The 144179-nt window shown below is 39.5% G+C and overlaps 1 protein-coding gene and 1 long non-coding RNA gene across 38 annotated transcripts; one reads left to right on the forward strand and one right to left on the reverse strand.

Moving 5' to 3' along the window:
• Positions 1-4005: 4005 nt before the first annotated feature.
• On the reverse strand, positions 4006-8630 carry RPL34 (ribosomal protein L34). 2 transcript variants are annotated; one of them, XM_038581935.1, is made up of 5 exons: positions 8552-8630; positions 6939-7012; positions 6756-6855; positions 6353-6456; positions 4006-4140 (listed from the first exon to the last, which is right to left on the reverse strand). In XM_038581935.1, exons 2-5 carry the CDS (start codon positions 7001-7003, stop codon positions 4056-4058), a joined length of 354 nt encoding a protein of 117 aa, XP_038437863.1. In that variant the 5' UTR covers positions 7004-7012; positions 8552-8630; the 3' UTR covers positions 4006-4055. The 2 variants fall into 2 exon arrangements, with proteins under 2 accessions (XP_038437863.1, XP_038437864.1); XM_038581936.1 differs by lacking the exon at positions 8552-8630 and adding an exon at positions 8414-8549.
• Positions 7989-120903, forward strand: LOC106558120. Of its 36 annotated transcripts, XR_005382663.1 has the most exons (9): positions 7997-8897; positions 10698-10766; positions 29180-29358; positions 44352-44403; positions 44878-45040; positions 73352-73464; positions 86943-87038; positions 88419-88554; positions 91245-93040. It is a non-coding gene; the product is annotated as an uncharacterized LOC106558120 (long non-coding RNA). The 36 variants fall into 36 exon arrangements; XR_005382681.1 differs by lacking the exon at positions 44878-45040 and having other exon boundaries at positions 7992-8897; positions 91245-93042; XR_005382678.1 differs by lacking the exons at positions 86943-87038; positions 88419-88554; positions 91245-93040 and adding exons at positions 25709-25799; positions 86087-86341 and having other exon boundaries at positions 7998-8897.
• Positions 120904-144179: the final 23276 nt, after the last annotated feature.

Genomic DNA, 144179 nt, shown 5'->3' on the forward strand with positions numbered 1-144179 from the left:
AATCCCAGCATATTCACAGAATTAAAACACATTTATTACAATTTTCAAATATAAGTGATTATCAAATATGTCCCAGATATACATAGAGCTCTTGAAACCAAGAGCATCATATTTAAGTTGTGATGATAGACTATAATTTGAATAACAGCCAGTGGCTTGCTGGAAATATTTAATAACCAGCTCCCAAGGAGGGAAAAGAGTTTTTGTACCATTTGCTGATTTCCCAGGTATAAATACTTCCACCATGACAATTTCAGGGTACCGATCTGAAAACAGAGCTGGGAAGAGATGCGCACAATTGGCACTTGCAGCTGGAATGATCTGGCTTTACACACCACCAGTTCTATTGGTAATACCTAATAATTATAAACTCTTATCAAACTCTTATAAACTAAATAATCCACACTAGAGAAAAACTATAATATTCAGCCCTGCTTGGCAACCTTACTCCATAAGAATAGTATATGATTTTAATTGGTGTGATAAGAAATAGTTTATACTTAAAGCTGGACATAGTTCTGACTATCAAGATTCTGGGAACCCAAGCTCCAAATCATCAGGATAAAAATTTTAAGTATGTTATTATATTGCTGAAAGTAAACTTAATTTACTTAAACATATGGAGATAGTCTGCTTTTAAGGGTGGAAGACCCCCTTCCCTCATCCTTCTAATAGAATTTATAAGCAATTCAATGGAAGAAGAAATACTAGACTTTAAAAAGAAACCACTGACTACATTCACATGTCTTTTTAGGAACCTGTCAAGAATACTTAAGTCACACACACAGAACTGGATTCAATAAAAGCTTCATTTTGCTTTTTACAAAATCAAAAAGCAGAACAGTGCAGAATTCATTTTGGTCAGTTGGGCAGAGTTGGTATTATGTTCATACCCATCTATGCTCTTCTCGATCTACCACTAGAGGATGAATTCTGCACTGCTATGAGTGCTGGGGTGGGAGGGGGAAGCTGGACTAAAGTGTGTGGGGAAGAGGTTAAGAGGAGAGGCATTAGCTAGACAGCTGAAGAAGTGTGGCCTGTGGTCAAGAACTTTGGTGGTTAAACTAACATAAGAAATGGCTCACTGATTAGGCACAGCTCACTCATATCATTAATGTTATGGAAATTAGCATGCCTGTGTCTCCCCTCAAAATTGCAAAGTTGAAACCCTAATCCTCACTGTGATAGCATAAATAACGGGGGAGCCTTGGGAAGTAATTAAATCTTGAGGGTGAAGCCCTCTTAATGGCCATCAGTGCCTGTGTAAGAGACACAAGAGCTTGCTTCTCTCTCTGCTCTGGACCTGAGGATACAAGGAGACAGTGCTTTGTTAACTAGCAAGAGGGCCCTAAGAACTCAATCTGCCAGCACCTTGATCTTAGCCCTACCAGTCTGCAGAACTGTGAGATGTTTGTAGTTTAAACCACGGTCTCTGGTAATTAGTTACAGTGGCCTGAGCAGACTAAGACACTCAGAAGCAATACTGCAACCCCAGTAACTAAACTTAATTATTTAAGTACCATATTTCAGTGCCAGCTTATGAATTTAGAAACAATCAGCATGAATCAAACGATCAAATATGTAAAAATGCTCTCAAGGATTAAAAAAGAAAAAAAATTGGAAATAACCTAAATGTTCAAAAGAAAGGAAATAAATGCCACATATGCAGATGCAGCCATCAAAAGCTGTAAAGTGTAAAGCTGGTCACATGTCTTTGGGTTAAGTGGGTTGAAAATTTATATGCCTCCAATTTTGATTTAAAAAATCTCTCCTATGCCTAGGAAGCAAAATGGGAAGACCTCAAACTGTTAAATGATAACCTGCATACTAAAATTAAAGGGGATGTTTTTCAATCAATTTTTCCACATTTTTTTTAAAAGATTTTATTTATGTATTCATAAGAGACACAGAGAAAGAGGCAGAGACATTAGGCAGAGGGAAGGAGCAGTCTCCCTGCAGGGAGCCTGATGCTGGACTTGATCCCCAGGACCTCTCCAGGACCCGGGGATCACCCCTGGAGCTGAAGGCAGATGCTCAAATCACTGAGCTACCCAGGTAGCAAATTGTCTGCAATTTGCTATACATTTCCATACATTTCAAATTGTCTGCAAAGATTATTTTATAAAGTAGAATGTTCCAAATTTTTAAAGGTTAAGCCATTTAATAGTCTTTGAAAAGTATGTAACTTTCATGTTTTAGCTTTCTCAAATTTGTTAACTGACTCATTTTGCTGAAACTTAGTAGTACTCACCAGTTAGACTGCGTTCAATCAGTCCTGCAGCACTGGGTGGGAGAGAAGCGCCCAGACAGGCAAGGACTCTTGCTGAGCTGGCAAATGGAGGCTGTCCCCTCCACAGCTAATATTGAACAATTATCTCAAACCTTTCCAAAACTAAATTAGTCTACAAGGCAAGCAAACAACTCTATTAAATGTTAAGGCATTGGTTTTTTATTGTATTTTGAAAGTACTAATTTTTTCATTCTTATACTCAATACATCCAGGATCACCAAACTTGTCCGTGTAGTATGCATCAACCTGTCATGGTAAAATGAGAGGTTAATCTACCTCAGAATCCAATATTTTAGTTATATCTCCAGTAGAAATCTTGTATCATGATTAAACATCACAGGAAGTAATTGTATTACTCTTGCTGCTTAACAAGCCTTAGGATTGGCAGGTGTCTGGGGAAACCTAGTGGAACTCAATGGTCTTGAGACTATGTTGACAATAGGAGCCTCAGCTATTATTTATCAGGCATGGCAGTCATTCGAGTTCAACCACTTATGTATATCATTTGTAAAAATCCTAAAAACAAAGGACTCTGGGTACTATCACACCCAGATATTTCCTATTTCCTTAGGGAAATGTGTGCCTATTTCCTTATTTGTAAACTAGAGATAATATAGGTGTCACAGGGTTCTTAAAGGGATTCAGTGAAGATGTTAAGTACTTTGAAGTGTCAGGCACATGGCAAACCCAATGCTAGCCATCACGAAGATGTTATCAAGGACTGTTGTTAAAAAAAGTTTTACTGTTTGAGTTCCTGTGTCAGCTTTCCTCTTCTGTAATGTCTGAAAACTATCAGTAAGTTAGCTGGCAGTGTGGCACAATGAGTATTTGGAGGTCAGAAAGATTTTTTTCCTTCCTAAAAGCAGTCATTTTTGTTAAGAGGAAAACAGTCCTCTGCCCAAGACACCTAAGTTGCATCACATCAATGAGAGGAACATCTAGACTAAGAAAAAAGGTCAAAATACATAGAATTCTTGACTTCTAGATTTCTTGGCTTGTACCAATAATCTGGGGAGCTCTGGTCTTGACTCTCCTTTGAAATCCAAAATAAGTTTGACGTGATCTGAAAAAATGGTCTTGGAAGCCAATTTAAATGAAATTATGTATGTAGAGTATTAGAAAATACTTGGTACAGTCTAAGAACTGTAAGAATGAGCTATTATTACTATCTTTACATACTTCTATATTACTAAGAGTCATTAGAAACAATATTACATAGCTCTCAAGAATAAATATAATTAAGGCCCATTATTTTAATTTTCTGATTATAAATTCAACATCAATCAGAATTTGAATTTCACTAGATGCATGACATGAAGTTTTATATATAAGGGGAGCTTGCTATTTGCTGAATATGGAGTTGAGTTCTTCAAATAGACCATTTTGAAATGAAGTCAACTAAGGAAATGGGAGGGTTTAAATATGATGTAAAAAAGATTCCATTCTAAATAACTCATTGAACACTGTGATTTCTGTCCTATCGATGTTAGTACTGAAGGAGATTCAATGGAAATGATTAATTGGAATTAAAAGGAACGTCTGGATATAAGGGCCACTTTTCTCAAACCGTCCCAAGTCTTCAAGAGCTGTCATCAAAAATATTTATCACTGACTTCCAATTCCTGTCTTTCAGAAAAAGTAATCAACTAAAAATCATGAAATCCCCAGACACCACACAGAAACCAAACATGTATACTAACAAATTACAATAGCAATAACAGATCAAGCTTTTTGATTTTTATTACTCAAAAAAATCCTCATTTTTTTATTTAGCTTTCTGACTCTGTGCTTGTGCCTTCAACACTTTCACAACGATTTTCTGCTCCTCAATAAGGAAAGCACGCTTGATCCTAGAAAAAAAAAAAAAAGTTAAATGAATACTGGATGAAACCCAGCATAGACTAAACACGCAGGAACTAAAATTAAATGGCCAGACCCATTCAGCTGAAGGTCTCCCTCCTACACTGGAATTTAAAAGCAGGATAATCCCTCAATTCTATGCTAATTGCAACTGCCCCCTTCTTCTGAGTCAAGAAGGAATTACAGGTGCGGAACCACATGGGTTAAAAGATACCAGCAAGAGGTACTTTCTCAAGTGTAAAGGTTCTACAGCCTGTCTGGGGCCAACTGTGCCACTTACTAGCTGTGTGATCTTGGGCAAGTTACCTTCTCTGTCCTAAGGTACAGCAGTTAAGTTCATACCCACTTTACAAGACTTTTGTGAAGATTCAACTTGGAAGGAGTTATAATTTGTGTTTTAAACATCCCTTTAGAGAGGAAGTGTATTTTATTTTATTTTATTTTTTTTTTATTTTTTTTTTTTGGAAGTGTATTTTATTAAACACTATTATTACAGTGCATAGGACCCGACAAGCAACAGGTGCTCACTACCATTTGTTAAAAGCAAAGTTACCTCTAGAGAGAAAGTACTCATTTAACTGCCACAAAAACCTGTCCCACCTATGCTCTTTACTGGCATCCCTGGTTATCTATCTAATGACCCAGCCTAAAATCCCTGGGATTTTGGACTCCTTCAAATCTTCTCAATGTAATTACATTACAGAAACACAACTAATGGGATCCCTGGGTGGCTCAGCGGTTTAGCACCTGCCTTCAGCCCAGGGCGTGATCCCGGAGTCCCAGGATCGAATCCCACATCAGGCTCCCTGCATGGAGCCTGCTTCTCCTTCTGCCTGTGTCTCTGCCTCTCCCTCTCTTAAAAAAAAAAAAAAAAGAAAAAGAAAAAAGAAACACAACTAATGCCACTCTTATTCAGGACCCTTAAAAATTTCCTAAACTTACTCAAAGACAATACTCCTCTCAGACTCACAGCTAATACTAACCTAAGGACTACCAGCAGGTCTACATCCAAATCTCTAAGTAGGCTTGAAAATTGTATTTTTAATAAATGCACCAATGATTATGTTTAACAAACCAAACACTGGTAAGAAGCCAAACTCCTCTAGCTTAGACCTAACTCATGACCCTTCATCTCCAACACGCTGTTACAATCTCATTTCTCATTCCTTGCCTCAATGCCCTTTCAATCAACCTCTTGACCAACATTTAAACCTAAACATTCAGATACTACCTCAAATACCCATTGCAGAGTCCCAGCTACCTTGAAAGTTGTTCTCCTCTAACTTCATAGTTCAGATTTCTTTTATTTCATGCAAGTTACACTTACCTTTATTTGTATTACTATAACATGCCTTACCATCCCCTTACAAATCAACTCCTGAAAGGCAGAGTGAACTTGCAAAGTTTAGTGCCAGATTTGGTTTAGAAACTAGCTCAACCACTTTATAGAACTAGCTGAATAAACTGGAGGAAACCCACTTTCTGAACCAGTTCCTTAACTTGTGAAGACCAACCACCTCACAAATCCTTCCACTTAGTCTTTAGAGGCAATGAGATTAATAAAAAAGCCAGGGTCTCAATAAAAGCTAGAATGAATCCCAGTGCTGTCCCTTACTGGCTATATGAATTTAAACAAATGTTGGTTTCTTCACAGAACAGAAAAACCCTTCCCTGATAGGTAACACGTTTATCATAAAAAACAGGCAATAAATGTTACCATTATAAACTCCATTGCTTCCTCTCCTACCTATGCCGCTACCAATCCTTCCACGTAACCAAAACGCCCAGTCCTCTACCTGGAATACTCTCATCTTCCAGAACCCTCCTCCCCAACCAGCTTTTAGATCTTAATGTGGTTCTAGCCACACTACAACTACATGTAGTTATTTTGTTCCCACACTTTTAAGATCTCCTATTCTCCATCTACCGGACCAGTAACTAATAGTTTACCTGCCTCTCCCACAAAACCAAGGTCATTTTAATTTCTACGTCTAGCATAAGGATGCCCCCAAATCCTAAATGAATTAATTTGAACCAGTATCATTTATCAGTCTGCACAACACCAACTATCCCTAATCAAGGAAGGCATCTAAAATGTACAACTTTCTTTTAAATTTCACCAGACTAACAATGATTAGCATACAATGGAACAGACACATGCACACACACATTTAAGAAAGTCCATTAAAGAGTTATAGTTACCTGTCACGAACACACTTAGCACACATGGAACCACCATAGGCCCTGCTGACATGTTTTTTCGTTTTAGACAATCTCATAAGGACTTTAGGTCTCACCGCACGAACCTGCACAAAGTCAATGTTGAGATTATTTTGTGATGCTTTCAAAGAAACGGTCCTGGGTTAGATATGTGACAAGTATAAACAGTAAACAAGGTCACAACAGGAAATGCTATTACTGATTTATCTGAAAGGCATTTCACCGTATCTGTCATATAGGCTTTAAAAGTCTGTGTTCTTGACAGACTCGGATCATAGATGCTTAGTACTTCTCAATCTTCCTAGTGGTGACCTCTCATTCATTCCCTTACAAGCGTATTAGCGCTCACTAGTTCTTGTTATTCACAGCAAAAGAATAAACTTACACCTCGAAGTCGGCCAGGACACACGCCACATGCAGACTTTGGCGCTTTCCCAACCTTCTTGGTATAAAGGTAAACGATTCTATTGCCAGGAGTTCGGGACCTAGGAAGTGAGAGAATAGGGAAGAGCTCAGCATTCTGCAGAGTAAAACAACAATATGTATTTTAAATTTTGGAAATACTTACAGCCTAGTTTTGTTAGAGGCTGTATTGTAGGACAGCCTACGACGGTATGTCAAACGCTGAACCATTCTGAACGCCTAGAATAAGAATGGAGTAAAACTGCATTGTAGAAATAATTCAAACCTTACAACAAAAACAGTATCACATAATTCATACATCCCATACGTATACTTTTTTATACAATAATCCTTAAAGTATCTGATGAAGAGAATTCCACTATTTTAAAACGATATACTTAACAGTGATTAGTTAAGAATGCTAGGAGGCCCACGTTTGTTTTCCTGACAGTAATCAATGATGGCACTTGGTTAAAATTTGCCAGACTTATCCCTCAAAAAAGCCTGATTCTGTCTGGAGTGGTGTCCAGAAAAATGCTACAGGCACGTTTAGAAGAGTTTTTAAAGGAACACTAAGTTCAATCCTCAACTTATGGCATCCACCCGAATCTACTGCACAAAGAGCTAGCTTGCTTCCGGGTCTCTAAAAGTTTTTACTGAGTTCACAGGGCTGTCATTAGGATTAAACGACAGAAACTAACCTGCTCAACCTATTGCAGTGCCAGTCACACAAAAGATGCTCAGGGCTCAGTGTCTTGCCCCAAAGTGGCATGCGGGACAAGTCAAGAGCCAACTAATACTTATTTTAGTATCAAAGTGTGAATTAGGGGATCCCTGGGTGGCTCAGCGGTTTAGCGCCGCCTTCAGCCCGGGGCGTGATCCTGGAGGCCCCGGGATCGAGTCCCGCATGGGGCTCCCTGCATGGAGCCTGCTTCTCCCTCTGCCTGTGTCTCTGCCTCTCTCTCTCTCTCTGTTGTCTCTCATGAATAAATAAATAAAATCTTAAAAAAAAAAAAAAAGTGTGAATCATGGCATCTGGTTTTGTTTTGTTTTGTATCAGCTGGAATTAATACTGAATAGTATCACTTAGCAAACTGGATGAACATGAACATGAAACCGTCAACAAGACCCGCTGTATCCCTGACGTCGGGATCGCTCCGTCACACACGATGGAAAAGGAACTAGCCGGCATTTGAGGTCAGCTCCTTCCTAACGTTACTCTAAAACAGAACCGTCAAGACACCAAAATCGACGCCGAAGGCCAACGCGAGAGCTCCAAGGAGCCACCATTCCGCTCACAGCTTCAAAACCAAGACAGAATACTCCCTTATTAACACTTTTATCTTCCTCGCTATTGGCCTTGGAAAAGAAAACATCTTGAAACGACCCGAACATGCCGGTCGTCCGCCCTCGCACAGCCTGAGAACGTCCACGAGAGCAATGCTAAAAGGTGGGCCTAAGAGAGGGAACCGTTCTGCGATTCCGCAGGGTCTCAACGAGCCGAACCACAACTCGTACGTCTCCAAACACGCCTCTGAAGGCGGCCAAGCCCGAGGGATGAGCTCCGGCTATTCCCGGCCCGGGAAGGGGGGGGTCCGGGTCGGTGGCCGCCTGCAGCTAAAAAGCCAGGGGCCTGCTCACCACCAGCTTTCCTCCTGAACTCTTATTCCCAGGCCAGCTCCAAGGGCTGCGCTGCGCAGATCCTGGCTCCCCCACCTCCCCGGATGGCGGCCGATTGCAGACCAAGGAGCGACGGGGAAAAGTAAAGAGCAGCCATACCTATGGACGCCGTCCCCGGAAGAGGAAAAAGGAAGCGCTTGCAAGTTTAAAGGTTAACTGTGACTGCGTCGGACCGGAAATTACGTCAGACCCAGCACCGCCGTGTTGTACGGACGCCACCCAGCTCCTTTCCATGGGCGGGGATGCCTGGCGCCGCCACGTTGTACGGCAGCTGAAGTGCCGCCCCTGCCTGCGGGCCTGGATGCGCGTGAGCGATCCACGGCAGCACCGCGCGAAGCCCTTGGGAGTCGTTGTAGAAACAAATGCAACGAACAGAGGGAGCTCCGAAGAGCGGGAGTGGGACAAAGTCAATTTTTTCCCTTCTAACCTAAAGAGCACCAGCTTGGTAGGTAGTCGTGGGTTTAAATCCCAGTTCTGACACTTGTTGTTAGATGACCTTCGAGGAGTTAACTCTGTAACTTCCCCTTCCTTTTGCTCGTCATTCACTCAAAGCACAAGCTTAACAATTTAAATCCAGTATCTGCTAATTATTAACTGTGTTACAGTGGACAAAGCTTTAAATGAGTTATGCCATGATCAAAGGCACAATAAAATTAAAGCACTTAGCATGGGGTCTTGTCCAAAGTAAGTGCTCAATAAATGGTGGCTAATCTTATGATTATGTACAGAACTTCACATTTCACATGGGTAATAAAGTTTGAGCTGAGCCTTAAAAATGAGGAGGAAGGGAGGGGAACCCTCTAAAATAGCATGTAAAAGTTTACATTAAGTGCTTGTGTGTGTGTGTGTGTATGTATATATATATGTATATATGTGTATATATATGTATTTTGAGATAAGAGTCCTTAGCTTTCATTATATTGTCAAAGAGTATCATGACCTCCAAAAAAGTAAAGAGCACTTTGCGCCCTTAGGAAAAAATGCTACAAAGGGCCTTTAAATTTTTATCTTAGGTTAGGCTCCCTGCAAACATGAGAGAGGGAGTTGCATGCCTGTGTGTTGGGGAATGCCCTTAAAAAATACACCCCTAAGGAAATGAGGAAGGTAGGAGTGGAAATCCACAGCTGATGCCTCAGCTGTTCCAATAAAGAGCTCTGGAGTTAGGACGGCTCTTCATAGTTGTCCCAAACGGCAGAGGGAGCCAGGCTTTTGCACTCCCACATCTGTCAGTCCTGAGCCTGGATGCCCTCTGACCATGGGTGAGGCAGTTTCTTGAAGCTGCAAGCAATGTCTAGTGACGGAAGCAGCTGTGAGCCTCTGCATTGGCCCAGATGAGGGAATTTGAGTAGAGCATCCTTGTATCCATATAAGTTCCCTTTTGGTTTTCCCAGCTTGACTGTTGAGGTAAGAAAGGAGGCAAAATGACTGAGGGCAGATGCCCTGATCGTATTAGAGATCTGTCTTGGATGGCAAGTCTTGTTAATTACATCATGCCTCATATCTTTGTCCTCACAGCAAATGGAAGGCTCTGGTTGTAGCCTTCCCATTGTGGACTCTCAAATAGCTGTTTCTCCCCTGACCCAGTCATAAGTTACTTTCCTCCTTCCCAGTCCTTGACTTTTTTGTCCTTATGGAATTCTTTCATCCCTGTACCAGGCATCAGGCAGAGAGTAACGTGGTTTTTGAATGAGTGAACAAATGAATGCATTTACTTGAAATATATCGTCTCTCTAGAGAGACTGGGCTGGACAGATGAGTACAGTGACAGGAGATGGGAAATCTGATGGGAAACCACTTTAGTATTATTTACTAATCTTTCCATGCCCTGCTCTACCCCAAGAGAAAAGAACAGTGGTCTCACTATCCTAGTTTTCCCTGATTATACTTTACCCAGTTCTAGAATGTTTCATAATGTGAACTGAGTGAAGTATAATTTAATATTTGATAAATTTTCACAAATTGAACAGGCCTAGATCAAGACAATATTATCAGCACTGCAAATATTATCAGCCTCTCTGTATACTTCCATTCTTTTCTCCATTTTCCAAGGATCATGACCATTCTGACTTCTACCCCATAGATAAGTTTTACCAATTTTTGTTTTTTCTAGAAATGAACAGTATTCTTTGTATCTGGCTTCTATTGTTCAATCTTATGTTTATAAAATTCATCTATATATTTTTTAAATTCTCACTGTTATGTAGAATTCCACTGAGTAAACATACAACTATTCTTCTGTTGAAAGGTGTTGGGTAGTTTCCAAGTTCGGGCTATCATAAACAGCTGCTTCTACAGTACAAATATTTTGGTGAAGGTAATGTATACATTTCAGTTGACTATAACCCTAGAAATGGAATTTGTGGGTCATAGAGTATGTGTGGTGGGCAGAAGGCTAAGAATTCTAGGATGGCCCCAGTGACTTCTGTCCCATGGTGATATTCTCGTAATTATGCTATATTATGTGGCAAAAGGAATTTTGAAGATGTAATTTAGGTTACTAATCAGTTGACCACAAATAAAACCAAAATTAGAAGTGGGCTGAAGGAATATGGTGCAGGGCACCAACAGTTTCTGCTATACTAAATAAGAATTCAAGTTTGGTGGGTTTTTTCCTTTCAGTTCTTTGAAAATATTGGTCTGTTTTTTGGTTTCTGTGATCCGTTGAGAAGTCAAATTATTCTTATTTTTTCTTCTTTAAAAGTAATTTGTTTTTTGTTTTTTTTTTCCTGGCTATTTTTGGGAACATTTTCTCTTTGGGTTTGGTTTTGATTGGTTTTACTATGATGTGCTTAGGTAAGCTTTTCTTTATTCTGTGAGGTTTGTAGGGTCTTTTATATCTGTATCTTAGTATCTTCCATGAATTTTAAGAAATTCTCAGCCATTATCTGTTCAAACATTGCTTCTGCCCCATTCTCTTTCCTCCTGGTACTCCAGCTACACACTGTATTCTTATCACTGTATCTCTAGAAGTTGCATGGCCTTTTACGACTTAGCCGTGAAAAGGCACATAACATCACTTGCATCATATTCTATTAGTCAAAGCTGTCACAAGCTCAAGGTTCTGGTCACTAATTCCAGCATGGGAGAGATGGAGAGAGGAAGGAGTTTCCCTACACCACCAATCAAGTCTCTGACACCAGCCAGATGTCCTACAATTCAACTCAATTCCGATAGTGTCTACCTGGAGATAGCATCAGATCCCACAGGTTAAGAACGGTTCCACAAATTGCTTTTCACTTCAGATGGCACTCCTGAGTCCAGGTTGTTACCTCTGCTTCTGACCAACTGGCTGTAAAGCAGACGTTCCCATGACTCCCTCCTTAGGGAGGGATTAATTTGCTAGAGTGGCTCATAGACCTCAGGGAAATCCATTTTCTCACTAGATTACCAATTTATTACAAGAGATATTAAAGGGTACAAATCAGCAACTAGATGAAGACATACATAGGGCAAGGTCCCCAAAAAAGGATCTTTTGTTCCCATGGAATTTAAGCCTGGCACAGTGGCACATGGAAGTATTATGATTCCCTAACCAATTCTGTATTTACATGGTTGGTTCTTTGGGCAACCAGCCCCTAGCTTTAGATGAAGTCCAAACATCACTGTGTTAATACAACAAACGAATTTCCAGTTCTTATCATTTAGAAAATTCTAAGGGTTTTAGGAGTTATGTGTCAGAACAAGACCAAATATATATTCCCTATTTTATTTTATTAAAGATGTATTTATTTATTTGAGAGATAGAGAGAGAGAGAGAGAGAGAGAAAGAATGGGGAGCAGAGGGAGACGGAAAGGGAAAGAATCTCAAGCAGACTCCCTGCTGAGCACAGAGCCCAACTCGGGGCTTGATCTCACCACCCTGAGATCATGACCTCAGCTGAAATCAAGAGTCAGATGTTTAACTGACTGAGCCACTCAAGCACCCTTACATCTCCTTTTTCAGTTCATAAAATATCACAAACCAACCTAAGTTCAAAGGCAGTGGACTTAATATCTTCACCTCTTGATGGATAGTGTCAGTAATTTTAGGATTATATTTTAAAGCCACCACAGTTTCCCACCCTCTCTTTAGTATTTACTGTTGTTTTGTTTTTCAACAATTCACTTTATTTTCTTTCAGCCCATCTTCTACTTCATTAATTCTCTCTTCAGTATATTTAATACACTATTAAACGTATCGAATAACTTTTTAATTTCAGTTATTATATTTTTTAGTTCTAATTTTCCCTTCAATTCTCTTTTTATGCTTCTTATTATATGCTGAATTTTTCAATCTTGACTTCTATTACCTTGAGTGCTTAAATATATTGAGCATAATTATTTTAATGTTTTATGACTGATAACTCTATTATCTGAATTCCCCACAGATGGCTTTCTTTTGTCTGATATTTCTCATGGCTTTTGTTGTTTTCTCATGTGCCTGATTGCTTTGTGTAGATTTCAAGATATTTTACCTGTATCATTAAAAATAATTTTAAATTCGCATATCAACTCACATGCAAATTTTAGAATCACTTATTTAGCTCCAAGCAAAAACTTGGTTAGCATTTGTATTTTTCCATATTTATATAGTTATATATTCATTGACTTCCTTACGATGTTGAGTCATTGTATCCAAGAACATGGGATATCTCTCAATTTATTCATCTCTATTTTTAAAGTTTTATTCATATAGGTTTTAGATATTTCTCAATGTAAACATTTGTAGGTATTTTAATTGTTTCATTGCAAATGTAAATGGCATCCTCTTTTCCATTACTCCATTTAACTATTTTCTTTTTATTGAAGACTGTGATTTTTGTTTATTAATTTATATCATGCTGCCTTACTAAATTCTCATATTATTGGTATTTAATTTTTTTAATTAATTTTTGGGTGGTTTCCAGGTATATTATCTAGGCATATTCCTTCTTCCTTTCTAGTTCTATCTCTTGTCCAGTTCCATTGGTTGATACTTCAAACACAATATTAAATAGTAGTGTAGATATAGGCATTTTTGTTTTGATCTTGACATTAGCAGGAAAGCATCTACTAAGTGTTACGTTAAGAAAATAGCCACTGAGGGACACCTAGGTGGCTCAGCAGTTGAATGTCTGTCTTCGGCTCAGGACATGATCTTGGGATCTGCAATTGAGTCCAGAATTGGCTTCCTGTGGGGAGCCTGCTTCTCCCTCTGCCTGTGTCTCTGTCTCTCTTTCTGTGTCTCTCATGAATAAATCTTAAAAAAAAAAAAAGAAAATAGCCATTGATTACTATTTAACTATTTTTTTTGTCAAACCATGTCAAGAATGGATGTTGAATTTGTTAATTTCCTTCTCAATATCTGTTAAGATACTATTAAGTATTACAATCTATTAAATATCTATTAAGATGATAATTTAAAATTTTTCCTCAGATCAATTAATGTACCCAATAATATTGGGCAATGGCATTTGTACAAAGGCATCATGGTGTTCCTGTTTCATTGGCTATTTTTCTGCATAGACTGCTCTTCCCCCAGATATCTACATGGCTTATTCTCACTTTCTCTACTTTTTTGTTCAAGGTCCCTTTTTTGGTGAGCCCTATCCTAACTCCCATTTAAATTACTCATTTCTGTCCTTCATGGCCCCCTTAAACTCCCTCACCCCTGTGTTCTGGGTTTTTTTTTCCCTGCACTTACCACTTTGTAACATTTTATATATATATATATATATATGTATATATATATATATATATATATATATATATATATATATATAGTAATTTGGGGATTATATTTTATGTATTATATAAATTATATATATATTTGTGTGTGTATTTATTATACTTTTTCTCTATTAGATGTATGTTGCATGAGTAGGGAAATTTTTTTTTAAACAGTTACCCACCAAGGAACTTTTTTTTTTTTTAAAGATTATTTATTTATTTATTCACAGAGACACAGAGAGAGAAAGGCAGAGAGAGAATCAGGCTCCATGCAGAGAGCCTGACGTGGGACTTGATCCAGAGTCTCCAGGATCACGCCCTGGGCTGCAGGCGGCGCTAAACTGCTGCGCCACCGGGGCTGCTGGAGTAGGGAAATTTTGAGCTTTAAAAAAATTTTTTTGATGGATATACTTTCAACACCTAGGGTGGTACCTGAAACATAGTAAGCACTCAAAACTATTTTTTTTAAGTGAATGAATGAGATTGGAGACTATCAAAAAATAGTGAGAAGGAGCATTTGGACTTGAGCTTTCTATTCATGTAGAGCTTGAACTTAAGAATTTCAACATTATTTCTGGATGAAGTTATATTGGTCGTTGAGATACAGGACAGAAATAGAAAGACTTTCATCGCAGAACTTGTACACTTTGACCCATTACTGGGTGTCACACACTGTAGAACTCCATGAATTAATTCATTCTATTAATCCTGTGATTAGTTGTGAAGAAATGGATTATATTACATTGTATTTTGTGTATTAAAAACTTTAACTGGTTCAATGTAAACTTTTTTTTAAGATTTTATTGATTTATTTGAGATACTGATAGAGCACAAGTGGGGAGGCAGAGGGAGAAGCAGACTCTCCACTGAGCAAGGAGCCTATGTGGGACTCCATCCCAGGAGCCTGGGATCATGATCAGAACTGAAGGCAGATACTTAACTGACTGAGCCACCTACATGCCCCTCAATGTAAGCATTTCAAATATGTCATGATTTTGGTGACCTTGCTTTGGTGTGTCTTCACTTTAAATTTTTTTTTAAAGATTTATTTCTTTATTTTAGAGAGAGAGAAAGTGAGCATGAGCAGGAGAAGGGGCAAAGGAAGAGGGAGAGAAGAGAATCTCAAACAGATTCCTTGCTGAGCATGGAGCCTGACTCAGGGCTCTATCTCATGATCCTAAGAACATGACCTAAACCAAAGACAAGAGTCAAACACCTAACCAGCTGAGCCACCCAGGTACCCCTCATTTTAAATTTATACATATCTTCCTTGACTTACATTTATTGGGTTGCATCCCAATAAACTTGTGGTATGCTGAAGGTATAAGTCAGAAATACATTTAATATACCTAACAATATATGAACATCAAAGCTTAGCCTAACCTATCTTAAATGTGCTCAGAGCATTCACATTAGCCTACAGTTGAGCAAAACCATCTACCACAAAGCCTATTTTTTTCATAGAGTGTTGAATATCTCATGTCATTTATGGAATGCTCTACTGGAAGTGAAAAACAGAGTGGTTGCCTGGGTACAGAATGGTTGTATCAGTTGTTCACCCTCGTGATCATGCAGCTGACTGGGAGCTGCAGCTGCTGCTCCCACCCAGCATCATGAAAGAGTGCCCTACTATATGTTGCCAGCCGGGGGAAAAGATCCAAATTCAAAATTCGACAGTGGTTTCTAGTGAATGCGTATCACTTTTGCACCATTGTCAAGTAGAACCATTGTAAGTTGGGGGTATTCTGTACCCCCAACCTCAAGAGAAGTAGAAGTGGTCCAAGCTTTCCTGGCTCTGAAAGGCCCTGCCAGAGACCTTTAACTCACCTAACATTGGAGTTTGTGTCTTCTGAACTCCTATGCAGCCTTTGTGCTAATTGTATCACCTGCATCTTTAATTGCTTTGCCATTTAAGCTATAATTTAGAGATGATTTTTGCTACAAAGAGTTAAAATACCAGAGTAATTTAACCACTCTAAAATTTAGAAATAGGAATTTGAGACAAATTGGATTTTTCTAATAGAAATGTTCTGAGCCTAATGCCCTAAAGGGGAGTAAGGAAACCAATTAACTTTAATTTAAATAATCATGTCTTAAGTAGCAAATGAACCAAGTTCTATTGTTAAAGAACAACTGTATTAAATCCCTGAAAGGTTAGCTTCAAAATAGCATTAATGCAGTGGTTTCGTGTCTTACTAATGAAGTAAGTTTCCATTGGTCACTGTAACTTCTGTTTGTTGTCTTGCTGGGCATTGTTACTGAGAGTAGAGGAGGGGAAAGCTTGAGAGCAAGGATAGAATAATTGTGTGAAATTGCCAGTGATGTTCTTGCTAGTAACTTTTTTTTTAAGTGACACAGAGAAAAGCTAATAATTTTGTTCCTGGGAAAAAATAGCATAAGAAAAATGTAAGAAAAGCTTGTTTTCTTATTCTGAAAGTCATGTATATGGCATATGATTTTCTGTTTGCAGATGCTATTTAAAAATAATGTGTTTAGGGGCGCCTGGGTGGCTCAGTGGTTGAGTGTCTGCTTTCAGCCCAGGGTGTGATCCCTGAGTCCTGGGATCAAGTACTGCATCAGGCTCCCCAGAGGGAGCCTGCTTCTCTCTCTACCTAAGTCTCTGCCTCTCTCTCTGTGTGTCTCTCATGAATAAATAAATAAAATCTTTTAAAAAATGTGTTTATGATGACTGAGATCCCTGTTTATAACTACAGTGACTTATAAATATTAAGGCAACCATCAACAATGTATTAATAAGGTATATATTATACTAAAATCTGGCAATGAGTTAATGCTGAAGATGCATTTTTTAAAAAAAGATTTATTTATTTATTGTAGGAGGTGGTGGGTAGAGAGGCACAGGGAGAAAGGAGAGAGTCTTAACCAGACTCCCCACTGAGCACAGAGCTGGACTTGAGGCTGGATCTCACCACCCTGAGATCACTGAAATCTAGAGTCTGTTGCTTAACCAACTGCCCCACCCAGGCACCCCTGAAGATGCATTTTGGATGAGCTTATGTAATTGAGTAGAAGGACCATGAATTTGGCAGACAGTTTAAAGCTAGATCATGGAAGGCTTTAAAGGCTGTGCTCTAAGGGTTGAAACTGTATTCTTATGCTTTCTCTGTTTCTTCCCTCTCAGGCGCTGCCCTTGTGACCTTAGGAAAGCAGGTTAACCTCCCTGAGACTATCTCTTTATCCATAACATGGGGGGTAATAAGCCTATGTAACGAGTTTGCTGGGAGAATTAACAGAGGTAAAGTTTGTGACTAAGAACTTGAGCTTGAGACTGGCACACAGTGGAAGCTTAATAAATAGTGGCCTTACTATTGTTCCCTAGGAATGAAATATTGCTTTCTGCTCCTCTTTATTAGCCAGTTTTGTGTATCACACATTGGTATCACATCTTGTGCTCCACAACCCGTTTGCTGTGTTCTTGAGGGAGTTTTTTAATTTTCCTGGTGGTATTTTGTAGAAGTCTAAAGAGGCCACTGCAGGATTCACCAACATGGAGAATAGCATGGCTTGACAGAAAAGGGCAAAAGATCTTAAAGGCTTGGGTCACCAAAGCCTTGATTTTTCTGGAGATACTTTTTTCCTTCAAAAGAGTCACTGCCTTGGCTGGCAACACAACCTGTGTCTTGATCCAATTATTTATGCAAATCAAGACAATTTCTCTTTTTCCTGTGAAGGGCTTGGTGAAATGATGCTACAGAAAAATCCAGCGCATTTCCATTATTGCTTGCTCCACAGCAGTACTCTTTTGTAGCAAGAGGAAAATGATTTAGTAGAATGCTCCTCTACCCTCACATAGAAAGTACATAATATCATGTTTGTGTTGAAACTTTTGCTTCCAAAAATGTCATAACCCCACACGAAAGAGAATTAAAATCCCGTTATTTTAATTTACATCTAGCCACAAGATAAGTAAAGTTATCATTGAAATTCTAATTAAATGGGATGATTGACTAAGGTAGCACATCAAAGAAGAGAAGTGAATATGATAAGTCGAAGACTTATTAATTAGTCTGCGTGGAAGAAATTCCAGGGATGTCAAGCTGAGCCTGCTGCAAGGAGAAAAAAAGCAGACAAGAAAACGTTCGTTTCTTTGAAGTTAGGAACTGAGATAGTGATGGAGGTAATTGTGTCTGACTGGATCCAGTAATGAAGAGCTGTAAATCAGACCTCAGAATCGAAGGAAAGATTCAAGTAACGAATGTGGCTGCCCCCCCTGCTGCGAAGAAACAGAATGCAGAACACACTAATTGACCCAGCCTATTTCCCAGTAGTTCTCTGTTATTATTTATTAATTTTTAATTTCTGAATTATTTACGTCCTGGGAAATTATTCTTGACAGCCTGTTAGGCGTGCCAGAGTTAATGGAGGATGAAAGGACTGGTACCAGAATTAGCAGGGATGTAGTCACAGGCTACTGGATTTAATAATTTGGGAAAGAAAAATTGATTTCACACAGTGTGTCACTTTATACTACTTTAGGGATACACCAGCTATTTGATTAATTGAGGAATAACCAATTCAAAGTATATTTGAAGTGTAAATGAGTCGCACTGCTCAGCTGTTTATTTTTCCCTCTTTCTGAGAGATCTGAATTTTCTTGAAGCTGATGATTAAAAGCTGATGAGGACACACTCACATGCTTTGAACGCACACCTGTTTGATTCGTATTAAACTCAGAAGGGAAGAGAACCCTGATATATGAGAGAAGATATTTTCACTTTTCTACTTCCTTCTCATCTCTTTATGTGATTTCTTTACTCCAGCATGTGGCATAGCAATAGTTGCAATCTGCATTCCTTAAAAACAAGGCTTGAGAAAATCTCTCTTTTGTTTTATGGCCTGTGAGCAATGAGCACAATCAGAAAGAAGCAGTGCTTGCCAATGAACAGAAGGAACAAATAGAAGAAAAATGTGTTGAAACAATGACTTTAATGAACAAAGGGAAGACGATTAATCTATTAGGAAAATGAGTGAGGCAGAAATACACCATCACCATCTAGCCTCAAAGTTCTGCCTCATTTATGGCTTCTCCCTTTCTGGCCAACCTCGTTAGCCTTGGTAGGTCTACTTCTGCCATCGTGGTTTGTTTCTCTTTGGCCTAGTCCTCTGACTGGTCTCCTTAAGCCAAATCTTCCTCCTCCACTATAATCTACAGCAGTGCTTCTCAAGGTTGAATGTGCAGAAGGATCACTTGGGGGCTTTTGCTCCTCTGTAGGTTTAGATTCAGTGGGTCCGGGAGGCCAGCTGAGATTCAGCATTTCTAATAGGCTCCCAGGTGAAGAGCATGCTGGCCCAAGACCAGACTTTGAGTAGCAAGGTCCTACAAAACTCTGACACACTCATGTTCTTTAAAACACTGCTTTGATCATGTGAGTCTCTCATTCAGAACCCTTTAATGATTTCCAGTACCTACGAGTAGATTCAGATTCCTTTACCTGGCATTCAAGACTTTCCTACTAGGATCACAACCTGTCCTCTGGGATATAGCCTTCATTTCCTGGCTCCCTGCTTTTGTTTGTGCTACATCTTCTTTCTGAATGCTTTTATCTTTGGAAACTTTGGCAGTGTGTTGAAGTGCATTTCTAATACCACATCTCCCATGTTAAGTCTTCTAGCTCCCACTCAACCAGACATGAATTCTCCTTCAGATTCTATCCCATACTTTCGTTTTACTTGTTTCTTGCTATGTGGTATTTCCAGTCTTATTGGTATTAATGTACTTATTTCTCCCTCTGCACACACAAGTTTGTAAGTTATATAAGGATGGGGACTGTACTTTATCTTGTATCCTTCCCAAGTGCAGGTGCAGAGCACAGAATGTGTATCTAACAACTATTTACACTGAACTGTGTGAGAAGGTTCCCTCCATGGTCATTCCTATCCTTGCAAACTTGTAGCATCTCTGGAATTCCTTAAAATCACCCACAAGTTATGATTTCTTTTTCTACATTACTCTCTCATTTATCCACTTAACTGTTTACTTATAAGCAATTTGAATATTCCCTTTTTGCCAGGGGTTGCAAATATAGAAGTGAAACCAGTCTTTGTCACCTAAGGAGCATCCCCCCTAACCCCGATATACCAAACTTTTACATCCCGCTTCCCCTACTTTTATCTTTCCTAACTCCAACTCCAAAATATAACCTTAGATCTAAGCTATATTTATTCACTTATATTTTTTAAAGCAAAACTCTTCTTGATAATTCTTGTGGCTGTTATAGGTCCTCAGAGTATGGACTGCCTTGCATCCTGAGGAACTTCCTGCTCTATCTTGACCTTGTACATATTCATTCTCCTCTCCCAGGATTTAAAAATCCTTAAAACCTTGGCCATTCAGCCACAATTCCCACTCTACTTGTCCCATACTGATTTTCCAGCATTGTACTAGTTCTCAAACCATTGCTTCTTCCTGTCTTAGGCTCCTTATGGGTGAGGCTCCACAGTGTATTTAACAAACTTACTCCAGTACCAAAATTGTTCTCGAGTTATTTCCCCCCTTTCTTCTCCTTTTCTCTATTTTTTTCTCTTGTGTGTTTCATACCCTTACCTACTGTACTTTCTCTTATACCTTAACTCTTATACCCTACCGAATCCAGAAGGAAAACATTTTTTTAAAATATCCTAATTTTATATCTACTAGAAAGATTCAGACAGAAATAAACCACCACAAGCAATTGTGTTATGAAATGTATGACAGGAAAATGTCCAAGGGTCTAACTACAAATAAAAAAGAGACAAAGAAAATTGTATTGTGGTTCTTTAGTAGCAAGTAACAGAAGGCAACTCTTGCCAACAAGCAAAATAAATGAGAAGGATTCAAAGGTCGCTCAGAAAATAAAAGAATTCAGTAGAGTTGAATTTAGGTGAGCAAGAATGCCACCCAGTAAGAAACTGATTCCTTAGTGCCCATGCTGGGAGAACCTGCTTGCATCTAGATTTTAACCTCTCTCCTAAGAAGTGACTCATAGATAGAGTAATCCAAAGAGGGAAAAGGATTGGAGCAGATCCATTCCCCTTGGGAAGACTTTTTATGGGTTTCATTATCCCCTTTTTATTGGTTCCAGTTCTTCTTGAGTCCTGGATGTTCAGCTTTTTCTTCAACTTACTTTTATCACTGACAGCCAAAGAACTCTAAGTGATACAAGAGGCATTTACAATAGCAGGGGCTCAGTAGAAGTTTGTTCCTCAGCCACAGGGTGTAGCAGAAATGAATTTTATACAACATACAGGGACAATTCCCTAGTCTCTCAATACACAAGCATTTTACCTTCATCCTTGTACTCAAGGTTTTCCATCAGCCTAGGATGTCCTTCTACCTGCTGCCCTTCTCACTTGCTCAAGGCCTACTCTTTTCTTATTTTTAAACATATCACCTACAGAAAAAAAATCAAGTTATAAGTTTTATTATGAAAAAAATTCCACATACATCAAAATTAAAAGGATTGCACATTGAAATTCACCTATCTTCTGCTGGGATTCAATCATTGTTAACATTTTGCTATATTTGCTCTCTATATTTTCAAAGTAAATTTGACATTGTGACACTTCCCTGACAAACATTTACCATGCAATCCCTAAGAATAGGGAGATACTCCTATATAACACAATTCTACTGTTATGCCTTGGAAAATTAATAGTAACTTCATGTTGAATTCATCCAGTTTGTTTCAAGAATATCATAAATATTTTTCAACTAAGATCAAATCAAATCATTCACTCATTGCATTTGGTTGTCAGATTTCTTTAACTGGTTTTCATACAGAACAGTGCACTCTCCTTTTTATAATGATGTTGACTTTTTAAGAGCTGCCAGTCAGTTGTCTTATGCAATGTCTCATATTCTGAGTTTGTCTGATTATTTTTCTCATGTTGTCATTTAACTGGTTCCTCTATCTCCTATACTTTGGTAAGCTAACAGTTAGGTGTAGAGATTTGATTAGATTCATGCTAAATATTTTTAGCAAGCCTACTTCTTAGGAGATGTTGTATACTCCTCATTACATCATATCAGGGTCATGTTACATCTGTTGTTTCACTATTCATGATGCTAAGTTTAATCAGTTGGTTAAGGTATTCCCCCAAGATCACTCCATTTTAAAATTAAAATTTTCATTGACCATTTTTTTCAATCCCCAGATCAAATGTGATACTTTAACCTCTTCCATTTATGTATTTTTAAACTTTAAATTAAATTTAAAAAAAGGTAATCTCAGGATGCTTGGGTGGCTCAGCGGTTAAGTGTCTGCCTTAGGCTCAGGGTGTGATCCTGGAGTCCTGGGACTGAGTCCCACACCGGGCTCCTTGCATGGAGCCTGCTTCTCCGTCTGCCTATGTCTCTGCCTCTCTCTCTCTCTGTCTCTCATGAATAAATAAATAAAATCTAAAAAATAAAAGTAATCTCTGTGCCCAATGTGGGGCTTGAACTCATGACTCTGAGATCAAGAGTTGTACACTCCACCAAACAAACCAGCCAGATGCCCCCCTATTATGTATTAATTGTCCCTTACTTTGTTAACAATATCTATATTGTATTACTGTCTTACAGTATTATTGTATTGTATTATTATCTTACAGCTCTTAAGGTCAGAAGTTTAAAACGAGTGTCACTGGGTTAAATCAAGGTGTCATCTGCACTGTATTCCTTCTGGAGATTCTAGAGGAGAGAGTCCATTTCCTTACTTTTCCTAGCTTCCAACAACTTCCTGCTTTCCTTGATCTTGGTTTCCTTCCTCATCTCAAGCAATGTTGGTTGGCCAAGTCGTCACACTGTCATTTCTCCAATTCACTCTTTTGCCTCTCTCTTCCACCTTTAAGGATCTGATGACTACTGTGCCCTTACCTTGGTAATCTAGTATAATCTCTCTAGTCTAATCTCATTTTAAGATCAACTAATTAGCAACCTTAATTTCATTTGCCACCTCAGTTCCCTTTGTCATGTAACCTAATGTACTCCCTGGTTCCAGGGATTAGGTTATGGACATCTTTGGGTTGGGGGACATTATTCTGCCTACACCGGGGTTTTACTATTAAACACATAGGAACAGATGTGATGCTCAGTGTATGGAGAGGAAATACTTAGGACATTACATTTAAAAGGTGGGAAGGGATAAATTATAATGAGAAAAAAAAACTAATGTCAGAGGTTATGTGCTATATTTTTCCATTTCTATAACATTTTTTAAAATAAAAAGAATGTAGGAATGGAGGGCATATTGTCAGAGCAAATGGTTGCCAGGCCTTAAGGATGAGGGAGTAGATAGAGGGAAGTGAATAGGTTATAAAAGGGTAACATATACAGTCTTCATGATTCTGGAACTTTTGAATATCTTAACTGCAGTAGTGCATACATGAACCTACACGGGTGATAACATTGTATAAAACTTAGGACATAAACATTCACTAATATCAGTAAAACTAAGAAATCTGAATATGATCAGTAGATTCAATTTCAATATCCTGGTTGTGGTCTAGGGACTTCAGTCAATACATATCTACAGCACTTAAATTTTTCTTAATTATTTTTTTATGGAGGGAATGAAAAGTATTTGGTTTAATTTGTGTATTAATCTTAGTGTCCCTGAAGGTAGCAGGGTATTTTAAAATATTGACCATTTCTTTAGTCTAGGATATTAAAAAGTGGTTGGCAGAGGCAGGAGGAAGGTGCATGTAGTTAACAAATGGGAGATCGCATAGTGTTGGAACTATATAGTATCTTGACTGTGATTATGGATACATAATCCTGCACAGATGATAAAGATGATAGAAGTCAAGATATACACACAGATGCAACACACATACAAATGAATCCAGTGGAAAAATCTGAATATAATCTATGGATTATATCAATTTTGTTATCCTGGTTGTGATAGTTTTATAAAATGTTATCATCAGAAGAAGCTGGTATCAGTATACAAGAGATTTTTCTTATTTCTTATAACTACATATGTATATACAATTATCTCAATAAAAATTTCAATTAAAAGGGGTGCCTGGGTGGCTCAGTCGGTTAAGCAGTCGTCTCCTAATTTTGGCTCAGGTCATGATCTCAAGGTCCTGGGATTGAGCCCTGCATCAGGTTCTGTGCTCAGGACAGAGTCTGCTTAAGGATTCCTTCTTTCTGCCTCTGCTCCTCCCCCTGCTCGCACTCTCTCTGTCTCTAAAAATAAATAAATCTTTAGAAAAAATTTCAGTTAAAAGAAGTGAAAGAGTAAGAGATTTAAAAGAAGTCAGGTTTCCATATCACTCAAAGTGACAAAATGTTGACACTGGTAAACTGTGATAAGTTATGCATATGTATTATAATCTCTATGGCAATCATTAAGAAAACTATACAAAAAATATTCAAAAGCACTATAAAGAAATTAAAATGTAATTCTAAAAAAATAGAATTAGAGTGATCCACAGGAAGGCAAGAAAAGGGGAATGGTAGAAACAAACAGTAAACAAATAATAAAGTGGCAGGCTTAAGCCCAGATGTATCAATAATTACTTTAAATGTTGGTCCAAATGTACTAATTAAAAGACAGAAATTGATGGAATGGATAAATTTAATAATCAATTATTGCTTAAATAGATATAACTGTAACTCATACTGTTTGCATAAAATATTCAAATAGACACATTAGAATATTACACAATTGCATAGAAAAAAATAACTCAAACTTCCAGGATCAATCCACTGACACTGGCTACATTGATGATGTGTTTATGTTTAAGATATGACAGGTGTACCCAAAATGTGCCCTATAATATATAACTATGGAAGACTATGATACAGTCTTCCATGATTTAATAGTTAAAATGAACTGTACTTTCACACAGAAGTAACATTAAGTCAATCCAACTCACATTTCCTTGGCCAAAGCAGATTCTCGGCTCGGTCTTCAAGGTGAAGGGCATTCTTATCATGTGCTGAGGAATAAGACTGGAAATATCTGGTGGATAGTACTATTGACTACTATAGATACTGCCTAGAAATGATTTTTGCTATGTTTGTGAAGTGGGGAATTGAAAGCAATCTGGCTGTCCTAAGGGAATGGCACTTTTAATTTTATATTCCTTATAGCTACCATTTATTGAGAGCTTAATCAGCCACTCACTGTTCAAAGGTTTTGCATTTGTTATTTCATTTAATCAACCCATATTGAAATAGATATAGTGATCTTTCTTCTTCTTGTGTTATAGTAAAGGTGAGTAATTTGCCCAGGGTCACCTCTCTATTAAATGGCAGGGCTAGGACTGATGTCTAACTCCATGATCCATGCTCTTTGATCTGTTGTGCTCTATTGCCTATTTTGGCTTGATTGCCCTTTTTATAGTTAAACACAGTGATAGGGTATTGTCAAAGATTGTTCATGGGAGAAAGAGATTGATTTCAAAGATTGAAAGGGAGAAAGAGAAAGTAGGAGAGGAGAGGATTAAGAAGGAAGAAAAGAAAATGAAAGATAGAAATCCATGAGAAATGAGTGAGAGAATGTATGCTGTGGTTACTGTGTTAAGTCTCTTAATCCCATCAGAGCTCTGGGCTGTCTTTGCTCTCCTTTCTTCCAGATCTCTTGCTGGTGAGTCTCCGTGGCTGAACACAACCATAGGGCATGTAGTTTGAAATGCACTCTGCAAAGGTCAGCTTCCAATGACACAGGTTAGGATGCAGAAACAAACTCTTCCACATACCATGTCCTCCCCTTTCTTGACTTTTTCCTTTCATTTTGGTGGGAGCATATCCTCTCTAGCTTCTTGAGAAAGAGTACGTGGAAATTAACTTTTTGAGAACTTGCATGTCTGAAAATGTCTGTATTCTTCCCTCATACGAATGTCCTTATTAAAATGTCCTTTGATAGTTTGGCTGAATCTTGAATGGCAGTGGAAATACTTTCCTTGAGAATTTTGAAGGTCTTTCTTCCTTGTCTGGTTGCAATTGAGAAGTCTAAAGTTATTCTGATTCCTGACCTTTGTATATAACTGTTTTTCTCTCTGGAAGCTCATAGGATTTTCTCGTGGTCCCCAGTGTTCTGAAATTTCACAATGATGTTCTCTGATATAGGTCTGCTCAAATCTGTTTGAGGGAGGGGGCACTTGGTGGCCCTACCAAATTATACAATTATGTGTGTTAATTATTGAAATATGGATAAATTGTCTTCTGGAAAGGTGCATTCAGGACTTATCATGAAGTACAATAAATAAAAAATTGGAAAGTATTAATTCCATTTGTTTCCCATAAAAAATGAAAAAAGAAATCATTAATTGTATCATAACTGTCATGGGCTCTTCAGGACTATAAAATGGGAATTTTGCCAAGGGACTCTTAGACTGACCTTAATTAACCTTCTGTTTTCCTTTCTTTCTTCCTATTTTCTTTTTCCTTCCTTCTCTCAAACATATTTCTTGATTCCCAGTATGTGTAAGGCTCTGAACTAGTGACTGGCACTCTAGCTATGAACAAGGCAGACACCTCCCTGCCTTCCCGAAATTGTCTTTGGCAGCAGGGGCAAGCACAAAACAAGTTAGCACATGACTTACTGTGTTAAGAATATAAAAGAGGAGGACCTGCCCCAGTCTCAGCTATAATGTTTGAGCTGAGATCTGAGAGGAGTAAAAAATATTGATTAAGCAAAGGGGGAATATAGGGGACCTGGGAAAGCCTACCAGACCTAAGTAACAGGGAATGTAAATGCCCAGAGGCATCTTTGAATGGCCGGAGCCCAGAGACAGAGACAGAGAGACAGATCAGAGAGACTGGGCAGGAAGCAGGATCCACATCATGCCTGATTGTAATCTTCCCTCAGAAAGAAAAGAATTCCTCACAGCAGGAACAGGGCAGCAAATTTGCTCGCTTAACAGTCTAAATGGTCATCCTGCTTCAATATGATGGTGTATTTCAATGAAAACATTTTACTGGCCCCAAGTTTTCAAAAAGTGTATCTATGTATATATATATTTTTTATGGTTTAGAATTTATTAGAATATGTGATGGGTTTTGTAACTGGTGAACAAGAACAGGATCTATTAAGGGTACCCAATACCATCTATTATGCTCTTTGCTAATGTATCTACTCCTGACGTTTTTGTTTTGTTTTGTTTTGTTTTAATCACAACTCAGTGGTTAAGAGATAAAGCTTTCTTAACATTCACTATTGCTCAATAGCTGAATGTGTGTGCTGTCCTAGATCATGAGGTTAGTGGTGCTTATTTCAATATTAAATAAAAGGATTCATTTTCATTGAAGCAAGCAGGGAATTAAGCTTACAACTTCAATTACCAATAATTAATTCCCCACACTGCAAGCCATGCAGTTTGCATTTAAACTCCCAATGCCCAACGGATAACAAAAATCTATTTTGATCACTTTTTATTTTCATCATTTAAGGGGTACATCTTATTTCAATTAGGTACATGCATTTTCAGATTATGGGAGAGAACACATATTCCTATAAAACTAGGCAATTGGAGTAGGGGAGGCTTTTAAGCATAACAAATTCTAGGATCTTTTAATTTCTTTTGCTTTTATTGAAGGAGTGCCTAATATCGTATAGAATAAGCTACATTATATACACGAACTTATTGTTTACAAGCAAACGGATAATTTCTCTAACTTTATTTTCTTTTAAGCATTAAGCTAGTCTTAGGTGGCTTTTCACCACCTGAGAAAAAGAAAGCAATTGAGCGCATGATTTAAAACAAGGTAAATTAAGTCCTGCCTTGAAGCCAACCCTGATGGTTGGGCAGCAGGCATAAGGACCAGAAGAATTCTTCAGAGAGGGCACTTGACCTATAGATGGATTAGAGTTATCAAGATGTTCCACATTTTTTGGACAAATTCTGAGCAACAGAAAGAAGCTACCACAATGTCACCAAATAAAAGACACAAGCAGAACCAGAGTTCTTAGATGTAAAAAGAGGTGCTTGGAATTGGATTTCAACCAGAAACAGGCCAACCTGTGTGGCATGTAGAAAATAACTTCTAAGAAGCCTCATCTTTCAAGTTTTAAAGACATTAGTTTTCATCTTGCTTGTAAATGTTAACTTCACCCCAAAGAAATCTCACATTTCATAATAGAATGAGCCATCTTACAGTAAAATCTCATTTAAGGGAAACTCAGTGAAATGAACCATAAATTAACTGGAATTAGCTTCTATACTGACTTTCAGGAAAAAGAATGGGGTATCAATCATTTAATAAAAAGTAATGTTCTAAGGTTAATACACATTCATCTCAGTCTTCAATCCACGGCTGTACAGTGTCCAAACATGTCCATAATCTTGATACCCATATCCTACAAGATCCTTAATATAGTAGTAACACACCAAAAAATTACATTGAATGTGTCATACTTCTCAATTTAAGAAAACAGACCAATATTGACCAATATATTTTTGAATGGTTCTATTAACAAGAGTTGAGGCAGAAAGGATTTTCTTGCTAAGTGAGCCTTAGTGACAAAACATGGTAATAGCTATTCAGCCTAGTATTCAAGCGTTTGCATTAATCAACTGTTTCCATTATTAAATAAAAATACAACATTGAAAGAGACCCAGCTCTCAAATAAAATACAACCAAGAGTGCTTCCAAATGCAAGGGATACTTTTGCTGGATATTAGTAGACAAAGCAAACAAATAGAAACAGATTTTATGCTCCTGGGGCCAACAGCCGATTCTACTGAAATCATTTAACATAGAGACCTACCCTCAACCCTACTATGTATATGCTTGATGCATCGTTAGCGCAGCCAAATATTGCCACCCTAGGAAATCACATCTGAAATGATGTGATAGGGGGATCCCTGGGTGGCTCACAGGGTGTGATCCTGGAATCCGGGGATCGAGTCCCACATCGGGGTCCCTGCATGGAGCCTGCTTCTCCCTCTGCCTGTGTCTTTGCCTCTGTGTGTGTGTGTGTGTGTCTCATGAATAAATAAATAAAATCTTAAAAATAAATAAATAAAATTATGTAATAAGTGATTTCTCATGACAAACAGGGAAAGCTTTATTTATTTATTTATTTATTTATTTATTTACTGCAGAATTTTTGTTAAGGAGCCACAAGAGTTGAGGCAGAAAGGATTTTCTCGCTAAGTGAGCCTTAGTGACAAAAAATGTAGAGGAGAAGATTTATTCTGCTTGAGAATGAAGATCAACTGTGTCATATTCATTTCTTAATTTCTGGCTTCATATTTTCAAGGTCATGCCTTCAACAACAAAGGTAAGTCACTTCTTTTAGAGTCTTTATTACCTTCCTGCTCAACACCATCTGTTAGACACAACCTCTCTCACTTCGTTTAAGGCTTTGGCTCCTTTTCAGTGGTGTGCGATGTTTTTAGCACAGACCAGCAAATTCGACCCAGGAACTTTACTGTAAGTTCCCAAGCACAATGGATATTATTAGCCCAAAATATCCCTACTGGACCACACAGCTCTGAGACCCACCCCCTAGTCATAGATAGCCACAGGAAACAAAGAGAAGACAGAAACTTCAAATTCGCTTGGAAAGATAGGCCAACCCTGGAGGTCTTGGATGAGGAGCAGCTGAATGCCTGACAGATTTGCTATTACACAGCTGTTCTTGCCTGGGAAGAGGAGCAGGGAACACACATACTGCTTTCCAAGATTCTGTAATTGATGAACTTCTCAAGGCAACACATATCACTAGCTAAAAACATCTGTGCAAGTATACAAGAACTCAAAACAGACTAGACTGGAAAGCCAGTGCGATCCTTCTTGCTGCCCAGTTGGAACCAGAGGCTATCTCAAGGTTAATGGTCAGCCCAAGCATGGACATGTGCCACTGTTCACAAGTAAAAGGGACACTGTTTATGACCATCCTCTGTCACTCAAGCATTTTTGAGTGGTTTTTCCATTGGAGATGACAATCTCATATTCCTCAGCTCTGTGCTCCATGTTACCAAATTACCATTTTTGAAGCAAATACCTAGTTAGGGGTGCAGCTCATTTTATATACCCAGAGAGTTCAAGTGGCTTAAAATTAATGGTAGTCATAAAACTAGGAAATAAGTGAACACAGGCTTGACCTCAGGCCTCTTATCTGTTCACTCCAAAGCCATTCTTACTTTACCACACAAAGTATATAAATTGTCTCAGCATTTAAGATAGATTGCTACTCCTCACTGTGATAGGTAGAGCAATACCCCCCCATCCAATGTCTATACCTTAAACCTTGGAACCTATGAATATGTTTTGTTACATGGCAGAAAGAATTAGGGTTGCAGATGGAATTAAAGATGCTAATCTACTGAGTTTAAAATAGGGAGATTGTCCTGGATTAACAGGATGGGTCCGGTGTACTCACAAAGTTCTTAAAATGTGGTAGAAGAGTCGGTGTCAGTGCGATATAATATGAGAAAGATTTGATTGGACATTGCTGGCTTTGACAATGGAAGAGGGCTGCCAGCCAAGGAAAGGGGGCAGGTTCTAGAAACTAAAATGACAAGAAAATAGATTTTCCTGTAGGACCCCTGGAAAGGCAGCTCCCTGCAATATTTTGAGCCCAGTGAGATTCATTACTAACTTCCAACCTCTGGTACTGTAAGATAATAAATTTGTGTTGTTTAAACCACTAAATTTGTGGAAATCCATTATGGCAATGATAGGAAATCAATATATTCTCTGAAGTACCTAAAAATAAACACATGATAAAAAAAACTCAATAATACATCCTATTATTTTTAAAAAGCACCTAATTTTCCTTTGAGGTGTGATCTTTAACTAGTTATAGCAATTAAGAGCAATAGCAAACACTTGAGTATAATACCTATTATGGTAAGAATATCTGTTATGCATTCTAGATGTTAGATATATTATTGGTCCATTTAAACCTTTTCACAACATTTTGAGATGGGTTCTGTTATCATCCCCACTTTATAGAGAAGGGAATGGAGGCACAGAGAAGCTATGCAACTTGTCCAGGGTCACAAGGCTGGAAAATTCCAGAACTGAGATTGACCCAGAGAGCCAGAGAGTCTGGCTCTAAAGTCAGTTCACTGTGATTCTGTTCTACTTCTTTCAGTGTTAGTGGCCCAACAGATAGCATCCTTACTCAGCCTCAACTTAGATGAGCTTGTCTTTTACACAAGAGCTAAACAAAATTGCTTAGATATATTTTTTTGTTGTTGGGTTTTTCCTTTGAAGTATGTTTAGCTTTTTCCTATAGGTTTCCCATACTGTTACTTAACGTTTTTACTCTTCTTAGCACTGAGGCTGTTTGTATATGTTAATCACCAAAATTTTATAGTTTTACAGATACAGATTATTCAAGAACTGATCAACAAGTCTGGTTTTCCACCTCAATTGTCCCTGTTCCTTCTTGCCTCTCTCCCTCTCCCTCTTCAGATACATTACCCCATTTACTAGTCTATATGCAGTGAAGGGCAGAGTGGGTGGAAATTAAAATCTGTAGACTTAGTTACTTGTCAACAGCTCTGACAAGAGAGGAGCATTGCCCATGGTTGCCTATCATGGATTTTTTGCTATTTGTTTTCAAGTAAAACTTTAGTTTCTGTGTTTCTATGATGTTTTATATTTACACAACATTTAAATCCTCATTTCTCATACAGGCTTTAGAGAATTGTTAATTTGATTTGTTCATGCATCATAATGGGGAATACATCATATTCCCCATTATCACATATGACTAAGAATTGACTTTAGTCATGTTTTGCTTTTTTTTTTTTTTTTTTTTTTTTTGTTCTTGAGACACAGAAAACCAAAATAGGAAGTCAAAATCAGGTTTTTCCATCTTCAAGGCTTCTTCCCCATTTAAAATATGCTTCAATCTGTGTGATAATCCATGACTGGAAATAGATTAGTGGTGGCTGATAGATCAGCAGAGACCATTCAAAGTATTTTTGAAAGGGCTTTTTTTTGGGAAAACCTGGACTTTATGGAAGAGTTCAGTGATCTGTTAGTAGATATAGATGTTCATTTGCAGATATATATGTATATTTTGGAGGTTAGTGGCAGCCATACATTTGCTATGTCTCTATTAGTGAATCAAGAACTGCTTCACCATAAATTCCTTCTGAGTTTCTATGTGGACAAACTTGACTTCAATTGGTACCGTCTATTTCAACATTACCACTTTCCTGAATCCTCAGAATTTTCAAAATTAAATAAATTTTAAATAAATTAAATAAATTTTCAAAATTAAATAATGAAACTACATAAAATCACAGAAGGTAGTGTGTAATTCTCTAGTTTATAGCCTAAGATGAATGGAATTAGATTAAATTAAATATGGTTAATTTTAGGTTTCCAATAATAATTCACCAATTTAAAGGATTATTAGATAACACGGAAGGTCATTGACAATCTGTAAGAACTTTCTTTTTTTTTTTTTGTAAGAACTTTCTTTTTAAAATAATAATAGCTACCACTTCCTGAGGTTTTTTTTTTTTTTAATTTGTAAGGCCCATTGTTAAGTGACTTTATACATTTTTTTTTAAAGATTTTATTTATTTATTCATGAGAGACACAGAGAGATGCAGAGAGACAAAGAGGGAGAAACAGACTCCCTGCAGGTAGCCCAGTGTGGGACTTGATCCCAGGACCCTGGGATCATGACCTGAGCCAAAAGCAGACACTCAACCACTGAGGCACTCAGGCACCCCAGTGACTTTATGCATTTATTTTATCCTCATCCAGATCCACAGGGTAGGTATTTTTAACTCCCATTTTGCAGAAGAGAGAATTGAGGCCAGGAGGTTAAGTAACTTCCTTTTTGGTCACAAAGGGATCTCCCTGGGAAGGCTTCCATGGAAGATTGCCTCCTAGAGAAAAAAACAAGCTAGAAGGATGCCTTTTGAATGCACCTCAGCTCAGAGATGAAACTGAACCTATATCTTATTATCCTCATTTGAAAAAGTAAGAATTACCAAAATAGAAACATTGAGCAATATGTTTGAAGTCATGGAGGGATTAGACAGGGCTAGATCTCAGAAATAGCTACCTCTCAGGACTGTGTTAAGATGGAGCAACCAGTCTCCACTCAGTTCCTTTTATCTGTCTTTCTGGGTCAGTCCCTGCAGGGTTTCAATCCCATCACTCTTTTCTACATTGCCTATCAATTATTTGCTGTCTTACTCTGGGGTTGTGATATTTAAAAGGAGATACAAAACAAGCTGTGAGGTTTTGCCTGAATTCCCTGGGTGCTTGCCTCAATTTTCTGCTCACTTTTTGCTTTGGAGACTGGTTATATGATGGGTAGATTTCTTTGTGCATCAGAGGTCATTACAGAAAGTTTGGAAAGCTTGGTAATTAACAAGGACTCACAAAATCAGATTCCTGGCAGGAATTTAAACTGAATGATGTATCAGTTGAGAGGCTATTTGGATGTTCTGTTCAGGCTTTGTCTGTGTTCAGCTTTCAAAAATACATGGCTTAGAAAACATACACACACACATAGATAGCTTGAACTTTAAATTGGTTTGGAAGATGTGCTTTTTTAAAAGCCTGATTTGGGTTGCCTAGGAAAAAAGATATTTGGGTGATGTTTAATTTGATGTGCTCCAGCTTTCAGGATTAATGTGAAGTTAACGTTATTGTATCTGCCACTTTGGGCAGCCAGGTGAGTGGAAAAGAGAAGTATTTTCAGAACTCAGAGATTCAGAGAATTACATGGGAAAAACTGATTTCATGTGCCTTGAAGAGGCACCTGAGACAAAGATGGTTAAATATGTTATGTGGATGACTACCATTTTCTTAATACCTATTAGTTAGAATAGTGCTTTAGGGATTATTACACAGACTTAACATTTAGTATTCGATTTAAAGACCAGATGATGACCTCTCTTGTTATAAGAGCAATGGTGAGATTATATTACTTTTGGTTAGTTGATGTCCAGGCTCTAGAGATTTTGTGGCAACACAGGTATGTGTTCATGAAAACCATTTTTTACCTCCTTGGGCAGATTGCCATCTACAATAATGAATCTGATATTTAAATCAAATCAACAGGTATTTAAATTCAAGAAGCTAGTTGTTTTGGTGACATAAAAAGTTTACAAATTTCACTTCTTGCTTATGTTAAGAACATTAAAAATTTATTTTTTCATCTATTTTTAACCATAATGAAAGTAACAATTTCTTATCTTCTTAAACCTTCAGCTTATTTATAAGAAGGCATTTGAATATTTAAATTAAAGTAACAACAATTTTCATAGTTTTTCTCCTTCTCTGATGACTCTTCACTATAGGAAACAAACTGAGAGTTGCTAGAGGGGATGAGGATGGGGGAGTGGGGTAATTGGGTGATGGGCATTAAGGAGGGCACATGATGTGATGATCACTGGGTGTCATATGCAACTGATGAATTATTGAACACTACATTTGAAACTAATGATGTACTATATGTTGGCTAATTGAATTCAAATAAAAAAATAAAGTAACAACATTTATCTTAATATTCCCAATGAGGGGTGCCTGGCTGGCTCAGCTGGTAGCACATGATCTCAGGGTCCTGAGTTCGAGCCCCACATTGGGCATAGATTTTTTTTTTTAAAAAGAGTATCTCAGTGATACTTTTACCAACTTAGTTTACTTGTATCCTTAATCTTTAGTTTCCTAGAGAAATACCCAAATGAGTCTAGAATCTGTTGGGAAAAAAAGGGAATACGATATGAAACAGTCAAGTCTTTATTATAATATTCATTATTAGCCTATCCTGTGAGAAACAAAGTAGTAATAGGACAATAAGAATGTTACAAAGTAACATTGATAAGATCATACAAGTAATCTTCAGATAGGATAGGAGAAAAAATAGAATTTTTCAAATAAATCTCAGTGGTAGAACTTAGATGCCTTTTGGAACATAAATTGGAAGGTACTTGTTAAACAAGAGTAATTTATCTTGGGTCCACTCCACCAAATAGCTTCAAAGGGTTTAAAGTAGGTCGTTTGAATACTCTAAAATGTTTGGCTTATGGTAATCTTCTTTAGCTTGTTCATATGATAGTTAGAGTGCATTCCAGTAGCATCCATGGGATTTCTGACCATATCAAAGCATCATCAGGAGCTCTAATGAGACAGTTTGTTTAATAGAAATGCTTTAAATTACCATGTAGTACAGCATGAAAAAATCATTATTTCATTAGCTGAACTATTTGTGCTGGTCCTAAACTAAAAGTTCTAAAATTGAGGCATCATACAACAAATGCATTGTGAAACCTGTTAAATAGCAGGAATTTAAATGAAAGAAGTCATCTAAAATTACCAAGATTTTGGGCTGTCTGGGTGGCTCAGTCAGTTAAGGTTCTGCCTTCTATTCAGGTCATGATCCCAGAGTCCTGGGATCGAGCCCCACGTCAGGCTCCCTGTTCAGTGGGAATCCTGCTTCTCCCCCCACTTGCCTGTGCACATGCTCTTTCTCTCTATCTAATAAATAAAATCTTTAAAAAAATAAAATTACCAAGATTTTGCTGGGAACATTACTCTTAGGCATCAATATCATGTTGCCAACTTTACCAAGCCAGAGGAAGTATCAACCAGAAATAGGTCTCATCTATACAAATAAGAACTAATAATTAATCTCTTTGTCTTCATAGGCAATACAGCTCTCAAATCAACACAGAGGTGGAGTGGGTTGCATCAGACATAGTCTATTTAAGAGTTCTTGTGTATTTTATTAATCAAGATAAACTTATTTTGACTTAAGAAGAACGCATCCACAGTCAAGTGGGGAAGATTCATATGGCATTTGTCATGATTGTCCTTACATTGAAAGAGCTGGCCTTCAAACAGCAGAATATCAGAATGAAATTTACCATTTGGTTAAAATAAGATTTATCTCAACAGGAGCCATTTGCATTTAAAGAAGCACTTGAAAGTATCCCAAGAATTGTGCCCTTCCCTCAGTTGATCTGTATCATGAACTCAGTAAAGATGGTCCTATGGGAATGGATGCAGTGTGAAAGAAGATGTATAACAGAGGGGGTGGGAATTTCCTCTATGGGTAATCTTAACATCATGTAAGGGTACAGTTTGCTTTAATATATTAGTTACAGCTTAAGAAGAAAAAGAACAAGACCCAAGTCTGGTGATTGAGAAGTGGTTTAAATGGATTTTAAAAATTCGATGCAGAGTACTAGCAATAGAATATAATTTCTGTGCTTTTTGAGTGATAGTGGAGGTTTGAATTATTCTTGTTTGTTTTGTGCAAAAGAAATCTTTTTTATTTTTATTTTTTAAAATTTTTAAAAAAGATTTTATTTATCTATTCATGAGAGACACAGAGAGAGAGAGGCAGAGACACAGGCAGAGGGAAAAGCAGGCTCCCCTCAGGGAGCCTGATGTGGGACTCGATCCCAGGACCCTGGAATCACACCCTGAGCCAAAGGCAGATGCTCAACCACTGAGCCACCCAGGCGTCCCAAGAAATTTTCTTTTTTGTGGATTACATATATGGAGATGATTTGGAGAATTTTATTTTTGTAATTTTTGTGAGAAATTAATTTTGCTGCTCTGTTTTATGATTAAATATTTTAGGTGCTGTTTTGCTGATCATTATCCCAGTGATCAAGTTTACAAGTTTCTCCAGGTTTGGATAGCTATGGACAAGGAGAACTGGATCCAGGAATCTGTTTCATTAATTTCCTTATACTTCTGACATTTTGTGCACAATACATACATGATTTTAAGGGTTCTCTTTTAGGGACCCTGGAGGAACTCCTTACACAGAAAAAGTATTAATGTATTAATAGACCATGTCAGTTATTTTTTCTAACATGTTATAAACTAGAAAGTTGAATTTTCCAACTTAAAGAAAATTGAATATTTTGATCGTTAAGTCCCTTGAGTCCTATACTTGGTTGGAGTTTTATTTTCTCATTCCTGATCCAGTATGAAGTTCTTTGTCTGCAATTCAATCTCTATGGCTTTAATCATTTTGGACTGTACCAATGGCTTCTCAGTAATAAAAGAAATGGGGAGCCAGGCTTGGCACGGGAGAAGTCTCTTCAGCTGGAGTAAGACATTACATATGAATTGTCTACCCACAAAAGGGCCCACTGTCAGCTTAAATTAATGAGCTACATGTTTTAATCATTAAGGTAATAGCAACATGTGTATTCTTTGCCTCTGTTTTAATCATTTCTGTTTCTACCAGCTAGATCATCAAATGCTTTCTTTTGAGAAGTCTTCCCATTTCATTGTGGAGAACAGCTTCTATGTGGGGCAGAAATAAATGCTTCAGAGTCCTAAGAAACACTAAATAGCTTTAACATCAGGTCTTAGTGAAATTTATAGCTACTGCTTTGTCCTTCAGTGCAGGAATTTGGAGGGACACATTCGTAGCCACCATTAGGCAATGGAACTAGCATGGGCTCCAGCCTGCAAAGAGTTGAAGTGGATGAGGTGAATCATAGGTCTCAGCAGCTGATGTTGAAATGGATTATTTTGTGGACCATGGGCAGCATTTAGATGGGTTGAAAAAGACACTGCCGATTAAGACAGTGGGGGCTCTGAATGCTTTGCCTCAGCTGGAAATTGCTTCATGGAGACTTTCGATTCATAGGCTGATATCTGTTTGGCAAATGTTGGCAAGGGGACATGCTGTTCTCAGGACAGTCCATGGTAAGTAGATCAGCGCATGGCTCTTAGACCTGAGAGACCAAATAAAGCAGGTTTCAGAAAAGGACCTATGAACTAAGCCCCATTTGTATTCTCTTCAGATATTAAGGCTGCCCAAGTGAAACGTAGAGCATAGATTCAAAAAGAGAAAAAAAAACAATATATAAGTTATTTTGTTTGGGTGATGCCAAACACATGGATAAACTGATTAACAATGAATTCACTAAGTTAAAACAATCGTTTTGTGAACTCTGTAGAACTATTGCACTATTCAGTGTGTTACCACAATAGTTGTTCATAGCTTGGATGTAGCTTTGTCATATATGTGTTACAGTGAACGATATTCAACTGTGAGTTTAGGGGGCACAGCCAGTAACATATTTATCTGTGTGTCTTCAGGTCTTTAAACCAGGTGATGCTCCATAAAAGATTGTAGCACAGAACTGAGTGTTAAAATAAATAGAGCTTCTGTTTTCCTTTCTGGAAATTGGATGAATCCAAGGGATGTTCGGGAAGATTTAGAAATATAAAATGACAGGTTAGAAGGGGTTTCAAAGGTCATGTACGTCCACACTTACTTGCAGATGAGTCCAGAGAGGTCAGTTATTTGATCAAGATCACTTGGTGGCAGAACTAGGATAGAGGTGACTTAGTATTTACCAGAAGCTGTTGTAGGCTGGGAATGTGTTAGACCTGTACTGTCTAGTACGGTAGTGTGTTAGCCAGGGTTCTCCAGAGAAACAGAAACAAGATTTATTATGAGGCATTAACTCACACCATTATGGAGCCTGGGAAGTCTCACAGTCTACCATCTGCAAGCTGGAGACTGAGGAAAGCTGGTGGTGTGATTCACTTCAAATCCAAAGGCCTGAGAACCAGGGGAACCTATGGTGTAAATCCCAGTCCAGCAAAAGATGAGGACCCACCCAGCCCAGAAGTAAGGCAGGAAAAAAGAGATGAATTTCTCTTTCCTCTCCCTTTTGTTCTATCCAGGCCCTCAACAGATTGGTTGATGTCTACCTGCATTGGTGAAGGCAGTCTACTTTATTGAGTGTGATCATTCAAATGCTAATGTCATCCAGAATCACTCTGACAGACACCCAGAAATAGTGTGTAATCTGGGCACCCAGTGGTGGGCCAAGGCCAAGGTGACATTTAAAATTTTCCATCACAGTTACCTGCTAGCTTCTCAAGGACAGTGAGCACTTGAAATGTGCTAAGAGAGGTACTGAAGTTCACATTTTGGGGCACCTGGGTGACTCAGTGGTTGAGCGTCTGTCTTTGGCTCAGGGCGTAATCCCGGTCCAGGGATTGAGTACCACATCGAGTCCCACATCGAGTCCTGCATCAGGCTCCCTGCAAGGAGCCTGTTTCTCTCTCTCTGTCTCTGTCTCTCTCTCTGTGTTTCTCATGAATAAATGAATAGAATCTTTTTTTAAAAAATGAAGTTCACATTTTACTTAGTTCTACTTTAAGAGCTGAAGCAGGATAAAATATTTATCTATTAAAGATAACTTTATTGCTTTAATAGAACCATATTTCACATTAATCACCGAAAATTTAGTGTCTGAATTGAGATGTGTTGTTGGTAGAAAACACACAAGGTTTTGAAGCCACATGAAAAGTGTGAAATATCTTGTTAATAATATTTTATACTGATTGATTCCATGTTGAACTAATAATATTTGGGACCTACTGGGTTAAATTAAAAATATAATATTAAAATGGCACTCATTTGTTTCTTTTTACTGTTTTTAGCGTGGCTACTAGAAAATTTAAAGTGACACATGTGGCTTGCATTGTGTATCTGTTGTCTTAGTGCTGTGACACTGCCTCAGCATCCAAATGTACTTCAGATATATAAGCTGAGTTGTAAATTCAGTATGGAGATTCATCATTCTTTCATTTATCTTCACTGACCACTTCAGAGGAAAAAAATTGGAGGAGTTTTCTTGGCTAATCACTGGAAAGTTTAAAGTGGGTTCTGTTCTACATGTAACTCCTTCCAAAATTTGTGAAAACCAAGCAAATATAATTAGTTCATTTCAGAAAATTTTCTTTTGCTTAAACTTTAAATACTTCTAGAAAAATAAGTTTCTAACCAATAATTGAGCTTCTAATTGAAGGCACATACAAAGGCACATAGTTTTTTACTGACTCATCCATTTGTCTATGAGACGTGGGCCATACATTTTGAAAAGAACTAACATTATCTTGAAACTAAATTATTTGGAAAAAATAAATTGATTAAAATTAAGTTTACATAATTTTATTTAATTAACAATTAAAATAAATTAAAAAATTAAATGTCATTTTAAAATTTTATTTTTAAATTTGAATTCAAGTAATTAACACATAATGCATTATTGGTTTCAGAGGTAGAGGTCAGTGATTCTTCAGTCTCACATAACACCCAGTGCTCATTACATCACGTGTTCCCCTTAATTCCCATCACCCAGTTACCCCACCCTGCACCTACCTCCCCTCCAGGTACCCTCAGTTTATTTCCTAAGATTAAGTCTCTTATTGCTTTGTCCATGTTTCCAGTATAGGTCTGTTTTTTCCCCAGGCAGGAAAACCAAAAAGATAATCTGGCAGCCCTGTGTAGGGTATATTTTCTGCACAGGCAAAGATAATTCTTCTTACTGCTATCTGATGCTTGGAAATTCTGTCCCAATTTTGCTATGAGTTCTAACGCTAGCCAGATGAACATGCCTAAGGATGTGACAGAAAGTTCGAGTGCATGAACCCAATCCATAAACACTACTTTTGATTTTGATGAAATAGTAGTTGGATTTACCCAAAGACTTTATTTAAATTCACCCAGAACCTGTATTTGTGGAAAGGCTTGCAGATACCCTCTTCACAGCTCTCCTCGCTAGGGAAAAAAAAAAAAAAAAAAAAAAAAAAGAGTAATTTCACTGCAATTGAGTTTACCATCAATAGAGGGCACCAAAGGATGGAAAAGTAATTTGATAGATTTGGTTTCTTTCCCTAGCTGAATTCACTACTAAAAAGAATAATTAATTTTAAAAATCTTTGAAAGGTCATCTTTTAATCTTGAAAAAGGAGGAATCTGAACTGCTATCCATTTGCATAATGTCATTTCTGCCCATCCAGGCATGGCCAAGCTGAGCGAGTACAGCCAGAGCCAGGGGTTGGATGGGTGAGTGGGCTTGGAAGTAGAGAGCAAACTCCTACTTTCGGGCTCTTACCAGAGGGCATGGTCTGTGTTTCCCCAGTTGGGACTCTGCCCAGTAACTTCACCTGTACTGGTCCTTTAATTATTAGCAAATTAAGATTCTTTAGTAGGGAAGTAATTTGACTCCGCAAACGTTCTAGTTCCTGCCACGTGGCAGGTACTTTGTTAGTGTCTGGGGAAACCAGGTACTAAAACAGACCTATTTGCCTGCAGCTGACAGTCTAGTGGGCAACAGAGATATTACTAAACCTCACACATACGGTAAAAATTTATCCCGACAGAGTGGGATTTGAACTGAGATTTGAAGACTGACTAGGAGTTTATTAGGTAAAGTAGGGAGGGTTGAGGAAGAAGACTGCAGGCAGAGAGAATAGCAGGATCCATGTGTCTAAGCCAGGGCTGGGGGCCACTCCAGAGTGGCTGGAGCCTGGGAAATGAAAGGAGAGTGGCTGAGGCTGGACAGAGCCAAAGTAAAAACACCCAAAGACTGATGGCAACAGTATACAAGGATTTTGCTGTACATGCAATGGAAAACTCCTGATAAGTGGATGTTAGGATTAGATTTATGTCTTTAAAAAGATGACTCTAGCGGTTTTGTGAAGAATGGATTAGAAGAGGACAAGATCATAAAGAGGCTACTGCAGCAGTTCAGATGGGAGATTTTGATGACTTGGACCACGGGAGTGATGTTGCAAACAGAGAGACATGAACAGGGGAGATTAGATTGGCTGCATGGAGTTGTGGATGGAAGAAGATGGTAAGGGAGAGGCATTAACATAAGGAGAAGCTCAAGATTTCTGGCTTGCCAAATGATCACAGCTTAGGGTTTTCAAACTTGGAAAATGCAGATGGCGATGTTTAGGAAACATTATCATAACTGATATGAGCTGCAAATCAGACATTTCAACAGGGGGCAAGCTCAGTCCAGTCTGTTGGTCTTTGCAGCAAATCTCCAAACCTTTCTGTCATTAATGGAACATTTCAAGAAGAGCTGGGAATGACTGACAACATTGTAATGTGATATCTAAATACCTAGCTGCCAATACCAATATATGCATATGTATACATGTAGAAAAAACCCTGGAAGAATATGATTAAGCCATTACTGTTATTTTTGGAGGAGTGAGATGAGAGGGAGCATCAATTTCAAGCCTACGTGTTACTAGATGCGTTGCCTGAAAAATTTTAAAGCAAGCCTTAATTGGTCTCCTAATTAACAAAACCCATAAAATCACTGTTGTTACCAATAGAAAGCTTTTCGGCTGGGAAATTTAAAGCCCTTTGTGGAGACCCAATAATCTCCCACCTCCATTAAATCTCTCTCCTGGAATCTACAGAGCCTTTCTATTTGGGGACCCTGTAGCCCCAGAGAGCATAGATTTCTATCGCTGTGGCTCATTAGAGATGCTCAGAAAATCAACGTGAGGACTAGCTACAGAAGCCCTCCCAGCACCGTTTGATCTTTTCAGTAGCAAATGTGTCATTTGTAGCACAATGGTCCAGTTCTTATGTGAGGCTAAAATAGAGCCACTCCAAGATGCTTTTGAGACTCTCTGAACTCCAACTAACTACCAATCTTTCTCCCAATTGATGTATCAGTTCTGCTGTATCCCTGGGGACATCCTTTCCACTTGCTTGGTAAATAATTAGCCTGGCTGCCTTTGGCTATAGAAAGGATTATAAATATTTTAAGCACTGCAAGTGATTGAAACTGTCTCTATTTGATTTCATCTATGCCTGCGATGCTTTGGGTGAAAACTCACCTCTAAGTATGAAACATCCTTAGGCAGATAAATGTTCTAGGTGTTAGAATAATAAGGTGTTGTTTAGGTTGCTATAGTCAGTGGGCATTCAGAAACAAGATATAATTAGTGATTAGTTTGAACGTTTCCCATTTTAGCTCACACCAGTCATTTTTTTCTCACAAGAGAAACAAATGACCTTATTTCCCAAGAAGATTTTTATGCTTATAGGATTTTTTAAAAACTGGACTTTAAAGGTTTAAAATATAAAATATATAAAGAACTCATATGACTCAATAACTGCCCCCACCAAAAAAAACAAAACAATCTGATTAAAAAATTAGTAGAGTATCTAAAAAGATATTTTTTCCAAAAATACCTTCAAAGATACCTGAAAAGGTGCTCAAAGTCATTAATTATCAGGGAAATGCAGATCAAAACCACATTGAGCTAATCACCTCACACCTGTTAGAATGACTTTTATCAAAAAGACAAGAAATAACAAGTGTTGGCAAGGATATGGAAAAAAGAGAACCCTCATATACCATTGCTGGGAATATAAATTGGTGCAACTACTATGGGAAACAGTATGGAATTTCCTCAAAAAATTAAAAATAGAACTACCATATGATCCAACAATTCCACATACGGATGTTTATTCTGAGGAAAATAACAACACTAACTGAAAAAGATATATGCACCCTTATGTTCATTGCAGCATTATTTATGATAGCCAAGACATGGAAACAACCTAACTTCCATTGCTAAATGGATAAAGAAAATGCGATATATAAATATATGTTATATAAAAGGATAATTATTATGTGTATCATGGAATATCATTCATAAAAAAAGATGGAAATCCTGCCATTTGTAATAATATGGATGGATTTTGAAGGTATTATGCTAAGTGAAATAAATCAGACAGAAAAAGAAAAATACAACATGATCTCACTTGTATATGGAATAAAAAAATTGAACTCATAAATAGAATAGATTGGTAGTTGCAGGTGGGGGTAGGGGAGCAAGCGAAGTGGGTGAAGGTGATCAAAAGGTACAACTTCTAGTTATAAAGTAAGTCCTGGGGTTGGAGTGTACAGCACAGGGACTATAGTTATTAACACTGTATTACACATTTGAAAGTCGCTGAGACAGTAGATCTTGAAAGTTTTCATCGTGAGAAAAAAAACATAACTATGTGTGGTAAGGGTGTTAATGAAACTTTGGAATATATACATATATTGAATAAAAAACAAATTTAAATTTTTTTAGAGCAGTTTCAGGTTCACAGTGAAGTTGAGTGAAAAATAGAGGTTTCATAAACCTCCTGTCCCCACACATCCTCCACTAAAATGGAACATTTGTTACCGTTGATGAACTGACATTGATTCATCATGATCACGCAAAGTTTATAGTTTACATGAGGGTTCACTCTTGACATTGTACATTTTATAGGGGATAGATGTATAACAACATGTGCGCATCATATATAGCCTATTTAGCATATTTCATATATGCTATAGCACATATTTCAAATATGCATAGCCTATAGCATATTTCATATATAGCCTACGAAATATTTTCTCTGCCCTAAAAATCCTCTGTGCTCCACCTATTCATCCCTCCCTCCACCCTAGTCCCCGCCAACCACTGATTTCCATTTTCCTTTTCCAGAATGTCATAGAGCTATCATTCGTGGAGTCGTTTTAAAATTATTCCTCTCACAGTAAGTTAAAAGAATATAAAAGTTGCCATTAATGTAATTGGTTGTAATCTTTCCAGTGAATTCTTTGTGGTTGCTATGAAAACCCAAAGTCTTATTTAGACCAGGTCTGTATCTAGCCAGTGGTACAAGAACAACCCATGGAGAACCACCACATTAGCCCGGGCAGGCGGGAGTGAGGAGGAGAGGGCTGTTGCATTGGGGTGGTCCACCCAAACACCCTGCAGAGTATTTGTTCTCAGCTCTGTCAGGGTGACTTCTGATGAAAATAGTAGCATGTGCCTATTGATTCACAAAGTGAAACTCAACAATGGTATACAAAGTAGATGTTGTCCATGCTTTCATCCCCCACTGTTAGCCTCACATACCATAAATGCGCTCATACTATGCCGTGTATTTGACAACATGCTGATTTTCTTAAACAGTAAATCATGGGGTGCTTTCCATGTCAATTCACAAAGATCTCATTTTTAAAAGGTACATAAAAATGTATTTAACAATTCTGCATTGATGGCTACCTGGATTTTTTGCAAACATTTGCCGTGGAATACCAGCAATGAAGATTTATGTGCTTCTTTGTGCATGTGTGTGATTATCTCCTTAGGATAAATTCCTTGAAGTTAAATTGCTGAGTCAAAAGGTAAGTATGTTTAAAATTTTGATACATGTTGCCAAATTACACTCTCACCAAAAGTACATGAGCATATACTTTTCTACATCCAACAAGCCAAAAGAACAAGTAGTCATCATCTCTGCCTATTTGTTAGCTAGCTAAAAAAGATTTATTTCTTTATTGACCTATCAATGAAGTTGAATTTTTATGTCTGTATTGGTTTCACGGCTATATTTAGTTTGTGAAAATTTAATGAGATATGTATTTATGACCTGTACCCTTGTAGAGGGGGTATTATATCTTGACTTATTGGGCAGGGGGGTGGATTTCTTGAGTATCCATTAGGCTACTTAAGGTTTCAAGGAACAGAAAAGCGCAAATTAAATATATGTGTTCTTTCACGTAACACAAATCCTATAGCTAGGGTGGTCTAGGGTTGATTAATTCAGCAGGTTGGCACATCATTATTTTGACATAGTTTCTTTTATGGATGTAGAATGGCAGCAGCAACTCCAGGCCTCACATGCAAATGCCACAGTATCTAGTGGGACAAGACAGACAGTCTGTTATCAAGGAAAATCTTTTTCGGATACTTCCCTTCTCTGAAGGCTTGTTCTTGCATTTAATTGGTCAAAATTCCATTTATGTCCATACCTCCATCAGTCAATGCAAGAATAATGAGAACACCATGACTGGTCTGAAAGAATAATTCACTCCCAATGGCTGGGGCTGAGACCTACCTCCCTGAAATTCATGGCTGGTAGAGGAAATCAGTAGTGTTTGCTGGAGGTAGAGTATGTTTAGGGGAGTGAAGGGAGATGAGATGGGTTAAGCATTTCAGGGATGGGATAGGCATCCCTGTCCCCCTGGGACAGGCCCGGGGGCCAGTTAGGATGGATATCGAGGGAGATGCGACAGAGTGAGAGAGCTTTTAGAAAGCCACTTCATATTCTACATAAAAGATGGTTGAAGTCAATATTTATTGAGGCCCTGCTCTGCGCCAGGGGACACCATGAATACAAAAGCAGATTTTATGAACATTGCAGTCCAGCAATGTCACTCAAGGAGATTATGATTCTATTGCATTAATAGGCATAAAAATAATAATGACGGCCAGTAGTTACTGAGAGCTGGGCATAGTTTTCAGTCACTTACATGTGGTAACTTATTTAATCCTTACAATGATCTGAGAAATTCGATACTGTTATCATCCTTGTTTTAAAGGTGAGGAGACTGGGATGCCTGGGTGGCTCAATGATGCCACTCAATGAAAGCATCTGCCTTCAGCTCAGGTCATTATCCTGGGGTCCCGGGATCAATTCCCACATTGGGCTCCCCATAGGAAACCTGCTTCTCCCTCTGCCTATGTCTCTGCCTTTCTCTCTGTGTCTCTTATGAGTAAATAAATAAAATCTTAAAAAAAAAAAAAGTAAAAGTGAGGAGACTGACATGCAGAGGGGTGAAGTAACTTGCCCTAGGTCAAAGGGCCAGCAAATGGAGGAGACAGGAATTGGGCCCAGGCCGCCCGACTTCAGAGTCCATGCTTTTAACAATTCACTGTGCTGCCCATAAACCCCACGTCAGGAATTAGAATATTAATACTATGGCCAGTGGGCTGGAGAAGAAGCAGTAGGAACAGAAGAAGGAGTCATTATGATTATATTCATATATGACAATTACTGAGCACTTGGCCACCTAAGAGGCACTGTGTGAAGTGCTGGTTATACATGACCTCACTGAACTCTCACAAATCTGTGACATAGGCTCTAGTCCACAAGTCAGGAAACTGAGGTCTTTGAGATGTCAAGTCACTTGCTGAACAAAGGTCATTATTGTATTTGAACCTGGGGTCCTTAAGATGCCAAAGCCTGTGGAACTAGTTAACTCCACTGTGTTAATTATGAAAGTTATTATCTGAACAGAAAACAGGGAATTCTGAGAAAAAGGACCAAAGCATGTAAATCTTTTTTTTTAAGATTTTATTATTTATTCATGACAGACACAGAGAGAGAGAGAGAAAGAAAGAGAGAGAGGCAGAGACACAGGCAGAGGGAGAAGCAGGCTCCATGCAGGGAGCCCAGTGTGGGACTCGATCCCGGGACTCGATCCGGGGACTCCAGGATCAGGCCCTGGGCTGAATTCAGGCAGCACTAAACCGCTGAGCCACCCAGGCTGCCCTGTAAATATGTTCTAATGCCCCCTCCCCCTTCTACTGAAGAATTGAAAGAAAGCCAATTTTTCAGTATACTCTTGCACTTTGGCTGCTCTGAGTTGGCCTTTACATATGCCATGGTCTACATTGGACATGATATTTTAGGATACCTCGATTTATTGTTTTTCTTGAAGGAACACAAATCCAAAATATACAGAAACTTTTTCCAAGCATTTTTTTTCATGAAAAACGTCCTGTATATTAAAATTTTATTTTACAATGATAATCTTTTGGTAATATTTTTGTGCATATAATAGGCATCTTAAATTTACCAATTTTTTTTTAGATGAATGCAAAGTTGTTTCAACTTGTATAACCAACTGGCCAGACCTTGGCTGGCTATTCTCACAAACCACTCCACCCCCACTCAACCAACTACACTACCCTGCAGAGTTGGAGAGCAACAATTACCCAGAGGGCTTTTTTCCTTTTCTTTTCTGTTTCCAGAGAGATCCCCTCAAGCCCTTGTCCAGATGTTAATGTGGCACATGTGGTGCTGGAGTCTTGACTTTTTAAATCATCTTTTCTTTAGTAGAATGACTGGGTGGAGCAAAGGAAATTGTTAAGGGGTATTATGGTTTCTTTCTCTTCTAAGCTGAGTTTAATTCAGCCAATATCATCAGTGACCAAAGTCACTGCCATCTGTCAGTTGTGGGTGGCCCGAACTAGTGATCTCCTTCTGCTCCCAACGGACAGGTAACTTGCATTCGGAAAACCAACTCATCACATCTGCAACTTATTGACAGACTTAAAGGGAATCCAAAAAAGAAATCGGTCACAGAGATAGAATGCCCTGCTTTTTCTTGGAGCTGGTATCTGTTGGGTTCAGGCTTGTGGCATATGGGCAGAACAACTCAAGAAAGTTTTCCAATGGCATAGGCCAACTGAACATAGTTTTCTGAGGCACAACCTTCTACCAAAAATGGAGAGGGGAAAAAAAAAGCCCCAAACCAAACATACCCAAACCAACTTACTCCCCTGGTATGCCACATAAAAAAAAATTGCCCGTCATGAAGATATTTGAATTTAAATTGTTGCCAGTTCTAAGGGAAAAAAGGTAGGGTTAGTCGCTTGAGAGATAATCAGCATTCTAATAAAGTACCCAGGCCTAACACTATAATTAGTAAACACAGGTGGTACAACTTCTTGCTTCCTCTTCCTTAGATATATTAGAGATTACCAGGGGAAAAAGAATGACAGGATGGGGGAAAAAATAGAAAACATGTAAGGAAATAACTTTATAAATAGAATATAGTATAGTTTTGCATCAGAATGATAAAAATAGATGAACATATCTTTAAATATTTTATTTTGCCATATTTTATGTGCACAGAAGTTTCTCATTTTATTCATCACAGTGTTAGGATCTACCTAACCTAGCACTGTTCCTCATAAGCACTACAGATAGCAGTATATAGTCCATTTCATTTTTTTTTTAATTTTTTATTTTTTTATTTATGATAGTCACACAGAGAGAGAGAGAGGCAGAGACACAGGCAGAGGGAGAAGCAGGCTCCATGCACCGGGAGCCTGACGTAGGATTCGATCCCAGGTCTCCAAGATCGTGCCCTGGGCCAAAGGCAGGCACTAAACTGCTGCGCCACCCAGGGATCCCTATATAGTCCATTTCAAATATCAACCATGGCTGCTATTATAAAAATATTATAAAAACAGTTTAAAAATTGGGTGAGTGAGAGAAATGAAAAGATATTTGAAAAATCCTCGTGTATGCTTGGAGAGGCTGGTTAGGTAGAAGTTGTTAAAGGACCATTTATTTATCCTGCATCCAGCCAGGGGCTGACATATATGCATGCAGTGTTTTGTATGTGTGCGCATACATGGAGTGAGGTGTGTGGGGAAAATTACTAAGCTTTGGCCTCAGACAGCCCTGAATTTAACTCCTGGCTCTAGTACTTACTGGCAGTATGACTTCAGACAAGTTACTTAAATTTCCTGAGCTTTAGTTTCCTCATCTATGAAATGAGAGTTGTTAACACCTTCCTAGTAAATTATTTGTGAGGATTAAATAAGATAATGGCATTAAAGCACGTAGAGCTGGACAGATGCTTTGCCAATGATTTTCATTTCCTCTCCTTTCTCTGTCAGCGTAGGGGTGAAGAGGTCACTGTTACTCATGTTGACACGAGTTTCTCAGAGACAATGGGGGCCTTCGTGGAGTGGAATCTGGTCTCTTCAACCTTGTGCTACGTTTTCTCTCTTTTCCTTTTTTTGCTTCTAATGATGATATGATAATATAGTCCTCATGGAAGAGCTGATTCATTTTCAGTGTTTCTTTTCCCTGGCCTAGGAGTAAAGCCTGCAGTATTCACCTTTGGTGAAGAAACCTTCTCCTAGTTGTGAGGGGAAATTCATAAGCCACAGGGCTTGATTTCTTCCCCTTCATAAAGAGCAAAGGAGAGAATAACAGAAAGGAGGATTGCCTTGAAGTATTTAAGATCAATTAGGAATTGGGCTCATCTGTCTTTAAGCCTAGCTCTTAGTCTATCCCAAAGTGATTCAGAGTCACTCTGACTCTGTCTCCAAATTACCAGTCGTGTTTATCTGGGTTGGGATAATTCACTTCTTTCCGTATGCTAACACAGTGCCATTATGGACTCCTGAGTGTGTACGAGGTTTTCAAGGTATGGATTAGTCTCTTTGTTTTATACCTGTCATAGCGCCAGCTACATGTCTGGGCATCTGGGGAACAGTTGATAAATTCTGAATGAGCAAGTGAATGAATTAACGAATACTTTTAGAAGAGTATCTCTTCACTTTTTGAAACCTATGCTATCTTTTGATCAATTCTTACCCCCCCATGTGATATTTTTTTATAAATTTGTTTTTTATTGGTGTTCAATTTGCCAACATATAGAATAACACCCAGTTAATTCTATATGTTGCCCCCATCAAGTGCCCCCCTCAGTGCCCGTCACCCAGTCACCCCCCCACCTCTCCTTCCACCACCCAGAGTTTCGTTTCCCAGAGTTAAGAGTCTCTTATGTTCTGTCTCCCTTTCTGATATTTTCCCCCATGTGATATTCTTTAGAAGGATCCTACTGCAAAGACAAAGAACTATATTTTCTACATATCCCAACAGTTAAAGATTTGTCGAGCTTCATTTTGCCTATTCCCTGTCCCCAAACTGTGCATTAGGAGAAAGAAATTGAATGTAGCTTTCTCCTGCTTAAGGTTCTGATATTTACCCTGTGTCCCCAAGAATATGAGCACCATTTTAGACCAGAGGCCCCAGAAAGAGAGAGACATGCCTATTCAAGCATCTGCCACACATAAGATATGTTAGGTATAAATAAGTGCTTTTGATAATGACACAAATGACAGCTCTGGAGCAGCTTTAGTGCTCTACCATCACCAATTACATGTAGTAGTTGAAAACTGGATTTAAATGCGGACCTCCCAAGAAGGGTCCCAGTAGCCTGGTCTGAGATGGAATGCATGGTATTCTTCAACCTCTCTTCCTTAAAATCTGTCCAGCTTATGCCCTTTCATGTGCTTTAGAAGCAGAAAAGAATCATATCCTCTACAAAAAATTTTCCCGACTCAGGCATTTAATATTATTAATGAAGACGGAATGGCTGGAGTTTTATTTTTTATTTTTTTTAATGCTTTCGACTTGACCTATAGGAATCTAGGAGTTGAACGTTTGGCCCATAGTATCTCGAGGCCTGCCTATACTTTTTGTGTGCAGGATTATTAAATGCAAAACAAGGAGAGTAGCGTGTAATTTTATAGCAACCAAACACATGGTTTTTCCCTTTCCTTTGGGAAGAAAATTCCTTCCTGTAGAAGGTAAGGTTATGCCCCTACTTGTGAAGCCCAAGGAGGGACACTTTGATGTGAAAGAGGATCCTGGTAGAGTAACGGATACAGAAACCAGTGTGGGAATAGGAGGAGCCTCCAGAAACAGGAAAAGGCATTGTCCTGAGGACGGGTTATTTCATCCCTCTCTGTCGTCATTCGGGCTGTCTGGTTTATTTCCTCCCCCAGGTTGGTGCGAGTTGGAAGGAGAGCCTTTTGTTAATGAGGTCAAGAACAAGACTGCCCATTTTGTGAGGTGGTTAGGGCTGAACTTTCAGATTTCAGATTTTATGAACAGTGACCAAGAACAAAATTAATTTGGGCTTCATCTAAGCAATGCCAAAGCGACTGGCTAGGAAGTGAAAACTCCAATCAATTGGTGTGGCTAAACAACATCAAACGGCTTGGTTGGATTGATTTTCTAAGGAAACGCTTCAATTGGCCAACAGTTTAGGCATTATGTAGGTATAAGACTATAATTTTGCCCACAGCTAGGTTCCCTGAAACCAAAAATTTGGTAAAATAAGAACTTTATTTTAAGGGTTTTATATCACAAATAAATAGCTGCTGGTCAGAAGCAATATTACACACAAAGCAATGCTTAGAGCTGAGAATGTTCATGAATTTGTTTTCTGGAATGGTGTTGGCAATGCCTTCATGGGTCCCATCTTTCTCAGGGCCCTTCTCAGTACATACCAGGCTGGACTCTGTAACTCCCTCTGGGAACAGTGATGTGGCAGGTCCTGGCAGGGTCTTCAGCCAAACCTTTGTCATCTGGGAACAGTATGGGAAAGAATGGCCAAGGCCAGTTGCATCTGGCACAGGTCCAAGGCCTCTGGCCACACTGTTTTCACTATACTTAGCACTGAACCTTGTCAGAATACTTGGGAATGCTTTGTATTTATTAGTTTTCACACCAGTCCACCTTATAGAGCCACTCTAGCATTAGATTCCCAAATTTAGAGACCAATGAGTTAATGATCAAGAGGCTTAAAGGACCTGAATATCATCACCCAGAATATGAGTGTCAGAGCCAGGATTAGGCTGCACAGATATGTATGATGTTCTAGTGACTGCATAGTTCACAGAGAGCATTGGCCTCTGCTCTTAGAACCAAAGGGAATTGATTTTCATCTCTAAGATCTTGTAGGGAAGCTCTCTCCTCCCAGGGCACAGTGAAGCCCCAGCCAACCATACTTCTGGACATGAACTTGATATGAACCGCTTGAGGCACTCTCTGAGCTGAGTTGGGCTGAACCCAGCTCTTTGTTCCAGGTCACACACAAAGACCCATGAGGGTTTGAGAGGAGCAGGTTTTTTTCTAATCTGGAATATTAGCACTTAAAAACAAAATCAAAATGCCTTAGGGAACATAAGCAGAATAATAAGTCAAGGCTGATCTTATAAAGCCATTCAATTTGATATAGGAAAGGCATGAGATACCCTGTATGTGCCAGACCCGAAGGTGAATAAAAATAGTCCTGGTTTCAGGAGTTCACAGCTTTCTGATGCAGACAAATAGATATACACCTATCTCTACCATAAGGCAGACTATGTAACTGCTACCATAAAAGAAGTAGCAAAATGTTAGAGGTGTCCAGAAAAGGTGTCAGTGCTATTGACTGTGACCAGGGAAGTCTGGAAGGATTCTCAGAGATGCCAATTAAACTGGACTTTGAGAAGTCAGATTTGTGGAGCAGAAATTACTTCTGAGGTCCAGGGCAGTGTGACTTGCCCAAGATCAGGATCGGTTCTCTGTTTATCCCTGCAAACTGCTTGAGAATCATCATCTGAATGCTAGAGGGAGTTGTGCCATATTATGAAGTTGAGATAGTTTCATTCTCAGCTCTATTGTGCTCAAAAACCCTAGAATGAGGCAGTGGCAGGAATGACCCATTTTTCTCATTTTGCATAATTTTGTATTTAAATTCTCACTATCGGGGACTTTTATAATAAAGTGATTTATCCAGAACCTTGCATCAGTTTTAAGAAGGACTTTTATTCAGAGGAAAATTTTCAAATAGATCAACCATGCATTGAAATCCATTTACATTTCCTCTAAGTGGCGTTTCCTGAAATATTTGCTAATTATTAAAGTATTTTAGCCAACATCCAATCCCCTGGTTTTTCTATTTATTTAAGTCAGGCCCAAATGAATAGATAAGGCCAAATCTATCGTGTCTATGGGAATAGATTAAGAGGTTATAAACATAAGATTAGCGTTAACTATAATATTAAGCAGAAAAACTGGTCGTAATGTGTGACAATGAGTTTTCTTCACGTGTAAAAATAGCATATTTGTCAAAGCACTCGGGTTTTACACTGTGAGAGCCTTTGTGAATACTTTCTATTGATATCTCTCTTTTAAAAGTGATTTTCTGATAAATAGAATGCAAAAACCCAGCTACTTCTGGTTAGACAGAAGTGTGCCTTGTTTTCAGATATCTGCTTGTGTGGAAGTTTCTGCTTAAAACCAATACTTGTAGGGATCTCTGGGTGGTGCAGCAGTTTAGCGCCTGCCTTTGGCCCAGGGCGCGATCCTGGAGACCCGGGATCGAATCCCACATCGGGCTCCGGGTGCATGGAGCCTGCTTCTCCCTCTGCCTGTGTCTCTGCCTCTCTCTCTCTCTCTCTGTGACTATCATAAAACAAAAACAAAACTTATAGCTCAAACTTTGGGATAAAGTACTGGGTACATGTGAATCTGACAATGAGAATATGTATTTGGTTTTGTCTAAAGGAGCTTATTATGTCACCTGATTATACATAGCATTGTGTATGGTGTTTTTCTGGTTCAGCTCCGATAGTAAGGCTAAGTCATTCATTTGATTAATCATTATTGAGCACATACAAAGCATCAAGAGTTGTACTACAAGCTGTGTAGGTGAATTAGGTATGGTCTGTGCTCCAAAGAAGCTTGTAGTCTTATAGGGTAGATAAACAATAAACTTACAGACAAAACAACATTCATAAAATGTGATGAATACTGTATTTTATTGAACAGAGATGCCACTGGTTTTAAGATATATCTTTTTAAAAAAGATTTACCTATTTATTTTTAAAGATTTATTTATAGAGAGAGGGGGAGAGAGCATGCCCATGTGCACAGGTAGTGGGGGTGGGGCGGCAGAGGGAGAGAGAGTCTTAAGTAGACTCCACGCTGAGTAAGAGCTGGCTGTGGGGCCCGATCTCACCACCCTGAGATCATGACCTGAGCTGAAACCAAGAGTTGGACGCTTAACCTGCTACACCACCCAGATGCCCAGATACATCTTTTTTTTTTTTTTAAGCCCCTTAGAAAGAAAGACCATGGCCAATGAAACTGTGATTTATCACAATCTTAGAGATGTTAAAATGTGAGGGGGAAATGTGTACTTTAGAACCACCGTACTCTCAAGAGAACCAAGGGCTGTGATAGACGGTCATCAGGAATCTCTAACGGGATGGACTCTTTGATGAGGTATGTTTTAGCTCCAAACTGAAGAGTAGAACTTGTTCCTCCTACTGAAGCTCAAAAAGAATGTTCCAGGCAGCAGGAACAGCCTCAGGACACAGACAGGAAAGCACGGGGCATGTTTTAGTTGCCTGAATTCTGCCTCACAGGTTTGGTAGCAATTGTCCTTGGTTTTCCCAAGCCCTCACTGAGTTGTAGTACAAATTTCTAAACCAGTGAGGCCTCTCCCTGTCCGCGTGGCCGTCTGTGGTGGTTATGGCCTTCCTGCTGTTGCGCTGTGCTCTGCCTGCATGGACGCCGCTGGTGGGGCTGCCTCTCTGCTCTACCACTGCCATACCAGTCTAACAGCCTGCTCCTGCTGAGGGAGCCAACCTCTCAATCAAAGTGAATACTACTCTGGAAATCTTGGGTGGTCTGACCTGATATTTTAGTTTAGTGGCCACAGATATTTTAGGGCCCCGAGAGGTAGTCTTACTCTTTCAATTTTACTGGCCCCTCTGTTAAAGGAACTTGGAACAGTTTCCCCAGGGACTGGTCTGGAGGTACCATTGAATAATACCACAGTGTTTTTCTTCCTCCCCACAAAGGACCAGCTGGTGCCTCCAGACCGGGCATAAACCTTTTGGGGCTCTACTAACTCAGAGCAAGAACGCTGCTTTCCCTCAGGATTCCTACCCTTCCAGGTCAGGCAACAACCTATCCTTCCTTTGTTGTTTAGGACTTTCAATCTTGGTGCTGCCTCTGCTTTCCTTCATTTTTCTTTCCCAGGAGAATTCAACACCCTTATGCCTTGGTATCATGAACATTCGAAGACCACCTGTAGGTTTTCAGAATAAGTCTCATTTCCCTATCCCTCCTTCCACAAAGAGAGAGAGAGAAAATAGTAAAACTGCATCATTGCTCACTTATCTATCCACGGCCTATACCACAGCGTGTTGGGGCAGCTGACATAAGTCCTCAGCACAGCTCTTGTGAGATGCTGACAGTCTCCCCGAGGAAGAGATTATACTATCTTTATTTAGGGAAGGAGGAAATGGTCCATGTACAAGATAATTTTATGACACATTTGAACAAAATACACCCAGGAAAGGATTTTTAAAAACCATAACAAATGTCCAAGAACTGGTGAATGGATAAACAAAATGTGGTATGTCCATACAATGGAATACTATTTAGTAATAGAGGAACTTTCCATAACATAGATAGACTTCAGAAATGCTGTGTTATGTGAAATAAGCCAGATGCAAAAGACTGTGTATTATGATTCTATTTTTGTAAAGTGTCCTAAAAAGGTAAATCTATATATAGAGACAAAAGGTAGATTAGCAGTTGCCTGGCCTTGGGTTGAAATGGATATGATTGCAAATGGGTATGAGGGATTTTTACAGGGTGATGAGGTGTTGTAATACTGGACTGTGGTGATGGTTATACAACCCCATGTATTTACTAAAAAAATTGTTGGATTGTACATTTTAAATGGGTGAGTTCTATGGCATGCACATGACACCTCAAAAGAGATGTTAGGGAAAAAAAGCATGATTTAAGACATCCATTGTGAAATCAGCCAGCCCATTCTGACTCCATTAGTACTTGTGGCCTGTGTTTCACTAATTTAACTTCCAAACATCAACATTTAGTGAGCCTGAAGTATGTGCCAGTGATCATGTTCAGATAGATCCCTTTACATAATTATTGCAAAAAGGCAATTGACTTGAAATTGGGCAAGAACAGATCCTCATTTTATTTTATTCATGAGCGACACAGAGAGAGAGGCAGAGACAGGCAGAGAGAGAAGCAGGCTCCATGCAGGGAGCCCCATGTGGGACTCGATCCCGGGACTCCAGGACCACGCCATGGGCCAAAGGCACTAAACTGCTGAGCCATCCAGGGATCCCCAGATCCTCATTTTAGATCATACTGTCCTGAGATTGGGAATAGATCAAAGAAAAAGAGAAAGCGAACAAGCCATAACAAACCACATGTAACTGCCATATCTTCTTGCACTCTGTATGTTCAAATAATGCATCGGTAACAACAAAGCCTGGAAGGGCAGCACATATCCACCTCTGCTTCTTTATCAGGTATTCTGAGTTCATGTGAGAAGCTTGAGGAGTAGGTCCATTTGGTTCTATGTGTGCTGACTACAGCGAAGGCTGTTAGTCTTGGGGACTGCCTCTAAAGTCCCCTCTGGGGACTGCTGGGATAAGTTCCTTCTCCCCAAAGTGGCCCAGTGATAGCACTTTTCAAAAATAAGCTGATTTGCTCCCAAGCTCAATGAAGTTTCCCAGGGGCACCTAGGTGGCTCATTTGGGTAAGTGTCTGACTTCAGCTCAGGTCATGACCTTGTGGTCCTGGGATTAGCCCCTCCCCTCACAGGCCTCCACACTCAACAGGGAATCTGCTTTTCTGTTTCCCTCTCCCTCCGCGCCCCACTCCTTGCTTGTGACACACTCTTTCACTCTGTCTGTGGAATAAGTAAATACAACCTTAAAGAAAAAAAAAAAAGAAGGTTCCCAGCCCAAGTGGCCAGGGCCCTCAGGGCCCTCTTGCCTAGGCTGAGTAATCTTAAAGTGAAGCTAAAGGCTTTGGCTTCGTTAATTACCACTGGGGTGGTGGGAGCGGAGAACCTTGGAATTGCTAATAATGCTCTTGGTTGGTTCTCTCTGGCTATTTCTGAAAGTTAAGTCTAGACCAAGACAGGGAAGACTAAGTTCTGACTGTGACCAGGACCAAGGGGGTAGAGACAAACCTCTCTCATTCACAGAAATTTTTCAAGGGAAAATATTTTTTTCTTGGGTTATGCCCAATCACAAGAGAATTTATGGCTAGAATCTGGCTAATCCCTTCGCGTCATGGTTCTTAGCAACCAGATCTTTTTGCTTCACACCCACACTGTTTATGAGGGCCCAAGGTAAATCCAGGTTGGGTAGATCAGGACTCATTCAGCTTTCTTTTTTCCATGCCAAAAGTACATCACACTTACCGGTGTCAGTCCCAGGGCTAGCTGATACTTCTCTTTTGCTTCTCCTACAATAGCTTTTCGATCAAGTCATCACAAGTCCCCTTGATGTATATATTTTCCTAATTTTATATCTCCCAGAAAAAAAGAGTAATAATGATTTTATTTCCCCCCGCCCCGACCAAGGGAATTCTGGCTCCTTATCCTATCTCTACCCACTGATTCGAATCCTATTTTTTCTACCCCTCATATCCCATTCCTCCTCAACCTGCTACTATGGCTTCCATTGTCACCAATATTTATGGTGATCCCAGCTAGCCAAATTCAAGAGCCAGCATTCTGTATGACGTTGTCTTACTGACCAATCCACATATAAACCACTTTCTTGTTCTTAAAACACAGTTGGCTTCCCTGACACTATATTCTTCTGTTTTATTTTGTTTTGTGTTTCCTTTGTCTTTGACAGCTTTTGTCTTCCCTCCTTTTGTATATTCTTCCTTTGCTTAACTTCTAAATTTTTGAGCACTCCAAAGGTTTGGTCTTCATTTCTTTTTTCTTTTCTATCTAGGTCCCCCTTCTAGGCGGTCTCATCCATTTCCTTGGTTTTGTGAACCACCCAGATGATGATTTCCAAATGTATTTCATCAGCTCCACTCAGCTCCATGTTTACATATCCAGCCTTCTCCTTGATATGAAATTTGATAACTTATAATCATTTCAAGTCAGAATTTTTGATTCCCTTCCCAAATCTTCTCCTTTCCTTACCATTTCAGTGAATGACATCAGTGTCCACATAGTTGTTCAAGCTAAAAACTTAGAAATCATCCTTGATTCTTTCTTTTCTTTTACTCCTAAATCCAATCCACCAGCAAATCTATTCGGCTCACCCTCCAAAATCAATTCCAAATCTGTGCATTTCTCTTTTTCTCTACCATTACTCTTAGTCCAAGTCACTGGCTGAGTAAGCATCCAGCTAGTCTTCCTGCTTCCACGCTTGCCCCACACAAATTATCCTCTATACGGGAGTCCAGAGTGATTTCTTAAATACATTTCATATCATGACTTTTCCTTGTTCTTTCTTTTTCTTTCTTTCTTTCTTTCTTTCTTTCTTTCTTTCTTTCTTTCTTTTTTTTTTTTAAGATTTTATTTATTATCATGAGAGACACAGAGAAAGAGAGAGGCAGAGACACAGGCAGAGGGAGAAGCAGGCTCCATGCAGGGAGCCCGATGTGGGACTGGATCCCAGGATTCCAGGATCAGGCCCTGGGCTGAAGGCGGGGCTAAACCTCTGAGCCACTGGGGGCTGCTCTTTCCTTGTTATTTCAATTAAAATCAAATCAGTCAGTCACACAAGCTTCACCCATTTGGTTTCTTTTATCAGGTATAAAGGTAGATCCTTTGATCTTTTCATGCAGATTCTTTCACTCTTCGACTCAGTCCCAAACTTGCTGGCTATCCAACACCTTTTGGTCTGTTTAAGAACTGGTTTAATGCATCAAGAAAGGTTTTTCCTTCCCTTCTCTCCTTGAATCTGGACTGGCCTGTGACTTCTTTGGCCAATAGAATATGACAGTTCAAGTCCTGGCCTTTAAGAAAACTGACAGCTTCTTTTTTGTTGCCCTGGAACCATTTCAGAAGTCTGGCTAATCTGCTGTGAGCAAGCCCATACTAAAAACATGTTGGAAGGCTATGTAGGAAGAGAAAAATGGTGTGCCAGCCACCAGATATTCCAGATATCCCATCTGAGATATCAGACACTGACGGACAGAGATGATGTCTCCTGTGCTCTTTTCAAATTCTTAGAAACATGACATATGGTTGTTTTAAGCCACTAAATTTTATGGTCTTTTGCTATAGCAATATGGAACTAGAACATTTGGGAAATAATTTGAGAGCATGTCTTGACCTGTCTTCATTGTATTTCTTAGGTCTTTAACAGTTTGGCTGAGTTCAGAATTGTTGGTTAGAAGAGTTTTCCTTCAGAACTTCAAAGGTTTTGCTCTATTTTCTTCTGGCTATAAGTGTTGCTAGTGAGAAGTCTGATGACATCCTAATTCATATCTCCTTCTAGGTGATCTGCTTGTTTTTTTCTTTTTCTTCTGTGGAAGCTTTAGGCTTTTCTCTCTGACCTCAGTATTATTAAGCATCATGATGATGTTTTGTTTTGGGCTCTAGATGTCTGTTTCCTCTAGTTCATTAGCTAGAAGTTCATTAAGTTCATCTCATCCATCTAAATTTTGCTTTTCAAAATTTTTATTGTTCTAATCCTCTACTGCTACCTGCAAAGGTTTATACCTTTCTAAACCATTCACTATAATCCTAGCAGGGTTGGCAGAAGCAGTGGCTGTAATTATGTATTCAGGTTCCCAGAACTTCTGTTTTGTTTATATCATTGTACATTTTATTATACGCAATTTATAAATTTATGAATTTTGTATATTTTGTACAGATTATTTTATGATTATTTTCTTCACATTGTCTCACTAACAAAATTGTAAACTGCATGACAGTTGGGACCATTCTTTCTTGTTCACTCCTTTATCCTCATCTCTTAGTACAGTGCCTGACACATATTTGTCGTTTAATAAATATCTGTTGAATGGATGAATAAAAAATGCCTGGGATGGGAAAAGGAAAAGTAGCAGGAACAGATGTATCAAAAGCTAATGTCATAATCCTTTTGTCCATACTAGTGATTTTTAAAGATTTTATTTATTTATTTGTGAGAGAGAAAGAGCAAACAAGGAAGGGGAAGGATAGAGGAAGAAGAAGCAGACTCCCCACTGAGTAGGGAGCCCAATGAGGGACTCCATCCCAGGTGACTGAGATCATGACCTGAGCTGAAGGCAGACGCTTAACTGAGCCACCCAGGCACCTCAGACCAGTGGCTTTTAACTAAGGGTGATTTTGTTCCACAGAGGACATTTGGCCATACCTGCAGACATTTTTGATGATCACAACTGGGAGGGGGAGCAGTTTGCTGCCAGCATCTAGGGAGGCCAGGAACACTGCTAAACATCCTGCAGTGCACATCGCAGCCCACTACAACCAAGAGTTATCTGGTCCAAAATTTTAATAGTCCTGAGGTCAAGAAACCCTGGCCTAGACCAAACTCTAACAGCTAATTTATATAGTTTAGTCTCTTAAATACATCGCCCATTTTCAGAATACCACACACATGTGTCAAAACTTCCAACTGTATGCCCTCTTTGGTGTGTGGGCTCAGTGGAAAAGTACTAAGTTTGAATGTCCTATGGCTCACCCCTGGATGGTAGATTTTTTTTTATATTTAATATATTCACTTATTTTTTTGAAAGCTGGGATTAGTGGATAAAGAAGGGAGTAGGAAATAAATTCACAGAATCCCTACTTAATTCATTATTTTTCTTTCTAACATGCGATGGTAAGTGGATTTAATGGTGTCTTACATTTTTCTCAGATGCTCTCCCACCTTCTCAGAGGAAAGTGCCTTTCAGCTCTTCACAATAACTAAATAGTGTAATAGCACTCTAGGGCTAGAAGGGGCTTCATTTTAAGATAAAGTAATTGTGCCTCATGTAACTAGCTCAATACAGAACTAGAATATGAATCCATGTCTGTCCTAAAAGGTAGCAATACTCTGTCATAGCATGTTCTCTGAATTAAAAATAACAATAACAACAAACTCTTTGACTACACAAATTCATTTTTAACAACACAATTAATAAAATGCTTACCTTTGTCTGCTTTCATCAAAGTTGAAATCACCTGCGGCAACCATTCCAGGTCACCCGACCATACCAAATGCTACACCACAGACACAGTTGATTATGACCTTGCAGACAAAGAATGGATTTGTAGTTATATGTAGTGACATGCTTCCCATTCAGGCCTTGCATAAGCTATGTTTTGATGTCACCTATGTTTGCAGAGTGAATTCATTCAGCCTAAACTTAACGATTAGTCATGGTTAGTTATTTAATGCTTTACCACTCCCAGCTCCACCTCTTGCTTCCAACCTCACCATTTAAGCCCAAACTAAAGTTGGCACAAAATGGACTCTGTGCTTTCTCCTCTGTAATCCCTGTTCTACTAATGATGTGTGCTATATTTTAAGATGTTAACCATTTTGTTTTTGTTGTTCTCTAAATAGGAGTCAGATAATGGCTCTCTTCATTTTCTTCTCTTAGAATTTCTGAAAGTCAGTCAGTAACACAGCAAAGATTCTTTGACATTTTCAGATAAATGAAAGCCTTGAATCAAATCCATAGAGTCTCCTGTTTCTCCCACCACAGCTCTATAGGACGAGAGTTCAGTCATTTCATTCTTTTACCACCTGGCTTACAGGTATCCTCTTTCTCCAGAGCCTGCAGGACTTCTCTAAGTTTGAATGTTTAACCACACCTCTGTGCTGGGTTTTAACGGAAGTTACTCAACCTTCTCAATAGGCTACAGACCAGAGTGGGCAAGCTGCCATCATTCGTGATGACCATGGCATAGACTTAAGGCTCATTTCATCACCAAGGAGAATCTGGAGACTAGTTACCTCTCTATCAATCCCCACATAGGGCTTCTTTCCTCTTCATTTATGTTCATTTTCACGTATCATTTATGTGCATGACTTTTATCCACTAAACTGTAGTTCCTGCAGGGTAGGACCCTATCTTTTTTAATGTTTAATACTGCCTCATCCGCCATGACAGCCAACTCTGTGATTTGGCCCTAATCAGTTTTATTTGGTGATAGATGAAGTTATAACTGATATGCTCTGTGCCATAGTCCTTCCTTATTTACCTATTTACCTTGTTTTCTTAGTGACTTCCCTATTTGGGCAGCTAGACCAGAAGGCATCCATTTTCTTTAGGATTTGTTAGTAATGGAATCCAAAAGGGAAAAAAAAGAGCAAATTCTCAGCTTTTAATATCAAAATCTTTGTACTGAGTGTTGGGAGATATTGTAGAGGATAAACAAATATATAGAATCCTGTTTTCCTCCTCCTCAGCCTCTTCACCAGATAAAGATCACAGGAACCAAGAATGGAGGAGGAGTATGGGAAGAACAAGAGAGCTTTAGGAATTGGTCTGTCTCTGGGCCTTGTCTCCTGCCCCAACCCCCAGAGAGCTTCCGCATATCCCTGGATCTGAGTTTCCCTGGGCTTTTCTGGAGAAAGACAGCAGAGGTGGTGTTGATGGGTGGAAGGAGCATGGTGAATGCCTGGGACAGGCCAAGATCCTTTGGAGGCCCTAGAACTGGAGGTAACTAACTTTCTGTTTCATAAGAAAAGTCCTAGAGGTTTGGGAGAGAGACAGAGAGAGAGAGAGAGAGAGAGAGATTAGAGAAGAGAAAAGGGAAGGAGGTGAGAGGGGGGAAGGAGGGAGAGAAAGGAGAGAGAAAAAGGAAGGAGAGATAGAAAGAACTTTCTCAACTTTCCCTGCCTGCCCAGCTGGAGTTGAGATTTTCTACACACTAGCAAAGGATCCTCCGAGACATAGGTATTACATCAAAACTGTTTTTTAATTTTATGATGGCAAGAATACTTAACATGAGATCTACCCTCCTAATGGATTTTTAAAGTATACAATACAGGATTGTTAGCTACAGGCGCTGGATTGTACAGCAGATCTCTATAATTTACTCATCTTTTCTGACTGAAATTTTCTACCTATTGACAGACAAGTCACTCCCTGATCTGTACATTTAAACTGTTGGTCATCAGCAATTTCCTATCATTTAACTAACCTAATACGACGGGCAGGACCCCATTATGACTGCTGTGGGCATAAGACACCTCCTCTGTAAAGAAATTTAAAATTATACTTTATGTGGTGCAATAGAGAGAGATATATTCGTATTATATGTTAAAACATGTTCTTCAACCTAAAAGTTCATTTTTTTTCCTATTGATTTATAAAGAAATAAAAACACTTTCCTGGGCCCCTCACTTTCTCTGAGCACTGTGTACCCACCGGGCCTCCTGGGATGCAAGCCCCAGGATGGAACAGAAAACAGGCCAGCAGCCCCCACCAGAGCTCCGGCCCTGAGAGTCGCTCACCCCCACCCTCCCTTTTTTCTTCTTGCTTTTGTAGATTCCTTCCTTCTCCAGGGGGATGGGCTTCTCTCTCCTTGGCCTTTCCACAGGTGAATAAATCCCTCTAATCTCCAATCCGGGTCAGAAAGTCCTGCTCTCAGGTAATTAGGAAGGATATTTCTATTTCAACTGGGAACTAATTGCAAAACGCAGGCCTTTGTGCTGCTATGTAAATTAGCCTGGCTATCAGATTGAGAGCTGCCCACTATAATATTAAAAACAAACAAACACCAACCCCACCACATGGATACTGAGCTCCTGACCACCATCCGAATTATCCCTGGTGACCAGGAAAGTGAGCTAACAACTGATCTTTGTAGCGGGTACATTTACACATTGGCAAGGTTTCAGACCTCCGCCCCTTCCCCCCTGCACTAATTGCCCCTCTAAGATTGTAGCAGAAAACACACTGGCTCTTGCTTTGAAAACCACAGGGGTTTGTGTGAGTGAATGACATTTTATTACCCTGCCCTTTAGAAATTAGCCTCCACACTGTCAGGCCTGCCATGGAGCTTTTCCCCGATTTTCCCTCAGATGTCAACCACCCAAATTCCAAATAATGCTGGAGAGTGATGTGAGTGGGATGATTTGACTGCACATAGATCAGAGTTGTCTCTGGGCAGTTTGGTGGGGCCAAGGCTCTGAGTCTAGAAGAAAATGGAAATTAACAGATAATGGGACAGGATAACATCTCTGCTCAAAGCTTCATCATCAGATGAGCTTTGAATAACCCTGATCCATTAATCAATTATTTTTAATAAAACATACACACACACACCCCCCTTCTGTTTTTACAAGATTTGCTCTTAAATTCATGTAGGTGGAGGTTTTATTCAGCTGAGTAATTCTCTGCCTTTGGAGTACAGTACCCCGTCCCGTCTCCTAATTCCTACCCTAGTATGCCTATATTTTTAGGTCTGAGAGTATTAAATTTGATTTTGTTTCAATAATTGTTCTATTTTAAGGTACCTTTTGAAACTATTTGCAACATTCCAGACTTTTTCCAAACCAAGGCCAGAAATAACTTTGTTAGCTACTTGTCCCATCTTTGAGTTTCAATTTGTCTTTGCATTTTGATTTAGCAGTTGAATTTTGTGGGTGTCTGGGTGGCTCAGTGGGAAAAGTGTCTGTCTTCAGCTCAGGTCATGATCCCAGAGTCCTAGGATCAGGTCCAGTATTGGGGCTCCCTGCTTGATGGGGAGTCCCACTCCATCTACCCCTCCCTCCGCTCATGCTCTCTCTTACTCTCTTATGCTCTCTCTCAAGTAAATAAATAAAATCTTTAAGAAAAAAAAAACAGTTGACTTTTTTAAAAAAAGATTTTATTATTTATTCATGAGAGACACAGAGAGAGGCAGAGACATAGGCAGAGGGAGAAGCAGGCTGTGGGGAGCCTGATGTGGAACTCAATCCCAGGACCCCGGGATCATGACCTGAGCCAAAGGCAGACACTCAACCACTGAGTCACCCAGGTGCCCCCAAAGAGTTGGCTTTTGAAAACATACAGAAACTTCAAGTTAATTAAACATTTTAATTAAAAAATAAGCATGACATAAATGATCAGTCTTCAGGAATTATTATAGAATATCTTTGACAATAAAACTAATGATTTCCTTGATTTGTGAAGATATTTTCTGATTATGTAATTATGAATATCAATTTTGATTGTGATATTTGATATGAGTAATTTCCAGTGAAGGGAGAATTCTGGAGACAGAGTGATAGATAACGTAGATCTATGTTTCACTCTGGGAACTGACTATAACACCTGGAAATTATGTACATATCCATTCATATTGTTAAATGAGTTAATGCATATAAAAGAATCTAGTGTTAGAATTGGTACACAGAATATATTCAAGTCAAGGAAGAGTAGAAATTGAATATGAAATTATTTATACCTTGGAGATTAACTTCCTAGAACTATTTTCCTATATATTTCTCTGTCAGTCTCACTCATTCAATGATAACTATCAAGCACATACTTTTATATTGCATCAATTCTAAGCAAGGCATTTACTCACATTTTATTAACTCTAAAATCATAGTGGGTTTTAGCATTGATTGTGGCTTACATTACTGTCAGCCAGAGCAAACATGGGCATTTACTTGGCTATCATTCCCTGTGGAACAGTCGAATGACTGAGTACCTTTGTGTTTCTGTCAACTAACTTTTAAGGACCATTTGAGGAGGACACATGAATTGTGGTCACTTGAAATCTAATACTAGATAAGGCCAACAAGGCACTAGTCCTAAAACCTGCAAAATGGTGGGTGGCAATGGCTTAGAAGAAAATCCAAGAGATACTAGTAGAGCACTCTTAAGAAAATGGTGCAGCACCAGCACTCAAGGTGGCATATCTGATACTGTGGGAAACCTCATGGACACCGACCATTCTGAATTAAAAATGTGATGTGGCAGAGTTAAACTCAATATGAAAAAGTTTAAAAAATTGAACCAATGTATTTTGCTTATATTTTCCTTTACATGTATGTGTAAGAATAATATGATGAATATCTATGACTAAGCAGTTCTCTTATACCAAATAGAAAAATGTCTATGTAATAAGAAAGCATAGTGTCATAGTTTAAATAAGCATTATGTCATAATTCTGGAGACTTTACCTGGTTTCTTAATGGTATACAAAAGAACGATGCATCTCACCATCAACGATACTTTAGATTCAATAAATTGAGTACCTACTATACCTTGTGCTAGGCTTTGCAGATATAGTTAATGAAGCAAATATTTATGGAATACTTACAGTGTGTCCCCAAATTGCTGTGTTGTGAATGGGCCCAAGAAGCTCTCATGGATGTTTTTCTGGCTGGGAAGACAAGACACCATACAACATGTTTCCAGAGAGGGTAAATAATATGGAGGGGTAAAATGTGTAATGCATTACGAAGTATATTGCAATAGAGTGAAACATTGGTGTCTAAGACACAGTTCCTTTTCTCAAGGAATTTACAATGGAGTGTCAAAGATAGAAGGAGATTTCAAAATGGTGTGTTAGGTACCAAGAACTTCTGAAAAGTCCAGAGGAAGTGATAGTTAAAACTGTCCCTAAGGGGCAAATACGGATTAGCCAGTGGAAGAGTAGAGAAAGGGTATTCCAAACAGAGGGACTGTCATGTTTAAAAGCCAAGAAGTAGGAGGGAGGCTGATGAATTTCTTCAACTGTAAGGAGTTCAGGTGGCAGAGCTCACAGCATGAGGGGACAAGGGATGAGCCTGGAAAGCTAGGTGAGTGTTGGAAGACCTTGGAGGCTAGGGTGAGTCTTTTGGTCTTTATACCAAAAGCAGTGGGGTTTTGTTCAGGGTATAGGCACGATAGAGTTTGTATTTTAGAAAGATCACCATTGCTGGAGTATGGAGGGCTGGGTTAATTTTCTCCCTTCCCCTCCTCCCCCTAAGCAAAAAAGCCAGCTGTTGCAATGACTCGGGAAGTTGACAATGGCGGCCATGTTAACTTTTCCAGTTTCCCCAACTTGACTGGATCTTTGTCCTGCTGTGTGTGGGCTTGGTAATAAAATGTTGACTCCGGTAACCTATGGTCACTGCTCAAGTGGAGCCACGTTACAGACACTACAATCATTTTTAAATGAAGTCCTGTCAAGTTATTTGACTAGAAAAGCAGATTAATAAAGCTACTGATCCAGTGAGTGACTGATCAATAAAAATGCCACTTCAATTACATGATAAAGTAAAAAATCAAAGTGTATGGTTACCCTCCTGAGCTTCTGTGGGACTGAAGAATTTCCGTCTGAGATTTATCAAAGGGTCTTGAAAGCCAAAGAATGGTTTAGATGAAACTCAATTGATTTTGTGTTTCTGCCAGAACTCAGAGCTTTCTACAGGTCACAGCCTGTCAGGTATAAAAAAAAAATCATAATTTTACCAGAGCTACCTTTCATGGTTTAGAAGGGAAAAGGCCCCAGAAAAGCTGGACTAATAAACACTGCCAGTGCGTCTGTTTAAGCAAAAGTAAGTGAAAATGCCAAAAGGCTCAAGTTCAAAGGGAGGATTCTGTACCTGAGAAATGTCGCTTTATGGAATTCTCACTTCTTTGGAAAAGCACTTGGCAAAAAGACTTCTGAAGCAAGGCCGGGAAGGCAGAGATTGAGTGCATTCGTGCCTCTCAGAGCCAGCACGACCTCTGCCTTTCTTCTTGGAGCCCGTGAAAGGCTGCGACACCAGGGAGATGGGCTGTTTGCTGAGCCATCCTGGAAGGCTCCAAATCCAGGGAGAATGCGGACATCTGTTCTTTAGTCGCTCGTGCCTTTATGAAAATAGTTGCATTTTCTGAGCAACGTCTCACAAGAAATAAGGATGGGCCAAACAAGTCACCTCTAGATATTTTATTCTCATGTGCTTTTGTATTTCTGGGTGTGCGCAGGTTTACCCCTGCAGGAAACCATTTAAAGAATGTAGATAATACCTATCAGTGTTGTGAGTCCCCCTGTCAAGAGAGTTATGTACAATCATGCATCCTTGTAAGTTATTTATCATACCCTGAGGCTTGATGGAATACAGTTTCCTTGATGAAGAGATAAAAAGGAGCAACATAAAAGCAAGGTAGAAGAAGAACGCTTCATTAAAACTGAATCTACCTTCTGGTCTTAACTTTTTTAGAGGTTTTTTTTTTTTATTAGTATTGCTGAAATTTATCATAACACAAATTTGCTTCATAGAACCCCTTTTGAGAAAATAAAGAGAACAATAAGGGATGGAGTGCATTTGGAAAGGGACAGAAATACAGAGAGACAGAGAGAAAGGTCAAGAGACAGAGAAAAGAAAAAAGAGAAAGGGATGGGACACCTGGGTGGCTCAGTAGTTGAGCATCTGCCTTCGGCTCAGGGCGTGATCCTGGGATCCTGGGGTCGAGTCTCTCATCCGGCTCCCTAAGGGGAGCCTGCTTCTCCCTCTGCCTGTGTTTCTGCCTCCCTCTCTATGTCTCTCATGAATAAATAAAAATAAAATCTTAAAAAAAAAAAAAAAAAAAGGAAGGAAGAAAAGGAGAAAGGGAGGAACTAAAGGAACTGACTTCTGAGAAGCTGGAAGGAATACTGAAAATGCAGTCAGAGACCAGCATCACCACCACCCCCTCCCGAGATGGAAATAAACAGCTCTTTGCTGTTGAAATTAATCGGAGGAGTTTGCAGAGCTGGATAGCGAAGACCACCCCGGGGTCCCCTCACTTCTAGGGGAGGTAGAGGACAGGGTTAGTCGTAGGGGTTCAATCTCCGCAAACCAGTACCCCCTACTTAACACAAGGGGTTCAAGCAAAGGGGCCTCACAGTTCTAGGGGTTCTGTATCTCTCAGGGTGGGTGGGGTGGCCACCGAAAAGTAGTGGGGCTCAGGTCCAAGAAAGGGTGGAGAAGGGGGATAATTGATGTTTTATGCTGTGTTGAAATTTAGTTCAAATTCTAGTTTTGTTTACCCTCCCTCTCCCATTGCTCCGCTAGAACAGAACCCTCAGGCATAAATAAGCCTCAGGAATAATAGCAGATTTTCAGGACGTAATATTAAGGGTTCGCTAAATAGAGCAATGGAAAAAAAAAAGTTTTAACCTCTTAATACTGTGTTTCAAAGGACTTAAATTTAAGCTACCTAAATAAGATATGGATACAATTTCTTTGTGAAAAATGAAAATATTACATTTAAGACTAAACTCCTCTGTCATCATCATTCTTAATCCCAAGTCTTTCGCAGCCTTCTTACTAGTCTACTTTGTTTCTTTACAGAGCTTCTTCTAGGTAGAAACTATGCAGTATTGTTTTATGTGTATAAGTGTGTTTTTAAAAATCAGTACTATGGGATACCTGGGTGGCTCAGGGGTTGAGCATCTGCCTTTGGCTCAGAGCGTGATCCTGGAGACCCGGGATCAAGTGCACATCAGGCTCCCTGCATGGAGCCTGCTTCTCCCTCTGCCTATGTCTCTGCCTCTCTCTCTCTGTATCTCTCATGAATAAATAAATAAATATATCTTTAAAAAAATAATAAAAATAAATAAAAATCAGTACTATGATAAAAAAATTTTATTGAATACATTTGATGTGTAACATTGTGTAAGTTTAAGGTATACGGGGTGTAACTTTGGTACATTTATATATTGTGATGTGATTGCCAATGTAGTGATAGCTATCGTATTATATACTTATCGTACAATATTTTCTATGTTCATTGGACTGTGCTTTGGATCTTCATGGCTTATTTATTATTTGTGACAGGTCATTCTTACCTCCATCCTCCCCATCCTCTTGTGACTACTATTTTACTCTGTTTTTTACACGTTTAATTTGTTTAGCTTTCAAGTACAAATGATAACTTACAGTACTTTTCTTTCTCTGTCTGACTTACCTGGATTAGCCTAATGGGTTCAAGGTCCACCTATGGAATTGCAAATGGCAGGATATCCTCCTTTCTCGTGGCCGAATAATATTCCATTATCTATGTGGACCACGTCTTTTTCCCTCATTCATCTGTTGATGGGCATTTGGGTTATTTCTATAACTTGGCTACTGTGAATCATGCTGTGATAAACGTAGGAGTGCAGGTATTTCATTCAAATCCTGCTTTTGGGGATCCCTGGGTGGCGCAGCGGTTTAGCGCCTGCCTTTGGCCCAGGGCGTGATCCTGGAGACCCGGGATCGAATCCCACGTCGGGCTCCCAGTGCATGGAGCCTGCTTCTCCCTCTGCCTGTGTCTCTGCCTCTCTCTCTCTCTCTCACTGTGTGCCTATCATAAATAAAAAATAAAAAAAATTTTTAAAAAAAAAATCCTGCTTTTGTTGCCTTTGCATATGAAATGGAATTGCTGGGTTGTATGATCTATTTTTAATTTTTTGAGGAACCTCCATATTGTTCTCAGAGTGGCTGGGTCAATTTACATTCTCACCAACTGTGTATATGGATTTTTTTTTATTGCTATGTCTTAGAGATGGAGCCTTATCAGCACATGAAATCTACCACATTTTTAACTGTTTTATAGTGTTCTGTGGCAGAGACAAGTCATAGTTTATTTAGCCATTCCCCTATGATTTTCAACTCCGTGTTTTCCAGGCTTGTTTTAGCTACAGTAAATAAATACTACAGGAACCATCCTTAGACATGCCTCCCTGTGCACCAATGTGATTGCTTCTCTGAGGTACAAATGATTTGGTTTCTAGCCTCTGTGTCTCCAAGTCTTACAAGGGCAGCTTGAATTCAAGTGTATGTATGTCACAGAGGGTCTGAAAAATTGCCTCAAAACTGGAGAGAAAGGAAGAGTCACTCTAATCTTAGCAAAACATTAGCCCATTTCCCAGATACATAAAACAACTATCAGTTTTCCAGTCTCTATGATTAACTATTGATTAGGAATGCCACGCATGCCATCACTCATAAAAATACTGCTTTAATATGTTTTTTCTCTTTTGTAGCTTGCATGTTAAATATGCATTTCATGAATAAAAAGTAATAGCCATTTTATATTCATATACAAATGTGTATAAACGAAGACTTTCTTCCTAAGGCAAAAAGCCACTCTGTAAAGAATACTGTCTTTTCATTTACTACGGGAGCATTGAACGAATGCATGTGATGGGGACCAAGAAAAAGGGAGTGATGTCAAAGTCGGAAAGCAGTCATTTCAATCCAGTGCTGTCTATACTAGCAGCATTGACATCAATCCAGTCGCAAATCCTCTGAGCAGCTGTTCCTATGCCATCGACTAATGAAGCTCTTGAGTGCTCTGTTATTAATGTGATGAAGCAGGAAAGGGAATAAAGAAAAAAGAGTGGACCAAAGGAGAGACATCCTAAAGAGAGACTCCCTTTCCCCAGCCACTTGTGGAAATCCATTTCAGGTCAATTGAGACCAATTGTGAGTTTTGGCCTGGGGCAAAATTCTGATTTGCAGTCAAGAAATTAATGGGTGGCACCTTGAAATGGGTTGGCTTTAACTGAATCAATGTCTGATGAGGCAATCTCTCCTCAGGCCAAATTCCCACTGAAGTTCATAGGTCAGGACTGACGAAGAAATGGACAGGTCCTTGAACTTTCTTTCTTCTTTTTTAAAGATCAGCATGAAAAGAGCAGAGTGAGGTGTTCTGGCACCAGCACTTTCACTTTTCTGTCTGCTCATTCTCCCTTTCACTGGTTTTGGAAGAATTCCTGATGTTAACAGATTTCATTAGCATACAACGATGATACAAGGTCTAGAGTTGTTTATCAGGCCACTTCCAGCTTCATCTGCTGCCTCTGAGAACGTTGTCTGTAAGGCCAACGCGGGAGCTGTTCCTTCACAGTAGCTCCTTTTGAAACCTCTAGGCAGCAGGAAAGAGAGAGAGAGCTGCTCTGTTGGTTCAGCTGGCTTTTACAGCTGAAGATAACATGAGCCACAGATCTGTTGAGGTTTGTGTTTTCTTGGAGGGGGAGGAAAATTCAGAGAGCAAAAGAAAGAGAAGTTTAAGTTTAATATTTCATAACTCTGTGCTGTTTTCCAGGTTTTATTCCTGTAATACTCTCTGTGTGTGGCCAGGTCCCTCATAACACAGCCCCATTGAAGAAGGAGAGAGCAAAGGAAAAGGGAGGAAGGGTGGAGGTAGGGCTAAAAGCTAGCCTTTGGGGGGAGAAAAAGACCACTGCTTTCAAGTACGAACCATGACCTTAACTGGATATAGTCAAGGCCTCATGGAATTGAGTTGGCCATTCAATTCCGAAAATAGGATAAGGAACAAGTGTGGATATGGCATTTGTAGTGAGGCCACAAGAGAGAAGTGACCCATTTAGAATCTTCTCTGGAAAAAGTGGGTTCCTGAGGCATTAGAAAGTTGATGGGCTGAGAGCTTTCTTTCCCTTGCCCTGATTGTCGTAGTGGGTAATATCTGCTAGGGAAAAGAAAAAAGAAAAAAACAATAATAAATCCGAGGAACAGAAATGGTTGAACCATTGGAGCAAAATCTGTTTTGTATTTTGGAATCTTTTTGCGGAATTAAAAAAAATAGGAAAAAAAGATTTTTTAAATTTCTGGAAAAAGAACAGGCATTGGCGTGTCCGCATTATGTATGCAACGCTGTTCTTGCCACCAGACTGGGAGTCTAACAAGCTTAGCTGGTTAATAGAAGCATATTTTATTTTCAGGTTGGCCAAGCTATTTCCTGCCTTTGGAGCAAAAACCAGTGCAGTTTACTGTACCCTGACGATATTTTTTCTTTCTGAATATCATAACCTTTTAAATAACAAGCATGCTGCTCTGTCAAGGGCTCTAAAAACATGGATGGAGAAATACAACACTATTTTCTCATGTCTCTCAAGATGAACAACCCTTCCTCTAGATCTGTATACCGTTGCTGAGTTTTCGGAATGTAAATGTAGAAAATGACAATTACCAAGAGTGAAAAAACAACCAAAACACACCATAGGGATCAAGTCACATAGCCTTAAAGAGAAGCATTGAAAGAGGGCTAGTTAGAGTTTGGGGGCTGAGTGGAAGGGGTGGTCCATCAAAGCAGAGCAGGGTGTGCTTGGGCAGGGCAGGGAAGAGCAGGGAAGCAGCCGAGATGGAAAGGCTTGTGCCTTTGGTATTTGGCAGTTCATGTTCATTGCTGAGTATTTCTTCAGCGCACAACTGTAGAGCTAAAGAGGCTTCAGATTTCATATAATCTAATGCTCTCATTTTACTGAATGACTTGCCAGTGGCACAGTCAAGCCAAAATTTCAGAGCTCTTGTCTTCCAGGTAGGTATTTTCCATTTCTTTATAAGGTTGGGCATTTTACCATTCAGGTTAAAACACACAGTCTCTGTCTTCTAGTAGCTTACAATTTAAAATGTCTATTTCCCAGAAAAAGGAGTGGTTTGGGGAACGAATTAGCACTGAAATGACGAAAGAAGATACTTGGTTCTCAGCCTGTGTCGCTGGATGACCATAAGAAAACCACTGAGCTTGTCTGTGCTTGTGAGTAAAAGTAGGGACTGGGACAGCTTCTTTAGCATTTTGAAGAGTTAATGGTTCTGTATGAAATGGTTGTAGACTCCTTATTGTGCCATGAAAGGTATGGGAGTGGTCAGATGTGAGGTTACATTTCTCATTTGAAAGTGTGATATTGGAATAATAAGTATTACCTGTTTCTGTATCAAAGGTCAGTGTGGGTTCTCAGAGTAACATAAAATGCCCTGGCTCTGTCCTTCTTCCTTTACAAACAGGCATCACATGTCAGCTTCCTGACTGACTTCTGGTAAATCATCCTAAAATGATTCCTGGCATTCACCTCATGGAGGGTTAAAACTTCCTCTTGAAAACCAAGGGCTACGCACACAGGAGAGAGACTACAAAGGAGGGTGTTGTTGCTTATTTTAAACCAATTGGGAGAAGAGAGTGCCAGAAGGAGAAAAATGCTGTGGTATAATTTTTTAAAATCCAGATTCTTAAGAAAAATTTTACAGAAGTTTTTTTTTTTTTTTTTTTCTCCATTTTCCCTGTCTCCTTTCCGCCCCCACATAAACTGTCCTTAAGAGTGTCCTCACTCAGGTGAGAAAGACTTTCTGCTACAGTACTCTATGGAAACCCAGGAACAGAAGGTTTGGCCCACAGGGGTATGAATGGGGTTCAGTGATGCTGACCCACTGGATTCTCATCTGCAGCGTGGGAAGGGCATGGGAGGCCAAACAGTTTCCTGGAGGGCTGCTTTCATCCCTCCTGTGAGAAGGGTTGGAGGATGAATATGGTGGAGGTAAAAAGGAGCCCCAGCCTCATTCCTTCACCCCATCCACGTCTTTCTGAGAAATAAAATCAATAGTTACACGTGTCACAAGCTGAGCATTCCTGGAAAGTGGTGGCAGGGTGTAGTAAACCTATATTGTTGGAGACCAGGAAGAGGCGGAGACGTGGGATCAGTCTTGGCTCCTATCTGCATGGAAAACCACTCATTATTTTAACAATGATCTGGGTCTGAACCCTTACAAATACTGTGCTGGTCAGTCTTCCATTTTGCAACCTTTGATTGGTGTCATTTTTTAGAGGTGGAATACATGTCATGATGAATTAATGTCTAGAGAAGAAACAGAACAGACTGCTGGAAACTTTCATGCTATGACATTAGGAATATGCAGACAAGCTGATATAGTGCATGTTTAAACAGTCCAGAATGAGACAATATTGAAAATATTTACTTTGTAATCCAGAGTAGGTGTTGGCATTTATATGAAGGGCATGCAGACCTGCCCAACTGTCTTTCTGTGCGTTGCCATGCTGTTTCAAGGGTCAACCACTTCTTGAGAGTCAACCTGTTTTATTTACTAACTGTAAACATTTCTTTGGTCCCATTATTCTTTTGGGGGGTAAAGAAATAATTTGTTAGGTGTCAAGGCAGCCGGGCAGAAGGAAATATGGCTTTTCCCTTCCTTTGTGGTCTGCTCTGATGACATGGTAACTGAATAACCAAGCCGTGCGTATAGACTCAAAATACATTGAATCAGAGTCTCAAAGACAGTGCCAGGTCAGATCTTTTCTAAAACTCTTCAGATGACTCCATTGTGGAGGCAGGGTTGAGTAACCGCTTGTCTGAGCCTCACCAGTTTAGAGTGGTATTATTAGTTGGGAGGAAACTTGGTCAGAAAGGGAACACCAGGAAAGGCAGACATGTAAATGAGCTATGAAATATAAGTGTGTTCCTTTATGAATTGTTTCATTGAATTAAGAACATAAAAAGAATTCTGAGAGTCCAACTATTTCATGCGTGTACATCCAGATAAAAACATACTTCAGAAGTTGCTATTCTGTTTTTAATGGCTTTCAGTGCTAGATATTCGCTATCTTTCTGTGACTTGTTCCTAAACATTACAGAAGATGGAAAAACAAGTGGTAAAAATCACTCTACAAAGAGCCTATTTTTACAGGAAATAAAAGTGGAGGTAAAAGGTTAAATTAAAATTGCTTTGAGACTATGCACCATGGGTAAATTTTCATGTATTCATATTACAAATGAAACTGATTTTACAAAATCATTTTATGAGTGTTCTTAGAACTCCTTACCAAAATTTTTCTTCTTAGTTAATGCCAGAGAGGGTGTTTTAGCCATTTCTCTGATCTCTTGTAAAGGTACTGGTCTGGCTAGATTTATAGGTAATTTCCAGGTTGTAATAGCAATGCCCTATAACTTAACCATATTTAAAAGCTGTAATTATTGGAGGAGAAAATTAAAGGTGAACTTTTACCTTCATTGAGATACAAAAGGATAGAAAATCTATAGAAAAAGAAAGACCAAAAAAATATAAATGCTGAGGTTGAAAATATAAGGTTTGTTTTCTCTATGGGCATATGCCATAGTAAGGACTTTTTTTTTTTTTTTTTTTTTTTTTTTTTTTTTTTTTTACCAGCTAATTAGGCATCAGTTCAGAGGAACTCCAAGTCTCATGGTCTTCCTTTTTTGGTTCCTTTAGGGTAATTTCCCTTTGTTTTCTCACTGCACCCTGGAGGCAAGTGGAGCTCCTTAGGGAAGGTGTGGGTGGCCATTTCTTAAGACCTAAAAGTGGGATTCCATTTATTTGACAGCAGGTCCTCATTATTTGTGTGAAGTGGGTTCTGCACTCATTTGGGAAAGGATTGAGCACAAGGAAGGAACACAGTCACTGGACAATGACAAATGGGATCCAATGGGGAATGCAAAACCAAAAAGGAGAGAATGATTGCAGCTTTCCCACTTTATAAAACAGCAAGACTTCCCTCACCCAATCCAGTTTCAGCCAAAATCATTAGGGTTTTATTCTTTTATATTTTTTAAGACTTATTTATTTATTTTAGAGAGGGGGCACAGAGGGAGAGGGAGAGTCTTAAGCAGACTCCATGCTGAGCACAGAGCCAGTGTGGGGCTCAATCTCACAACCCTGAGATCAGGACCACAGGAATGTAAACCTGGAATCAGAGCCTAAACTGACTGAGCCACCCAGGCTCCTCAAATACGTTAGGATTTTAATGAGCCTTAGGCATTTTTGCCTTTGATGACCCCTTCTTTTATAAGAAAATTACTAAAAATTTTATTTTATGATTGTGTTGGTATGAAAACAAATCTATTAATATTACATGTTAAAATATTGTCTTTAACCTAGACATTTTTGTCTTCTGTTTTTAAAAGAAATTAAATTTTGCTGGGGGGGGGGTGGGACTCCTGGAAAGTATTGTGGGCTTAAGGCACTGTGCTTACCTACCTATCAGATAAATCAACCTCAACTGAAGCAAGGTAAAGGAGGAGGAGATAGCCTCATAAGCGAGAATGGGGGCGGGGGTGAGTGGCAAATCACACAGGACCTTCTAGACATGGTGCAATGGTGAGGATGTTGGAGTTTATTTTCACAGGTGAGATGGGACATTACGGATTAAGGATTACAAACAGAGAAGTGGCATGACCTGACTTACACTTAGAAGGAACAGTTTATTTTGTGGAAAATATGCTATAGGAGTTAAGGACAAAAATCTGAGAGACCAGTAAGGGGATTATTCTGCTAGTCTAGGAAAAAATGATGTAGCTTGCCCTAAGGTGATGGTGGCAGTGGTAGGAAGTGGTCAGATTATGAATAGGTATTAAAGGTAAAGGCAAAAGAATTTGAGAGTGGAGATCCAAGATGATTCCAAGGCTTTTCCTAGAACAATTGGAGGAGTAAATGTGTTGTCTGTTGAGATAGAGAAAATTGTGGGGAAAGTACAGTCCGGAAGGAAAATAAAGAGTTTGGTTTTGGACATGTTAAATTTTAGAAGTTTATTAGACATTAAAGAGGAGATGTCTGGAGTTTAGAAAGTGGTTCACACTGGAGACAGAAATTTGGGAACATCTACTTATAGGTGGTATTTAAAGCCAGAGCAGAGAACAAGATCTGAGAGGGAACGTTATGTAGTTAACAGTACCGAAGAGTCCCAAGACTGAAATCTCCAGCACTTCGATATTTTGAAGTTTGGAACATGAAGGACTATCAGCAAAGGGTGCTTTGTAGGAGTGGCCAGTTAAGCAGGAAGAGATCCAAGAGAGAGTGGTGTCCCGGAGACCAAGTGAAGGAGCATCCAGCATGAACAGTTGCTCTCAACTTTGACCGTCATGGCTCCTTACCGCCACATGAAATGATGGCAGACCCACAAGCTTTCTCCCTGATGTGGGAGGAAAGAAACCAAGTTCCCCCTGCTAAAAATGTGATGGAAAATCAACCTGATAACCATCCCCCACTCTCCTATATGACTTACCACATGTAAAGAAATTTAAATAATCCCTTCTGTTTCAGTAAAGACACATATTCCTGAGATGGTAAAATGAGCCCAAGAGATAAAGAAATCTCTTCTTGCAGTGAGAGCATCCTTTCTATATAGACAGATTATTTCTTCTGGTCACATCTGAGGAGGCATTTTCTCCCCTAGAGCTCTCACATGATTCTAGATGTTATAGAAGGGTATGATGAAAAATTTGTACAAATGGCAGTGACGAGGAATGCATTAGTGAATCATATCATGGATATGGACATGATGGACATCTAGATTTGGTGAGGGAACTTAGAAGAAGGAAATGCATGACTCAAATCAAGCAGAGAGGAAGATAAAATGTAATCAGAAAAAAAAAGAAAGAAGAAGGAAAACATTTTCTTTGCTTCAAATAAAATCCACAACCAACAAAAGTTATATTTAAAGATGATTGTCACAGAATTAGTCAGACATTCATCATAAATCACTAGCCAAGGCTATTATTATAGGGCTTCAGAAGATTTTCAGAGCATACATATATAGAACAAAGTCTGAAATAATACAATCACATTATAAAACTTTTGAAAAAAAATTTCCCTAACTCAAGCCATCTCACACAACCATCATTTTGAACTATTTCTTTTTTATCTTTTCTTTAGGCAAATTAAAAAATCTATAGAGCTAAAATGATAAAATATATAAACCTTTGTATCTTACTTTCATCACAGAGCATCAAGACATGATTTTCTGAAATGTGGCTAAATGTCTTTCTGAACTGGAAATCCTTACAGTGAGATCTTACTTACCTTTGGGCTGCAACAATTTCATTGCTCTAAAAATTATTCTCCCACCACCAAATGACAAAGGAGTCTATAGTAGACCCTGTTAAACACCTGCCCTACAGTAAATTCTCTTTTTTTTTCTTAGCAACCCAAATCCAACTTTTATTCAGATGTTCACATATCTTTTGTTGGCACCCATTCCCAATTCTGAACTGATTGGGCTTAGCCAATCCTGGTGGTCTATTTCTCTGGGTGTGAGTGTATGCCTCAGTTCTATCCAGTGAGATGTGAGAGGAAATCTGGGAAATCTCTTATTAAAAGAGTGATGAAAGAGAGACAGTCCCCCCTTTTCCATTGGACATTGTCATGCCTGCGTGACAGAAAACTCTGGAACTCTGGAAGTCATCTTATAACCAGGAAGAAAGGTAACCAAGGACAAAGCAGATATGCTGCGATTGGAAGAAAGGAAAGATGGACGTAATCTAGACACCAGATATTTGCAGTCTACTTACCATTTTACTTAAACATTCTTTTCTGCCTAAATTAATAGGTTGAGGTTTTCTATTACTTGAAACCCAAGGCATCTGTGTTATCTCTGAGCCACTGCCCTTGGAGAGCTTGGTCCTCTCTCCATTAGAAATTTACTCTATTACTTGGGTTGCTCTGAGAGAAGGGCCCCATAAGTAGTTGCCCTTGGCTCCTGATATTGCCCAAAATCTTGACCCATTGTAATTACTACTCATTTCTCTCTGATCTATACCTTTACCCATTCCCTTAATTTTAGGAAAAAGCTTAAAATGTCTCCAGGACCTGGTATTAAATATTGGAGTCTTGGGGAAGCTGGCTGGCTCAGTCAGTAGAGTACTCAACTCTTGATTGGGTCATGGGTTTGAGCCCCATGTTGGACATGGAGCCTACCTATAATTTAAAAAATGGGGTATTACATTTGGTATTAATTCATTCAGTACATGTTTGAATACTTCCTTTGGTCTTATGTTAGACGTTGCAAAAGTACAAATAAAAATGAAGCACAATATCAGTTTTCAGGTTAGTCAATCAATATATATTGCTAGCTGTGTGTTAGATGCTGGGGTTATGACAGAGACCAGAATCTGATGGGAAGAGACAGACATCAATTAAAACATCAACCCAAAACCTATCTTCAATATAATGTACTATAACCGTGGCATAGATAAAATATTCTAGGAATCAAAAATTGAGAGAGGACTCATCGCCAAAGTGTCAGAAAAAAAATTCACAAAGGAAATATTTAATTATAATGTGATTTGGTGTGGAAATCATATTTGAATTGGGTACTGAAGAATGAATAAAAGTTTTCCTGGTGTAGAATAGATCAGGAAAGAGCATCCTTGACAAAGAGCATAATATGAGTAAACATGCAAAGCCATATAAAGAAACATCTGGAGAATACCGGAAAGTTCAGTGGGGCAGGAGATATGTGTGAAAAAAGACTAGGAGATGAGGCTACAGAGATGGTGTGTAATTGCAAATAACCTAACCAAGCTAGGAATCCATGGGACGTAGCCCTGAACACACAACTGAAAGCATAAAATTTACTTGAAGTCTCGTGTTTTATCTGAATTCATGTGACTTTTTCAACTCTACTCCATAAAACATTTATCTGATAATATACGTTTAGTATTTTTTTCTAAATCTTCAAGTAAGATCGTAAGATATCAGTTTATCCTGTTTTAGTCTCTAGCCACAATCTTCGGAGGGATGTATCTCAGATCGAGAAGCTCTTTATAGGTAATGGGAAGCTAAAAATTGTTTTTAAGAAGAAGGAAAGGAATAGAAGTAGGCCCTCCCTCTATCCACCCTAACCCTAAGATATCTCTGGTTTCAGAATGGTGCATGAACTGGAGGATAGGTGGAACTTGTTGAGTAGCGGGATTTAAGCTAAAGTGATTATTACTTGTCTCCCCAGCATCCATTTCCCCTCCTACCAACAACTATGGCTTTACTGTGTGCATCCACTCCTCCCCCACTTTCTGCTCACCTGGTCCCCATAGTGCTTTGCATCCCATCCCACTAGTGGAACATATGACTCTACCCCAAGCCAATCACTGCATTGCACTTGCCTGACTACAGAGCTTAATTTAACCAGTCATGTGACTCATGGGGGTTCAATCAGAGCAAAGTACAGGAAGTATGCTCAGAATGCTGGGAAGAAGACATTTGCTCTTTGTTTTTAATTAGAAGCTGGAAAAAAAAATGCAGGCTCAGAAGCTATTGGAAGCCTTCTCCTGATCATTTGGCCTAAGAATGGAGTAAGAAACAGAGGAAAGAAATATGAATGCTGGCTCAGTTTGGACCCTTCAGTCATGTGAGCAAATAATCTTTATTTGTTCGAACCAGTTTGATTTGTATTTTCTGTAATCAAGAGAATCCTAACAGAGATAGAAGAAAAGAAAAACTGCTCCATTTCTAAGTGTTATATTTGCTAGACGATCGATCACAGGTCAAGTTCTATGAGGGACTTGGAGATTTGAAGAAACTTTTTTTCAGGTTCACTTTTCCTTGCCCCACAAAATCTAACTTTTCAACTATAGGAATAATACAGAAAAAAGGAAAATGTCTATATTCTTAAAATTAGATATTTAAGTGAATACAATTTTCAAAGATTATGCTAGAGCTCTCTTTTAAATGCAGAACACACACCTGCAGTTTCATAGGAAATTTTTCTCATAACAGCAATTTGTGGAAAGCCAAATGAAAAACAAAATCATGTAAAAGGCAATTCCTCTCTGGTAAATCTACTGACATCTACTTTTAAGCAACTTGTTTAAATAATCCATGTTCTCTGCATCAAAACTACCACTGAATGCTGGAAGTAAAAAATTTTGCACATTAAATAACGGTCTCTAGGCTCTAAGACTTTCTGAGATAGGCTGAATCTGGCATAGGGATTGGAGGGGGAATCTAGCACTCCTTGCTTTAGCGAATTTCAGCTCCTGTCCAGCCTGCTCCTATTTCTTCATTGTGTGTCTTCCCTGACTCAGCCAACCCCCAGGTTATCTGTTGCAACTGTCTAGCACCCCATCTGGAAACCTACTGGCCCCATAAGCGATTAGCAGATCTTCAGTCCAGAAATTTCAAGCTGGATATGTATTTTAAGCCGTGAGAGAGCAAACACAGATTGCAGTTTACTACTATTAAGACCAACTCAAGCCTATAGCTCAGAAAACTTCTATTTTTCTCATGGTGGGTGTTTCAAATACAGGGTGTAGTGAGGCCAACAGTAACCGACCCTCAAGGAAACAGACCTCATTTTGAGAATTCTGTAGAACAGTTGGATGAAATTTCCTCCATTTAAATGCTCCTAAGCCAGGGGCTCCTGGGTGGTTCAGTTGGTTAAGCATCTGACTCTTGGTTTCAACTCAGGTTGTGATCTCAGGCTCCTGGGATGGAGCCCCATGTCAGGCTCTGCACTCAGCGGGGAGCTTGCTTAAGATTCTTTACCCCTCCCCTTGTGCTCTCTCTTTCTCTCTAAAATAAATAAATGAATATTTTTTAAGAATAATAAAGGCTGTAAAACCAGAGATGGTCCTCTAAAGCATTAAAAGTTGTTTGAGGATAATAACTTTGATAACTATGCAGCAGCTAGCTAGGGATAGCTACTGGAATAGCCTGGATAAAAATTAGTGAGAGCAGAGGTAATGGGTATGGATACATGAGGCTTATGGAAGAGCTTTTAGTTTGACTTCCTATTGTGTACTAGGCATTGCAGCTGGTGATATATACATATATATGTGAGAAAGTAGAGGATTTATCCATCTTGTTGGTTATTTGTTAAATAAATATGTGAATGATTGGATGAATTATTCCATGTAACCAATTCTTAGCCTGTTTTCCAGTCCTCTTTTCATAATAACTTTTTACCCCTACAAATCCAAATGCCACTTCCTCAGACTAGGCTCCATGAGTATGTTGTACACTCCCACTACCCCTGTACTCTTCCTTTATAACACTCATTACACCACTCAGTGTCTGCTACTCTTATTAGACCGTAAGATCCATGAAGGCTGGGCTGGAATCATGGCTCTTTTAGCCACTGCTACTCCCATTAAACATATTGAAGGAAGGACATTCTGTAAATCATACCAAGTATCTTATCCCTATTTCATATATGAGGACCTCAAGTCACCAGGAAGCTAAGTGGCTTGTACTAGTTAATAAGGTGCATCTTGGATATGTTCTAGAAATACATGGACACTTCCAAAGTAGACTGTTTTGAGAAATGCTCCAAAAGTTAATTTTTACTTCTAGGCCATTTTTGTTATTTTTCTGGCCGCTTATATATATAAGTAAAATTCATTTTAAAGATAGGCTGAATGCAAGAATCAGAACACTTACACTTACACACACACACAAACACACATACACACATGCCTGCCCATACACTTCACATTTTGTTAAACACACTGGGTATTTATCTCTGTCAGTTCCTCAGGGTTTGAATTATAAATGAGATGGCCCAAAAAGATATATATATAAACTCAGTATAGCTCTTAGAGGAAATAAAACTATCATGGACAAAAAACAAAAAATAAAAACTTTAAAATTTTGATTTAATTTTAATTCCAGTGTAGTTAACATAACATATAGTGTTATATTAGTTTTAGGTGTACAATATAATGATTCAACACTTCCGTAGTACTCAGTGCTCACCAAGATAAGTGTACTTTTAATCCCCTTCACCTATTTCACCCAACCCCCGCCCCTCTCCTGTCTGATAACCATCTGTTTGTTCTCTATGGTTAAGGGTCTGTTTTTAGGTTTGTCCCTTCTTTTCCCTTTCCTTATTATTTTGTTTGTTTGTTAAACTTCACATATGAGTGAAATCATTTGGTAGTTGTTTTTCTCTGACTGGCTTATTTCACTTAACATTATACTCTCTAGATCCATCCATGTTGTTGCGAATGGCAATATTTCCTTCTTTTTTATGGCTGAGTAATATTCTATTGTATGTATACACCACATCTCCTTTATCCATTCTCTTGGGCTGCTTCCATGATTTGGCTATTGTAAATAATGCTGCAATAAATATAGGGGTGCATATATCCCTTTGAACTAGTGTTTTTGTATTCTTTGGGTAAATACCAGCAGTGCAATTAACAGATCATAGGGTAGTTTTATTTTTAATTTTTTGAGGAACCATCACACTGTCTTCCACAGTGGCTGTACCAGTCTGCATTCCCACCAACAGTGTACAAGGGTTCCTTTTTCTTTACATCCTCACCAATACTTGTTGTTTCTTGTGTTTTTCATCTTAGCCATTCTGACAGGTATGAGATAATATTTCATTATGCTTTTAACTTGCATTTCCTGATGATGAATGAACTTGAACATTGTTTCACGTGTCTATTAGCCACCTGCATATCTTCTTTGGAGAAATGTCTGTTCATTCTTCTGTGCTTTTTCTTTAAAAGATTTATTTATTTATTTGAGACAGAAAGAGAGACAGCATGTGCATGTGAGTTAGAGGGAGGGAGCAGAAGAGGAGGGATAGAGAGGGAATCTCCAGCAGACTCCTTGCTGAGCACAGAGCCACGCTGGGCTCCCATGAATTTGAGATCATGACCTGAGCCAAAATCAGGAGTTGAACACTTAACCAACTAAACCACCCAGGCACTCTTCTTCTGTCCATTTTTAAATTTGATTATTTGGGGGGGATTTTTTGGCATGGTTTCAGTTGGTTATATATTTTGGATATTAACTATTCATCAGATATTTCATTTTCAAATATCTTCTTCCATTCAATATGTTGTCTTTTAGTTTTGTTGGTTGTTTACTTTGCTGTGCAGAAGCTTCTTATTTTGATGTAATCCCAATAGCTTATTTTTGTTTCTGCTACCCTTTCTTGAGGAGACATACCTAGAAAGATGTTGTTTTGACTGATATCAGAGAAATTACTGCCTGTGCTCTCTTCTAGGATTTTTATGGTTTTAGGTCTCACATTTAGGTCCCTAATCCATTTTGAGGTGTTCGTGTGTGTGTGTGTGTGTGTGTGTGTGTCCAATTTCATTCTTTTGCATGTAGCTGTCCAGTTTTCCCAATGCCGTTTATCAAAGAGATGTTTTTCCATTGTGTATTCTTGTTTCCTTTGTAGAAAAGTAATTCACTATACAATTATTATATTACAATTATTTCTGGGCTCTCTATTATGTTTCATTGACCTATGTGTCCATTTTTGTGCCTGCACCATATTGTTTTGATTACTCCAGCTTTGTAATATAACTTGAAATCTAGGATTGTGATACCTCTAGCTTTATTTTTCATTTTCAAGGTTGCTTTGGCTATTTGAGATCTTCTGTGTTTCCATACAAACCAAAATAAAAACTTTACACTCTCAAACAAATAAGAATAATAAAAATAATAATAGCTAACTTATATTAAGTGCTAAGAATGTGTCAGAACTGTGCTAAAAGCATGACATCCATCTCATTCAGGGCTAGTAGCAAAGATAGGTGGTAGACCCAATTAATGTTCTTATTTTATCAAAAAGTAAACAACCTTGGGGTGCCTGGATGGTTCAGTTGATTAAGCATCCAACTCTTGGTTTTGGCTCAGTTCATGATCTCATGGGTTGTGAGACTGAGCCCAGCATTCAGGCTCCAGGCTCAGTGGGAATGTGTTTGAAGATTCACTCCCTCTGTTCCACACGTCCCCATGCGTTTACTCTCTCTCTTTCTCTCAAATAAATAATTTTTTAAAAAGTGAACTACTTTAGAGAGGTTAATAATTTTCCCAAAGTCACATGTAGAGTGAATGGCAAAACTCAGACCCAAACATAAATATGTCTGAAACCCAAGCCTATCCTACAGAGAAAACAAAGCACTGGATGCTGCATCACATTCAAGGCCCCTTAGGATACATTTCATAGTGAAAAACTTTAACTTTGGAGCACTAGAAATTTGGCAAATTCCGGATACATTTGACATGATTTCAAGATTGCTGATCTAAAGAACTTTTTTAAAAAACATTTTTTTTTAAGATTTGGAAACATGACTAAACAAGTCTTTCAAACCATCATTTTTGTGACAGCAAAGCTGGTTTTAAATGAACGCATTCTTTCTTCACTATACAAGGAATTATTTCACTTTTTCTTTCTCACCTCACCTCCAAGGCATCTCTCATCAAAATAACTGAATTTTTGGTACAAGTGTGGTCTGGTAGTTTTCAATGTTGGCTGTGGATCAGCATCACTTGGGGCACTTTTTATATTTATTTTTACTTAAAAATAAAATTTTGCCTTTTGTTTAAGGCAAAAACAATTCAGAAGCAAAGCTAACCAACAACAAAACAAGCACTGTACTAAATATATTACATAACCTTTCTCTGTTAATCCTCTGAGCAATTTTATGAGTTGGGTATTAGTAAATCTCGGTGCAGAGACATTGTTACTTGCCAAAGTCACATGGTTGTAAGTAAACCAAGCTCCTAAACACTGGGCTATGCTGCCTCCTTTCACTGAAGATACCAAAGCCGTTTCCAAAATAAGCCCAGCTGGATCTTTCCACATTAACTGATGTTCTCTTGGTTTATTCCTTCAGATGGAAAAGCTCATCCACAGGTAGAGATTCCACATTTCCATTCATTGAAGACATCTTTATTCTCATTGATCTAATTTTTTACGAAGCCAAAAGCTCCAATCCTGCAGGAAGAATGACTATATTTCATTGTTGTTAAGAAAATCATACAACAAAATTGTTATTCAAGGAGGCAATCAAAGAGTATGCAGCTATAAAAGAGTAGAAAAAATATTGTAGAAGTGTCAAGTAGCTAATAAAAAACACTATTAATCTGGATTTTGTGACGTGTATGGTATTTATGACCTCTTTGAAATTATTCTTAAATATTTACTTTCTTACCTAATTGTAATGTTGTGTTCGGTTTCTTAAAAAGAACTCTCCAAGTGATGGAAACATCAGACCCCACAGAAGGGGATCTGTCCCAGGGAGGGGAATCCCATTCATGATCTTAGTCTCCTGATATCATGCCTTAACCAAGGTTCTAACCTATAAGTAGAGATGCCATACAACTATTATCACCTTCTGGGGGGCCATTTGTCATCCTAGAACTGGATTAGATTATCATGGATAAGTAACTATCTTGTTAGCTCGGATCACCTGCCACACTGTCCTATCAAGGGAATCTGAGACTGAGTAGAAAGTAAAGAACATCCAGTTAGCTCTCATTTACACCTGCTTGATTTCAAAAAGGAAACAAAATATTAGTCACGAAAGGAATTTGCATGACAGGACTGTTGGGAGTATCCAATATGTATTTCCTTAGATTGTTGTACCAATTGAATTGGACCTTTTCTATATTTTTTCATGTGAACACATTGGTGAATGTCCTTTAATCAACAGTATATAAAAAATCTACCACACTTAACTTATTTGACAGTGACTTATTCAGCCACAACCGTTTTCTGGAAGACCTCTCAGGATGAAGTGGGAAAGGAAAATCAAAAATATTGTCATAAACTATTAATTAAAACAGGTATGTTTTACTCAGAAAGAGGGTTTCTTTCTTAATATAGACCTGTTTCTACATAATTTAGTTATATGTTTGCCTACCATTAAGTTTAAAAGAAGTAAACAATTAAGAAATGGAGGGCATCAGGGTGCTACAAGAAGGTAGATTTACAGTGGATGGAAGAGAGAAGGAAGAAAAGCTATGGAAAGAGGGCACAATAATTTAACAGTAATGGGGGCCATTTCATGTGGGAACAGATAGTCCCACATATCACCTGAGAATTCTATCTAGTAAATGAGGTACACATGAAGTTTTCTTCAGTAGTCCTCTGAAAGCAATAATACTAAACATTATGGTGGTTCAAATTTCAATTATCTAGACAATTTACTTATACAGACATATCCGTTTATTTTATAACAATATAATTTTAAAGATAATGCAACTATAATAAGAAGCCACATTAGAGCAGCATTCTATTTTATCTATCTTTGGAATGCTCTGCGATCTTTTCCCAGGCACTGCTTGCTTTGATTGTATTAATATTATTTGCCTTCCCTGCCCACATATCAGGTTAAGGAGTCAAATATCTCAAGTTGGGAGACAATGTAAGATTAAACAGTAAGATTGAATATGTACTGTGTATAATTCAAAATGTGTGTAATCCACAGAAGACAAACGGTGGGTGACTGCATGTCATCTGAGAGGATGGATATGAGATCCTCTTCCTCGCCTATGCATAGGACAACACTGAGCTTTCTCATTCCTGGAGTCACATTGGAATCCCCCACTAGATGGTGCTGAACAAGCGGGGAGGATTGAACCAGAAGCCTTTCTTTCAGATCCTCCTCCCCCATCCTGACCCTCACCTCTCCTTCTGTGTGCTTGATGTTCCAAGAGAGTGATTGTTCAGGAATGTCTTATGATAACAAAACCCCTTTCAAACATTAGTCAAACACAGGCTGAGATGGGTAAACATCATTAGCGGACTTCTCCTTTGTCATTAAAAGTGAAGCCTAGTAGCCCAAAATGAGAGTAGGTGGGCCTTCAGTTATCATCTCACTAACAAGGAATCTTTTGAAATACATGCATTATCTCTTTGGGGTTGGAAGAGAGTCCTGGAGAGGTGCAGGGTAGAGCACTAAAAAAGTGTGTGTGTTGGGGAAAGAAATGTGAATTCACCTTTGACAGCAAAGTGGAAGACTCTGACACAAGCAGCTTGGGGTCAGATGCCCTTGCATTCGAACCTAAGTACTCATAGTCAGAAACAATGGAGAAGTTATTTATGCAAAGCTGAAATATCATACACTTACATGGATAGCCCCTCATAACAATAAGTGACACGTGTGTCAAGACTATAAATCAGTTTTTCTGATTTTCTGATTAAGACCTTTTGACTTAATGCAGGGAGAATGCTCCTGGCTGACTTAAATACATCCTGTTAAAATAGAAGTCTGTACTTAATTGCTCCTTTTTGCTCAGAACACGAGTCTGATTTCAAGCCAGGCAAAAGTATGGAGGGAAAAAACCCTTTAGGAATAAGGTAATCTTTGTTTCCATTTTTGCACTGGAAAAAAAAAAGCATGAAGCATTTGATTGATGTTGACACTTAGGTGTTCATTTTAGAACAACTTGGGGGATCCAGTGAGTTGAAACTAACTTCTTACCTTATAAATCTTAAAGAACTTCAAGTTGAAAGAATTTAACTTAAAATAATGGTGTCAAAAAAGAAAGTTAAGCATTATTACCCTTCTGTTATTATTGCCAAACCAACTAGAGCAGAATTTCTTGGCCAAGACCAGGAATCTACAATAGTTGTTTTTATAATTGACCAAGACTGCCATAATGCTTTCCTCACTGCTTCCCCCACGTAGAAGTGTGCATTGTAGGATTTCCTCCTGAGGACTGTATGTCAGGAAATGTAGGAGAGGTAGACGGTGGGACTGTGTTTGGGGAGGCAAAGGCGAATGATGTATACTAATACCAAAAGTGAGAATAAAATCATCATCATAGGCTAGTGCAGCTGTGGGTCTGAGGACATTGGCGGAAGTGAGAAATGTCAAGGGGAGGAGACTGCAATCAGGAGTCAAAATGTGTACAGATGTGTGTGCGTGTTTCTAAGCAGCCCTGTTTTTGAAGGTGAACTTTGTTTTAGGATGGAGGCTGAGGAGAGTGAAATCAGGTTGGGGAGGAGGATGGAGGCAGATTCCATGCCTGTAGCAAAGGTCAGAGGACATGTAAAATTGTCCTGGTGCATTTTTACCGGGTGCTGTGCCATATAACCACCAGCAAGGCATCAGAGCTGCAGCCTAGGGTGCAGCTCCCAGGGAGCTGGGCTGGGTGATCTCTGAGGCCAGCAGTTAGGCTTCTCTCTGGATGCCGGCCTAGTGCTCAGATCATTGTAACAGCATGGTTGTCTGTGGTCACTGGGCCCTTGCCTTGACAGGGGGAGCTTTACAGCACTCTCATTATTAGTTCTGAGCTGCTCAGGCAACTCACCATTGGCAGGTGGTCTCAGGGAGGCCATGGTCAGGAACAGGGAGACCAAGTGCCACATTGCATTGACACTACATTAAAATTACCCTATAACTTAGCAACTGGAAACGAGAAATGTTAATATCTCAAACAGTCTCTATCGGGCAAAAATTTGGGAGTCATTTAGCAGGGCAGCTCTGACTCAGAGTTTCTCAGGAGCTTGGTCAAGATGTTGGTCAGGGCCGCAGTCATCTCCAGTTCGACTGGGATGATCTCCATAGAGGTGGTTTGCTCACACAGCTAGTAAGCTCCTACTGGCTCTTGGCAGAAGGCCTGAGTTCTTTACTCTGTGTCCCTCTCGGTGGGGCTGCTTGAGTGCCTTCACAACATGGCAGCTGGCTTCTGCTGGGATGATGAGAGAAAGAGTGCCTTTTGTGTCCTAGTTTGGAAGCCACATAAGGTTACTTCTGCCACAGTTGATTTGCTAGCAGTCAGTCATTAAGACTTCACACAGAAAAGGAGCGGAATTGAGCTCCACCTCCGGAAGACAGGTATCTCAATTTGTGGACATATCTTAAAAGTTAAGAGGACCCTCAGAAAGTGATTGGAGGATATGTTGCAGATGGCTAGTGCAGAGCCTTACTGTGACTCTTCACAGGCCCTGGAACAATGGCCCATTGTGTTTTGGGAGCTTTAAAAAGAAATGCCAGCACCAGAGCCCCTGCCCAGGCTAAGAGAATCTCCAGGGGAAAGGAGGTAGACCTGGAAATCTGTATTTTTAAGCTTTTTATATAATTATGAGCAAAGGGAGGTTTGAGAAGCCTTTCTAGCACTATCCAATGAAAATATAACGTAAGCTGAATATATAATTTAAAATTTTCTAGGAGCCATATTAAGGTAGTATAGAGAAACAGGTGAAGTTAATTTTAATATATTTATTTCCCTAATATATTTCCTTGATATATTCAAACTACTATCATTGCAACATGTTATTGATGGAAAAAAATTGAGATATTTAACTTTTTTTATACCCAGTATTTGAAATCCAGTATGCATTTTACACTTACAGCACATTTGAATTGGGGCTAACAATATTTTAAGTGATACTACAGACATCAGCATGCATCCAAACTATAAGTCCTATGAGGACAGGTGCCTTGTCTATTTTGTTCACTGCTTTGCACAGAGCCTGGCATGTGGTACTCAAGAAATATTTGTTGAATTGAGTAGTCATGTGCTAATATGAATCAAAAGCAAATTATACTATATTTATTTCATATATAGTATTTCCAAAAGACTCCAGTGATTTTCTAGTTTTTCTAAAAAGATCAAGCTATCATATACAGTGCTGAAACTCTTTACGTGAAGTGTTTTTGGAATTTTGATAGTTGTTGGTCTGGTATTCAATCTGAAGAAGTCTAAATCACTTGATCCTGCGTGTATGTGATCTGTGCACTGAAGCCTACATTCACTTCTATATTCAGAACACAGCCTAGACCCAAACCTGTCCTCAATCCCTCCATACTGTCTCCTTCACTCCACTCCAACCCTGCCCCATTGCTGAGTCACTCCAGGCCCACTGTAATTCTGCCCTTGAGTGGTCTAGAATAGGAAAGTACCTTGGAGCTCCCAAGCAGCCATGTGGCCTGAAGCCAAATGCCTTGCTCATCTTTTTATACATCTGTCTGTTAAAATAGTTCCACCACACCAAGAGGATCTCCTGGCTTATTCTTTTTTTTTTTTTTTCTTTCTCTTCAGAATTGAAAGAATTTCTCAGAATTACAGAAAGTTTGAAAACAGTGATGACACCAAAAGAAAGAAAAAAAAGCAGAACTCAACTTCAACAAACTACAGATTTTTAAAGCTAACATCCAGAATCTGGAGAACTAGTGGTTATAAATTATAAACTTAGAGACCTGTTTTTGTTTCAGGTTGTAAATGTGATGCTTAAAAGGAAGTAATATGGACACAATACTTTGGAAAAACTACATAGAGACACATAGCAGTCAGTATTATAAATATTTCCAGTTATTTTTTCCTATTCCTAATATTTCCTATTCATACACACACACACAGTTTTTGAAATGGGAATTGACTTTACCTACTGTTCTGTATTAACTTTTTTTCACTCAACCACATATTGTGGCTACATTATTATGATGCCACACAATAATTTACCTCATTGTTTTTGGCTGGATGTATAAAATCTCCTGGAAATGCATAGACTTATTGATGATTATTTATCATTATTTATTTATAATGATACATTACATTAGACAAGCTGGACAATAAAAAGGCAAAGACAGGAGTAAGCCTGGCTTCAATACCCCTGAATATGAAATGAAGGAGAACTTGAGCAAAGTTCATAGTTTGTAATAGTCCACGTATGAGGTGTTTACTCCAACACATGGCATTATACATTGTGGACCTCACACTTTCTAGACATCCTAAATTATTTCTAGGAGCCAGGAATTCCTCAGGTGGGCAGTTAGAACTCAAAGTTCTAGGTCAGAGTCACCAGCCAAGTATTATACTGACCAATTCTAAACAGAGTAGCCACCAAGAGGGCATGTAGCAAACAACACAGCTGGCTTGTTCTCCTGTGTGAGACTCTCTACTCACCCACTGGATGTCTGGGCCCACAGTTTAAATAGGACAATATGAGGTATTGGTGGCACCCAATAGGTCGTAGAATAGCAGGTGGGGATGAGTCGACATAGTTCCACTCACCTCAGTAAACTCCATGTCTTAGAAGTACACTAAAGAAACAGTGATTCTGTGCTTGGCAGCCTTTAGAAAGTACACCATTCTCCCAATTTTGCAGATTTTAAGTTACAAAGACCTCAAAGTAAATATTTCTTAGTGAAGTGACATTGGGCAAGTCATGTAAACTCTCAAACTTAGTTCCCTCATTGGAAAAATTAGGGTTATAGCACTTGGTCACTAGAGCTTTAGTAAGAATGAAACAAGACAGTCCCCACAAATATCTTAGGACAGGATCTGGCACATAGACAACACAGAATACCCAGGTTATTATTTGAAAGGGAACTAGGAGGGGAGAAGAAATTATCAAATCTAAATAGGGTTTTGCACAAGACAAATATATTCACTGATATATCAAAGAATATACCTGTAGGAGGAAAAATTGGCCCATGATTTAGTGGGAACAGATTCCCACCAAATCCAGGCTAAAAACAATGTTCTGCTTTGAAAACACGATACAGAACTAAAGCAGACATCAGATAGGATGCTGAAAGTTGTTCAGAGACAATAGTTTACCTCCCACACAGATTCTATTCAGCTTGTTAAGTGTGAAAAGTCAGATCGTAGTCAGGTACTGTACCTTATTTCTGTCCCCGAGGGCATGGTAATCAACCAGGGCACCTGGCCATGAGTCAGTGATCCATGTTGTAACGGCAGCTCTGACAATGCACGTCTGTGGCATCTCTCCAGGGATGAACCAAGTGTTTTCATTTCCTGTTTAGTTTCACATGGGTAGTGATTATTTATGGAGTAGCAGGAGGTAAATTTTTTTTTAGGTTGGGCAACCAGTTGTGGGTTTTGAGGTCCATTCCATAAATAACAATAAAACTAATAGATTAATCTAAGTTGCTCCACATTTGCTGCAAGGCCACTGAGGCAATGTCATTGTATTCATCACTGGGGACATAACACAGCTACCCATGCTGTCCTGGGATTCTCCACAGGACTCCTCTGTCTGATGTCCCCAGTTTCACTGTTTGCAACCAAGATCTACTCTCCTATTCAATATGCCATACAGCATTATTATCTGCAGTCACTTTGCTATATACATTACATTACCATGACTTATTTCTTTTATAACTGTAAATTTGGACCTTTGGCTTCCTTCACCCATTTCTCTCACCACACCTACTCCCTCTAGTGACCACCAATGTGCTCTTTATATCTTTGAGCTTGGTTCTGTTTTGTTTTGTTTTGATTTGATTTTAGATTCCACATTTAAGTGAGATCAGGTGGTATTTGAGCTTCTCTGTCTCACTTATTTCACATAGCACAATGCACTCGAGATGCATTTACATTGTCACAAATGGCAAAAATGTCTTTTTTTAAAATGAAAGAATAACAGTCCAGTGTGTGTATGTGTGTGTGTGTGTGTGTGTGTGTGTGTGTGTGTATCTCGGCTATTGTAAATAATGCTTAGTGAACATGGTGTGCACATTATCTTTTGAAGTCACTTTTTGTTTTGTTTTGGGTAAAATCCGTACCCAGAAATGGAATTACTGGATCATATGGTAGTTCTGTTTTTTTAATTTTAGAGGAACCCTCCATACTGTTTTCCATAGTCACTGCACCAATTTACATTCCCACTAACAGTGTACAAAAATTCCTTTTTCTCCACATCCTTGCCAGCACTTGTTTTTCTTATCTTTTTGAAAATAGCCATTCTAGGAAATGTGAAGTAATATTTCAGTGTGGTTATGATTTGCATTTCCCTGATGATGGTGCATTGCTTTCTGACTTCCACACAGCATAGGCTTCAGGCAACCAGGTCATATGGAGGTAAATGCATACATATGCTAGATCCTAGACAAGAAGACACATTACATACATGTATTCTTATTTATGAACTTATCAAATATCTATTCCTCATCTCAAATTATATTTTTGCTGGGTTCAAAAATGAATGAGAATAATGAAAAGGCCAACATGCACATAAATTGGAAAATTATTTGAAGGCAAGAACTGTGCCAATTTCATTCATCTTTAAATTCTGAATTCAGACACAGTGAACACTGCTATTCTTGGCATTTATTCCCAAAGTCACCCTTCTCAATAGGACTAATTTTCCATTTTTAATCACATAGTTCTGAAGAAGCTGTTTACAACTATGATTCTAGGGGTGATTTGTATGAACTGGGCTAAGCCAAGAGTTGCATTCCTCCACTGGTCACAGCATTGCCTTAAAAGTGTGCATGTGACCCATGCTGCTCCAATCACAATGCGTCTCAGCATTTTGCTGGGAATTACGGGGCAAAGAAACACTCTGTGGGAGCTGCTGGCAGCATCTTGGGTGGAATGATGCAGAAACCACAGAAAGCAGAACAGAAAAATAGATGGTAAGAAAATAGGCTCCTTGTTTGATATTGTTGAGCCACCGGATTAAGCTGAGCCAAAAAATAACCTTGTCTCTGTACTTTTCAGTTACATGAGCCAAAGCATTTCCTTTAAGCTATTTTAAGTCATTTTTATTTTTATATGCTACTAAAAGTATCCTCACCAATATATTGTAATGATACCTGCTACATAGTAGGTGTTCATTAAGTATTTGTAAAACAAGTAAATGATTACATAGCAATACCACACTGAAATTTCAATGAAGATTGAAAATATCTTTTTAAAAAATATTTTATTTATTTATTCATGAGAGACACAGAGAGAGGCAGAGACACAGGCAGAGGGAGAAGCAGGCTCCCTGCAGGGAGCCCGATGCAGGACCCGATCCCAGGATCATGACCTGAGCCAAAGGTAGACGCTCAACTGCTGAGCCACCCAGGTGTCCCTGGAAATATCTTTGTTATATTTACATTTCAAAAATAATCAAAACTAGAAAAATTAGAAAATCAAAACTAAAGAAAGTCATCAATTTATGTGAAGTAGATATGTCTGTATGAATATGTCTATAGAGGTCCTTCTGGATGCAAATGCTAAATAACCTTTTAACCCAGAAGGATGTTACATAATGGAGATAAAGACCCTGACCATCCTATCTAAAGTTCCACCCTCCCCTTCAACGCTCTATTAACACTTTCCTTTCTTTATTTTCATCAGTAGCAATTATCACTTCCTAATATATCATATATTTTCTTTTACTTATTTTACTCAGGTGTATCTATGCACTGATGTAAGCTCTGTGGGGTGGTGATTTTTATCTCATTCATTTGCTACTATATTCCCAGCACCTAGAACAGTGCCTGATATACAGCAAGCACTTGGTAAATGGTTGACAAATGAAAGAGTAAATTATAATCTTCACTAGCAATCAGTAATAAAGACAGATTGCACATAAATAATCATTTAGAATAGTACAGGGTCTTCTGCTTCAGGTTAGCTAAGGGAATTTACTTCAGAGCCAAAGACACCCTGGGTCTAAGCTTTGGGGAATTCTCATCACACTAAAGATTAGATGGGAGGTGTTGGTTTCATTTTGCTCAGAAACCATGAAGAGATACAGTTGCTCATGATATGTCTGTATTCTCTCATCTATATTCTTGTCCTTCTCATCTCTGACAGCCTGAATCTCAGTGGATATTTATTTATTTATTTATTTATTTATTTATTTATTTATTTATTTATTTAAAGTAGGTTTCACACCTAGCATGGAGTTCAAGGCAAAGCTTGAACTCAGGACCCTGAGATCAAGACCTGAGCCAAAATCAAGAGTCAGATGCTTAACTGACTGAGCCACCCAGGCGCCCCTCAGTGAATCTTTAAAAAAATGTTTTGAAGCTAATAAAACAAACACAGGTGAGGCCAGAATACCAACAGTTGCATTTTGCTGTGGGAGTAAACAGTTCCTTTAATTCAGCTGCCATTTTTCCCCAAAATAATCAAACGATGTAGCAAACTTTAAGGAAGGGCTAGTTCTGAGGAAATATTTTATCATATAAAATAGGGATAGGCCCAAATGTGAGTGTATAATCTCTCAAATAAGTTTATATCAGAGATGTAGTAGCCACAGTTACCGTCTAGAAAGCCTTTGATTTCCCAAACCAAACCAGGAGACACATTTCAAAACATTGCAGTCATTTACTGTATACTACATTTTGTCTGGACATTTCTAAGCTTTTCCCAAATTAATGACATTCTTGTTTCTATAGAAACTAATGCACTTTAAAAGGAAACTAATGGCCAAAATGAACAAAATGAGAAACCTGTATAACATTAGTTAAATATATGAGGGAAGCGTTTGTCAGTTTTCCCTTGATTTAAATAGCCTTTTTTTTTTAGGAGTGGTGGGTGGGTGGGGGTGTGTTTGGAGGGGTGTGGGACGAGAGGCAGAGGGAGAGGGAGAAATAGAATGAATCTTTTTAGAAACAGAATCTTGAGCAGTCTCTAAACCCAGTGCAGGGCCCCATGCAGGGTTTGATCTCATGATCCTGAGATCATGACCTGACCTGAAATCAAGAGTGAGGCTTAATCAAATGAGCTGTGTGCCCCTAAATAACTTTTCATTGGAGAAAAAACAGTATCTTTAAGGAGCGGAGTGGCTCATGAATAGTTTGTCATATATTTATGGCCATGAATTACTTTCTCCTTGAGCTGTAAGCACCAGGTCATTTTGGAAACTGGGCAGGAGCAGGTGAAATGGGAAAGATGATTCCTTAATTAGTGATAAGTAGTTAATTATGTGATATAACTTATTATGGCTGCTTCAAGGCAAATAAAGTATTTAAACTCAGAGGTTAAGTCTTGATGTTATGTTAACAAGTGTGATACATGTTATCTGAAAAAGTCCTGCAACATTGCAGTAAACTATTTATAGCAAGATTGATGAGGTGATTTAACTTATTCTTTAACCACAATTTTTTGGTAAAATGTATTTGCATATATACATACCTATGCATATTATACCTATGAAAAATGTGGATAAAGAAAATACAAACAGAGAAACTATGCAGCATTTGAATCTAAATACCAATAGAGATTCTCATAGCATTTCAATTAGCTTAAGGGAATTTTAGTGCAGTTCATGGAATAGGATGGGTCAGGAGCAGAGAATGGGCATGAGTGCAAAATTTTGTCACCTACTGTCTCTGACCTGTCACACATGGGCACGCCTTCAGTAGTGTTTTCTGGGGCTGAATCTGCATTCCAGAGTCTTCACCCATGAGACTTCTCAGTTGAGGGAGGCTCAAGGAATAAGACTCCACAGCATGCAGGGACCCTAGGCTCATTTAGGCAGAATGAATTGGCCTAAAAGATCTTTGTTATGTTTTCACCTGGAGCCAGTACTTCAGGGTGGGGTACATATTGGTAGGCCAACAAGTATTTTGCACAAGTAAATTAACACATGTGTCTTAGTTGACTGACTTGGTGAGAACAACAAACTCAAACCCATCTAAATAGAAAAGGAGTGAAAGAAATGTAGTAAGAAGGTAAAGATGGAAGAAGAGTTTGATATCTTTTCAAGGTACTAGCCTCACCACATTTTTACAAAAATACACTTTATATTCTGAAGGGAGCGGAGATAGACTAATCACATTAGTCAGGTTAGGCTAGACCATGCTGTGTAAACAAATGAATCCCCAAATTTCAGGGGCTCACCACAGTGAAAGTCTGTTTCTCATTCACACCAAGTCCAGCACTATCTGGCAGGGTCTCACCTCCACCAAGAGACTTAGGAATCCAGGTTCCTGTCACTTCATGTTCTGTTCTCTCCACACATGGCTTCCACAGTTGCTGGGTGAGAAAGGGAGAAGGCATTTTGGCTTTAAGTGCCTCACCTTGGACACAATGTCTAATTTCTGTTCACAGTCGTATTGCCTCTCCCAACTCTGAGAGAATCAGGGAAATGGAGAAAAGCACAAGCATATTCAGCAAACATTAACTGAATTAGCCATGGACATAAAATGGATGAGTAAAGGAAAGGATAAATAAATGAATGATATTATTGAGAGATGTAAAGAGATTATATAGAGTGGAGTCCAAAAGCCAGCCTCTTTCCCTTGGCATTAATGGATGACCTCGGGTTGACTTTAATCTTACTTTGCAAACAATGTCTCCCCCCGACCCTTAACTACAAAGTAATGCAGGTGGATATTTGGGACACTTTTTAAGGAAAGAATAAAAAGAAAAAAATTTTGACTTCCATCCCCTCCCCCCATAAGTTATTACACGCTTATATATTTTGTCTTTCTTTCTTTCTTTCTTTCTTTCTTTCTTTCTTTCTTTCTTCTTTCTTTCTTTCTTTCTTCTTTCTTTCTTTCTTTCTTTCTTTCTTTCTTTCTTTCTTTCTTTCTTTCTTTTTTTTCTAAGATCCTCTCAAAAGGTCCCTTGTAGACAGAATTCTTTGTTTTCCCCCCTGGGAGCACACTGCTCCTCCCTCCATAGGACATTTACCACACACGGTTGAACCCAAAGCCTGTCTGTTTCCTCTGCTGGACTTGAGTTGCTGGGCACCTTTGTTTTTTCATGACCTAGCATGGATCATGCAGAGAGCTGAAGGAATGAATGATGCTTGTAGGTAAAAGTGAAGGAGTGAATAAACGAATGGATGGAATTTTTTCCTGTTCTTTAAATTTTGTGGTAGAATTAGGTATTTTATTCCTCCTCTGAATTCTGGAGTAAAACTCTAAATCTATACTTCTTCAGAAGTCTTCAGGGGGCCCAGATTGATGGGAAGCTGAGATGTGTGGAGGTCCAAGTGTATAAAGGCCATGAGATGCCCAGGCTTACTAGGACATACTAGGTGCAGCTATCAAATGCTATTAATAACTTGTACACATGGAAACAGAGGGCCATCTGCTAATGTACAGGTGGAAACTGGAGCCTTTTCAGAGGACCATGGAATAAGAAAAAGAGTAAACAGAGTAAGCTGAGAAGATCCAAGATGACCAAGACTGAGATAAAGCTTGAGAGAGATAATGAGGTTATCCTGAATCCCAGTGAATGAGAGACTTATGGGCCATTTCAGAAGGGAGAGTCAAGTCCATGAAGTTTCTAGAAGAAGGATTTGCTCTGAAATCAAGTGGACTGATGTATTGTCCAGATAAAATATGCCCTTGTTTTTCCAGGAAGGCTTTGGATGAAAGACTAAAAATCTTAGCAAGAATAAAGACAGGATAGTACAAAATACAAAAGACTAGGGTATGAGATGGGGTGGGGGAGTGACAATTCGGAGAAGGAAACGGGGAGACCAAGGAGCTGTTTAATGTTTGTTGAGTGGAACCAAATGCTTTAAACCTCTGCCAAGCTAATTGAGTAATGTTAGGCTTTGTGCTTGTAACTCACCTAATCTCTATGTCACCTGTACTTTGAGATTCCCTCACCTTGTTGTGTAAACAGTTTGTACACCTGAATTGATGGTGTGTTCTAGTTCAGTGGCTGCAGCGTGGAAGGGACATGATTATAAGAGAGAATAGGGGAGGGTACAGAACCCCAGGGAGCATTCTGCTTAAAGAAAAAATAGTTCTGGGGGCACCTGCGTGGCTCAGCAGTTGAGCATCTGCCTTTGGCTCAGGTCTTGATCCCAAGGTCCTGGAATTGAGTCCTGCATTGGGCTCCCCACAGGGAACCTGCTTCTCCCTCTGCCTAAGTCTCTGCCTTTCCCTGTGTCTGTCATGAATAAATAAATAAAACCTTAAAAAAAGAAAACAGTTCTGGTTCCCCTAAGTGATGTGAAGAGAAAGATTCAGAGAAATGATAGAAGCCGGAAATCCATGCTTTCTGCTTGGGGGTTCTTTCAGAGGTAGTCACATCACCTACTCTTGTTGTTGAGGCACACCCTGCTCTGAGGAAATGTCCTGGTCCTGATTTGGCTTAAGAGGGTAGGTTGCTCAGAGCTGCTGGGGTGAGTCACCGATAGTGCCTACGTTATCCCAAAGCACAGATAGAAAGACTGTGCTAGTCTCTGCTACCACCATGAAAGTTTAAATGGTCTCCAAACACTTCAGACTTCCCTAATGCTATCAAGAGAAAGCAACCAACTGAACTGTCCTTCCAGAGGAATTACAGTTTTCATCAAGAGTCTGGGCAAGATGAGAGATTCAGCAACTATGTCATTAACTTGAATTTAGTAAGGTGAGTTGAAGTCCCATGGAGGTGGAGAATGGGAATAGGTGGGGGAATTTTGACCCTTGGTAATTGACAAGTAATTAAAGGTAAAAAATTCATAAGCAGGATCTCCAGCTCTTAGAAATTAAATACTCTAAATCCACCTTGTAACACTATACTGAAGCATTTCATATAAACTTGAGATAGAAATACGATAAATAGCTCACAAGCATTGAGTTTACAGCATATCTAACCCAATAGTTGAGAAAATTGAGGGCTGAGAAAGTGGGGATTTGCTCAAGGCTACACCATTATTTAAAAGGTAGCAAAGCATGCTAAGATATGCAAATTATCCCTTAATATGCTGCTATAGGACCTCCATCCTTCAAAAAGTTTGGGCTGTCTTTCAATCTGAAACAAATAATCCCTCTTCCAAAATAATAAACACAGATAGAACCCATCAAATACAAATTAAATAGCAACCACTACAAACAGAGATCATCACAAAATAAAACCAGAAAACTCCTTTGGCCCTAGTTTAATTTTAGAAAAAGGGGTGTTATGAGACAGACATTGGCCAAAACTTGTAAGAGGGAGAGATTTACCTCTTCAGACTTTGAACCCATTTGAATCTTAGAACTTGACCACTCCCACATATTAACACTGATTCGTTGTCTGGGTGTCGATTCAGCCAAGGGCAGAGTATTAGGTTAAATGTAGACTGAAGCCCCCGGAAGAGGGAAGCAACCTCCTTTCCTCCCTTTACTGTGTCCTCACTATGTGCTATGTTCTTGCTGTTTATTATCCTACTCAATCTTTATAACATCTGCCTGACAGCTGAAGTTACTGAAACTCGGAAACATTAAATAACTATCAGTTCACTTAGCCAACAAATGCTCAAGCAAAGGCTTGGACTTAGATCATGTTCTCTTCAATATGTGACTTTCCAAGTCTTGGCTTTGTTCCCAGGTATATAGTCTAGGACACACTTCGAGCTCAACTCAACTGTTAAGTCTTCAGGTCACCTACATGGGTTAAAATTTAAGGCTCACCTGGTGAGAATCATGCTCTATATTGTGGTGGTTTCTTTCTCCTGATAAGATGAAGGGAGGTTCACTCATTGTGGATCCTCCAGTTTGGTGATAGATCTGCTTAGAGAAATGACCTTGTTTATTCGAAAATAGCATCTGACCTCATGACGCATTCGGTTCAGAGCTTTTGGCCACTAGCTTGATAGTCCCAGCTCTCATCACAACCAGAACTACCAGCCACACAACAGCTCTCCTGGGGGCCTCTTTGCCTCTTAGGTACTGACTCTGTCCCTAAGCAACACCATTGTGGTAGCAGGGTAGGGGTGAGGGAGACAGCACACTGGTGGAAAGAGAGGTCAAGCTTGCTGTGAGAGAACCCTCCTGTTGAGTAGACACCCCCCCCCCCTTCTTTCTGGCTGAAAGATACAGTATAGGCAGTGTTTAAAGGTTCAGGGATTTGAGTCACTTGCCTGTTCTGACCACCTCCTCATTAGTCACACATACTCACAGCTTGGGGGAGAAGGACACTGCGTGCCATACAGGACCAGATAACAGTTGCCCTTGGGAGCAGAGTGAACCAGAAGCGGCTATGGAAGGCAGGCTTTGTGGTAACAAGAAGGTGAGGTGCCCCCTGATTCCCATGGGAGGATGTCATTGGCCTGTTTGAGTAAATTTGCAAGCTGGTAGGGTGGTAAAACCCATTAGGTTGAGGACCAGGTAGGGTGTGGCTGGTCCTGCAAATAGGGAAACTAGCCAGTTGGGAAGACTTTCCTACCAGGTCATGGGCTGGGACATATCTGGTGAGGGCAAGGGGTATCATATTTAGGCCCTTGGGCCCCTTAAGAGGCTCAAATACATTAAGGCAGCTCTTGAAATTTTAGGCCTTACAATACATTGTCCTGGATCTCCAGTCTGTACTCCACCACGTGCTGGTCATGACCCCAGGCTGGTTATCTTCAAGCTTGTTCCTCTCTGAGCGGTACTGTAGGACACTTGTCCCCATAGGGCTACCATGAGAGTAAGTATAAAGTGCTTAGCACAGGGCACAGATCATTAGAAGTACTGAGTAGATGTTAGCTATCGTCATCCTCCTAACTGGAAATAGTAACAGTAATGGATGGTCTCCTCCGGGTGTGTTCATGGTTAAACAGGTATTTAGGCAAGGTCTTGTTTTTAGGTATTGGGTCCTTTAGTGACCTCACTGGTCCCACTGAAGATACAGACATTTCTGTCTTCACATTGCTGCCTTGACTTTACTCGGGAGCAAGTGCTTCCTAACGTCACGATGCATCTGTGGAAGGGGTCACTAAGTGGCTTAAAAGGTTGAGGGGGAGGAACAACTCTAGTCAAGGTCTTTCTGCTAAGCTGAAGATTTAGACTATTTATAAGTTCTTTCCTTCTACTGTCTAGAAAAAATTTATTTTGATCAGAAATGGAAACAAAGGGATTAGGGGAATCAGAAGAGTGATTTGTAATTGGTCTCCAGGCTGCACTCTTGTTTCCATTTGTCAAGAGCAAGCCGCTGAATAAAACTGCATGGAAGGACTTTATTAGCAGTAGCTTTCCTCTTGCAGCCTGGGATTAGAGGAATACTTTAACCTTGACACATTCATTTTGTGATCACAAAGCCTTTCGCCTATCGGGTCTATTTTCCCCTTTTCATAATGCCCTGATCCTGGCAGAAGCTTTTAAAATGATCAGAGAATGGTTCCATATTTTTCTCTCTCTCTCTGTCCCTTCCTCCTCCTCATCTTTCCCCGTATGTACTCACCAATCTATACTGAGACGATGAAAAACAAACCCCTCAAGGATGGGAGTCTGATAATATTTTTTACACATATTCTAGAAGGCTATGAAAGAGGAAGACTTTGCCCTCGATGAAGAGTCAATGCACCCAGGGTTGATTTCCTAAGAGGAATTTATTGAAATTAACAGATTTCCAGGGGAAGCACAAAAGAGCACGTAGGAAAAATATCAAATGCCCTTAGTGAGCCATCAACTCACCTGCAAGGAACAAAGAAAACCAGGAAGCTGTGAGTCAGGAGAATAGGCATGAGACATTGCATCCAAATGGTGATTGTGACGAGGGTATAGACTCTTATTTTAAGCATCCATTTGAAATCAGGGTGGGGAGGGTGCCACTGATGTGCATAAATCTCCGAGGTTCCAACATACAATCGACTCAGGTATTTGTTCACGTTAGCGCCTTCCTCGGAGTTAAATGTTAATTGTAGCACTCGACTAGTATCTCAAAGACAGAACTTTGTGGCTTGATAGGTGGAGAAATCTATCCGCTGTACACCAATTTATTATAATTATGGAGTTTTGCTTTACTTTTTTCTTTATCCAGCAACATTTTTGACTTGTTTTAGATGAAAGTGTGTGTCTCATTAATTATGGCATTTAGTTCTCAGCTTGTAATTGGTATCTGGTGCTTCTCACTTGTAGAGCATCTAGTGTCGCTGTTTCAAGGGGGCCTGATGAATTTGCCCGAGGTGAACTGAAATGGAAAGTACCGACTTTCTGAAATAATAACTTCAGGCATTTCTGGTAGCTTCCACAGTTTCGGATTGTTCCAGTGTAGGGGGTGAGAGTGCTGAAAGGGAGGTAGTACATCTGATTCTCTCCCTATCAGAGGGATCGAGATAGGGCCTCTATGTTACCCAGCGGGGCTTTGTGCCAAAATGTAATCAAATAGGAAACTGGGTGCCAATGGTAATTTTTTGAAATGTGCTTTTATGACATCCTCCTCAAAGATGAAAGCAGAGTTCCCTAAAACAAACAAACAGCACCGGACTCGGGCTAAAGCTCTGATAGGAAATTTATTTATGTTTCACCAAACCCGACTTGAAAGTAATTGTACATGATTTGAAACTTTTAATTGTTCTTGTTGTTTCTCTCTGCAAATAAGGAAATCCTGGCTTTCTGTAGAAAACTCTAGATCCTGGCTATTGGTTTCTTTTCAAGGTTCTGCCACAGTAATTGCTTTCTGTTTGATTCTGTGCCCTTCTGAAATTGAAGGTTGCCTCGAGGCAGGAGAAAAGCCGCGGTGGTGACTTGTGGCTTCGGGGACGGGGGTAACCCACAGCTGTGGCTGGAAGCCAGTCTCATTATCCCACGGCTCAGTGGGGCCAGCCGGGGGGGCCCGTGTTACTGCTTCAGATCTGAGCCTAGGACGAGAAGGGTTGGAATCTCAAAGCCTTCTCTTTGCATTATTTATCATTTCTGACTGATAACAGCACCACTTTCTTCTAGGAACCAAACACTGGTCATTATGGTTTTGTTTTAATGTGGTATTTGGCATTGAATTTCACCGTTCTTCAACCGCAGATTTACAAACTGGGGATATATTAAGGGATATGTGTTTCACAGGAAATAGACATTTCACTTCTTTTCAGAACAATATGACTTTATTGCTTGTACACCAGCATATTCCTAATATTGCTTTTTGATTGCTTCCTGTAAATCTGTCATAACTGTGGTGGTGAAAGTTGAGGTGACTTTACTGGTGGCTGAGAACACGGATGTGTTCTGTGAAGTCAGAAACAATTTCATGAGCTATGTGACTCAACAGTTTTGTAAGTGGGATTTCAAAATCGTAAATTTCAAGTATGATTCAATCAACTGTTTATCTATCCAGAAAGGTGGGCTCTGTGGGGTATGTGTGTATCCTTGTGGAATGAGGACCTTACAGAAAGTGGCAGTTTACAGGGAAGGTTGTGGGACAGAACTGCCAGGGTTCAAATCCCAGCTGTGTCACTCACTAGCAGGGAGACTGGACCGAGTCACTTCTCTGTGCTTCTCATGTGTCCCCTGAGGGTTTTAATGCTACCTGACATGCTAACACGTGCCTAGTGCTTAAAACAGTGCTAGGCACCTGATGAGAGCTTAATAATTGCCATCTACCATTATTTTCCTAAAACGTGCTGGTACTTTTAAAATTATGCCCATCAAATGTAAGTTGGCCTTTTCTTGCACACTCTGAGTCATCACCGGGGACTTGAGTGACTGCAGAGTGACACCCTCATCAGCCCTTGGTGATCTCACCTCCTGTCCTCCATTCGGCATTGCTGGGGCCTCAACGCATTAACCAATGTCTTCTCACCACCCCTCCCCGCCAACTGCCTGGCCATCACCTTGTGGGCGAGCCAGGTGTTCTTTCAGGTCTCTTGCAGCTCCCTCTGTTTTCTGCCCTCATTCTAAGTTCTTAGAGCTGATTACTGGTCCTGGGGCTCCCTATCTCCTGTTGGTCGCTGAGCGAAGATTTGTGAGCACACAGGTCCTCTGTCTGCAAGCACACATTGCATTAACCTTTCCAGTTTGATGACAAGTTTTTGTTTTAAAAAAAGAAGGTCTATTTAAGGAGAAAGCACCAGCTCAGGAATCAGGAAGCCTGCCTTTTCTGACTCTATCCCTGGAAACTTGGGGAACAACGCTTATTCCTTATTCATCTTTTTTTTTTTTTTTAAGATTTTATGTATTTACTCATGAGAGACACAGAGAGAAGCAGAGACATAGGCAGAAGGAGAAGCAGGCTCCCTGCCAGGAGCCTGATGCAGGACTTGATCCCAGGATCCTGAGATCATGACCAGAGCTGAAGGCCGATGCTCAACCACTGAGCCACCCAGGGGTCCCTCCTTATTCATCATCATAAAAAGGGAGAATGGGCTGCCCACCCTGCCACCTTAGCAAGGGAGCTATAGTATCAAATGAGCTCATACAGGAGAAAGTGCTTTGAAAGAAAAACACAGGGCTTTGGGGTCAAAACATATTGGTCATGAACCCTAGCTCTACCATATATCATTTATGTACCTTTGGTCAGTGCTTTTCATAACTGAGAATAAAGCTTATCATCTTATTAAATCTGCTTGAATATTTAATGAAATGGTATATGAAGAACCTGACACAAAGTAGACTCTCAAGAAATGGTAGCTATTATCAAATCATTAAGAGACTTTATAAACACAGTGGATCATGATCCACTTCGTATTTAAAGGGCTGTGAGATCTGTCCTGTCCAATGCTGCCCCCATTTTAGCAGGTTTCCCTGTCTGGGATCTTTGTAGATCTTCCACTCTGAGAACTGAGGCATTCATGTTGAGCTGAGCTGAGCTGAGCTGAGTAAACCCGAAGTGTGTTTACACTTATAAAATGGCTTGCTAGAAGCCTTAACTGTAGAATTTCTGAAGGAAAAGAAATGGCTGTTGTGAAAATCAGTTCTGAACTTTTTCAGGTTGTTTTCAAAAGGATGAGTTCTTCCACTTACCCGAATGAAAAACCTAATAAATACTGTGTATGGGGAGATACAGTCCAAATCACAGACCAGGAGGGCCTTTGCACATCCAGATGGCCTTGGGCCAGCTGGTCTTCTTTGTACACAGCGTGTGCACGCGTGTAAAAGCCTCCAAGAGCCACGTAGGGGTCACCGAAAAGGCATTCCAAGCAAGAGTGCATGGGGGCTGAGCCTTATTGGGAAAGTGAAAACTCTATGTGCAGACATTTCCCCACACAGGAAAGCAGGAAGGGCCTCCTATGGCTTTTTCCCCTCACTCCAATGTCATTTCTCCACTTCTGGGGAAGAAGAGGGATTGGAAAATTGAGCTGATGCCTAGTCGTACACATAAATTCAGAAAGTCCTCATTAGAAAGTAAAACCACGGGGTGGGAGTGATCCAAATAAATTGTATTGTCATAAAGCAATTAAGAGAAAATCAGGCAATCATAAGGTGATAAAAGCCTATTAGTTAAAGGGCCTGAAAAACACAGCGGGTTGTAAAAAATTAAATTCTCACACACAGACAAAATGCAAATACATGCAATTGTCTCTCGATGGCAAAGAGTCAGATTACTGATGTGTGTGAAGAGTTAAAATAAAAGCCTTGGAAAATGTGAGGCACAATTTGATTTCTCATCTGTGCTCAGACTTGAGGATTTCTGTCTTCTAAATTCCTTTCTTTCCTTTGCAGTAAGTCTTACAAAAAACAGTTTTGTGCTTTGAAAATAAGATACATCCCTTAAAATGAAATGTAAGAACATGAATGAATTTTACATTTTTTCATTCATTGAGACCTAGAATTCTAGAATTACATATGTCTAGAGAATCTTATTCTAATGCTGTTATTAAAAATGAAGAAACTAAGGTCCAAGGAGGTTAAAGCCAAGCTTGCACTTGCCTAGTGGGTGAGTCGATGGGAGCAGGTCTGACTCTAGAGACCAGACCACTTCTCTTTTTCCCCCAGCTCAGAGCGCTTTCCACTAGTTCACCTCGCTTTCCTGCTATGATGTTAGTGCTCAAAACATTTGGTCTCTATCAGATGTTAGCAAACTTTTTCTATAAAGGGACAGATAGTAAATATTTTTGGTTTTGTGGGCCCTGGGGTCTTTCTTGCAACTACTCAACTCTGCTGTTACAGTGCAAAAGCAGCCATAGGTGATGCTTAAATGCATGAGTATGCCAGCATTCCAGTGAACTTATTTATAGAAACAGGCCAAGGGCCAGATTCAGCCAACAGGTAGTAGTTTGCTGATCCTTGGTCTATATCATTTTTATAGTAATCATTAAGGAGGCCTTAAAATAACCTAAACCAACATTTTTAGATATTGCAAGGATATTTTTAATGGAAAAAGCTGCCAGTTCCCTTGGTCAGGTGTGTATTTTTTTTCTGAGCACTCTTGTAAGTTCTCTGAGGTCATCCTCAATGAACCCAGTCCTTGGTACACTGCAAGGGACAGAAGCTCCAATCTTGGCTTAATCTTACCCCCTTTCTTCCCATTTCAATAGTAGGCATTTACACAATACAGACTGGTGTAGCACACAATGATCTTGCAGATGTCCCCGGACAGGCCTATGTGTTTGTCCACAATGGCCAATCTGAGCCTACGGTAGGGATCCAACTACTTTCTTGCAATTAGATGAACAACTGTCCTAACACTGTAAGTAATGTCTTTCTGGCACTGGTTAGAAATGCCACATTTATTATGTATGAACTTTCCATGGGCACGTGAATGTGTTTCTGGATTTTTGCTGCTGTTTCATTCACGTATTTGTCTGTTTCTCCATGGACCTTTGCAATATTGTGTCTTCTCTAGCAGGAAAGAAAGTCTTTATCCAGATTTTCTTTTATGTCTTTTAATAAACATTTATAGTTTTTCAAGTATGTCTTGGACAGTTTCATAATGGCTTTTGCATAAGCCACATTTCACTGATTTTTATTTTTATTTTTTTTAAAATTTTTTATTTATTTATGATAGTCACAGAGAGAGAAAGAGAGAGAGGCAGAGACATAGGCAGAGGGAGAGGCAGGCTCCATGCACCGGGAGCCTGATGTGGGATTCGATCCCAGGTCTCCAGGATCGTGCCCTGGGCCAAAGGCAGGTGCCAAACCGCTGCGCCACCCAGGGATCCCTTCACTGATTTTTAGAGTGGAGAATAGAAATCAAGTGGTTGAAGCCTGTGTAGTGATAGTGGAAAAGACTGAGCTTGAAGCAATTGTGAATGAAGACCCTGAGGGAGTTCTCTGTCATTTCTTTTTTTTTTTTTTTTTAAGATTTTATTTATTTATTTATGAAAGACACACACACACACAGAGAGAGAGAGAGAGAGAGAGGCAGAGACACAGGCAGAGGGAGAAGCAGGCTCCCTGCAAGGAGCCCAATGCGGGACTCGATCCCGGGACTCCAGGATCACGCCCTGGGCAGAAGCTAGGCTCTAAACCGCTGAGCCACCCAGGGATTCCCTGCTCTGTCATTTCTATATCTTTTGGTACTGGAAGTGACTGACTGACCAGTGTTTACCAAGCAAGCAGGTGGATAAGACAGGGCTAAGATGAAGAAGACAAAGAGCCAGGCAATTTTATAAAGGACCAGGACCAAGTCCTGGAGCAAGATGGCCTCAGCCGCTTTAGGTGCGGTGTCTCATCAGCACACTCATGAAGAGGGATCAGAAGCTGTCCCTGAGGGCAAGAACTGTGGGGGCACCAGGGTATGCAGCATTCCCTGTCAGGTTGCACAAGCTTTTGGGTTTCAGTTGGATAAAATTGATTCTTTTATATTTCCCTTATATTTCCCTCCTTTCAGGTCTCCATTCTGGCTAACTGGCCCTAATTCTTGCCTTGCATCTACTTTGGTTCAGCCCAGCCTGCCTTATTTTAGTTGCTTGCTTCTCATTCTTGCACTCACTTCTGTGCCTATCTTCATTTGAACTGATTTATTTGGCATTGAGTGCATTTACTAACTGATTCTACTCTTGACGTCTGTTGTTTTGCTAGTAGAATGATCTCTATTTGTGCCATCTAGCCTTCTGGTTTTCCATTCCTGGGCAGTCCCCCTGTTGCTCCAGCAACCACTTATTTCTAGGGAACCTCTGTCCTTTGGAACCTGCTGGCTTCCTGGGTGAGACTCCAAACTAACTCAGTGCCTCAGTCTTCCACACAACCCATTATTCTTCTAGTTCATACTGGTAGCTAATTATTTGTGTATGTGTGTGTGCGCGCACACATTTCTACTATTACCTATTTACTGAGAGATATCAGATGCATGCCTCAAAGTAGGGTCGCTTCTAACTAGCCATCTTATTTATTTTACCTAATTCAATGTTAAATGAAGTGCTGCAGATATTATTGAGGAGACTTACCTAAACCAGGTAGATCCAATCAACATATGGAGTCACTTTCCTGGTGAACAATGTCCCTTAGACTAAGGTGGATGCCACCTGAATGGGTTATTGTTGGTTTTGCCACTCCCAGTATCAGTTAACACATCATTTGATGTACATTCTCATGTATAAACTGAGACAAATCTATACCCAGACCTGATGAGTAGTTACAGTAATATCACAAAAAGAATTCTAGCTTGTATGTATGACCTGAATTCATCCTATTGTAGACGTCTCAACCATGGTCTGAGAATTAGTTTGGCAAGTTTTTAAAAGACACAGATGCCTAGGTTCCACTCCAGACCAATTGAAACAAAATTCCTAAGGGTGGGTCCCAGGCAGTGGTATTTTACATTTTTTCCAGATGATCTTAAAGTGCAGCCAAGCTTGAAAATTACTATTTTAGCAGCACTTACAGGGGCACCAGCTGTCCTGCTACACAGCCTGTTGTCACCAGACATCTCTTTCTTAAACTTACAGAAAACTTATGGGGACCCAGTCTGTGATTTGGGTCATGCTATCTAACTTAGTATGCACAACATGGAGGTCTTTTTGTCCTTTCTCTGTTGTATTAATTCTCCAAACCCAGAAAGTGATGTATCAGAGAGAATTATTTATAATTTTTAAAAGGGCCACATCAATGCCTAGACCACATGGGTTTGTCTCCACAGGGAGATGGCTGTGGTATCTTTGAAGAGTCTGCTAGGAATTTCAACAGAATGAAAAGCTCATTGAGTATTAATGGAATGGAAGCAAGTCTACAGTGGAATGCTATTGTTGAAACAGCCCTATATCAGTCCATCTTTCCCAAAGTAAACAAGACATACTGTAACTAGTCTAAGCAGAAAACTAATTTATTAAGGGATAGGTTGCAGGTAGTAGCAACATAACCCTGCCATGAGATTGCTTCTGTGAAGCCCCAGAGGACCAGACAGGATGGGTCATATTGAAGATCTGGAGCTTGGCTCCCTGAAAGTTCTGTGAGTGTCCATGCCCACCCCGCATGGATGCCTTCACCACCAACTTTGCTAAATGATGTCCTTCATCAAGACGCTCTGAGTGCAAATCTTGACACCATGTAAGGTTATGCCCAGCTACAAGCATTGCTGGGAAACTGAGTAATTTTTTTCAATACTGAGGAAGCAAGACATATTAGAGGAAATTCCTAAAACATAGGAAGGAATTTTAAAAGATACAGAATGGCTTCAAAGAATGAAAAACACCCCCCCCCCCCGCCTCTCTTTTCCTTCTTCTTACCAGAGTTATCCTTGTATGCAACCATTCCTAAGAAAAAGTAGCTGGAAAAGACCCGATGTCCATCATCTGTATGCCTATGTGAATTAAAAACTAGCATTCTCTCTCCCTGCAACATGCGCTGTCTCATCTCTAGTAATATAAGGGAATCAAGGCTTTATTCCATCCTAAAGGCATTCTTGTCAGCAGTGGTGTTGTTGGAAGGAGTGTTGTAAGTGGGAGTAAAGAAGACAAGAAGAACCCCCCTCCTAACTCTACCCCAAAAAATCAACCCTAGAAGATTTCCCTGTCAACCCATGTACTTTCATTTACACACAAATTTCCTAAAGTCCAGAGTTGGACTTCACAATTAAGAAAATTTACCAAGTACTTGAAGCAAATTTTGAAAGAGCTACCTTAGCTACATTATTGCTAATAGAAATTAGAGCTATGAGGAAATGCTGGTAAGAGAATGTTGAGAACACATGAAAAACTTCAAAAATACAATAGGTCTAATGGAGAAGATGGTACTCTTTCTATCAGAGACAGGAGGGGGGTGTTGGAGAGGGAGAAGGACTTTTTTTTTTTTAACCATAAACTAACAGGAGAGGTTTTATTTAGACCGAAGGCACAATTCCACCCACAATGGTGCCCTCAGGACACTCCTCGATTCCCCTGGCACTTCAGTAGAGATGATTCTCATCGAATACAGATCGCTTCCAAGAGGACTTGCCTAGAGGCAATATAATGACCCAAATAATCTCTTCAAGTCTCTTGCAGGTTTTGATGCTGTGAAAAAGCTTTTTTCTAGTTCTCCAGTGGAAACCAAATTAGTTTCTTTAAGCACACAGGCAAAGTTTGTACAATACAATCAAATGAAACCTCTAGGTAATTAGTGGAATACATAAGTAGGTACACATCCGAGAACCTGCCTGCCCGGTGATCTAGCCCCACCCTCTCTTCATGGCATGCACAGTTTGCATCCATCTGATCCCTTGGCCTCCTACCCAAGGTGGCCCTATACTTCATGAAAAGAAGCAGAAAATCTCAAGCACAGACTTCAGAGACAAAGAGGATTCTATTTTAAAAATTTGATTCGTTAAACTGGGGCCCATCATGAAAGGTCATCAGGAAAGAAGAAACAAGATAAACATTGGTCTGGACATCTTCCAGAAGGGCTGAGGAAGGCGTGTCTTCAGAACAAAGCACAGCATGATTGAATGTACACTGGCTGCTGTTGGTGCGTATTCAATTCTGTTTGCACATAGGAGGAGGCAGTTTTCTATTGCCAGCATTTGACTGGCGTTGGTCCTGTTCCACTGAAGGAGAGAAGTTGCCTGTGAGAACACCTCCTGTGTTATTAAGCTATGTGAGGATGTTGCCATTTCTTTAACTTCTGAGTTCGACTCTTTGGCTCTGTCCTTTGCTATTGGGAACCTGGAGTAGATGCTGAAGGATGGCCCCAGTGTGGGGGCCCAAGCAAACATTTTAAAGGATGTATTTGTTTCCACCCAAATAATTGAGAAATGAAGAACTTGAAACAAAAATATCTTGATATTAATATCTGGCATTTATTTATGTACACATATTATCCACTGTACACATATTATCTCAATTTTATCTTCATAAAATGCTCACGAAGTACCTACTATCGACAACGAGGTTCAGAGAGGCGAGAGAATTGGTCTAAAGCTAAGAGCCAGGTTTCCCCACGGTCTGTCCACTTAGCCACACCAGAACCTTTGGGAGACTTAGCCACAGTCAGCAGCTGTCGGGTGCTGTAACGGACACTCTCCGGGCCCTGTCGTTTCCTCTGTCCTTACCACTTGAATGCCCACTGCTCAGCTCCTAGGTTGGCAGTTCTTTGCCTGAGGACTGTCTCTGGCTGACCCCAGGGCTTACTTTGCTCCTGTGGCCAGTCCAAAGTATCCAGGCACAGATGTTCCCTGCCACCCCCCTCCACCCCCAGGCAGTCATAGCCAATGACTGAAAGGAGTGGCCCATAAGACCCCAGCTTCCTCTTTCTTCGGTGGGTCCACTCTGGGCATGTGTTCTGTTCTGTACCAGCTCGGAGTTCCTCAGCAACAGTCATCTCCAGCTATCCTCATTGGGAACTTGCTCGATGCCATAGGAGGGCTCTTGCCTTCACTCTCTCACTGCCACACTCACTTGCCAGCGTTTCCCAGCCTTACTACCCAAATTGACCACTCGCACTTGGATCCTGGTCTCAGGAGCAGCTTCCAGAGGAACTCAAACTAAGTGGTCGTATGTGTGCCTTGCTACTCATAAATGGGATTTGGGGTGATGGCAAAAATGGCCCCAATTCTCCAGCCCTCTCTGCACGCATGCCTTTTGTAATGTGAATTTGCAGCTCCTCTCATCAAGAGATGAAGTGTATTTCTCCATCTCTTGCATCTGTGCTGGCCTTGAAACATGCTTGGGCCAGTAGAGTGAGGCACAAGTAACTGTGCCTGTTTTGAGCGTAGGCTCTGTGAGGCTTTGTGTTCTCACTGTCACTCTCAGATGCCTGCTGCCTCCATATAAGCAAGTTAAGTTCAGGACAAGGGAACACACGGAGCAGGGCTCCTTATAGGCTAAAGCCATGGGAGGGGCAGCCAGCCCTTAGCCAGCCAATCCAGCCACTCTCAGCCCAAGTCTGACCCAGATCAGCAAAACCACCTAGCCGGTCCACAGACTTTGGGGTGAAAATACGTGCTGTTGAATGCCACTGCTCTTTCTGTGCAGCACTTTTGTAGCAGTAGATTATTGATGCAGTTACTGCAAGCTCTTCTGACTTCTGTTCTTTCCACTTCCTTCCTTTCGTGATACTTTTTTTAAAAACACATATTCTTTTTCTCTCTTCTTGTCTGCCAGTGTTTGTAAATATATTAACATTTCCTGACGATCACTGATCAAGCTGAACTCTGCCATTAATTTATTGGAACCTAAACTTCCAGATGATCTTTTGGACCTTTCCTTCAGCCAGTCCACTAATTACAGGTTGAGAAGCTAGGATATTTTTATTTAACATGATTGTAATATAAGGAATCGTCTGAAGAGGAGGTGGAGGGCTGAGGGAATATAGAGGCCCTCAGAAGACACAGTGGGAAAGGAAGATTCCCTCCAAAAAGATTTTATTTATTTATTTATTTATTTATTTATTTATTTATTTATTATTTTATTTATTTATTCATGAAAGACACACAGAGAGAGGCAGAGACACAGACAGAGGGAGAAGCAGGCTCCCTGCAGGGAGCCTGATGAGGGACTCGATCCCAGAACCCTGGGATCACGACCTGAGCTAAAGGAAGACACTCAACCACTGAGCCACTCATGCATCCCATCTCCAAAAATATTTTTTTTAAAAACAGAAAAGAGAATACGGGAAAGCAGGACAAGGCCTTCATTTTTTCATTCTGTAAATAATCGAGCCTCTACTATGTGCCTGATAGTGCTAGGTGCTGAGGATACAAGGATGTGTAAGAACATGGTTTCTACCCTTGAAGACCAGTTCTAGTGGGGGACTGGATAAAAAAGACAAAAGTAAAGTAATTTTCCACATTCTGGAGACTTGAGAGAGAATCCAGTAAATGTGCATTTCCTAGGTAGGGACAAGTTTAGATAAGTGAGAGTTCCTCTGAGGCTTTTGGTTTCCCAGAAGGCAGTACACAGAAGACCAAAGCTGGAGAGCGGGGTCGGGCTGGCGGTGAGGAGGGAAGGTTTGACAAAGGGTGAGTTCAGGGTGATTCACTACCACTACCAAGCTTCACAGCGTACAGCGAAGTTCTGAGAACCTGGGAGGGTGCCAGTGGACAAGTGCATCCCAAGGGCTCTCCTGCCTACTCAGGAGGAGAAAGAGCTCTGTGGTTGCTGGGGGAAGCGGGTTGTAGTCACTCAGTAGTTCACAGATTTACATGTAGTCTACCTACTTAATAGCAATCAATGTGTCATTTGGCATTTGTGTTAATTAAACTATTTAATAAAACTTTGGGTTAAGAGTGCTTATCTCATATTTCAGACATTCCCAGGAGTGCTTAGAAAGGGACTTCAAGTAGGAAAAATATGCCATTTGGCAATAATCCATGAAACTAATTACCATAAAGAAGTGAAAATTTGCACAGAAGGGCTTGCTACAAATATTTGAATCAATTCAGAAGATAATTTACTTTAGTTTTGCCAGATTCTCAATATATCTGGTCCCTCACCTCCCATATGAAAGCTCACAAGAGATTAAATCACTTTGCCTTCCCAATATTCCAAGAAGAAGATGAACTGTCCCTTAAAATCTGACTTCCTTTTGGGACCCCATGGAAGTCCAATGCTAGCACCATGAAATAGGAAAATATGTTTTTCTAGGCTCTTTGTAACAGAACCCTTAACATGAAATAGTCCATTGAAACTCAAAATTCAGTACAAGCTCTCTGTCATTTTCTGAAACACAAAAAAATAATAACGCCGTGTTGGCCAGTTGAGTGTAAGCTCCTTAAGGGTAAGGATTTTTCAAGTTTAATTTGCCTTGACTATATGTCCAATGCTTGATGTAGTTATTCAGTAAAAGAATAAAAGGATTATAAACCATTTCACACCCAAGAATAACAAAGCCAATTAAAACCAAAAATGAATCCTGAAAACAGAAAGGAGTGCCACTTTTCTAGGGAAATGAAGAAACAATACATTTCTCAACATAGGAATTACTCAGGTGCCTTTGCAAAAAGTTTGTCTATGTGACCCAGGTATAAAGAGGTCTTACAACAGGCCAGGATGAATGTCCCAGGTCTCATAATTTGAAAGTCTCTCAGTAGCTACCTGTATGTCTTAGATGAGCCACATTCTGCCTATCTGCCCATATTCAGAAGAACTACATATGACCCATGATGGTGATGAGAGAGGTGTTCCCCTCTCTCTGCTAGGCTTGAGCTGAGGAGGTTCTGAATAACAGAGGACTGGTAAGTGGCACATTGAGAAAGAAAGCATTGGTCATAGTCCATTAAAAAGATGATGGGTCGCAACTTTTTCTTTGTAGTCTTCTGTCCTAGTTCTTAGATTCCATAAAAATCTGATTTTAAAATATTAACATTATTTTTGTTCTTCTTCAGATTTGGTTTGGTTTAGGTGCCTATGTCACTTGCTGCTTTGCAAGTGACACCTGGTAAAGCATTCAGTGAGGCCCACCCAAGTACCACATTTGTGACTCTATTTGCTTGTAAAGTCCAAGTCATGAGCTGTGCACTGACATTTTGGGTCAATGATTTCTGCTACTAAAAGTATATAAGAATAATTTTCTGAGTTTCTTCTATGGAAGAGAAAAGTATCTCTGGTATTTGATAAATATTGAAGCATTTGGCTTACTTTTAACATTGTTCTCATGGGCTTCCTTTGAGACCAGTAGGAAATGCTTGACCTGAAAATCAAGGTATAGACTGGGGCACTTGTGCTCAGTGCTGTGGGAGTAGGGTTCATGCTTTGCCAGCATAAGGACCAGAGTCAGTGGTCATCAGCAAATTTGACTGCAGGTCTGAGTTTATCAGTGCTGGGTGAGTCTCAGGGTTGGGAAAGACCTTAACAGTCTTAGAATCTAACCACTCATTCTGTGCTTGCGTCCCCATGATGACATGTTGCCTGTCTCTGCTTGCTTCACCCAAGATGTCCATCCCATAGAACAGAATTTGCAAGCTAGCAGCCCACAGAAGTGTTTTGTTTGGCTTGCCTGGTATTTAGATGTTTTTAGAATTTAGCTTGTAACATTTAAAAATAGAGAGAGTTCTCATAGATTCTTGGAACTCTAGCTTCTCCTGAAAAATCAGTTAACCACATTGGTGCTGTATCCCTTTGGGCATCAATAGCCTGGAGTGTAACAGCTGCCTCCAGCCCCACCCCCATTTGCACAGAGTGTGCTTTTACCTCACCCCATCATCCAGACTGTTTTTCACTCATCGTGCTGCCTCTGCATGCCATGGGAGTCTCTGACGTCTGTCTCAGAGCCCTTATTCACTGGCTTGACACCCTGAGAAACCAACTCTAATCAATATGAACGTCCCTGGTTTTTAAAAAAGCAGAGCTCATTTTTTTAATAATAAATTTATTTTCTATTGGTGTTCAATTTGCCAACATACAGAATAACACCCATCCCGTCAAGTGCCCACCTCAGTGCCCGTCACCCATTCACCCCCACCCCTCACCCTCCTCCCCTTCCACCACCCCTAGTTCGTTTCCCAGAGTTAGGAGTCTTCATGTTCTGTCTCCCTTTCTGATATTTCCAACCCATTTCTTCTCCCTTCCCTTCTATTCCCTTTCAAAAAGCAGAGCTCATCTTCACTCTTTTAGCTACAGTCTTCCTGCTGTGGTTCGTGTCTTCTTCCCTCTTCTAATTCATGTCTCCACAATCTGCCAATGCTCTAGTTCATTTGAGTCAAATGTTGTTTAGGCTCTCACATTCTATATTTCTAAATAGATTCTATATAGTTGGGGTAAGAACAAGGGAAGGAGATGGCCCCTATGCAGGAGTTAATAGCTCATTTAGACAAAGTGGAAAAGCAGTTTTTGTACATGAGGTAATAAATAGAGAAGGATGAACACTGTCTCCCAGCTGTGGAACCCCGCTCACTTGAAGAGAGATTCATCTTATTTGCCACTGGCCACCCGGTTCTGCCTATGTGGCGAAACAACTGAGAGCCTTTCTAACATTTGGTGTTGACCTGACTTGAGAGAAGCAGAATATGTAATTGTTCATAAGGGAACAGAGCCTCATATCTTTGTCTGATTGTTAATATCATCAAAGCACATTTCTTAAAGCTCCTATGATTTTTCTGGACTCACTTGATGTTTATTGTGCTTAGCACAAATCATGGGAAAGCTAACATTTACTCTGCATTTATATTCAAAATATATTGGCATTATGGTTGCTTTTGGGTGGTCTAAAGGCCTCCTCAAACTTGGATATGGCCCACCCAGCTATTAGGAGAGAGATTACCTTACTTCCAAATGATCAGATTTCCATTCACAGATTAATAATAGGACTCTCTTCAACAGTACTTCTCAGGAAATTTGCATTTTACTAAATATATATATTTAGAGAGATAGAGAGGAAAGGAGATGAAGAGGGAGAGAAGGAAACAGTTGGAGAAATTGTAAAAGTTGCTTGAAAACCATTTGAAATGGGCATTACTTGTCACAACTAGACAGTAGTGAATATACACTTGACCATCTTAGTGAGCATTTCCATGAAGTAAAAGAAGGTGGTCTTTCCCACTGGGCCTTTCTGGCCCCCCAGCTATTTCATATCAACAGACAATGGCATTAGGCACCTACATTTCTAGGCAAATCTATTATTAGTTGGGGAAAGGGGAATCATTTCAAGTAAAATAAAGGACAACAAAAAACCTTAACACAATTCAAACTCTACTCCAATTTATGAAAGTCTAATCTATTTAGCTAACATTTTTAACTGTGGCTTTTCAAACCTTAACCCTATTGGAAGGTGACTTAGGATTGGCAACAAAACCATCACATCACACAGAAGGATTTTTCCCAATTTTTCCCAATGCTATTTCTAGCCTAGTTGGAAACCAGAAGCTTTAGGAATCTACCAAGAGTATCTAATTTTGCTAGTTTTTTTTTTTTTTTTTTTTTTGCCTCGTATTGAGGCCTGTGGGTTTGGATAAAAGTCTGAGAAGTCTGTGGTAACATCTCAGTACATACATTTTCATATAAAAATGTTATGAGAAAAAGAAAGAATGGGGGACACAAATATTTTAGAGGGAGAAAAAAGGTGATTCCAATCTTTTATATGTTCAAATGTTTTTTTGTTTGGTCCTTGTCCAAAGTAACATTGCGACTGAAAGTGAAACAATTCAGTTTACCTTCAACAAGTTAGGTGGTAAGTGGTTACTCAAGTTCAATCTGTGTACCCAAGGAATAGATATTTATGTCCACTCTGATTGTGGTCACCCAGAGAAGTCTCAAGAGTGGCAAGATTTGGGAGAACATTAGCAGACAGAGGATCATGGAAGAGAAGCATGGGGAATTTACCCCCAAATCACTGGACCACTGATTTAGGGTTCCACAGGGAAAGAGACCTCTACTGGGGGAACAACTGAAAGAATGCTTTATGGTTATTTTTCAGAGATTCCTTTGTAAAGCAAATAATCATTTGTCAATTTGGTACTTTGTAAGTTCAAATTTTCTTATGATGGGATTTCTTGAAGAGGGCACAAGGGTTGTCTATCCAAGTGAGCCACTTGAAGGGCAAGGTTTATGTCTTGGTTAATTTATTATTGTTTATCTCCTTTGTGAAAATATTCTTCTACTCTATTTATGAAACCTGGTTAAGAGCTGCTTGGTATTCACTTGGCATCATAGCTATTGGTAAATAAGTTTATTTTTGATTTTTAAGAATTTCCTTTGTGGAGTATGGCCTCCAGATAAGAGGACAAACACTTAAATTAGCCCTCCCTCCAGTCACCATCATGGGAGAAATATGTGTGGGGGTGTTCTCTGACCTGAATAGAAAACGCTAGAGGCCCGGGAGGAGCCGGCAAGGCATTGACACGACTCACAAACATGCTTTAAGAACTTGGTGTGATAGACAAATCCTGCCTTTTGGGGAAGACGTGTAAAACCCACTCCTCCAAGCATTTCCTTTGGAATCACACCATAGAGCTATCTTTTTATTTGCTTTCGGCCACAGCTGTTGACTCAAGGAGATGGTGTCAACTGTTGTCTTTCCTGTTGCAAAACTCATTTCGCGGCTGAGCCATCTTTCAGGACTGGGCACCTAAAGATGGATGTAGAAAAGAGGAAGCTGGAGAGTGCAGGCAGTCAAGCATTTGATAAGTCAGCTTCCCCAGGGCCAGATGCTTTAGGATTAAGGAACAGGCCCCAACTTGTTTCCCCAACAACTGTGCAATAGCTCAGTCACAGCGTGGCCGCCGCCTCATCCATCCCAAGTAACACCCAAGGGGTGCTTTCAGGTGAGTGGCGGAAACCATTTATTTGTTTAGTACAACCAACCCTCCATTAGCCGACAGAGTGAGTAGGTGGGAGAAATGCAGATGAGGAGAGATCCTCTACTTAGAAGTGCTTCTTTTTCTCAATCAACTTTCTCATCGGTAAAGTGACAACAATATTCTACATGATAAGTGATATCAGAGGGGTAAATAAAAATCATGCTTACAAAAAACCCCACCAAGGCTCTGCTGGTGTGACTCTAAACCTCATTCTAAGTGCCAATGCTAATCCCAGACTTTGGTGGGAAAGGGCAGCTCGAGAGCATGATGGGAAGCCATCATGTACCAAGTCTCACAGCCACATGTATGAGCCGGTGTCCAACTAGGCCATTTTAATTAAAATCTAGTGTGCTAGCTACTGATCCACTCCCTGCCAACTTTACATTCATCCTTCTTTGCTCCCCTCTAGGACTCTGGAAACTACATTTTCCCTTTGTCAGCTGGTTCTCTGTGAGAAGCAGCCAAAAGAATATTCTAGAGGAAGACTGGAAGGACTGGAAGGCAGGAAGATGGGAGAATGGTAACACAGGTGGTTCCCAACCTCAACTTGTGCCTGCACCCCCAGGACCTGTCCTGGTGTCTGTGCCCTCCTTCCGACTGTAGCATCAGCCAGATGATGCCCCTTCTCAGATGTCTGAGTCCTAGCTCTGCGGAATGTCTCACGTTTCTCGGTTCTGATAATTATACCGTCCTCCTTGGGTCTTCCTAAGCTTGGGAATGGTGAGCACGTTTTTACATTTAATATTGCTGCATTGTCTTGGTGCATCCTTTCTGACTTTTAAAATTTGTGAACACTTAAAAGTACACACCAGGCTGCACCTTGTTTTTCTCACTCCCACAATATATCTTGTACATATTTATATGTAGAGATCTTCCCAGTTCTTTATATTAGCTGGATAGTATTCCTTTGGACTGATGTATCATTATTTATTTAATCAGTCTCTTATTGGTGGACTTTTGGCTCATTTCAATATTTTGCCAATTCAAACACGGCTTCAGTGAATGACACGGCAACATTACAGACAGTATACCTCATTTTGCATATGCGCAAGTATATCTATGGACAAATTGTCTGAAGTGACATTGCCTGGATCTAAGGGTGTACTCATTGAGATGTTGCCAAATTGCCTTGCAAATTGGGACTATACCAGTTTACACTCATGATAACAATGTATGAGAATGTCTGCTTCCTGAAAGGCCCTCATTTGATTTACATAAGCTTCTGCTATAAGTTTAAAAAATGATGTCAGTGGTGCCTGGAAGTCAGCATTCCCACCATGCCTGACAAATACTCCTCAGACGGACAGCCCTCTTGCCCTTCACTTAGGGCCAGTGAGATGCTTGAGAAGTCAGACTCACAGAGACCCATTGTGGCATGTCAGACCCACAGAAAATGTTCCTCCTGTGCATTATTTATGACTTTCCTGCATTTATATAATATCCAGCTTCCTGAAAGTAATTTGTTTTGGATTGTGTAGTGCTGGGCAACACATCAAAGGTATGCTAAGCAGTGGTAATAAAACATTGAGGTTTATGGTCACTGAGGTATTAAATATCACTCATAAATTACAGGGTGAGTATTTTAAATGAGCTATGGCTCAGAGAACAGTAGGCGCCCCATCTCTGCACATATTAATTGCTACAGCCTGGCTTATTAATTATCAATAGTTTCAAAGGCTTTGTTGCTGTTGTTTTCTTAAGGAACCATTCTATGGTTCTGTTTAATGTGTGTGTGTGAGTGAATGTGTTGTGTGCATAAGCCGGCATTAAACTCAACAAAAGTGTGAGGATACTTTAGAATACTGTAGAGTCTGATAGACTTTCAATTTAAAAATCAGAGAGCCCTGGGGCGCCTGAGTAGCTCAATGGTTGACCGTCTGACTTTGGCTCAGGTCGTGATCCCAGGGTCCTGGGATCAAGTCCCACATCAGGCTCCTCGCAGGGAGCCTGCTTCTCCCTCTGCCTATGTCTCTGCTTCTCTCTGTGTGTCTCTCATGAATAAATAAATAAAATCTAAAAAAAAAAAAGAAAAATGAAAGAGCCCTCCATTTCAACCACTGATACTCTGGTTGCTGTTCCCCAACAAGGCATGTTGCCTACTGCTTCGGACTCCCAAGTGGCAGTCCGAAGGACAGGATAGATCTATTTCATTTCAGGTTCTGGTCAGTTTGACTTCTAGTCCAAGGCTCTATCCCAGTGATTCCCACCCTTTTCTGGCAAATCATGCCTGCTGGCATCTGCCTAAATTTCACAAGTTTCCTTCTCATTTGAATACTCCAATAACCTTTCTCCTCTGCCTCCTTGCAGCGTAGCTTTATCATCAGAGCTTCTGAGGGCTCTATCATCTTTCCTTTGCAAGCCTCCACATCTTTCTTCTCAGATGAGTTCCTTTAGATTTTTCTGTTAAATTTTTCAATCTAGAAATTACCAAGGAGTCCCAGAGGACACCCAAACACCAAACTTGGAAAGAGGCTGGTGTTTTAGTAAAACCCAATGGCTCACGTTTGGGGAGCTTAACAATTTAAAACAGGCACTCCAGGCAGAGTCGATCAAGAGCATGGAACATGGGGAGATTCACCCTAGTTTTGTGTAGTGGGGGACTATAGCTACAGCAGGCAGTTGAGAACTTAGGAAGTAGGTACCTAAGCATATAAATCAGATAGACTCCTGTCATTAAGTGGCCTTGACCCTTCCACTGCGGGTGGTTCTGTGTGGCTATCTTTGTCCAGAAAAGCCATTATATGCTTTTTCAGTTTGATTTTAATCATACGAAAAGAAGAATTCCAGAGAGGAAAGATAAGTGGATATAGACAGCTTCTTGATACATGTTAGACCTGCTCTGTCCAATATGGTAGCCAAGGGCCACATACGGCTAGCGAGCTTTGAACTGTGGCAAGTGAAACTAAAGAACTGAATTTGTCATGTTATTTAATTCCAATTAATTAGATTTAAATTTAAAAAACCAATACTCGATTCACCTATTAGAAAAATTTTATGTATATTTGAATAAGTTAGATATGTGAATTGAATCTATCTTTGCAATTCTAAATTTTACGAATCTAAATACAGAGCAAGTATTTCTAATGAAAATTTAGCACCCAAATAGAGATACACTCTAACTGTAAAATGCACACCAAATTTTAAAGACATAGTATAAGAAATATTTAAAATATCTTATTAAAAATTTTTATTGATTGTATCTATTTTGAGTAAGTTCAATAAATCGGTTATCGCAATTAATTTCAAATGTTCATTTTCATTTTTTTAAATGCAGCTACTAGAAAATTTTTAGTGACATGTATGGCTCATATTGTTTTTCTATTGGAAAGCTCTGGGTTAGAACAAATGTACCTTGGAGAGGTATGGGGACCCTTGGAGCTCATTCCTACTGAATTCTACAGAAATCTCATTGTCACAATTACTTGGCACTAGGAGGGTGAAAATTTCAAGAAAGTGCTGAAATACTACTTCGAAAGAAACTGCCAAGATGGGAATTCATACTCTATACACACATTAAGACTTTGGATTTCTCCACCACCAGTCACCTTCCTTTGAATATTTTAAAACTTTATGTAAATGATATTTTTCCTATATATTTCCACAGCTTCCTTTTTTGTCCTGAAAAATTATGGTTTTTGAGAGCTCTCTATAGTGATACAGAGTGATACTCGTAGCTCTAGTTAATTCAATTTCACTGCTGTATAATGCATAGTACTCCACTGTATGAATATACCAGTTTATTTACTAGCCTCCTTTCACTGAACATTTAGATTGTTCAGTCCATTTAGGTTGTTTCTCACCATTACCGACCAATGGTGCTATGAAACATTCTTATTCATATTTCCTTGTATGCATGTGCAAGAGTTTCTCTGGAATTTAAGTCTGGAAGTGAAATGTTGAACCTTAGTGTATGCCCATCCTTAACTTTACTAGTGTTAAATTGTTCTCCAAGGATTATATCAATTAATACTCCCAACATTAGTATTATGTCACTCTCATCTTCACTTTTGGTATTCTTTAAGTAAGAATGTTTTACAACCTAAAGCGTGAAACTGTCTCTGTTTTTGCATTTTTCTGAGAAATTTCTCATATTTACTAATTAGTGTGTTGTCTTCCTGACATGTTTGTTCATTACTGTTGCCCATTTTTCTATTGGGTAATTTGCTTTTTCATGTGAAGGACTCTTCCACCAGTCACCTTGAAGCTGATACATAGCTGACAACTGAGCCATTCAGTATCTGAGTGTTGCCTCTTTTTCTGTATTTATTTTTCCTTCTCTTTAAATGTTTATCTTTTAAGCTTGTCATCTGAGACCAAAGAAAGACCTCCCCTTTCCTACTCCCCACCAACTTGTGCTGTTTCTGAAAACTATAAGGAGTGGACTTGAGCAGGATTTTACGGCAAGGAGCCACGAGCACCAGGAAAAAGGACAAAGCAAGGCAGGCTCCATTTTTTTCACCCTGAGCAACAGACATTTTTATGTGTTCTCCCCATGTCAAGGACAAAAGCTACTGTTTCAAGAGAAAAAAAAAAAAAGCTAAAAATGGTCACGTTTAGCATACGTTATTGAAAGGGTTCCACTGACTTTAATGATAATTAGATAAGAAAAATGAAATAATCTGAAGATTCCAAAATTACTACTAGTTTAAAAGTAGTAATGAAAATGAGTTTGAAGACAGCAAAAGTGCTTTCAAAAGCACCCCTTGGATCTACAGCTAAATAATTGGGTTGAATCCATGGGACTGCAATTTTTAAGCAGACAGTAAGGCACAAAGCTCTTTGGATAATTCTAGCTTATATTCATAGACACCTATGAAGCTGTCTTTGAAAGTTTGTCTGTGGCCTGTAACAGCTTTTGTTTCTTACGATACTTGGTATCCTAAGAATAGATATGGTCATTAAATGTTAATAATGATACCTAGTATTTACATAACACCTTTCATCCCAACACCTCAAAGAACTGGGCACACATTAACTCACTAATTCCCATAAGAGCCATGAGGCAAGAGTTATTATATCCATTTTACTGATGAAGGAACTGAGGCACAGAGAATTTAAGTGACTTCACTTACTCAAGGCTGCATGGGACGTTAAATTTTTAGCTGAGACTAGGTCTAGATCGCATGCTGTCTATTCATATTTGTCTAAAAAGTTATCTACTTTTTTTCAAAGGTTTTGGTCTTTTCTCCGCTCCCCTTCCTTTTTCTCCTAGTGAGTTGTGTTAAATAAACAATTATGAAAAGGGATCTTTTTCAGTGCTTAAAAGCGAATTTCCAGGAGGCAGCACCATGACATATAATTTTGGAGACATGTCCATTGAACAAAAGAAGACAAGTGTGTAGCAGAAGGGAACAGAAAGGTTATATAAGATACATTACTGATCTCTGATAGAAGAACCATCAGATCACCCCCTAAAAAGAAGTTGCCTCTCATTTCTTTACAACTAAGAAAATTCTACCATCTTGACTGTAAGAAGAAGATTCAGACTTCTTTTTGCTTGATGAGACCCCAGGACCCTTATTAATTCACTTACAGCCCTGAATTTCTTTTTATATTAAATGGACACTTGACCTCACTGGTCTTATTCCTGCCCTCTGGTGTGGTATAGAACAAGCCAAACCCCCTTCAGGACCCTGAAGGTCTGCAGGACAGACCTTCATAGCTTTCGATCCAGATATTTTGTTTCCCTCAAGCCTTTTCCCTGGAACAGAGTTTCAGCGACTGCAACTCATATGTTATTGTTTCTAGGTACATCCCATCCTGTTCACCCCTCTCTGACACACTCCAGTTGATCAAGGTCTTCCTTAAAATGTAGTACCCCGAACTAAATGTAATATTCCAGATGTGGTTTGAGATCGGAGAACAGCTGCTCCCACTAACCACACCAGAGTTCTGACTCTATTTCAAAACGGTGGTTTAATCTTCCTGCAGCCTTTTCTTCTTCGGGCAAAAAGCCCAAAACAAAACAAAGCAAAAACATCCCAATTTACATTGTTATTTCTTAAGTATTCATTTTTCATTATTTGAATAATTTCTATGCCTATTTCCCCTTTTTTTCTTTTTGTTTTTTTAATTAATTATTTTTTATTGGAGTTCAATTTGCCAACATATAGCATAACACCCAGTGCTCATCCCATCAAGTGCCCCCCTCAGTGCCCATCACCCAATCACCCCAACCGCGCCCCCACCCCACCTTCCCTTCCACTACCCCTGTTCATTTCCCAGAGTTAGGAGTCTCTCATGTTCTCTCACCCTCTCTGATATTTCCCACTCATTTTCTCTCCTTTCCCCTTTATTCCCTTTCACTATTTTTTATATTCCCCAAATGAATGAGACCATATAATGTTTGTGCTTCTCCAATTGACTTACTTCGCTCAGCATAATACCCTCCAGTTCTATCCACGTCAAAGCAAATGGTGGGTATTCATAGTTTCTAATGACTAATATTCCATTGTACACATAGACCACATCTTCTTTATCCATTCATCTTTCGATGGACACCGAGGCTCCTTCCACAGTTTGGCTATTGTGAACATTGCTGCTGCTATAAACATCGGGGTGCAGGTGTCCTGCTGTTTCAGTGCATCTGTATCTTTGGTGTAAATCTCCAGTAGTGCAATTGCTGGGTCATAGGGTAGTTGTATTTTTAGCTCTTTGGGGAACCTCCACACAGTTTTCCAGAGTCCCCTTTTTTTCTAATGTATTTCTAAATTCTGTAAAAGTGGACATCATGACCAGATAACACTTTGAAGCTGATTTAAAATGGTGAGTCTCAATTTAAGTAAACCCTAAGTTTTTTCTTAAGTAGCTGTTGGACTCTAATCTTAGTAGCTATGCCTGGAAATTTGGGTGTACTTTGGATATTTGTCATGCAAGTTATATGCTAAATGCAACATTGGGGTATATGGTTTATTTTTAGAATAAAAATGTATAGTGTGTGTGTGTGTGTGTGTGTTTCTAGTACAAAAGAAATAAAGTTTAGCATAGTGGCTAATAACCCAAGTTCTGGAATCAGATATACATGCATTTGAAATCTGGCCCTACCACATATGAGTCCTTGGGCAAATTTATTTAAACTCTTTAAAATTTAATTTCTTCATGTGTAAAGTGAGGATAATAATAGGACCTTTCTTATAGGGTTATTGTGAAGACATTGTGTCCTAAGTGAATATAAAAGACTTAACACAGAATGTGACATAGAGAAAGCACTCCTTAGATATGAGTTGTCTTTATTGTGAAAATATTTGGAACATACAGAAAGAAGGACAGAAGAAAATAAAAGTCACCTGCTATCCCCAGCTTGTTCCAGAAATAACTACTATTGATACCAAGAATATGTTCTTCAACATTTTTTTTATACTTTAGCTACTCCCAAGTGAAAAGGAACTCTTGTAAAACAAACAAGTTTGTGTAAACTAGCAGTGACATTTCTAATGTACCATGATAAGCACTAAAACCATAATAATATAATATTATGATAAACCTAGCTTAGAACCATAAGAAATACATATATACAGATGTTGGGTCATTTTTATTAGACGTTGTCTAAAAATAATACATCATAGATCAGATATTCTGTCTTTTATAAAAATAAATCAGAAGTGGACACTATTGATGCAACAGGTGTGGTTAAGAAAAGCCTATAAAGAACATACACACAACAAACACCTTTGTTCTGGCCAGGTATATGTATATTCAAGACCTGAGAGCATCAGGTGAACTGTGGTTCTCAGAATCTTCTGTGATTTTACATAACCAAATTAGAGATTCACCCAGTTTTGATGATAATGCAAAAATAGTATTTTGAAACCAGTAATATCACCAGGAGATTTAAATTCCAACAACAGTTGATTCACATTTGCCTACCAGATTTACTTAGAGGATTCATCTTATTGATAAATAGATTTAAACTTGCATTTAGGGGCATCTGGGTGGCTCAGTGATTGAGCGTCTGCCTTTGGCTCAGAGCGTGATCCTGGGGTCCTAGGATTGAGTCCCACCCACATCGGGCTTCTCATGAGGAGCTGCCTCTCCTTCTGCCTATGTCTCTGCCTCTCTGTGTCTCTTATGAATAAATAAATAATCTTAAAAAACAAAAATGATTGGCCACAGGTTCCTAATAGGTGAAGCTAAACAGTGAGGGAGAGGAGGCTTTAGTTTACTCTTCACTCTTCTTTGGCCTGTGTTTAAAGTTTCCATGATAAAAGTGAAAAGATAAGCAAACAATAAAAACAGCCTTTACACAAGACACATTGGCCCATCCGATGTGCACAGCACTATGTGATGTGCAGTAGGATGTGCCAGACCAGGTTCTGCCTCAAGGAGCTTAAAGTCCTAACAAGGGTAATAGAGCCTATACTATCTCATGTGGTGATCCCAGGGTCCTGGGATCGAGTTCCGCATCAGGCTCCTGGCAGGGAGCCTGCTTCTCCCTCTGCCTATGTCTCTGCCTCTCTCTCTGTCTCTCCTGAATAAAGAAATAAAATCTTTAAAATATTAACAAAATAAACTTAATTTGCATTAAATTGGTTTCTTTCTTTCCCCTAACATCTGCTTCCCTTAGTATGGCCTCTACTCTGGGGAAAAAGATTTATGGTTTCCAAAGCAATTTTATCTCTGGCTTCTCTGCTGTGCTTCACATGTGTGAGAGCGTTGGGTGTGAGACCACAGTTGTTCACCAGGATGGAGCCTCGAGTTCCATTTTACACCCCCTTCACACAGCCTAATAATGCCTGGCCATTACCCTGCAGGACTGGATTCCTGCCAAACTGGAGAGACTCCCAGCACCAAAACCCTGAGGCACCCTTTACCACCCCTTTCTCAAACCCCTGAGCCATACCATTCCCATGTCATAAAACTTTGGAACCAGGTCCTGAAGCCAAGGGGGTGGCATGGACTCAAGCAGAGCCCGCCCCGTCCCTGGCTCCTCAGCCACAGCTTGGGCCCGCACCTCCAAGGCGGAACACCCACCAGACAGGCCCGGGAGCTGCAGTGGCCTCATGAGGCTTGGCCGGGCACCGGGCCAAAAGAAAGGGGGGCCAGTGGGACACGGGGAGGGGAGCAGAGCTCGAGACACCAGCGCGCTTTATGGCACAACATTATCAGCACAGAGGCAGCGGCCGGCCCGCAGGTTGTTTGAAGAGCGGCCTGTGATGGACCAAGAGGGTGCGGGCGCTCTGAGTCACGCCGGCAGGTGTGTTATTATCGAAGTGAGGTAGGGGGTCAAGAATGCGACTTAAAAGGCAGTAATGAGACATTATCCATAAACATATTAACTGCTTCAAGTAACATGGCACTAAAAAGTGAGGGCAACCCCATTCTTAGGAAATCTCTGCTCTCTGGCCACGAATGAGAAAACATAAGTGATGCGTGAGCGGAATAAATAAGTCAAAGGGGTAGGGCCACCGCTTCTTTCTGGAGGAAGCCACATGTTCCTTACCCTCTATACTTTCTCCCCAACCCCATTTCTCCAACGGAATTCCCATGGCTGTTCTAAACAGCCTTTCCGTATCTGAGATCTTGTTAGTTAAGAAAATCTCCCCCTTTCTTGTCATCCCGACCTAGAATGCAAAGCCTTCCCCTTGATGTGTTATTTGACTTCGCACCAGAGGCCAAGGGGCCGGTCACTGTTCTGTATTGGTTCCTGTCTTTCGGGATCCTGAAGGATGTGTTAACAATCCGCTTTGCAGGTGCAGAGACCTTCCCCAGCCGGGGGCCCCGGGCAGTAAGCAGCAGTAGTCATTTCTAGTGTGACGACTGTGACGATCATCCCGTGAGACGTGCGGTGACTGCCCTCAAGGCCGGCTGCCACTGGCAACTGTAGCTGGTGATGCCCTAGACCAGACTCTTCTGAACTCTACAAGTCTGTTTCCATCTGCAACCCAGAACTTCACCCGAGTGCCCCTCAGCACCCCAGGGAAAGTTTTACCATCACCAAAACCACCTCAGCAAAGAAAGGCTTAGGAAGTTGCCCTGACCAACCTGACCTATAAATGGGACGGTTGCCTGTTCCAATTTTTCACATCCTGTGTGTTTCCACCTTCTGTTTCTCTGCATGTAGAATTAGGGTGGTTTACAACTTGAAACCTGCTACACTTTGTTTCTACTTGACTCTCTCCTTTTAACAGTATTTTTTTAACTTTATAAATTTCAGGAATGCAGCCTTATAATTCAACATCTGTATACACTACAAAGTGATCACCCCCACAAGTGTAGTTACCATGCTTTGCTGTACAGTTGACCCATTCTCCTCACCTCCCAACCCCCTTTCCCTATGGTCACCACTAGTCTGTCTCTTTATCTATGAGTTTGTTTTTGTATTATTTATTTGTTTTGAGTTTTCTTTTAGATTCCACGTATGAGTGCAGTCATACAGTATTCGACTTTCTGCATCCAATCTTATTTCACTTAACATAGTACCCATTCATGTTGTCACAAGTGGCAAGATTTCATTCTTTTTTATGGTTGAGTAATATTCCATTGTATACATATACACCACATCTTCTTTATCCATTCATCTATTGATATATACTTACACTATTTCCTTTTTTTAAAAAAATATTTTATTTATTTATCTATTTATTTGTGAGAGACAGAGAGAAGGCAGAGACACAGGCAGAGGGAGAAGCAGACTTCTCGCAGAAAGCCTGATGTGAGACTCGATCCTGGAACTCCAGAATCATGCCCTGGGCAGAAGGCAGACACTCAACCACTGAGCCACTCAGGCGTCCCTACTTAGGCTATTTCCATAACCTTGCTCTCATAAATAATGCTGGAAGGAACATAAGGGTGCATATACCTTTTCAAATTAGTGTTTACATACTCTGAATAAATACCCAGAAGTGGAATGGCTGAGTCATGGTAGTTCTATTCTAAAGTTTTTAATATATTTTATTCATTTATTCATAAGAGACACAGAGAGAGGCAGAGACATAGAGGGAGAAGCTCCTATAGGGAGTCTCATGTAGGACTTGATCCCAAGACCCTGGGATCATGATCTGAGCCAACAGCAGACTCTCAACCACTGAGCCACCCAGGTGCCCCTGGTAGTTATAATCTTAATTTTTAAAAGAATCTCCATACTATTTTCCATAGTGGTGTTACCAATTTACATTCCACTGATAGTGTACTTTTTCTCTACATCCTTTCCAACACTTGTTATTTCTTGTCTTTTTGATAGTAGCCATTCTAACTGGTGTTAATGATATCTCGTTGTGGTTTTGATTTGCATTTCTCTAATAATTAATGATATTGAGCATCTTTTCATGTGCCTGTTGGCCATCTGTATGTCTTCTTTGAAGAAATGTCTGTTCAGATTCTCTTACCATTTTTTTAATTGGGTTATTTGTCCTATTATTGAATTGTGTGAATTTCTTATATATTTTGGATATTAACCCCTAATCAGGTATATGGTTGACAAATATCTTTTCCCATTCAGTAGATTGTCTTTCCATTTTGATGGTGGTTTCCTTTTTGTGAAGAAGCTTTTTTGTTTGATGCAGTCCCATTTGCTTATTTTTAATTTTTGTTTCCCCTAGTTTTGGAGTCAGAGGCATAAAGACATCACTAAGACCAATATCAAGGACTTTACCATCTATATTTTCTACTAGGAATTTTATGTTTTCAGGTTTTACATTTGATTCCTTAATTCATTTTGAGTTAGTTTTTGTATATGGTATAAAATAGTGGTCTAGTTTTATTCCTTTGCACATGGCTGTCCACTTTTTCCAAAACTATTGTATGTTCTCAGCTCTTTTGTCATAGATTAATTGTTCATATATATGTGTGGGTTTATTTTTGGACTCTCAATTCTTTCTCATTGATCTGTGAGTCTGTTTTTGTACCAATACTACAATGTTTTAATTATTGTTTAAAGATATTTATTTATTTATTTATTTATTTATTTATTTATTTATTTATGAGAAAGATACAGAGAGAGAGACAGAGACAGAGACACAGGCAGAGAGAGAAGCAGGCTCCATGCAGGGAGGCCGACACGGGACTCGATCTCCAATCTCCAGAATCACACCCTGGGCTGAAGGCAGCACTAAACCGCTGAGCCACTGGGGCTGCCCTGTTTTGATTATTATAGCTTGATAGTATAGTTTCAAATCAGGAGCATGGTACCTCCAGCTTTGTTCTTTTTTTTTTTTTATATAATAAATTTATTTTTTATTGGTGTTCAATTTGCCAACTTACAGAATAACACCCAGTGCTCATCCCATCAAGTGCCCCCCTCAGTGCCCGTCACCCATTCACCCCCACCCCCTGCCCTCCTCCCCTTCCACCATCCCTACTTCTGTCTCAAGGTTACTTTGCCTATCTTCTGTGGTTCCATACAAATTTTTAAATTACTTGCTCTAGTTCTGTGATGTGTGCCATCGGAATTTTAATAGGTATTGTGTTGAATTTGTAGATTGCTTTTTATAATGTGGACATTTTAACAATATTAATTCTTCCAATCTCTGAGAATGAAATATCTTTTTATTTGTTTGTATCTTCTGCAATTTCTTTCGTTGATGTCTTACAGTTTTCAATGAACACATCTTTCACCTGCTGGGCTAAATTTGTTCCTAGGTATTTTATTCTTTTTGATACAATTATAAAGGGGTTGTTTTCTTCATTTTTCTTTCTGATGTTCTGTTATTTGTGTATAGAAATGCCACCAATTTCTGTGTAGGGATATTGTATCTGGCAATGTCACTAAATCCATTTATTAATTGTTACAATCTTTTTTTATAGTATCATGTAATCTGAAAATAATGTCAGTTTTACTCCTTTTCTATTTTGAATGTCTTTTATTTCTTTCTCTTGCTTGGTTGCTCTGGCTGCGATTTCCAATACTATGTTGAATAAAAGTGGTAAGAATGCATCCTTACCTTGTTCCTGTTCTTAGAGGAAGAGCTTTCAGCTTCTCACCATTGAGTATGTTTGCTGTAGGATTGTAATAATGGTCTTTATTATGTTGAAACATTCCCTCTATACTTAATTTGTTGAGAGTTTTTATCATAAATGGATATTGGGTTTTGTCAAATGCTGTTTCTGCATCTATTGAGATGATCATATAATTTTATATTTCATTTTGTTAATGTGATGTATCATGTTGATTAATTTGTGGATGTTGAATCATCCTTGCAACTCTGGAATAAATCCCACCTGATCGTGATATATGATCCTTTTCATGTATTGGATTTGTTTGCTAAAATTTTGTTGAGGAATTTTGCATCTACGTTCATCAGGGATATTGGCCTGTAATTTTCTTTTTTGTGATATCCTTATCTAGTTTCGGTATCAGGATAATGCTGGCTTCATAAAATGTGCTTGAAATCCTTTCCTCCTCTTCAGTTTTTTGGGAGCATTTGAGAAGGATAGGTATTAAATATTTGAATGTTTGGTGGAATTCACCAGTGAAGCTATCTAATTCTGGACTTTTGTTTGTTGGGAGGTTTTTTATTATTATTTTAATCTCCTTACTAGACATTGGCCTATTCACATTTTCTATTTCTTTATGATTTAGTTTTGGAAGATTCTTGTTTCTAGAAATTTATTCATTTCTTCTAGGTTGTCCAATCTGTTGGTATTTGGGTGTGTGTGTGTGTGTGTGTGTGTGTGTGTGTGTGTGTGTGTGTGTTTAATTGTTGATAGTAGTCTCTTATGATTCTTTGCATTTCAGCAGTTGTAACAGTTGTAACTTCTCTTTCCTTTCTAATTTTATTCTAATTTCTCTTTCTTTCTTGGTTAGTCTAGCTACGGGTTTGTTGATTTTGTTTATTTTTTTTTAAAGAACCAGCTGTTAATTTATTTCATTGGTTTTTTTAATTGTCTTTTTAGTCTCTACCTCATGTATTTCTGCTCTGATCTTTATTACTTCCTTCTTTCAACCAATTTTGAGCTTTATTTAGTCTTCTTTTTCTAGTTCCATTAGGTGTGATGTTAGATTGTTTGAAATTATTCTTGCTTCTTTAGGTAGGCCTATATTGCTATGAACTTCCCTCTTAGTGTTGCTTTTGCCGAGCCCCATTAATTTTGGTATGTTTATTATTGTTTTCCTTTGTCTCTAGGTTGTTTTATTTATTTAATTTTTAGTTTCTCCTTTGATTTATTCAATGATCCATTTGTGCTCAGTAGCATATTTTTTCATTTTCATGTTTTTGTGGCTTTTCCTGTATTCTTATGTAATTAATTTTTAATTTCATATCATTGTGGTCACAAAAATGCTTGATATGATTTAAATTTTCTGGAATTTATTGAGACTTGTTTTGTGGCCGTGAAAGGTCATCAATAATAACACTAATATCAGTACCTATGTTTGCCCATACTTATTACTTTTTCAGTGTTGAGATGTTGCATATTATCTCATTCTTATTAACTATTTTGTGATAACTTTGTAGACAGACAGTGTCTTCATACATTAGCTCAAACTTTGGCTAGTGTCTGGTGAAAGAGACTAGCTTTTCTCAAATTTAACCCTTTGCTTAATTAAAGGAAAAAGGAAGAAGAAAGTAATATTTATTGAGGCCTAATACATAGAAGGTACCTTTTCACAGCCGATCTCATTGAGTTTCCCATTGATGCTAAACAATAGCTCTTATTATGTTGATATTATAGACAAGAACTTGGTAATATTGGCCAAGGTTATAGAGCTATTAAGTGAGAGATCCAGAAGTTAAACTAGAATGTAAAGTTCTGTCTGGCTCAAAATATTCAAATAATGAGACTGAATGTCTAATATTTAAATGTAAGACTCTTAGAAGCTATAAAGAATTTTAACGTATTTGATAAAACCAAAGAAGTCATATGAAACCCAGTCATGAAGATTAGAAATAATCTTGTAAACAAACAAACAAAAACACACACACAAAAACACAGAATATACAACTTTTAAGCTTAATTATTTACTAGGGACACTTGATTTTCTTTCATTATTTTTTAAGATTTTATTTCTTTATTTGAGAGAGAGAGAGCAAGAGGGAAAGCATGAGCAGGGTAGACGGCAGAGGGTGCCTGATGTGGGGCTCATTTCCAGTACCCCAGGATCACGACCTGAGCCAAAGGCAGATGCTTAACTGACTAAACAACCCAGGCACCCCTCCAATTACTTCATAAAGGGTAACTAAGAAATAAATCTAAATTACTGAAGTAATATTGGTGTTGATAAAGGGGTTTTTACTACTACATAATTTAAATTCTTCAGCTTACATTTTCTAAATGTGTTACCTATATTTCTATTCTGTTTTTTAATTCAAGATTCTGATATCTTATTAGTTAAATCAATCCTGCTTCTAGATAATAGCCATCTCCCTACAGGTGAGATAACTGTAGACAGATGTCCAGTAAATGCCAACTACCATATTGTCTACTTTAGTCTTCTGCCACACTGAAAATTAGCAGAGCTCAAGTCTACCAGGTATGCATTTCAGATGAAAACTTTAGCTGGAAATTAAGCCCAAGCTGTGGAGGAACACTGCAGATAGTCTTTGATCCTACATAATGGTACCTGTTGTTTGTGTTCTTCTGCCTTAGACCTTTCTGCACCTTGGTTTTCATGCTTGGAGGATGGAACCAGATAATCACTGTGGACTCTTCCATTTTAAACCTTCCATGATTCTATGGTTCACAGCAAGTTCCACTCTTGCTTCCCTGTGTAACTGTTGTTTGGGGCTTCCCAGAATGCTTTCCTCCTCCGTTCAGTAACACCACCTGCCATATTCCTGCCTTGGTGAACTGCTCCACTCTCTCCAACACCCCAACAACCACTTGTCTTATAATTCTGGTGTGGCAGACACTCAGAGCACTCCACCCACCTGGCCACAGGGATGAGCTAGTGATGAGCATAGGAACTAAGTCTGGCCAACCCAAGCCTTTCACTGAGATTTTCCATTCAGCAGCTGGCAGGGAAATTTATCTTTCCCTTTGGAACTCTAGCTATAAAGATGTAGCTCCAGAGCTGCCTGTCCTTCTATCTCCTAACATGTGAAAGAGTTGGTGAGCAGGAGCCAGCCTGAGGCAGAAGCCAAGATGAGAGAAGGGAGAAGAGAAGACAGATTCCTTTTTTTTTTTTTAATTTTTTATTTATTTTTATGATAGGCACACAGTGAGAGAGAGAGAGAGGCAGAGACATAGGCAGAGGGAGAAGCAGGCTCCATGCACCGGGAGCCTGACGTGGGATTCGATCCTGGGTCTCCAGAATCGCGCCCTGGGCCAAAGGCAGGCGCTAAACCGCTGCGCCACCCAGGGATCCCGAGAAGACAGATTCCTGTGGTATTCAGGTCCCTGGGTCTGATTGACACTGAGAGAAACTCCATGGTTACCTTCCCGTGATTTGGTTCTGGGAGTTATAATGATCACGTCTTTGCTTACATTCTCTAAGTGTGGAGTCTCTGTCACTTACAACCCAAAAAATCCTAAGCAGTACAATTGTCCACTCTCCTTCAACTAACAATGTTCTGTATTCTAATTCCATTAAATTTGGTGCAAATAATTTTTATGATACCAACAATTTAACAATTCACCATGTCCTCAGACCTTTTACCCTTAAGGTGGCGCAACCAAATGACAAACTCACATCGATGCTGTAAAACACTTCGATTTCAACTTTGAACACTGAATTTTAGGTGATGGGTAAATTTTTAATCATGAGCCAAAGAAATCTCTTCTTTCACAAGAACATCTGAGACCTTCTTCAGCGTCCTGATTTTCCAAGAGAAAATCAAATAAAAAGAAAACATCAAACAAATTACTGAGTCACAGGATAGAATCTCCAGAATGAAATTCAGGGATGGGGGATGTCCTTTGTCATGTAGGATCTGACAGTAGATTGAGAGGTAGATTGAGAGGACCTTTCCTGGCAGTATAAGCAGGGGAGTAGGAAGAAAAAAGAGGAGGGGGGAAGACCAGGAGACACCTCTGAAATCTCTGATTGGGCATCATGGAGATTTTATGACCAACCCTGGAGAGATCACTGAGTAGCATATTCTATGTGAAGGCCCAGAAAAGGCCCAGAGCAGCCTTGGCTGCCTGTTGCAGGGCAAATGGGGATGCATGTTTTGGGGCAGAAGTTCAACACTTCCAGCAAATACGGAGATTATATAGGGTCATTTCGCCTAAGGGGAAAAAACCACATACAAGAACTCTAATCAATGGCTAAAAATGTAAACTGGGAAGAGAGGTCTTTCTGCCTCACTAGTAAGAACAACCCTAGAAAACCCAAAGGAAACCTCCAAGCCAGTGTTTGGTACATGGCAGAACTTGTGAAAGACACAAAAGCCAATGAGTGGGTAAGAGCACAAACCAACCCTACAGATGGGGGGAGATGGCTCCTGAAAGTGAAAACCAACTGAAGCTACTCTCCACCACAGACATTCAAAGATAAACAAGGTTGTTTTCCATTTTAAGTACAACTTATTTGCTTTAAATACAAGTAAGCCTGAATCAAAACTTCAAGATGACATGTATAAATCCCAAGACTTCTATCTGTCTTTTTCCTTCTCGTGGCATTTGCACAGTAAGAGCAGTGTGTAGTCTCATAGTTGGGATTCAAATCACACAAATATAATTATCGCTGCAGTATACTAATAATATTTCAGGAATTAAAGCGTTAACACTACCACAAAGGATTGTGTAGTAAGCCACTCTAAGCACCATGATTCTGGTTGTTGTAGAAATTCAATTCTGATGGGTTTATAGGATCGAGTACTCTGTAAATATGATTTGTGCCTCGTCCTTTTCTCCTTGCCTTCAACATTTTCTAAAGTTATCCACTGTGCTGGGAGGTACCATTGAAATGATCTGGCCTAGACTCCTTGTCTTTTGGAGACCAGAACATTGGGCTCAAATCGATGCCATGACTTGCTCGGAGACACACAGTTTGTTATGGCAGAGCCAGATCTAGAAACCAGGTGTCTGGAATACCAGGTCCTGGCTCAAACCATGGTCCCATAAGGCCCTCTACAGAAGATGGACATCAGAAGAGTTTATAACAGGAAATAAAGGGGACAAGCAAACCAACTTAAACTGACCAGAATGGATTTAAGTGAGCAGGTCAAAATTGTGGCAAGTTAAAAACAAATAATGTTTACTCAAGTGAAAATGACCAGGGACTCATGGTCAAATCTCAAACAAGATGTTAGAAAGTTGAATAACTGTAATTGCCTTTAAGGCTTTGATGGTACTCAACATTTCCATAACACCCTTCATCTGTAAGTTTTCAAAATACTGTAAAACTCATGATTAACTCGGTTTTACAGATGGGGAAACTGAGACTCGGGGGGCAGGGGAGGATAAAAACTTTCCTGAAATTCCACAAGGAAGCAAGAGCAGAATTTAGCCTATGACCTTGCTGTGAACCGTGGAATCACGCAGGTTTGAAGCCTAAGGGTCCATAGTAATTATCTAGTTCTATCCTCTATGTGGAAATTGAGGTACAGAAAGATCTAATGATCTGCCTCAGGTTACACAGTCAGGGAGCTACAAAAAAGTCTATGTCCCCTCAATCCTAGTGTGGAGCTCTTTTCCCACATTCACACAGCCTGAATACAGTGCTGCTCAGGCACTTGTGAGGGAGCCCCAGCAGGAACTTCCTACTGAAGTTTCTAGCTTTCTAGACACAAGGCCCCACCTCTTTCCTCACTCTCCACGGGATGATCTGCTCTGGGATACTACCTGTCCATCCCTTGGGGCTGTGAAGACCTACTATGAGACCCAGAGAATAACCTACTGGTTAAGGAAGCCCACACATCAACCTGGTTTCAGCTGGTAAAGAAGATCTTCCAGACTCCTCAGTTGTATCCACTACCACAGAGGTTGCCAGTCATCAAACTCGAGGTCCAGTAGTTGCCAAAACAGCCTGGTGGCATTTCGTGGCTACTGATCAGATGTATTGTCTCCATTAGATTCTAGATGGTGTCTTTTCCTTCAACCTGAAAACACTTAGGATTCTTCCCCTTACAAACCACCCCTAAGCAAAGAACACCCTCTTAGTTTGCCTTTAAATATTCTCTGGCAACCACAAGAGATGGCAACTCTGTTACAGTTGAAAATCTGTTCCACATCAAAGCCACCCTTTCTTTTCACCAGACTCACAGAGCTTTTTATTCCCAGCCCTCCTGAATACTCCAAACGCCACCAGTGTTTACATTTTTGTCCAGCCTACACGTCTTTTCCTGCTTAAGAACATATGCCCTATCACTTTAGTCATGTGGCTAACACACCCTGTTTCCTTCCTTTTCCTCTGGCTCTTCTGGCCTCTGACTCAGTTACACCCATCCTGGCTGATGGTACAGTAGGGAATGTTTTAAAAATATCAGTTCTTGCCAATGCCCTCTGACATGGTTCCCTTGTTCGGGTTTGAAAATACTCCAGCCACTCAGAAGCCCAGGAACCACTAGTATTCCTCAGCACTGATCCCTTCATGCCGAGTATTTCAATAAATGTCCTCTGATGGTGACCGTTATAGAAATTGTTTCATCTGAAATCTACTTCTAATATTCTTGTCTCTAGTGAACAAGAGTCAAAAAGTAAGGTAGTATTGACTGTGTTGTAAAGAAGGTCAAGACCAAAGAACTTGTAATTCATATCTTGTGAAGTTAGAAACCCTGATCTACTCAGTGACACTGGGTGGAAAAAAAAGCAACAGGTATATTCAGAGGAGCAAAATCACTAACAGTCTCTTTTTCTAATCCTACTAAAATATAGGGGAATGAATTTTCCAGATAATTTGTCATTTTTTTCATAGGGAAGGCCTTTAAAAGATCAAGTCATGACATCTTCTTAGGCTATGGCTGGACTCGTCAATGCAATCATTCAACAAAATATTTACTGAGTATCTACCGTGGCTGGGGAACTGTGCTAAGTTCTGGAGATAGAGTAGTTGAGAACACATATGGTGCCTGCCCCATGGGGTTTACAGCCTAGTAGGAGACTATGCATTGGTACTCCACCTCGGCCAACTAGATCTAGTTTTCCAGTTGATACTTTTGTAAATTAGATATCCCTGGAACACAGAGTATTATATAATGATATAGACTGTATTATTGAGACATTTAGTAATAAGACCTGCTAAACCTGAAAGCTGCAAAATTCTTGCCTTTGGGTCAGCTGCCTTGGCAGCAGGGGGCACCATTGTGCACTTGACCAGAGACAGTAGCCACAACCCTGTATGTGAGTGCTCTCTAGGAATGGGGTGGGCTAGAGAGGCTCATTTGCTTAAGAGCTCTGGACCCAGGTGGGTCCAGCACTCTGTGCTATGTGTACATAATCTCATTTAATATTTGGTTACCCTATCAAGTAGGTCTTGTTGGTTCTGCTGTAGGGAGAAATTGAAACTCAGGGAAGAAAACTTATTTGTTGAAGGTCAACAGCTTGATGTCAGGCCTGAGCTCAGATCCGTTGACCCTAAAGTTGTTGTTTCTCTCTCCATGACACACTCTTTCTCAAACCATAGAAATTAAGATCTACAGTGAAATAACTTAAAACTAAAAATCTGCCAATGTTGTCATTTGTATAATAGAGATGTACTTTTTTAAAAAAGCTGCTTGTGAGATCCATTAAGATGAAGTCCCTTCACTACTCCTTGTCTTATCTGGGCATCTTTGACTACAGAAACATTTAGGATCTATTGACCTTTGATTATATGTGTGTGTGTGTGTGTGTGTGTGTGCGTGTGTCTACATCAGTTTCAAAAGATATGTTTCACATCTGGATCTACTATTTCATTTTTTGTCCCAGTCTAGACCACAACAAAAACATGAGTAAAAGGGAAATGCTGTAGGAACATTCACATGGGAATTGTTATTTAGAAATCGTGTTTCTGAGCTCCACTTGTCCTTCCTCTCTGATCCAGTTTATCCTCAATTCTCAAGACAATGTAATAGTTTGTCATACCCTGAAGGGGAACAAAAAACCAAAAACTGTACTTCAAAGCACAGAAACTCCTTACCAACTTAAAAGAAATGATCAAACAATTTAATATGAAAATGAGTCAAACTTATTAAAAAAAAACAAACATAATTTGAGGCCTATTGAATGAAGCAAAAGAAATAATTAAGTTGTTTTTTGGTTTTTTTTGTTTTTTGTTTTTTTTTGTTTTTTACAGCAGACTGTTTTGGAAGGAAATCGGGCTGTTCTAACAAACCCTATGGTTAAAAAAAAAAAAGAAAGAAAGAAAGAAACCCTATGGTTGTTGAGTGTGGTCAGGTGGTTGCAACACAGACTTGGAAATGTAAGACTCATGGTCCCCTTCCCCCAATTGTGAATGTCTAATGGGCTAGAGCCTCCAGAAAAGTCGCTTGTTTTCTCTGTGCAGTTGGCTGGCTGTCTATAATATCAGTATGCCTATAGCAATATGATTTTAAAACTATTGATCTTCCTAAGACTGTAGGAATTTACAGTATAAATGGAATCATCTTGCCATGATATGGCCTGGCTGGTAGAGGGGCACTGGGTGATGGAGATAGTGGTCAGGAGCCACCAGTGAAAAGGAGGTACATATTTACATCAGTGTCTATGAGTGCTCACATAAAATGGATCACTAATAGAAAACAACCCAGATAAACATGATGGCACAAGCTCAGTTTCTGGAAAGAGCTAAGAAAAGAGGTATAGGGAAGAGCAGTGTGTTCTATAGCATCTAAGAAGTGAGCTGATCTGCAGGAGATTTCTCTGTGTTGAAACAATTATATATGAAAGGGGTGGGGTGAGGAGGAGATAGAAATCAAGATTAAGAGTAGGAGTGATGGATAAGAAGGTTTAGGTAAAGAGTCTTTTGTCCATACTCATGAGGGTAACTGTATTATTACTGACTTATAAGTTCCTATTATATACTAGAGTCAGTATTGAGCAGGAATATGACACGTGTATTTTTATGCTAAAGGCCTCCAACTCGTGGCTTATTAAAATAATAACAGTGATGGAGTCTCAGGCAGGAGCCGCAACCCAGAATACTTCCCCACATGGGAAGGAGTAGGAGAACTTTATGAAGTACAGACAGAAAGACTCACCAGGAGTTGGGGGAAGACACCCTAGCCAAAGCAGTGGTAAATATATCCCAATTAAGCAATTGTCATGGCATAAAGAAATTTAAATGAGTTTGCTTCGTGATGGACTGATTTATTTACTGGTTTTGTGTACTATAGTGATTATTAATAATCTTCAGCCACTACATACTTCTCTGGGTGCTCTGGAAATTACCATTTGCTTGGATCCTTGAATGAGTGCATATGATTCTAGAAGAAAAAGGAATATATTTGGATGGCCAGAATAGGTCTTGTTGAAACCGCTAATACAGATGCCTAAGCTTTTCTTGGAATTCTGGGTTATTCTCTCTTTTCTGGTTGTCTCACATCTTGTGATTTAACCAGTTCTTGGGGGTTCTTTGGTCAAGCACTCTGGCCCTGCTTCCTCCTTTTGCTTGGCTGGCAACTCTCACATAGACTTCAATGGCAAAAAAGCTGTCAACAGTTCATAAAAGGATCAAACACCTTAAGATGTTGTATACAAGTCCCAGTGATGTTTTCAAATACACTTCCTTTCTGAGTTCCTCACAGATAACCTTTTGGCATGCAGTGAAGTGATTTGGAGGGCGGATAGCCAATCCTGATTTGGGGGAAATTTTTCCACCCACTAGTTGTCATCATACATGATTTGGTTGGAGAGACATTTCATCAATGGAATCCTGTGATATTCCTGTTAGCAACCTTCCCTTCCTAGGGAACAGAGGTCAAGGGAAGGCCTTTCAAAGGAGGCCTGTTGTAAAGGCCTGGGCTTACTTTCATGTCTGCCATCACAGCTCCTAATCATTCCTCCCCAAAGAGAAGCAAAAGAAAACACAGTTTTCCCTGATGCCCATTCCTTTCATGCCAGCCTAGTTCCTAGCAAAGAGAATTTCAAAATGAAGCACTGGTTGCATTTTTTTCCCCTAAATTTCCAGCTTTCAGGCTAAAAATTGGTAGAATGTTTACAAAGGACTTAGAAAATAAAGTGCAAGAGTATTTTTTTGGCATCGTATCCAGTGCTAGTGGGGTTTTCTGGCTTTTAGTGGCAGGAAGCAGTGAATGAATGAGCTGACAAGGGAAAGGTGAGACTGACCTATTACTTAGAGACTCTCCATCTATGAGAAATTTTTCCCCAGGCCTTTTTTGAGACACTAAAGCTTTTCTTCCCTTCTTCTTGTGATCCACAAAACAGAAAATTATTTGAGTGACTATTTTCTCAATCCTCCTGAGGATGGCAGAGAGTTAGTGACATTCTGAATGATGCATAGAAGTTAATTCAATTTATACAATGGATACTGTATAGCAATTAGGGTTCAGTTCCACCTCCAAACTGGTTGAGGAAGGCTGTTAGAGAAACACCAGACCAAAAGGCCCAAGTCTGGAGTCCGAAGAGATAGATACAAATTACCTCTTCTAGAAGCACAGATGATTAAAGTGGCTTAAAAATAAATGCATGTACTTGAAATTTAAGTAGATTTAAATTTAAGATTCACATAGTCACTAAGTTTAGGGAAAATTGTTTCCGAAAAATCCAAGAAATGTCCCAAAAGTCTTAAAGCTTTGGATGGGAGGTTCACAGCAAAAGAAAACAAAATCATTGCACTTTGTATTCAAACGACCAAAAACAAACACATTTTCCATAATACTAACTCTGGAGCAGTTCATTAATTTCTCCTTTCCAACAAACATTTTGTTGGGCACTATCTGGGTGACGGGCATTGGGGCCAATTAACTGTTTCAGTTCTAGATTAAATACAGTCTGCTATCAAGGTGTCCATAGTGGAGGAAGGATAACCCACACACGAGATGGCCCTGGGAGTAAAAGACAGAGACAAGTGTGAGAGATATTGAGTAAATAAAATCTTTATGAATTGGCGTTTGGCTATATTTGTAGATTGAAGGAAAAGGCTAATTTAGTTGGCTCTTGGCTCTTTCAGGCCTTCAATGGGAAATACATGAGCTAGAATTGAGTTGTGGTTGTTATTCTGGTTGTTTTCAACATATGGGCGGGGCAAGGGCGGGGAGATGG

The sequence above is a fragment of the Canis lupus genome, chromosome 32 (genome assembly GCF_011100685.1).
Source record: "Canis lupus familiaris isolate Mischka breed German Shepherd chromosome 32, alternate assembly UU_Cfam_GSD_1.0, whole genome shotgun sequence".
In the NCBI taxonomy this organism is placed as follows: domain Eukaryota; kingdom Metazoa; phylum Chordata; class Mammalia; order Carnivora; family Canidae; genus Canis; species Canis lupus.

Coding starts and splice junctions, on each gene's coding strand:
- RPL34 (XM_038581935.1), bottom strand. CDS start 7,003: ATGGTTCAGCGTTTGACATACCGTCGTAGGCTGTCCTACAATACAGCC. Junction 6,856..6,938: donor GCCTCTAACAAAACTAGGCT/GTAAGTATTTCC, acceptor CTCACTTCCTAG/GTCCCGAACTCCTGGCAATA. Junction 4,141..6,352: donor GCTAAGTGTGTTCGTGACAG/GTAACTATAACT, acceptor TTTTTTTTCTAG/GATCAAGCGTGCTTTCCTTA.